Source organism: Amblyomma mixtum, chromosome 10 (assembly GCF_055824585.1).
Source record: "Amblyomma mixtum isolate Tamu chromosome 10, ASM5582458v1, whole genome shotgun sequence".
Lineage (NCBI taxonomy): Eukaryota > Metazoa > Arthropoda > Arachnida > Ixodida > Ixodidae > Amblyomma > Amblyomma mixtum.
The window spans coordinates 155571621-155715799 of record NC_143021.1 but is presented as its reverse complement, the minus strand read 5'-3'; the positions used below and the strand labels follow the sequence as shown (position 1 = coordinate 155715799).

Sequence of the window (144179 nt, the reverse complement as noted above, 5' to 3'; positions counted from 1 at the left end):
TGTTACACGGGACAGCGTTAGTTGGTCTCCAATTCAGATATGATGCTTTTTGCTTCTAAAGTTTCCTTCTGTGGCACTGCGAGGAGCAGCGTTCTCCTGTGGTCCATTCAGCGGAACTGCTTTTTAGGATCTTCTCGTTGTAAAAGCAGGAAACACGTTATCATTGAACGAAGCTACTTGATAAGGGCTGGAAAATGAAACTAAATATTTTCAGCCCCATAGCAACAAAGCGCCATTATGACATTAAAAAAAATTTCACTTGCTAATGACAGCTGAGTTTTTAGCATAGAAAAATGCAAAGAAAAATTGCTTCTTAAGGACAACGGAATTTTCTTGTTTAACTGTAAGACGCATTTCGAATGCTAATCGTTGGCAAAATTCTTTGGCGATCTTTCATAATAAAGCCTCAATTTTTTTGTTTATGCGCGGGATTGCGATGTCACCAGCATTCGACAAAAAAGGTCAAACAATAAAACGTTTTGACATTTAGGCATATAATGTCATTCCAATATTTTCTGAGTGCCATAGCTTTTGCTCTCATGATTGTTTCTTACAGGTCTTGTGTTATCCCACGCAGCACTCCTAGCATCAAAGTGGCAAACGGAGGACACATTTTGATCTCCACGAACAACGGAAACATTGTCTCTTCTGAAGGTTTGAGGAACAGTTCTGTTATCTGAAATTCTATGACGAAGATCAGTACTACATTATCTAATTAACAACAGCTGTACAAGCTACTGCAAAAAAATGTTTTAAGTGGGGTACTAGAATGCAAGATCAAAAACGCGTGACGCACTCACTTATTCGATTAGAGAGGTATTTTTACTGCGGCTAAACAAAAGTATCCAGAAAGCAATAGGCTCAAAAAAACTATCGACGAAAGAAAGCTTTCAGCTGGGAGCCCTCTAGAAATTAATGATATTCACCTCACTGAATTCTCCCCACAGAAGAAGCGCAAGCTTTTCTCACCAAATGTTCTCGATTGCGGAAGTGTGGGTCGCTTCAAGCCTCTTTCTTATAGCCCGGGGTCCCGAAGGAGACAGCTGCTGCGCAAGCATGGTCTGAAGGCGAGCTGGTCCTGCAGGACTGTGCTGGTCAAGGTCGCCTGGCACTTATCCAAGGTGTAACGTTGATGTGAAAGCACTCCTTTGTTACGTTGACAAGGACATGTGTCCTGAAATTGTGTAGCTCTATCCCCGCAGTGTAGACATCTATTCTCATTCCCGCTGGAAGGCATTGTGCTTAGTATGTATAAGCACGGAAGGTACCTGGCTGAAGCTGGTGTCAGCGTGTCGCCTTCTATTTGCTGATCGTATCACTGATCGTTTACTACTGATCGTTTACTACTGATCACTGATCGTTTACTACTGATCGTTTATCACTGATCGTTTACTACTGGCCCTTATGTGCTGCAGTAATACGAACAGGCCCCGGTAGCTACGTTTCAGACCCCGTTAAGTAAGTGTCGCCTCGACCAATGACGTGAGCCGCGTGGTTCCTAGAGAGCCCCGCGTGTACTGGTGTCCATATTCTATGAAGCTTGTGTTTGGAGCTTGTACCGCCGTGTTGATGAATGAATCGCATGGACGCCGTACCTAGTGTTCCGCTGAGGGCAGTTCCTTGCAGGATCTCTGCGAGTCACTGATTATGGTCAGACACTCTCCCCTCACATTACCGATGGTTACTGCTAGAGGTGCTGTGACCACTTCAGTCTGCTGTGCATATCTGCAGTCTCTGAAGGTGACGCTGGCTATTTCTCTGTACGCAGAGTCGACTGCCGTCGCAGCAGCCACAGAGCTTCCAGCAAACCAGGCATCGTCGACGTAGAGGACATACGATATACTCTCAAATAGTTTTCGAGACTATTGGCTCCCGGCTCCTTCTTGCATCGGGATCTGGAGGGCAGTACAGAGCGACATAAATTGGTCCCTGACGTCTACGACCTCTGATACCCCCGAGGCAATCTCAGTAGCCGATTCTCTTCAGTAGAGACCCGCCGTTCATAGTTAGCATGAGCCGTTCAGCTTGGGAGCTGATTTGCATCTTCTGATGTTCTAAGTAGCCTTTGGCCACGCCTAGGTCCTCTAGCTTGCTCGGAGAGACCCGCTTCGCGAGGGCCGAGGGCATCTTATAGGCTTTGTGAAGTAGTGCCTCGGTACTTGGATTCTGATTTAATGGGCATCTGATATACCAGGTCTTACCTGGCTTGTACCAGACTTACCATATCTTCTTCCCTGAACCTTTCAATTATTTGCAATTCTCGTTATCATTCGAGTCACATAGGCGGTAGCAACATGTTGAAACAGACGGTAGCCGCACGCTCAGTATTCGCAGGGTCTGAAAATCTTAAATTACTTTCCTGCCAAGCGCGACATCCATCTTGAGGAACATGTCATATTTGATTATTTAGGACTTTTCCGCTGAGCAGCCGAGGCCAAACCCCCTTTTTCCCCACAGAGGAAGCAATCGGGAAATGTCCCATGGAAAAGTGGGATTCTAACCAGTTAGAACCACTGATGAGTACAAAAATTCACTAAGTAAAGGGAGTAAATGGCAGGAGAGAAAGAGGAAGCCACGATGTTGGAGGAATATGGAAATTAAGGAGGCCATCGAAACAACGACCGGTGGCTTCAAGGGAACACAGAGAAGCAAAGAGGGCGCAGTGATCTAAAGAGGAAATAGGCCAAAAACGGGAATCTTATCGACAAAAGAAACACCAAGTTCAGGTCCTCGTCCAGGCTAAATTAAAGCAGTCCTCTGATCACTGGATGGCTGAAGCTCGCGTTGCAATTTAGGGGAAATTCTCGAACCATGTAAGTTGGCTGGGTAAAACGAACGAAAGAAAGCAGGAAAAGGTTAAAGATGCTGAGAGCAAATGATTAGAGAGAGACGACGCTGTGAACTATATTACATCAGTTGTAGCTGCGTCAAATTCAGAACGACGATATGTTAATCTCCCAAGTAAGGGAGCAACACAGGACAGCACAATAGAGAACAGCAGAGAACTGACTAGTCTTAGCTGGAGAAAGGCGGAAGGAAATATTCCTAACTCCACATTCGCAGGGATAGACGAGATTCCAATTAAGCTTATTAATGAACTTGGCCCAAGAAGAAAGGAAGCGCTGGTAAGAGCATTGGAGACAGTCATAAAAAGTAAGCAAATTCCACACTTCTGTAGACAGAGTAAAATGAATATGATTTATATAGAGAAAACGAGACAAGATGAACATAAAATTCATCCGACCAATTACGACAACATCTGTTATATACAGGCTGGCAATCCACGCGGTGAAAACAAAAATGCAGTCATGGGTATAAAGTAATAGGATACTCGGAGAACATCAGAATGAGCTCAGAAGGAGTAGGCGCTTAGATGATAGCCTGTTCGGGCTTACAAAATGCCGAGAAATGGCAAAGGCGGAAAACAGACCTCTGTATTTAGCCTTTCGGGACATAAGAGGTGCATACGACAAGGAGAACAGAGAGCTTTTGTCGGCCGTATTAAAAGATGAAGGTGCCGGTCATGATGTAACCGATATTCAGCACGAAATCTACCAAAATAATAAAGTTGAAATTGCATGAGGTGGGATAAAAAGAAGGAAAACTGTGGAGGTACTCAAAAGATTAAGGCGAGATTCTCCTGTATCACCACTGCTGTTCATGCTTTTGGTGATAAATATGGAAAGAAGGCTACAAGGAAGTAATCTAGGTTATAATCTGTCGTACAGATTAGGTGGAAATGTCGTTGAGCAACGGCTCCCGGGTTTATTGTATGCGTACGATATTGCACTGAAAGAAGATAGCCAGGAAGGTTTCCAAGCCCTGCTAAATTGTTGTCGAGACGAAGAAGATGCTCTAGGTTTCAGTTTTGGCGGAACTAAGTCAGTTGTTATGATTTTTAACGCTACAACTAATGTAGAGTTTCCGATACAAGGTCATAACATACCAACACTGTCGGACAGATATACACGGAAGAGCACGAACAGTCTCTTACGGCAAAAGGGCAAGGAGACGCCCGGATAATGAAGCATAGTGCATTAGGGGGCTAGAACAAAGAGGAAGTACTGAGAGGTATTTAAAAAGGAATAATGGTGCCGGGGCTTACTTTCGGGAATGAGGTCCTGTGCTTAACGGAGAAGTTTGGTCTAGATTAGAAGTAAGTCAGAGTGCTGTGGGAAGATTAGAACTAGGTGTCCAAGACAAAGCAACAAGCAATGCAGTAAAAAGGATGTTGGCTAGACATCGTTCGAAGCACAGAAAGCGCAGAGTAAAATACTATATGAAGAAAGCCTGAGGAGATTGGACGATGACAGTTGGGCAGCTAAGGTATTTAAATATTTATACAGAAAGAGCGTTGACACACACTGGCTGAAAAGACCAAGGAAACCAACCAGTAATTATGCTGGAGACGAGGGCGGATAAAGAAAGAGCACTAAACGACAGGTTAAAAACGCGGAAGTTGAAAATTGCTTTAATTCAATGTAAAAGTAGTATAGTGTAGAACTATGTCGAAAAACTAGAAAAGGCAGATTAGGAAGGAATTATTCTATGATAATTCAAGAGGAAGTGCCCTACTCTTTGAAGCTAGGTCAGGGTGTCTTAGAACGCGCAGCTGCGAAAAATCTTTAACGATGATGATGGCACATCTGCTTTGTGTGGTAGGTGTGTGGTAGGATGTTATCCATCCACTTGTCGATACAGGCACAGTCACTCTTCATGTGGCCTTAGGGTTTGGTGATAACAGTGGTCATGTAAATAAATCTGCGGTGGAAGTTAGTAAAAAGCAGTTGGAATATTGATGGCTGAGAAGCAGAGAGGTGCCGAAAGGTTAAAAGTGTAGGAAACCGTAGTGAAAGAAAATGGCGAATTTTAATGCATTTTTAATGCATTAAAATGCAAATGCAAATAATACAAATTTAATGCATCGAGCAGCGGCGAGCGCAGGAACGCGAGAGGGAGAGAAGCTAATTTTGCGATGCATTTTAAAACCGTATATCATTGGGCATTCTTTTGCACGCCCTAAGGACGCAAGGTTTTCCAAAGGCCCGCGAAATGATGAAGATATTGTCAGCAGCAGTGACGAGGCTAATTTTGTTTTTGGAGAATGTAATAACTTTTATAGCCGTGTGAAGGGCCAAATGCATATACTTGATTAAAAGCCGGTGCCTAGCAATAACAGCTAGAACATGAAATATGAGAACTTAGTTTTCCATCATTATTCAACATTTTATTATCTCCGCAATCAGTGGTACCGCTATGCTACTTATGTCCTTGTTACACCTGAAAAAGTCAATTTTAAAAATCAATGCTGGTTTTCTCTGAAACCTCCCATTTAAACAAATCCCGATGGATTGAATTTTTAACGTCAGATTCGTTCTGTCTTGTTTTTTCGCATCAATGAACGGTCATGTGGTTTGAAATAACTTGATAGCGCAATACTTTCACAATATGTGTAATAGGCTTCAACCTAACATCACAGTTATCTTAGAACTTACAACCTTGTAGGTTCCTAAGGAACAGTCCTCGGTTTGCTTTATCTGTAACCACAAAGAATTTTCAGGCAGCGAATGAAACTAATTGTCCTTCTCGTCATTCGGCTCTTGTCAACAATTATTCTTCCAGATTCTTCAACAACACTCACCTAAGTTTAACCTTTATTATCATATTAAATATTTGACCACAGGAACAATGCATGGTGGGTCAGCGAACAAACGCGAGTTGATGACATCCTGGTCGACATCAGGAGCAAGAAATGGCCTTGGGCAGGACATATAATACCAAGGCAAAACAACCGATGTTCGTTATGAGTAACAGACTAGGTTCCAGGAGAGGGCAAGCATAGCAGCGAGTGGACGAAATTAGGTTTGCGGATAGGGTAGCCGCCACTGGCATACGAGAGGCGTTTGTCCTGCAGTGGGTGTAGACGGGCGTATGATGATGGTGATGAGCTTCTGTGGCGTTAATCTCCTATGCATAGGATTGCTCGGCTAAGCCGAGGAGGACAGCAGAAAGGAAAGCGGAGTTGCGCGAGCTGTGTTTTCTAATTTCCTTGCTACTGAGATATTGATTGCGCATGCGCCTTACAACTAAGTTCTGTCCTTGTTAATGCTTTTGTGCACACTGTGTTTTTAGAATGGGGTCTTTGTAAGAAAAATATGGGTATTTAAGCATCATTCTTTCTACCTTTTTACACAGTGACAAATTCAATGCCGTAATTAAAAATCCGCGCGTAAATATCAACATTTCTAATGTTTTCGGGTTGCTTACGAGCCTAGTTTAAAGAATATACACTCTCCTTGTTTCTGCAGAAATGAATGGTTACAAAAAAGCTTGATTTTTTGGAAATTTTTAATTTTTGTGGGCGTCCAGGCCATCGATCACTAATGGCACCTATTGTATTTGCACAGAGCTGAAAACAGAGAAAAACTTGAGCTTAGGCTCTAGAAATGTTAGGAAGGCAAGAAAGCATTCAACATACCTTGCATTGGCCAGAGTAATAAAGAACTTGCTTCCAACATGCATGGATACAAAGCGCTACTCATTTGATATATTTTTATTAAAAGTAGCCAAGTAACCAAAAACCACATGTATACAGGCCGTTTACACGAGGAACATATCTAATACCTTGGCAAATGCTTCCTTGAGGCCGACCGCATATGGACTATTGGCTGTTGTTCCGCAGGAATTTTAGGCGCTCCTAATGGAACAACGGCCTCACTCGCCTTTGACTGCAGAGGAACACGCACTCAGGTGAGACTAAGATTGTTTATATTCTAGAAATATTATTATTCCAACAATGGCAGCATTATACGACTATTTCTTTATGGCGTGCAAGAGAGGAAAGATCATAATATTGGCTGCTTGGGGCCTTTAGGGAGTGAAGAGTTCGGCGGTTCGATCCCGTTCATCAAATTATGTAGGTTTGAAAAAGCGTGCCTACCTAAGAGCAAATGTTATTTTTTTTATTTAGTAAAAACTAAAGTGAATTCAACTTGAAGTTCGGGAATAACATTATCAACCAGTCTAAGACCATTCGCTTTCTAGGTGTTATGTTTCACGAAAACGTTCCCTGGAATGTGCGCATAGATGCTCTTAGAACTAAACTTCTCCCGCTGTTGGTACATTAAACAGGCAGAGATGCTATCTTCCAGTTTCAGTAACGCAACAAATTTACTACGTTCTCTTTCTTTCACGTGTAACATACTGCTCCCTGGTATTGTCAGAGACAACAAAAGGAAACCTTGATTACCTGCCCTCTCAGTAAAATTGCTCAATATGTGCAACTAGAAAAATTCCAAAAATAGAAAAATGCTCGTATACTTCAGCGCCTATTGTATACTAGAGATCAGTAGGCTATTCAAATGCAAGCTATCGCTTGAAATTGCGCGTCAGACCCTTCAAACTTTAAGATTCTATACAAAAACAAACACACTCCATATCTATTTAAGGAAGATAAAGTTTAAGCGCCCCGGACTCGCACCAGCTATGATGATCACAGGTTATGAACGCAAATAACAAATTTTTTAAAACAATATCCAGCCATCTTAGAATTATTATCAACCTACTCCATAATAATTTTTCTATCCTTCAGTAAATCTCCATTTCGCTGAGCCGCGCTATGTGCTTTCCATCTCTGTTTTCCGAGTAGGCCTAACTTCCGTGCAAGGCTAAGAACAAGATGTCAAAATTTTCCGCACCATTGGCTTCATCATTACCTTATAAAATCATTTTACAATGTAGAGCTTTCTTTGGAACGCTACATATTCATTCCTCTATCGCTTGTAGACTACCTCCATTGCTAAAATCTACTCGATTCTCCCCACGTTATACTTTCTGGTGTTGCTCACCTTTTACTTATTGATAGCCTTTTTGAATGGTTTATTCTGCAATTGCTGTTTTCTCTCCCGCCCTGTCGTCCATCTATACCTTGTTTGGTCGCTTGGTGAAACAGATCTGGTTGACGGTATTAGAAACAGGTCTGGTGAGTGACCTTTAATCTACGGCTTGGCGGCTGCAGCGCCAAGAACACGCAATGCATGGCGGACAAGCCTATTTATGGAGGAACAGGAGGCGAGCTCTTATATGCCATAATGTTTGCATACACTCGCTCTATGTCTTGTCTTCGCTCCCGCAACTACCTCGCTGCTTTGCCACACACTTTACCACTCCAGGATGCAAGACTCTGTTCTGACTGCCGACTTCACTGCAGGCCATCTTTGCAGAGATTCACGTGAAATTTTGGAGCGCAGCCCTTAGGCGGTCTTTCCTTCAATCCGCGTCGTAGTCGTCATAGTCGTCGGCGTCGTCGCCGAAGTTCCCGCCGTAACCGGCTGTTTACGTAACAGAGCGAAACGCCAACTGGAAGACAGCTGCAACGAAAAGGTCCGGGATGGTGGCTAGCAGCGTAACACGTCACCTACCAGCGGTGGCAGGCGGAGAGGGAACAGTTGCGCTCAAATTTCTCATTACCCACCACCGTAATCATCTATAAATTTTTTTTTTCAGACCGTTGTGCTCTCGTGGGGCCTAATTTCCTTCTGACACGGTGCATGGTCGATGCTTTAAGGAGAATGTACAATATTAAGTCTGGCGTCATAGTAACGCAACTCAAAGCATACGCCTTTGTTCAGTTTTCTGGGATGCACCTACTTGCAATTTTTTTTTATCCTTGGAATTTTACGTTTGATTTGATTTATACGTCCCAAACCGCCTCAGGCAATGAGGGACTCAGTAGTGCAGGGCTCCGGAAATTTCGACCACCTGGGGTTTTTTAACGTGCACTGACATTGCACAGTACACAGGCCTCTAGAATTGCGCCTCCATTGGAATTCGGCCGCCGCGGCCGGGATCAAACCCGGGCCTTTCGGGCCAGCAGCCGAGCGCCGTAACAACTGAGCAACCGCAGCGAGGAATTTTAGGGGTAGGTCAACTTCCAAATATCTGAAATCCTCAGAATTTGGTGTTTGGCTCTACCCTTTTATTAGTCTATTGGAGGTCACATAGTTTTGATACCGTGAGGACCCTCTAAATCGCATTCCCAGATATGGGGGAATCCTCATACTACTGTTGGTGAAGTGGTGCAGCTGTGACGCAATATGCCACTGCCTCGGAAGTTGGGTCCGTGAAACACCGCCACTGGTGTGTCTTGTAAGGCCTAGACTACCCTTCCCGAGTTCTCGCAAGGTTCATGCGCATCGCCATGGTTGGAAGGTGCCAACTGCATCGAGTTTAATTGTTCGAATTAATGTGACTGCCACATGCCGTGGTGGGGCATGTAGCTCACAACCCGATAGACAGGTGCCCGATCCATGAGCGTGGGGTTGTGTGACGTCGCTTGGTCACGTGACCTCGCTCGACCAATCAATAAAATTCCTGCCACCTGCCATGATAGCCAGTTTGCTAGCAATCCGATGTGCAGGTTGCCACCTTCTACGGTCGGCGAGCTGTGATAACGCCACGAGGCCGCATCACGTTGTTCGACAAAAGAAAAGCCGAAAATTGATTGATGAGATGACAACCGAAAATTTTATCTCATTAAAAAGCGTAATCTGAACTGAATTACATTTATCGTAGAGCGGATAGGATAGCACTGCTTGTTCAGAAGCGGCCCAGATCCCGAAGAAATGGTCGTTTCATATCATTGTCCAAATAGCACGATTTGAATGGGCGTGGTAAGGAGTGTTTTGCAAAAATACTTCCGCACTGTGGGGTTTTTCGACCATGAGAATTGTCCCGTGAACTAAGGGTAGCTTATACAGATCTTATATATTCACAAAAAGGGAATATGTAGAGGGTAGTTTTAGAGTTTAGATGATAATCGTACAATTAATTCGTCTCAAGTTATGGCTTCTTCGCGTCTATTATTGTCAGAATATTGGTTCTGGTCTTATATCTACTGATATATGGGAAAGCCATAGTCACATCTGCTGGATCCTTGCTATTTTGTGTTTTTGTTCAGTTTATCACAGGAGCTTGTGATAGTAATAGTGAGTAAAGATAAAAAAAATCTCTTGCCCACTGTCTCAGAAGCTGATAAATTCTTGAACGTAAGTAGCTGGGGATGAAAAAAAAAATAGCCGCTCTCCTCAAGCACTGACCTTTTCAGCCTTTCAATCCTAATTCCAAGTAATTTTTAAGTGTACGTTGAAGATTTTATACAACTACCTGGTTACCCTTTGGTGTTTCAGTCCAGAATTAATCCATCCTGGTTTTACTGTAAAACTGTTACTCTTGTGGTGCGGGCGAACTACCCTGACAAGACAGAATGCTGGGTAAGGCATATTGTCATCATTCTAACTCCTGGCTTGAAATTAATGCTTTAAACGCTTCTTCATTGCGTGTGTACTACGTTTGCAGGCGTCCCCTAACGGCATTTTAAAAGTCCTGATAAAGAATTAACAAATCTGTTGCTAATTTATGTCTGCTATCTTTAAGTCAGTGTTAACCATATTTAGCTTCTCCAATTTATTCTAGCGTGCGTTAAACAGAGTTTAAGATGTCCAGGCCTGGAGCGTTGCATTGACCTCCGTGAGCATTTAGCTAGAACGGGGACAGTGGTTGTGCTAATCTAGACGTGGGAATATCCTTATAGTGGGCTGTCGGCAGTTTCATCGGATTAATCACTGATTGAACTACTCTGTCTACCATTGATAGTTTCAGTGCTCTCCCATCAGTTAGTGCCAGACATGGTAAGGAACATAGAAAGGTATTTGCTGTATATTAGTCTGTTACAATGAGAATAACAACGGTCAAACGTTATTTTTCCTTTACAATAAAGTTTTTATTCTTCCTTTGGAATTGCATAGGCACAGTGTGCAGTCATTGGTTTTGTCGGGAACAATAAATTTACCTGAATAACAGTCTGCCTAGGATAAGGCAAATGCGTGGCTTCGCTTACATCCCGAGATAGTAAATGTCAGGATATGCTGACCGCAAAAATTTCACGAAAATGTTTTATTCAAGGCTTTAATTAAAATATATTTTATCGAAGATATGAAAAATGTATTTTTTGAGTAGTAGAAACATTTGGATGGTCGCTATTAGTTCATCGATATTAAATCGCGAGCATTACTCCTAAGTCATTGCAGAGCAACAGGAGTAATTTTCTGGATGACGCTACAACCTCGTGAAGGAAAATATGAGCATGATTTTTTTTTCATTCTATAGCTTGAAATGCTCTCTTAATTGAACACTGTACCATGCCAGATGGAAGTTAAGTTGTTGATTGGTCGAGGGAGGTAACGTAACCTAGGAATGTCATCCCAACCTGGCCACCATGGCTAGTGACAAGCTGCCCACCGGGTGCCCCCATGGAGAGAGGTAATGAAATTAATTCACGCCAGTTATTAAGGTGGAAGCTTTTAATACCTCATCGTTGTAAACAGGAGTTGTCGACAGAAATTCATGCTTTTCAATTGGTCGAAATAGTCGTGACGTCAGAGTGCGCAAATTTCATGCGGGGCCAATTGTACTTTGGCTAGTAAGCATGCAACCAACTAAAAGGATGGTATTGTGATGCCCCAAGTAAAATAAATAAACATATAAATAAAGTAAAACCGAGTAGGAAATTTGTCGAGTTGGGGAATCGAACCACTCCGCTATGCCACCTCGGTGGCTTGGAATGAACAAAGGCGCGTCTAGTGAATACAGTGTCTTCGTTCACTCCCATCTCCCTCCCATCCCTTGCGGCGAGGTTCAGGTGTCCATCGAGATATGCGAGACATACATTTCCTATCCTCAGGAAACAATTTACCGACGAGCAAGGGGTAGAGCCGAACGGGCGATGGCGTTCTGTGGACGCCCTGGCAGCGTTCCAAGACTCTGTCGCGTTCCACTCTTCGAGGCGAAACTTAGCATCTTAACCACACATCAGTGACACAAGAAGCAACACCGTGCTTAAAGCTTTCGCCTCACCGCACTCTAGGTAAACAAAGCGCCCCACTTAATGTTTAAGAATACTTTTCACCTGGCCACTATGGAACCGCTCGTAAGCTTTCCCGGAGCTCAGAAAAGGCAACTTGTCTCTCGCATGCAACATGTGTATGGCGCGGGTTCGATCTTGGCCGTGGCGGTCGCCTTTCAGTGGAGGCGAAATTCTAGATGCCCGTGTGCTGTGCGATGTCAGTGCACGCTAGGTGGTTGAAATTTCCGGAGCCCTTCACTGCGGCATCTTTCATAGCCTGAGCTGCTTTGAAACTTTTAATCCCCCAAAACCAAAGCAATCAATAATAAATTATTGCTTTTGGATACCCTGGTTCTTGTGTAGCGTATCCTACTTGCCAGTTTTCTGCCTTGTATATCAGTCGTGTGTTTCGGTAGTTTTTTTTTTAAATGCATTGTAAAATGACTGCGCTATATATGAATGTGACTGAGTGCCAAGACGTCCTCAACACGACGTAACCACAAGTGCACAAATTTGAAAATCTGATTACCGAAAAATTTGGTGGTTTATCCAAACTTCCAATGAAATACCAAAATTTGGAATAAGCTTAACCTGGAAAATCTGTTGAGGTAGATTAGCGGGTAGAATATTGTGGCTTAATATACTGGATTATTAAAAAGCCATATGATGATATAATGAAAGGTACGCTAAAAATAAATAGAGAACATGCTCAGTAAGGCATGTGGACGGGCTAGTTGGTTTTTCATCTTGAAACCTGGGAAAAAAACCCACCTAGGCGCAAATGATTTCACGACAAAAAAAGAGACGAGGAGACAACGGACAGGCGCCAACTTCCAACTATTTATTGCTCGAAAAAAAACACACACATTTATAGTCTCAGGCAACGCCCACATTTACACACCACGTGCCTTATCGCAGCCCTGACTTATCGCCTAGCACGAACATTATTGCTCAGAAAACCGTACTCCGCCGCATACAACCTAACTGAAGTGTGCTGTGTAAATGTGGGCGTTGCCTGAGACTATAAATGTATGTGTTTTTTGAGCAATAAATAGTTAGAAGTTGGCGCCTGTCCGTTGTCTCCTCGTCTCTTTTTGTGTCGTGAAATGATTTGCGCCTAGGTGGGTTTTTTCCCAAGTTTCAAGAGAACATGCGGCGACCCGCATTTGAAAAACGCGAAAGCATTCACGCCTCTTCTGCACTCGTCGCCTCTCTTTGCCTCTCTTTATCATTTTATTTTCGTCTTTCAATTTATCCACTGAATTAGTGTAATTATGTGATGATTTAAATAAATATTCATTTATTTGCTCTGATTACACATTATTTTATCTCAATGAACCATTTTCGGCTCTCAAATTTGCGCCGTGGTTGCTTTCCCATCAACTTACTATATCCCTGTCCTGCCTATTCAACCGTCCAATGGTTTCTACTGATAATTATTTAACTAATAAATCTATGGCAATGCAACTTTTTGTTCGAATAGTTGTCACTCATCAAATACCTATCAATTCATTTCAAACCTTATTTTAACTCACTTGCCTATTTATGCACTATTTTGTCGTCCATGGCTGTTTTTCCGTCCACTCAATATATCGATTCCCACACTAGTCCGACATTTATTCGACATTTCTTTCTCTAATAATTCACTAATCATACTATCGGCACAATATTTTTTGCGCAGCATCCTCAGGTCATTTTTTGATGCTCGTTTGATGCTACCTCTTCTGAGAGCGTCACAAATGCTGCGGACACGTTTTGCTGACACGTTTTGCTGACACGACCCCGCCGACATAGCCTAGAAATGCTTTCGCATTAGTAATGGAAGATGACTTGTGCGTACTCTAAGGTGGCAAACTGAACATCGCAATCAAAAACCTCCGCTGTCGTGGGGTGTCGTTCCTATCTCCATAAAACGCTGTCATTATCTTAAGATTGTGATGTACTAATAAACTGTTCTATAGTCTTCTTTCGAGGTACAAATGTAAATATATATAGGCTTTATTACCTTTTAAGATTAAATAATGTGTGCATAAAAAAGGTAACAGACATAATATACAGCTTTGCCCTGCGTGGGCAAGGCGCCAATATATATAGAATAGCTGTAGTCTCAAGAAATACCTTGGATAGCCGTTATAGCAAGTTGGCTTAGTAGCGGGAACAGGATTTTTTTTCGGTTCCAAACTACTGCAAACTTGACCAATGTGAGACATTTTTGTACAGCTTCGTTTTTCAGCTAAGGAAATTCCACAAACCTAGCTTCAGACAAAGAATGGAAGTTTTTTGAAAGTAAGCTCGAAGCGGCGGAAACTATCAATTGCGTGCTGTGTTTTTGACACTCCTAATGCACCAGGAAAGCGCCTTTACGAAGGAAATGGGGAAGTTTTTTGCATGAGTCAGTAAGCGAACGAAGAATTTTTCCCGAGTAAGCTCGAAGAGTGCTAAATTAGTGAAATTGTTCTATTTAAATACACATTTACGATAGCTAAGCCGAGTTCCCTAGGCGCGGCGGCACTGCAAGCATGCGGTACGATAATCCGCTCGTCTACTTTTTGCAGATATCTGTCACCTTGCTGCTGGTGCCAGCAACCTACGGACCGCAAGACTATACGACACAATCATCGTTAACTCGACTCTTCGATGAATGTGAACACCACGTGCCGACGGCTTTACCAAAGCTGGATTGCCGCGGCATCAACCATGACTACCCATCTCCTGGAACACAGAGCGCAGACTCAGAATTCGGCGCACCCCTGGCGGCAAACCGGACGCGTATAAAAGAACACCACAGGCATCACGGCACCATTGGGCGCGGCGGCACTGCAAGCATGCGGTACGATAATCCGCTCGTCTACTTTTTGCAGATATCTGTCACCTTGCTGCTGGTGCCAGCAACCTACGGACCGCAAGACTATACGACACAATCATCGTTAACTCGACTCTTCGATGAATGTGAACACCACGTGCCGACGGCTTTACCAAAGCTGGATTGCCGCGGCATCAACCATGACTACCCATCTCCTGGAACACAGAGCGCAGACTCAGAATTCGGCGCACCCCTGGCGGCAAACTGGACGCGTATAAAAGAACACCACAGGCATCACGGCACCATTGGGCGCGGCGGCACTGCAAGCATGCGGTACGATAATCCGCTCGTCTACTTTTTGCAGGTGAGCAAAAAATTTGGCAAATGTATTCGTTCAGACGATCCATTCTTGGTAGTGCTGCCGTGCCCAAGGCTGCTGTGTCCTTTGCTGTATGATTTGGCATCTTATGTACGAAAACAACTTCTGTTGGCTGGAGACATCGAGTCAAACCCTGGCCCCGACATGGCCCAAGTGATGAAACAACTTCAAGAAATAGCGACGGACCTCAAAGAAATCAAGGAGAAACGTCTAACTTCCATAGACGAAAAATTAGAAAATCTTGCTATCCTCGATAACAAGATCTCGCGCTGTTTGAACGAGGTGGCCAGCCTGCAGGGGGTGATTTCAGACCTTGAACTGAAACTTGACGATTTAGAAAATCGCTCTAGAAGGAACAATTTGATAGTTTACGGTCTCCCGGAGGATTCTGAAGAGAGCGACGACTCTCTTGACAAATTAGTCAACCAAAAAATCTTTAACAAGCTCCTCAAAATTAAACCTGTAACAATCGAAAGGATACATAGGTTAGGAAAGCCGGGAAAGAAAAAGAACAGACCAATAATAATGAAACTCCTGAACTTCCGGGATAAAGCCCGAGTGCTGAAAAATTGCCACAAACTAAAAGAGAGTGACTTTTCAATTGGCGAAGACCACTCGGTACGGGTACGCGATATCAGGAGAAAACTATGGCAGTGTGCAAAACCAAATAAGGATAGCGGAGACAAAGTAAATTTAGTATACGATAAAATACGCATAAATGGAAAACTTTACCGTTGGGATGACACAACAAACGATAAGGTACTCATTGAAACAGATTCTCAGGTTCCACAGGAGCCTGATTCACCCCCCAATGAAAAAAACGAACAGGCAGATGCACCGGCGTCGCGCACCCGTCGCCAAGCGAACCGTCCCAAATAAGCTTCCTAAACATAAATGCCCGCAGTATTATAAACAAGAGCCGCCGCGGTGGCTCAGCGGTTATGGTGCTCGGCTGCTGACCCAAAAGATGCGGGTTCGATCCCGGCCGCGGCGGCTAGAATTTCTTTGGAGGAGAAATTCTAGAGGCCCGTGTACTGTGCGATGTCAGTGCACGTTAAAGAACCCCAGGTGGTCGAAATTTCCGGAGCCGTCCACTACGGCGTCTCTCATAGCCTTAGTCGCTTTGGGACGTTAAACCCCATAAACCAAACCAAACCATTATAAACAAGACAGACTCACTGGAATCCTTGCTGCTGTGCCTGGAACCCGATTTTGTTGCCGTAACCGAAACGTGGCTATCATGCGATGTCCGGGACGCTGAGATTACGCCACCTACGTATTCTGTCATACGAAAAGATAGAACAACACGTGGTGGCGGAGTGGCTATCTTCATCAAAAATGAAATACCGTACACAGTCTTGCCGGACGTCGAAAACATCGAGGCGTTATTTTGCAAACTAATCTTTGGCTCACGTAGCATTACCGTTGGATGTGTTTACCGCAGCCCTACAGCGGATCGTGACTGTATGCTGTCTCTATATAATTACATGCGTCGCTATGCTTTTGGATCCAGATTAATACTACTCGGCGATTTCAATCTCCCTGACATCAACTGGCAGACGTTAGAGTTTAATTCTCCTTCCTCAGAAATAATCATTGATTTCATGCTCAACTTCAACCTATCACAAGTAGTAAATCAACCCACACGTTCACAGGGACTCGCATCGAACATCCTTGACTTAATATTTCTCAGCGATCATTTTCCTACTGACAAAGCTCAAACTGAAACCCTAGATGGGATATCTGATCACAAATTGGTTTTATGCAATGTCCCCGTCCATGATGCCGTAATCTCGTCTCAAACGCAAATTTTATACCCTGATTTTTGTAACGCAGACGACACCAGTATTCTAGATCATCTGAATTTTGAATTCTCACGTTTCGAAGTTTTATCTTCCAACGCTTCAACAGACATTGAAATGTTATGGCTTAGGTTCAAAACCATTGTATTGCACTGCATTCAATGTTTTGTTCCAACTAAAACAAAGAAATCAAAGAAACAAAATCCATGGATTACGCGAGACATCATTCACGCCAAGAGGAAGGTGAAAAGACTGCGAAAGCAATTGAGGTCAAATCCACAAACCAAAAATCAACTTACAATAGCCATCCAAACAATGAAATCAAAAATCAAAGCAGCCAGAACTAACTACTTCGCAAAAACCCTTCCTAAGCTTTTGGAACGCGCGCCCCGGAAATTCTGGGATTATATAAACCCTAAAAAGAGTGAACCTGAAGGCTCAAGAGAAGTACACCATATTACTGCCACATCCCTAAACAACTACTTTCAATCGATTTTTACTGAAGATAACGGTTTTGCTCCACACCTAAACTACAGCAACGAAAAGCAGCTAGAACCACTCACTGTGACCGAGTCAGGAATACTAAATTTATTACTTGCTTTAGACACAAAGAAAGGACTAGGCCCAGACAACCTGCCGAACTCATTTCTTAAGAGATATGCCGAATGGACAGCCAAATATCTATGCATAATCTTTAACAAATCATTGTCATCCTGTGCTCTTCCGAATGAGTGGAAAATTGCAAAAATCATACCGATACACAAATCCGGAAACAAGGATGATGTCGCAAACTACAGGCCCATCTCACTCACTTCCACGACTTGTAAACTCCTGGAACACATCATCCTAAAACATATAACGACATACCTGGAACGGGAACACATCTTATCACCATTACAGCACGGATTTCGAAGGGGGTTGTCCACAACTACGCAGCTAATTGAATTAGTGCATGATTTATCCGCCAGTATCGATAATCAAAGACAAATAGACCTATTACTATTAGATTTTTCGAAAGCATTTGACCGCGTATCCCATTGTAAACTAATAATGAAGCTGGAATCTGCATTAGGTAATAGCCCCATAGTTACTTGGATCAAAGACTATCTAACAAACAGATCACAATACGTCTCACTTAGCCTGGAAAACTCGAACTTAGTGCCTGTAACATCCGGAGTGCCACAAGGTTGCGTATTAGCCCCTGTCTTGTTCCTCATCTTTATTAATGACTTACCATCAAATATTTGTTCTAACATCAGGCTCTTTGCCGACGATTGCATTATTTACCGCGAGATCAGTTCAGCCGCAGACAATGTAGCTCTGAACGACGACCTTGAAGCAGTAAATAAATGGTGTAACGATTGGCAAATGAACCTAAACGTAAAAAAATCCGCCGCGTTATCAATAACCAGGAAAATACAAAAATCAGCATCTCAGTATGTCATTAATAATATCCTACTCCCCCAAGTTGTGGAACACAAATACCTCGGTGTAATCATATCCCATGACCTTAGATGGAACTCCCATATAACTCACGTTACATCAAAGGCTCTAAAAAGACTCTTCTTCCTGAGAAGGCGCCTGAAACTAGCACCATCAGAGACAAAACTATTAGCCTATAATACCCTTTTAAGGCCAATTCTTGAATACTCTAATACTGTCTGGTTTCCCTCTACTAAACAACATGTAAGTAAACTAGAACAAGTACAAAGGAAGGCAATCAGATTCATTTTTAATAAATATAGCCAAACTGACTCACCAACTGACCTACTCCATTAAGCTGGTATGCTTACCTTGCAGAAGAGAGCCAAACTAGCACGTCTTAGATTCATGCACCAATTGCTCAATAATCAGCTGCATATTGACACTTCCAAATATTTATCCTTTACAGATACCAGGCCCACACGCCATAAGCACTCTCATACTTTAAACGAGTACACTTTCCGGACCGACTGCTTTAAACACTCATTCTTCCCACTAACCATACGCGAATGGAATACCCTTGACCCAACCATCACAAGCTGCTCATCATTAAATACCTTTGTAGCCCTCGTCGAACACCAACTGGGTACGGAATAAATGCTTGACGTACTTTTTCATATGTACCCTCCTTCCAGTCAGGCACAAATCGTGTTCATTGTGTGCGCTTTTCCATATGTTCTTCCGTTGCATTACCTTCCATTTTTGCCTATTATTTTTAAAATATTGATTCATTGGCTTCCAGTGTCTGTTCTGTTCCATGATTACTGTTTTCTGTTCTGTCCATTTGAAAGTTTATACCCCTTTACTTCTATTCTTGAGTTCTTGTTAAACATCTTACCCCCACAACGCTGAGTGTTTACCTTTGTATTATGCTTGTTTGCCTTATTTGTTCTTTAGACTGTTCAACTTATGCCCTTCCTGTTATAATCCCATATGGGATTGACAGTATGTACCAATAAATAAATAAATAAATAAATAAATTGTAGTGAATTACAATGAACGCGCCTGAACTATTATGAATGCGCCTCAGGTTGCCTCGATGGCAGACGAAGAAGTTGACGACGAAGTGTGCCGGCGCGCGGCTCCAGCTCTCTGGCTGTGTAGACTGACTGTGATTTTGCTGCCGTCCGCTCAGCTGTTTGGTGAACTGTATAGCTGAGGTCACTAGTACGCGAACCCCCTTTCAAAATAAATAAAAATAAATGAGAAGCTCCTAAGATCGTTAAAGTTTCTGACCTACTCACCATTATGCAAAATCTTCGGTGTAAAGATTTAATAGCATACTGCCCCCAAGTACACAACATGTCCAATTAGTAGGCACACTGTTAAAGGAATACGCGGCTTCGGTCATAAAAACACACATTTCTAGCTCAATCACATCGCGGACTGTGCCAACAAATGACTTTTAAAAGTAAGTAGAATTGTATAGTTTGGAAATATTATCATTTGCCTTGTAAAGTCGTAGGCATCTATGCCATTTTCCAGAATTATCTCCTAGGAAATGTCGAAAGACTATCATATACGTTCTCATTTTTTTTTGTGTTTTTAAGAAAAACTAGCTACAGCCTGATTGCAGTGTCTCCATCAGTAAGAAGGCAGCTTTATTTCTGTGGGGGTTACAGGTCCGTTTCGGAAAGCTTATTTCTATCACAAACTCCCAAACAAGGAACGTGAGATGCAAAAATAGCCGCTTCGCTTCATCATCATCTTTTATAATTCCCTCAAAGCTCCTTTCAGGGAAATTACATCAGGTTGAAGTAAAAGCAGATCGGTTGAAGGATGGTGGGCAGATTGTACTAGAAAAACTAGCCACCCTCTTTACATAATGCCTTATTCTCGAGCACAGCGAAAGCTTGGAAGAACGCAAACATCCTCTTTATAAGAGAGCAGACGTTAAGGACTTGAAAAATTACACAGAGATCAGTTCACTCTCCATTGCCAACAAACTATTTACAAAGAATTACCTTAAACGTAAATCTATCAAATGACCCGGCAGCGTTTCGAAAAGGTTCCTGCACAATAGGCGCTATTCACACTATCATCAATAGACAAATACGCGGAATATAGCCAACCTCTACGTACATAATCCATACAGGAGAATGCATTGGACTCGGTAGGGACCTAAGCAGTCATTCAGCCACTATGGCATCAAAGTCCACAGGAGCCCTCACTTAAAGTACTGGTAGCTATCTACAACGGCTCTAAACCAGCCATAGTCGTCAATAAATTGAGCAATAAATTCCTTAAAGGAAAGTTGTCAGGGAGGGAGACACGATATTACCAAAGCTATTCACCGCTTGTATAAAAGAGGTATTGAGAGGCTTGGTTTGGGAGCAGATGGAGATAAGAGTTGATAAATAATAGCCCATTATTCTTCCATTCGCTGATTACATTGCCGTGGTAAGTCACTGAGGAGATGAACTGCGAAACATGATCAAATAATTAAATAGGCTAAACAGTACGATGGATCTCAAAAGTGATATGCACAAAACCAAAATGACGTTCAGCACTCTCGCAAGGAAAAAGCAGCATGCAATTGCTAGCGAGGCGCTCACGTTGGTAAGGTTTGGTTTGGTCTGTGGGGTTTAACGTCCCAAAGCGACTAAGGCTATGAGAGACGCCATAGTGGAGGGCTCCGGAAATTTCGACCACCTGGGGTTCTTTAACGTGCACTGACATCGCACAGTACACGGGCCTCTAGAATTTCTCCTCCAAAGAAATTCTAGCCGCCGCGGCCGGGATCGAACCCGCGTCTTTTGGGTCAGCAGCCGAGCACCATAACCGCTAATCCACCGCGGCGGCGTTGGTAAGGCAATACGTCTACTTAAGACAGGTAGCCGGCGCACAACCGGATCACCAGAAGAAAATATCTAGAAGAATAAAAATAGCGTGGAGCGCCTTTGGCCGTTTCTGTTTGATCATAAAGGGCAGTTTGCCAATATCTCTCAAGAGATAGCGATAAGAATTCTGCATAAAATGAGGGCGGCGCAGCCATATACACAATGAAAATGATAAGTGCAACGTTAAGGAACCGGAAGAGGATGGAGTGCACCAGAGAACAAACGTGGGTTGATGACATCCTAGTCGAAATCAAGAAGAAATGGGCTTTGGTAGTGTATATAATGCGAAGAAAATATAACCCATGGTTGTTAAGCGTAATATACTAGATACTTAAAAAAGGCAAGGGTAGCAAGGGGTGTCTGGAAGTTAGGTTTGCGGAAAATTTATAACGAAGGTTTGGGGTAAGTTGGTCGCAGCAGACACAGGGCAGAGTTAATTGGAGAATTACGGGATAGGCCTTTCTCCTGCAGTGGACGCAGTCAGGCTGATGACGATGATCATATTAACTTTGGTTTCTAGTATGTACATAAATAAAAAATTGGTGGAGACATTTCAGCCCCGTGTTAAGGCGATATCACTAGTGGGTAATGTAATATGTGGGCCATTCGTCACGCCCGACTTTACACTCAACGGTCACTGGAAGTCTGCAAACCGCTCCATACGCAGCGGTGCAGCGGTCATGTGATGTGCCACTGCCCTGCGATGGCAGGTGCTGGCACCGCTGGGGATCGTGCGATGCAGGTTGCTCTTGTGTGAAACCTCTCGAGACCAATTATTGTACTACCTACCGCATGACACGCGGGGCAGTTCGCACTCAGTCCGGTGGGCAGGTAGTGTTGACATAACCTACGTGACCCACCTACATTGATTCTCCGGGGATATTGCGCCCACAGCGCCGATTACAACGCCAGATTTCTTGAAGAACCGGAGCTTTAATGCTATCGTGTTGGTAAAATATACACCGTGCGAGTAATAGGGTATGACATGAAGGGACAGGGATAAGAAGGGAACTAAGAATGGCCGCGGCAAGTTGGCCTCGACTTCGGAATGTATCGGCAAATTTCAACGGCGTCTGCTCCGGCTTATGTCACGATCGAGTATCACTGAACACGTAATATTCCTTTCATATCGAGGAAATCGCATTAATATTTCGAAAGGGACCATTATGTGATGAACCATAATTTTTGAGGACGCTCATGAAGTTGCACACTTTGCACAAAATGCTAATTAATAATCGAATGTACAATCATATATAGAATAGCAGCATAAAGAAATGTTCAAATGACGTTGAAGCATTCCTCTTGCGAAAGGCACATTCCATTTTCGCTTAGACCATTAAGAAGGGAAAGAAGCATGCAAGGCTGTATATATGTAAATTGTTATACATGTTAAGATAAATGATACATGTAAATGTAAACAAGGGTAAATGAAAATGAGGTTTCGAAATTCGACCCAGAAAGTTCGCAATCGTGCTCAGTAAAATGCAGCCGCACGCATTGGATGGCAACCTCCTTGATGAACATCGTTTACATACGCCACGCCGGGCATCATGAATTACCACCGCTGCGCACAGCCCCGGGGAATAATCAGGGCTGCAATCTAACGGCGTGTGTGAAAAAAGTGCGCGGAAAAAATACCCAATATTTTGGTATCTATTCGGGGATGCAACATCTTGTGATGTGATATCTGGCGCGCACTCGTTCTCAATATTTTTCCTAATAGCATTAAACATTTTTAAAGGCATGGAGTTTGTGCTAAACAAATACTATTAGGCGACGTTTTAAACTCGCTCAAATAAAAAGAACTTCATTTTCTGCCAAATAACGAAGCCTGCCTGTGTATATTTTTTGCGTCTAGAGATGCTCTCCGCATCCTTGGACTAAAACTGTTTAGATCAAACGCTTTTATGCAAAGCATATTACTAGAGCTACACTACAGCCCGTCGAGCGCGGCGGTGGAGCTACCATTGACATTTAGCGTGACCACGTGACACCACGTGACACCATGACGTCACAGCAGAGGAGAGATGGGCTGCCGGCTCGCGCGGTCGGGCGCGGCGGTGGAGGCTCCCCATCAGAGGCGCGGCGGCTGACCACGTGACAACGTGCCGTCACAGCAGAGGAGAGATGGGCTGCCGGCTCGCGCGGTCGGCCGCGGTGGTGGAGGCTCCACATCAGAGGCGCTGCAGCTGACCACGTGACGCTACAGCAGCGGTATAAAGCTGATCTTGCCTCACTCTCCGGGCACTTACGAGGCGGCCAGGTGTTGGGATGCCGCCTAGAAGCAGGGCTGATTTGAACGAGTAGCGAAAGCTTCAGCGTGCCACAGAGACCGATGAAGAGCGGGATGAACGTCTGGCTAAGCGGCGTGCCCAATATGCGGCTCGGCGACACCGTTATTTCGGTAGAACAGAAAACTGGGCGAGTTGGTGAAGGTTCAACATTATGTATAGCGCGAAAAACTAAGACAGGGGAAGAAACACGCAAACAAACAAGCGCTGACTATCAACTGAAAATTTTATTAGGAAACTGGTGGTTATAAAGGCTTCAACCCTGCACGCGCAGGCGCACAAAGCCTGAAACAACAAAACAACAAAAACAGCAAAACCGAAACAGCAAACCAAACCACACGTGTGCATTAGCCTCATTGCACTGCCGCAGTACTATCAATATATTCCAGTTCTACCTGGTGTAACGCCACCGAAGGTTTAGCAACGCATGGAATGCGCGATGTGGCGATCAGATACGCCTCTACTATTTCCCGGTGCCAAGAATGCTGTTGTAGCCGGTTCTGGGGCAGCGGTTGTACACTCTTCATTAAATTCACCGATGATCCCGTATATAGCTGCCACGGCAATCCTTGCTACACTTCTAGTGATAGTATTAAAATGACCAAGTATTCAACCAAAGAAAGCCATGTATTACCAAGCCTAGTCATCAATATGCTTCGCATCTGACTAGGCTTAACCTTAGCTAAGCCTCAGCCATTTTTTTTTAAACTCCCATTACTATGCGCTCTAATAAGACCAATAAAGTCGAGAGCTGTTGAGTGAGGTGAAGAAAACTGGAAACGCAGCATCGACAAGTTCTTTCAAGAAGGCATATCTAACTCGGCAACATTTTTGTATACATACGGGTACTGGAGTGGATTTTCTTTGCGGGGTTGGCTCTGAAGTCTCATACGTGCGCTCAGAGTGCAGCAGTAGTCTTGTCTAGTGTCAGCCACGGAGAACAAGATATATAACACTGGTAAATACGTGAGGTTATTACCTGATCACATTGTTTACACAGTAATGGAATAATGGCAAGATTTATGCGGCAGGCTGGACGTGTTCGGATTCACCGGAAATGAGCCTGAGAATACATTTTGTTCGAGTACTCGTTCTCATCTCTTCTTTGGCTACTGTACAGGTTTGGAACTGCAAGCTTTTACTGTCATGAAATTTTCTTTCTAGCACTAATGTCAAGAGCTTTCTTCGCATCTACTATACATTACATAGATAAATTAATGAGAAGCTGGATCATAAAATATTAAGACAAATTTTTTAGAGCTCCGAAGGGTGAATATACCTGCGTTTGCTCTCGCCCTCAGATACAGGTGAAACGCAACTCCGACGGATTACTTGGAAGATGTCTGAATGGATACTGCGTACCGAAGACGAGTAAGTGCAGGAGCGTCTCCCGTGTAAGGCACCGGAAACTTGTTTACTGTCTAGAGGAAAAGAGGATCACCTTGTTATTGGTGCGAAACAGCAGCTCACTTCTATATTTCGGTTGCCATGGTTACCAGCTGCACAAGTAAGAAATGAATGCCCTTAGGCCCGCCAGTCCCCCTGTAGCCTGCCACAAAGGGATACTGAAAGAAAAATCGACAAAACAAAATTACGCGCGCATGATGGGTCCTTCAGGAAAACTGTCAGCTTTTCTTCCGCTAGAGAAAGAGATTGCGCTACCGACAAAATTGCAAATGAAGTGCCCGGCACCTCCCCCCCTTTAGAACCCCATTCACAGTGTTTTCTAGCCTGATCGAATCAGGTAAAGCTCGCGATCTTTCAATGCGCTGTTCAATGGCGATCACATGGGCCTTTTCTCTACAATACTTATAAACCAACTGCGCGCTACCATATATCCTTTCTATGTAGCCGATTATTTACCCACGTGCTAATATAGGTTCCGCCGTTCCAGCAGAGCTAGAACCAGCTTCAGGTTTGACTCTTATCCTGCGCTTGTGATGCTGCTTCTACTGAAAGCGGCTTAACACATTCCGACTGTTAGGTATGGGAAGCCGTTGAATGGGGTTGCCTTAGCAGCGCTGGAAGGGGACCCGATTTAAGGTTCGGCAGCGTTCCGTCCATTCATGAGACCTGCGAAACCGGATGCGCCTTGAATGCATTGGCTTCAAAACCATACGCTCGCTTCAATTTGAACGATGCTTCGCGTACTGTTCAGGCTTAAATTCCTTCCTGAAGCGACCAATCAATCGGGATCGGCGAAAAATCAAATTTACCAGGCGCATATATAAAGTTTGGGATGGGCGACGCCCCAGTTTTTGCTTTCATGCAGTTTTGTGGCTTATCGAGCCCCAGCACAGACCAAAAGTGGGAGGATTTGAACTGCGCAAATATAAATAAGGTACACTTAGCACTCTCTGTATGTCGCAAAATGTACAGTGCGGGAAATTGTTCTGTATAGGTTATGTCTGGTGAGGTATATAGCTAAAATATAGCAGCTGCATGCAGATTCGAATTTCCCGAAACAATCATAGCTCACAAGTGTTTTTAATAAACACAGATGCTGGTGTCAACAGCAGGGTTATACTAAACCCATTAAGTGCCCTCAAATCTTCATTTCTAGCGTTTTCGGAACAGCCCTCAAGTCCTGTACTCAGAAGTGAATCACACCATAATTACCAGGAGTACTTACTAACGAAAAAAACAGAGCGACAGGGAAGAAAGAGGAGATAATGAGAAAGCTCAGGGAAATGCGAAGAAGAGTCCTAGATAATAGCGCTCCTAGCCGGGGAAATACTTAGAGGAGGGGTATAAAGAGCGACTGCTCCATGCATGAGGGAATAATTTAGTCTATTGCACGCAATGATTATTGCAAGCTCAAATACGTTTACCAACTATTAGCGTACGTAATTTAGGAAGCAGACCGCGTCTGCTGCATCCTGCGGGGCTCGAAAGTGCTGCGGTGAGTGTACAGGTACGCTGCGCTTCCAGAAAAGGTATCTCTGAAATTTTCAAGATTGACCAGAGGCCGCGTAGTTTCTAAAGAGATAAAAAAATACGCTTTTAATCTCGTGTCGAACTTTATGCTGGCAGCTACACGTCGGCCAGTCACTACCTTCAGGCATATAGATTACGACGAAGTTAATTTTAGGTAGTGCCGCACTGGATCCCTGAACGAAGTTGCTTGCACTCCCATGTCGCGGAGAGTGGAGCGGAAAAACACTCCTACTGAGTGTTTTAAGAATGAATACGTAACGTTCCAAGGACATCTGAGTTCCTTGATTCCAAAAATGCTCCAACCTACCGGATGAAGCTACTCACTGTATGTCACCCAGACTTCGCGCACTTTTACGTGGGAAGCTCCCAGACACCCTTAGAGCGTGTGGGGGTAGTGGTCTCGGACTCGAAGGAGCTGCCCTCGACTCAGCGTGGCAAGCTCAGCGGAGACCAGCCACCAAGTGAAGAGAGGTTTTTGGGCGTTCGGTGCCCAGCTTTCGCTGGTCGCAAGCCAGAGAATGGGTCGGAGCCAAAGGTTCACAAAACAAAACAAGGTTTATATAGCAAAGAGACGATACAGAGGATTTCACAATCACTAGTACAGACACATACAAAGTGATTAACAGAACAATGCAACTCGTGCAAAGTTAAACTCGAGAGAGAATACAATTCAAAGGCAATATTGCACCTAAAGTGCACTAACACAAGAGAGAGAGGTAAACAAACAAAACACAATTTGTTCACCGGGCACTGCGGCAGTCCGACGACCAGAGTTCCACGACGATGCCGTCCCGCAGACTGGCGAACGTTGCCTCGTTGGTCCGTGGCTGGCCGAGTGGTGTTTTCCCCGGGAGTCGAACGGGCGCGCTTCTCCGAAGCTTAAACGGCGGTCCGGACTGACTGATAGCTGTCAGCGTCCTTCTTTTATAGGCTCGCTCTCACGTCTGTTTGTTCTACGCGCCAAAGTAGGCGCGCACATACGCTTAGCATCTCCCGTCCTGTCTCCCTTCCTTTCTCTCGCCGGCCGCGCGTCCTCATTGGTTAAAGTCAGGAGTCGTTTCGCGAAGGTTCCAGCGTGTTCTAGCGTGGCGCCGTCGTGGCGGCGTAGCCGACGTCCGAGTGTAGAGGAGGGGGACATGTCTTAGCTAAGAAGAACTTCTTGTTGGGCGAGTTGGTGCATACTGTTGTAGGAACGAATTGCGCACAAAAGGCATACACAGGAAAACACGAGGGAGACTGAAAGAGCGCAAACTATCAACTGGTGTTTATTGGATTCAGAGCCGCTTTATAGGCAGTGTGCACACGTGCCTACACGTGATTTGCCTCCTTACCCCCTCGTTCCCCTCTTTGTAGGCACGTGTGCACACTGCCTATAAAGCGGCTCTGAATCCAATAAACACCAGTTGATAGTTTGCGCTCTTTCAGTCTCCCTCGTGTTTTCCTGTGTATGTCTTTTGTGCGCAATTCGTTCCTACAACATATCTTAGCGCACGCAAGGCTTCCCCCTCTTCCCCCGGTTAACAGAAGAAACGACTCGCATGTTCTAGAGCAATCGGCGGGGATGACTCATTTCCTCGGCGCACGCCGCGGCGGTGGAGAGAGAGGCACGCGCTCGGCGTGGGCTTTCCCTCTCTCCCGTTGGGCTCGCGCCGGCGAGACGCCCTGCGCGCGGCGGTTTTTTCTTTCTTTGTTTCTAAAATGCGCCGAATTTTGTGACACTGTAGGCGGCCTTTCGACAAACTAAGCATGACAAATGCACCGTGAAATGAACCGCGAACATGATCTGGCCGTGTACCAGAGATTTCATGAAACAATGCTGATGTAATTGCTAGAACTGCTTCTGAAAAAAATGTTTCTAAAGCGACAAGATATTGGCAGTAAAAGTCCAAATCGCTGCGCTACATTTTCTCAGAAACGATGTTTCGTCATTAATTGCGTGAAGTACAGAACTCTACAAGGGTGTGATTGTCGCTAAATGTGCCGCCGTCTAATAGCCGCTCCTTGTGCACAGACAGTTCAAAAGGAAACCATATTTTCTCCCAGTCATGCCAGAGTTCCTGACTGGATCCATCGCTGGTCGTTAAAAATGTCCAAACACGGCGCTGAGGGGCAGTCGAGTGCTAGAGTCCCAATGAGAATCGTTAGTTGTATGTCTTTAACGGATCTTTTTTTCAGTTCTGTCCAAATGGGAGAGTTAGACTTCAGCAAAAATAATAGTAAAGGTTTTTTTGTGGCGTCGAAATATAGGAGGAAATAAGAATGTTGAACATTGGCGTCTACGCTTTAAGTCTCCTGCTCGCCATCTTAGTTTCTTGGGCTAGTTGTTCCGGCATGAATGAAAAGCCAGAAAAACAAACGGTTTCTTCTATAGTATGTTCGTTCGTTACGAAAGTGTTTTTCTTTGTAAAAAGTGACAAATTAAGGTGCGACAAAGGGCCAATTATTTTTAAAACTTCTTCAGAGCTGCTTTAACCACAAGTAGTGTGATTTTGGTTGAATTAGAACATTGCAGATTTTTTTTATAAACTTGAGATCTACCTGTTTTGACTGGAATAACGCAAGAAACATAAGGGCTAAATGATTTACTTCAAAATCTGCGTTGCCTCTGACGAACAGTATTATTTACTGGGTCCTAGAAAAACAACATTATTTACAGGGTTAAAAAGTCTCACAACAGTCTCCCGAATCTCGAAAAATTTTAACTGCAGCCACTGCTGCATAGCTTGACCTCGCAATATTGAAGGAGGCAGTAGAGCTTTGTAGACGCTAATCTGGGGCTGCTAGAAGTAAAATAATCACTCTTTGGTCGAAGCAAACAGCATTTACCCCATATTACCTCAAATTTCAAAGCAGGCTTTGTTAGCGTTCCAGCAAGGTTTAGATTTGAACTAGTTGATTGTAGCATGGCATGGCTTACGCAAAAAACGTACTGGCGCTAAACGACGGAGGAAACACACACAAGACAAGACTGGCGCCAACTTCGAAGTTGGAAGTTCGAAGTTATGAAGCTGGAAGTTGGGAGTTCGAATTGGCCGCCAGTCCTGTCTTGTGTGTTTTGCCTCCGTCGTTTAGTGCCAGTACGCTTTTTGCGTAACCATATCGGCGACGCATTATTGCACGCATAGTAATGCGTCGGTAATTTAGCGTCAGTTTAAATGCGTAGCTGTGCTTCTGAAAAAAACATACAGACATGCTTATGTAAAGGTCGATGATTCTTGAAATTAATAAAGTTAATTTTTTCAGTCCCTGACCCAAGGCAATAGAAGAGGAGCATCGAGAAGAGGTGGATGTCTTCTTTTGCTTGAAGTGTTATTCAAATAAAACACTACAGACTAAAGTGTTCTTGTAAAAAGGAAGATTGCAATTAAAATTTGTACTTTTGGAGCACTTGTAAAGTTTTCTAGAACGTAAAACCGGCGAAATTGCGTCCATAATAGAAAAAATAGAGAATGGCCCTCCTTATGTTTAGGCGTTGTCTGCAATAAACAACCCTTGCAAGTTTGAGCACAGAAATATAATTTTATACAGGCATATAATTAGGCATATAATTAAGTTGATGAATCGTTCATGATGCTCATATGTCTTATATTCTGCCAGGTTAGGCTTTCAAGAGTGCAGTTTGTAGTTAACATCATAAATACACGCTTTCTGTCATTTTTCCTTCCATTTATTATTTATTAACTTCATGAAGTCTCGATCAGTAATTCTTTTGCTTCCCGGCTGCGAGCTTGTTCAGCACATGGGTCGGCTCTCCCATTTCCAACATTTCCGACGTGGCTCTGGAACCGACCGAATCTTAAGATATGCCCTTGTGTTTTGACCATTCCTATGCCGTGAAAGATGCTTCCTCCTATCGATTCAAATGGAATTCTCCAATGGAGTGCTGAGAGCAGGCTCAGTGAGTCAGTCTAGATTATGTTGTTTTCGATGTTCTCATTCATCATTCTGCTGCAGCTATGCACGCAGCCGAAAATTCAGCACTCAAACTAGATGTACATTTCGACAGCCCTACTGTTTTCTAAGTTAAATTGCAGTGTAGCCTTCTCAGCATCATTTTCTCTTTTCTGTGCTACTTCTGTATCTTTCTTGAAGAACCAGGTGCTCTTCTAGAATGTGTTGGTGTGGTGCTTTTTACAAAGGTGCGCTAATGTGACGCCATATAAAATACAGAGGCTGTTCCACGATGGGAGCGGCTCATGCGTTGAGTCATTATTGGGAAGGGTATGCGAAATTCTCTAGTTTTGACACTAATTCCCATGGCGTAGAAGGAAAGCTGTGATCGATTGGATTGGTATGGAGGTGCGCTTTGTAACTAGGGTTAACAGATTTTTCGGCAGGGAATGCCATGGAAGACCATGCTGCATGATGGGTTTGCAGCAAACATACCATGTAGCATGGTCTCGGACTCAGGGCCCAGCGCTCGAAGGCATGTCAGTGGAAGACATCAGCTGGGGCGTTCTTGTTAACCGTCCTGACAGCGGTACAGGGCCTGCAAAGAGTATGCCTTTCAAGCCTTGCATCGTGAGATTTACTTTCTTTTCCCCTGTCACCTGAGTGCCGCTACTGCGGGAGCGATATTTTTTTTTATTTATTTTTTTATGAACGGGATGGACAATGCACTGAAGTATGGGATGCGTAAAAAAGGGGTAGCTAGTCCCATTCCTTGTGAACAGCGGTCTTGATTCTCTTCAGGAGCTCTGAATTCATATCCAAGGTGACAAGGGGAGACTCGTCTCTTTTTGGCAAGAATAAACTACACATCGACAGAAAACGTAGCCTCATGCTCGAGCTGACCGAGACATTTTCTGGATTTGCATCCAGATAATTCCCTATATAGCTGTATTATCCACGGTGCAGCGTAAGAGGCAGGGTCTTGCTGGACGCTGAACTTCCCATTTGGGGGCACTTGAGTTCTGGTAGGGGTTCGTGCTTCGCTTGTAACGTTTAAAGGCGGCGGCTTTTTCAAGGTCGTATTACCTCTGGGCAACTCCGGTAGTTTTTGCCGTCAGCATTTTGAAGCATCCTGAGCATGTTGTGGGGCTTCGAGAAAATAATAGCGAAAATGGCTCCTATACTCATGGCAAGATAGTACGTCGCTGCAACGGCAGGGATGGTAGTACACGACTGAAAATCAGGCTGCCGATCAGCTTGAAAATTTACGGGCCTGACTTGTGCCCACACACGGAACAAAACTGAACAGGATCGAACTTCAGGCTTGGTTTCGGTGTTTTCTTCGGCCGCTTGAGGGAATATTTTTAAACTTCGCAGAAAACTTGTCAACACGGAGCAATCACGCAAGATTTTGCGCTAAAGGCGGCGTCCTCTTCTTGCACTGAACCTGCACTGACGTTGTTCTCACGATTTCTAAGCATCGCCACCCCATTCATTAGGTGCAAGCGCCTACTGTGTACGAGGTGACGACGTCCAATTGTCTAATGTTTGTTGGAATAGATATTATTGCTGCTCCCAGTTCGGACTTTTGTTCACAACATTTTTGTTTACAACAGGGCAGGCTCTCGCTTTATGAGCGTGTCAGCAAGCATGCCAGGTGGCTGCTACGCTCTTGCTTGCGAACATGATATTTTACCTTGCCGGAACTGCATGCGTACGGTTCGAAGCCCACGAAGATATTACATCCTGGGACGTTCGGATCTACGTTCGTGGACTTGTTCGGGAAGTTGGGTGGTTGGCACTTCCCGCTATGAAGGAACTTGCTGCTCACGCGCAAACGTATACAGAGTCACACATTTCTCTTATGGAGGACGTCTTGCCTGAGTGCAGAAAAGACACTTCAAAATGAAATGTCTTTCTTCCGGGTTGAAATGAAATCATTCACTCAGACATTCATATCCATTTCAATATGCGGTACATTCAATAAATAGTTTCCCTAGTGTTACAAAAAGAGGTCTCGAAGGGCAATCTGTCCGGAGGACCTCCTGTACAAAATTTAAAAACTACAGTCATCCAGTTACATGCCAAGTAGAATATTCAAACGTACAAATATGCAAAAAGCAGTCATAGGCGATACTTGTTGAGATCCAAATCCCTGTTTTAAAAAATAGGCGCATATTACCTTAGATAATGCAATTGATATTTTCGACACCCCCGATGGCTACGATGACCCTAATCCATGGGCGATTCGGAAGACTGTTGTCTTTTTTTTAGCACACAAAGCGCCTTGTGATAATTTTATCGCTTATGCCACGGTACGGATTCGTCTTTCGAGAACGTGAACTTATCAGGCGTACCTTCGCAGTAGTATCAGTCTTCTTTTATCCCAGAATTGTCGACGTTTGCTGTGTGTCTATCATCATCGGAAGGCGTTTTTAGTTTTCCTCCTTGCACGGTGTGTGCCAATACGCAGCCAGTGCAGTAGCACCCGTCAACCGAAGCAGGCGCGCCGGTAGCAGCAGCTTGGATGGACGTCCATCGGTGAGTGAGCTCTGGCGCAGCGTGCCTAGTCAACTTTCTGGTAATAAGCGCAGTGCGGATCATGCGCGCAAAGTTGAGAAAAGCTCCGCAGCTCACTTTAGCGCGAACATTTTAAGGACATTGGTTCTGGCTTGTGCGGAGATCGGTTTATCGTCATTAACAATAGTATGACTCCCTTTAACAAGCTTAGGTCGAAACATTCCATACGGTCGATTTATACGAAATGATAATTGCCTAATAACAGCGCTGGTTGGTTATTATTAGCATCTCCTCACTTGTACGAAACGATATCAAATGATAACTTGTTTCCTTCACTGGATGCTTCTTTTGAAGTCGCGAAAGAAGCACTCTCTCGACAATATTTCCCGCGTTGTGTGTTTTTTTCTTGTTTCCAACAAAAATGCCTATTGAAGGAAGTACCACGTTCATCATAGACGACGCTAAACACATTAATGCCCTAGTATTTAAATGCTCTTTGCCCGGTCTGCCAGGTAGCGTCCTGATTTATGCCTACGACACGGAGGGGCCGGCGTAGAATACAATTGTTACTGCAATAGACTAGTGGTGTGTTCCAATGGTCATGCAAGCGGAGCCTACGGGGCACCGCCTAAACTGTCATCTTGCCGTGCAGCAGGACGGGCTGCTGCATTGACAACTTTCACGGCCTATATGTGCACCACTCGAAATCCAATGGGGCTCCCAGAGAGATGATTCCGTGGCCCGTTAGCTCTGTTCTACGCTTCATGAAGCTGCAGAAAATATTCATTTGACTGCTGCTTTAGATGAATAAGCTCTTAATGCAGGCAGTGCTCTGTGCTGTTATGCAAGGTAGTCTGTCGCCGTACAAGCCATCTGTACGCAGGCATTGCAGGTGCCATGAAAACAACGCCTAAGGTGTTGCTGGTCTAGTGTGAAAAATAGTCGGCTGCGCACGGCTTAGTGAGGCAGGTGCGACGCATACCGAGGTGGCTCTAATCCCACTAATAAAGAAAGGCGACGGAGAAATGGTGGTCACTTTCAAAAAAGCAAACGGAGATATCAAGAAAATTTTCGATAGTACTCTTGCAAAGGATCTTTCAAGATGTGGCCGCGAGTTCGCAGCCATTGGCCCTTTTTTTTTCTTCACTTCAGCCCAAACACCGTCGCCTCCGGATCGTGGTAAGGCTCAAGAAGGAAACAATACAAAGTAGCCATGACGGTCTGCAGTAAGCAATTCAGCCCACTGATTTCCTTGCAGCATTAGAGGTAAGGAGCAATGTTTACTAACATAAATCACGAACAATCCTGACGGAAATAATTTTCAGCAGCGATCGCTTGGCAAGATTGGTAGTTCTTTCTTTCAAAAGACGCCGTGCTACCATAGTTCCTCGGGGCCAGAAATACTACTATGCGCTCGTGTCCATTGTGGATGTTACTGAATTCATGTCTTGGTAAAGTTCAGTACGCAATCAGAATTTTTGTGCGTAGCCAGATATTCAATCACGCACGAAAAAGGTGTTTTTTTTTTTTCATTTCTTGCATATTATACGCGTGCTATTAAAAATACAGCGCTTCATGTGTTTTTCGTGGTCGTGAGTAAAGTGCATAGTGCGTTGCATATACAAGGTATTTTCACCATGTTAGATTGGTATTCGATAAAATACGAAAGACTTTATTGTGAACTGCGTACTGCTGTCAGTACGCTTAACATGAACTCCGAAATGTTCTCCCTGCACTGATATGACAGACCCTGAGCGCTGAGTCTGAGACCATGCTGCATGGTGGGTTTACAGCAAACATACCATGTAGCGTGGTCTCGGACTCAGCGCCCAGCGCTCGAAGGCATGTCAGTGGAAGACATCAGCTGGGGCGTTCTTGTTAACCGTCCTGACAGCGGTACAGGGCCTGCAAAGAGTATGCCTTTCAAGCCTTGCATCGTGAGATTTACTTTCTTTTCCCCTGTCACCTGAGTGCCGCTACTGAGGGAGCGATGTTTTTTTTATTTATTTTTTTATGAACGGGATGGACAATGCACTGAAGTATGGGATGCGTAAAAAAGGGGTAGCTAGTCCCATTCCTTGTGAACAGCGGTCTTGATTCTCTTCAGGAGCTCTGAATTCATATACAAGGTGACAAGGGGAGACTCGTCTCTTTTTGGCAAGAATAAACTACACATCGACAGAAAACGTAGCCTCATGCTCGAGCTGACCGAGACATTTTCTGGATTTGCATCCAGATAATTCCTTATATAGCAGTATTATCCACGGTGCAGCGTAAGAGGCAGGGTCTTGCTGGACGCTGAACTGCCCGTTTGGGGGCACTTGAGTTCTGGTAGGGGTTCGTGCTTCGCTTGTAACGTTTAAAGGCGGCGGCTCTTTCAAGGTCGTATTACCTCTGGGCAACTCCAGTAGTTTTTGCCGTCAGCATTTTGAAGCATCCTGAGCATGTTGTGCGGCTTCGAGAAAATAATAGCGAAAATGGCTCCTCTACTCATGACAAGATATTACGTCGCTGCAACGGCAGGCATGGTAGTAGACGACTGAAAATCAGGCTGCCGATCAGCTTTAAAATTTACGGGCCTGACTTGTGCCCACACACGGAACAAAACTGAACAGGATCGAACTTCAGGCTTGGTTTCGGTTTTTTCTTCGGCCGCTTGAGGGAGTATTTTTAAACTTCGCAGAAAACTTGTCAACACGGAGCAATCACGCAAGATTTTTCGCTCAAGGCGGCGTCCTCTTCTTGCACTGAACCTGCACTGACGTAGTTCTCACGATTTCTAAGCATCGCCACCCCACTCATTAGGTGCAAGCGCCTACCGTGTACGAGGTGATGACGTCCAATTGTCTAATGTTTGTTCGAATAGAGATTATTGCTGCTCCCAGCTCGGACTTTTGTTCACAACATTTCCAAAAAAACGGACTCCTTTGGGGGCTTCCCTGAAGGTGCTGGACATGTTCTTAACAATTCCGTGCCGCCAACATTGGAGGGAACAGAGCTACCGAAAAAACGGCCATGAGAGCACCTTGTCACTGCACTATGGAGCTCAAAGCGCTGCGCACGATTATTAAGTTTTGTTTTTTTTTTTTTGCTGACCGTAAAGTTTAGCGTTATGTTTCTGTAAACTGGAAGACTCATTTTAGGCACAGTAATCTAGTCAAAATACGTATATTCCAAATATTTTGTCATGCTATTTTCCAACGGGATATGTCGAATAATTTTTCAAATTTTTTACCGAGGGTCCAAAATTTTTGAAACAGGTTCTTTCTTCGTATAAAAAATATATTGTTTTTTTCTATTCGCATCATTAAAAATGAAAATTCATTAGCTAAGCTATGATTGCTGCAATAAAGTAAAATGTTTAAATTCGTTGCCGAAAAACCTTTATACTTGTCGTCCTGATTTTTCCTTTCCAACGATAAGGAAGTAATAATATTGGCGATTACTATAGTAAATACCATCAAAATAAATGACAAAATACATTGGATATTTGTTTCTTTCAACTCCTTAACATCTCTTTGACTGCACACTGACCTACTAAATGCGTTTGCATAAAACGTTCCACCAAAGCCGTCCACGGCTAATGCATCCGAGCGGCGCCGACCATCCTGAAGAGTCGTTCTCTTTGCTGCCGGTGTTAGCCGTGAATGAGTGCCGCAACATTTATTCACGTTAGCAAACCGGAAAGAAAACCGCTGTGAGACTACATCATGCGTTGCCAATAAAAATTATTATGTTCCTCAGTTCTCTGTTTTTCTTAGCCACTCTACACAAATCACCCATTTTCATTTCGGACACGCGTTCTCCAGTGAGCCGCTCCTATTCACAGTCCTTGGACGCATTCCGTTCGCCCGTCGCTGACGCTGCCTCCGCCGCGGTGACTGATACCCACTGTCCCCATACGAAGGTGAAGTGAGCGCGCAAAGATAGCGCTGCCGCCTTCAAAGGCAACGCCGCATTATCGAAGGCCCCGGTGCGGAGTCCCCAAAGACGTGCTAGCGACTGATTGCCTCTACCTGTGAGCGACTTCCATTTGGCCACTCTGCTCGCAAACTTACCATAACAGAAATAGGGATGCAAACGAAGCTGAAATCGGTCATTGCACTGCCGGCTTGCAAAAACGTGAGGAAGAAACCAAGCCAGCGAAACCGTAGAGGGAGGCTTGCATAACAAGGCACTGCAAGAGCGCCGCAGAAGGAATTGCTATGCAACTACAGTGCTGATCCATGCCATCAGTACACACTGAATACAAGAAAAGTGAGTTTCTAGGAAGTAGGTAAACTGTAAAACAGGAGGTAAGAGTAAATATTTCTTTTCTGGGCCGTTTTCAAGAGCACACTTGCGGAGGTTTTCGGCCGTCCCGCCGTGCGGAAACTGCGCGCTGAGCAAAGCCTGCGTGTTCAAGCTCAGCACAAGGACGAGACTTTCACGAGCTACATTGAAGATGTAGTTGACCTATGCAAGCGTGTTGATCCGGCTATGTCCGAAGCTGACAAGATTAAGCACGTCCTGAAAGGCATCGACGACGACGCTTTTCAGATGTTGTTGGCGAAGAGCCCCACCACCGTCGCCTCGGTGTATACCCTGTGCCAAGGTTTTGACGAGTTGCGCAAGCAACGTCTTTGCGCTCGTCGGCCTCCCCCGCCGGCCGACTCCATCTCCGGCCTGGGCATCAACCACGACTTGCTAGCCACAATCAAAGACTTCGTGCGGGAAGAGGTCGCCCGGCAGCTATCGCTCATATCTAACCCACACCCGTCACCGCCCGTCCTCAGTCCTGAGATCCGGAATGCCATCACGCAGGAGGTCGCCGATGCACTTCCTAGTCTTCGGCAACCGGCACCTGTGGATTTAGTGCATTTCGACACGAAATAGCCCTTCCCTGGAAGCAAAACATAGATATCAGTGAGAAATGCCTGTCCCAATAGAAAAACCGCCTGCAAAGGACTGAATTGCTGGAAACCTACAACGCTGTCATCAAGCAGTATTGCATGGAAGACATAGCTGAGCCAGTAGTACAAAAAGAAGAGCAGGGAAAGCTTCTACTAAATGCTTCATCTACTAAATGCTTCACCAGCAGGGGTTTCCAGAAACGAGCAATGTGAAGGCACTTCGACTGTTTTCTGTTTCTACATCGTGTGGGCATAAGTTAAAGCCATTGAACCAAAACCTAGAGAGTGGATCGAATTTGGCAGCATACCTTATCCCACTGCTACTGAATTTCAGAAGCAACAGAAATGCATTGGTGGAAGGTATTGAAACGGAATACTTACAAATAGAGATAAGAGAGAACGACAAGGATGCATTGCGCTTTCTCTGACACCACAAGAAAGCAGGTGCCAGAGAACCAGCAGGCAAAGTACAGACTGCGAATGAAGCGAGTTCCTTTTACAACCACAACGAGTCCTTTCTTGTTGACAGCAACTCTTCAGTATCATTTCAAGAAAGTAGAAGAGTATCCGGACACATAACCACAGCTGGCGCATTCCTTGTATGTGGATGACCTCTTAACGGGAGCAGAAAATGAAGACAGAGCATTGAAGATCTATGAAGAAGCTAGAACCGTCTTCAGCGCGGCCTCTATGACACTGCACAAGTGGGCTTCCAATAACCAGACAAAGACCGAATGGTTTCCGACGGACGATTGTCGAGCAAGACACTTAGGAACCTCCCAGTGATCCTTAAAGTGATAGGACTGACATGGAATCCCAGCACAGATAGCTTCACCTTCACCCCAAAGTCCAGCAGCCTATCTGAGCCAAGACCAAGTACAAAAAGGCTGCTCTGAACACTACAGCAAAACTACATGACCCACTTGGATGGATAGTGCCATTCACGGTCCGGGCAAAGGCTTTAATCCAAGAGCTGTAGCAGAGAAATGTGGAATGGGATGCCAACCTACCTCAGGATCCAGACACGAAATGGATGCGGTGGTGCGAGGAACTAAATAAATTGAAAATATTTCAAGTGCAACTCTCCTACAAATCAGGCATAGTCAAACATGCCATCAAAACAGTCCTGCGCGTATTTGCTGACACCAGCCCAGTGGCATACGGGGCAGTGGCCTACATTTGCGTAATAGATGCGGATAGGATTACAAGTTCGAGCATCCAGATTAGCAAATCAAGGGTCACCACAATAAAACAACTGACTCTTCCGGCACTCGATCCGACGGCGCGTATCTTAGCGGCCAGACTGAGTTGATACATCCACAAAAGTGTGAGCGAACCACCTCAAGTGACACCTTTTTCGATTGACTCGATAATAGCATTGCTTTTGATCACGAGAGAGCCCTCTAAATTGAAACTATTTGCGAGAAATCGCGTAACGGAAATTCAGCGTCTCACCGAAACCTCAGCGCGGAAACATTTTCCTGGATCCGATAATCCGGCGGTTCTCATTATCAGAGGAGTTGCACCTGATCAGCTTGATGAAAGTACCACCTGGTGGAAAGGAACGCCCCGGATGAAAGTGATTGAAAATACGGGTCCATGCTTCTCGCTACCATGAAGCATTCCGACAATGGAAGAAGAAGAAGAAAACTGTGGAAGTCCTTTATACAAGTTTCGATGAACCTCCACAGCTGTTAGACACGGATCTATACAGCAATGCAACAAGACACTTCCGAGTTACAGCTTGGATATTACGATACGTCAACAAGCTACATCCGAGCACTAAGGAAGGATCACTGACGGCAGTTAAACTGGATGACGCCGAGAAATACTGGATGGGGAAAGATCAGCGAGAAGACCTGTAGAGGGAAATTCAATGTGCGAAAAAAAGGAGATGGCTCTCCAGGAGACTCGCCGCTGATGGATACTCCAGGCTTTGTTGAAAACGACAGTATTCTACGCATAAGCGGCAGACTTCAACAGAGTGGCAAGCCGTACAATGATCGCCATCCAATCGTATTTGTGAGGCGACATCACCTGGCAGAATTGCTCCAGCGTCAAGCACAGCACCTAGTGCTACACGGGGGAGCACGGGACCCTATGATACAGTTAAGAGAGAAGTACCATGTTGTACGAGCACGAGACCTGGCCTCGGCTTTTGAAGCCGCGTTACCCTTGAGCATGGTCATTTTTCGCTCACACCGACATATGCGAGTCGAAGGGGAAGGGAGTGCGAGCGGCGCCTCTCCTCCCCGCCAATTCTCGTGCGAAAAGCTAGGTCTCGGGAAGCGAGGTGAATACCCGAGTCAGGTTTGTCAATTAAGACTTCGTTTCGCTCGGTGGCCGTCGCCAATTGACTGGAGCAATTGGAATCCTCTTCGCGGCTCGCCATGGTGAACGCGGTTTAATAAGCCATTTGGTAATTTCAGCCTATCACTGTAAACGACGGCGAAACAGTATTTCGATCATTCTGTAGCAAAACCCACTTACCACAGACAGCAATCTATCGCACGGCACATGCCGCTACAAGAATATGTCGCACGACAGAACCCACGACAGGCTGTTGTGCCTCGCGACAGATCTACCGATAGCCAGTTTTGTCGCATGAAAACAGCCGTGTAGAAGTTTATTGCGCGACTCAAGCCGCGACCGGCAACTCTTTCAAGGCACGCACGCCCTGTCGCGCGGCACGACTCTCTCTGTCGCACGTAGTACCTGGGACAGAAACCTGAAGAGCGACAATATCCTACGACAGGCACCTTCTTCGCATGACAAAATGCAGGAATTATGACTGTCGTGCCACAGAAACCAATTCAAACACTTTTGTCTCGCCAAAGAACCCACGGCACGAGGCTCTGTCGCAGGGGACAACGCGCGACAAGAAAGCTTTTCTCGCGACCAAAAAATTTTTCGCGCATTTTGACAGGGCAGGTCCAGAGAGGCCCCGGTTTGACGTGGGGAGGGGATGCCTGGCATGATAGGAGGATACGGGTAAGGGTGGCCTCAGGGTGGGAGCACAGGATGCTCATTCTGACATTGTGGAATGCAAGCAAAACAGAGACAGAGAAAGAAGGCAACAGGGCAAGGCGCTCGTCCTGTTCTGTTTGTGCCCCCATTGTCAACATGAGCAGCTTCCAACTAGCCCAACTTACCATTCTCCTGAAGGGCAAGATGCACAATGGGGGGGGGGGGGGATGTACTGGCATAATTTCAGAAAGAGCGGCTTGTGTATGCAGCGTTCGAGTCTGCAGGCGACGCCAAGTTGACTGTTTTCTGGCAGTAAGGCATGGATGGGGTAGCAGATAGATTAGGTGCTCAGCGCGGTAGTTTACGATGAGCTCAGCAAACGAATGCATAAGCTCCTTCGAGAAATTCCCAACGAGGTACCCCTGTGCCCCGTTTCTACATCCTCAGGCTAAGGAGTTAGTGGCCTCATTGCCGGGATTTCCCGAGTGCGCAGGCGCCGAGATGAGCTCAGTGTGCCGGGGAGGTTGGGGTGGTCATGTGCAGCACGTATTGTGCAAGGGGATGAACCCTGCCCTTGGTAAAGTCCAGCAAACGGCTGTACCAGGGTTTAGTTTCCATTATCTTCCCTCCGCCCATGTACCACTTTTTGAATTTTGTTCAATCGGGAAACGACATACTAAGAAAGTACGTAAAATTCCCCTCTCGCCATGTGCCAAGACATCTATAGGTTACATAGCGAGACATTGTCTGTTATAAAGTGGTTAGAAAAAACGGCAGTTTATTGCCTATGGTAAATAGCCGCCTTTGTGATGGTCCAGAAATTATTGAGGATTGTTTCATTGATTGCAAAGATGCAATGCTCATATGGTATGTCTTGAAACAAATATTGGGAAAAAAAACACTTTAATTTGACACCGCACTGCACTGCGATCTTTGTATGAATCCTGAGACATGTTTTTGTTTTTTCGGTGGACTACGCATGCTCGGGAAAACACGCATGATGGAAGGACTGTGAATCTGTTCTTGCAACAGACCACTTCAGCAGAATGATTGTTCATCTAAAGCTATGCCCAGACATAAATAGAACCTGAGTGGTAACCACTCGTAGTGCTGTACGCTCATTGCCCTTTTTCTACTGAATCGTTGCTCATATGTGCAGCATTATGTTTTAGTAGTGACCTGCTCTGAGTTGCGTCTTTTTTCGTGCTTGGTTGTTTTTGTGTGGCGTACTATGCATTGTGTTGATCTCCGATTGTTTTTTTCGTAGTTTCTACATAGTTCACATATATAGAACATTGCATCACTGTAATAAACACCGTATTAAAAAAAAGCGGTCACAGCCTCGTGCGCTGGGACCCGACCTTTCAAGCTTATCTGTTTACGCCGCTGCGGGTTCGACTTTAAGTTGTTTATCTTGACGCGTTTTATTTTTTACCTTGTGGCGTCCTTATACCTAGGCATCGGCATAAGATCTTAAGATCAAAAGATGGCAAGATTCTTGCTGGGTGTCGGCGAGCGTATGAGTACTTTTGCATTAAAAATTAACAACTTTTAAGCAGCATGCCGATGATTTCTCCTAGTGCCGGGTACACTTTAAGGGCCTGAGTGTTTCGAAGAAACGGGAGGTTACATCATGCAAGGCCTGGACCACAACATTAAAGTAATGGATTGCATGAATGCTCCTCTCGCTTTTTTGCAATATATACACACCAAACTTGCCATTTAGGCCAAAATTTTGGTATGGGCTAGTCGGTGGCTCATCTTAAGGAAAGTATATGCAGCGCAAAAAACAGGACTGGCGCTGAAAAGCGCCAGTCCTGTTGTTTCTGTCTTCTCTGCTGTCCCCGTGTTTTGTGCTCCATATACTTTCCTTAAGTTGGATTTTAGAATCCTATTATGCGCTTCGTTCCCTTTCCTTCTGTATCGTATCCAGCGACCTCGACCAGTTCACCAAGCTCAATTTCAAACATTTACCTCTAGATAAAGCATCCTCTGCAGCCAATTGTAAAAGAGAGTAGATGGGGCTTGGCTATATCAAATTTTCATTGCTTCTTTCGTTCGCCCATTGCTTCCGGATGCGATCCTGCTGTCACTAAGCAGCGAAGAAGCTCTAGCCCGCTGTTTGTACTGCGGACGTTTGTGGCACCGTGCGCGATTGCCCTAGGCTCTCTTCACTTCTCCGAACTTCTATTCTTCTATCGACGTGCGCTCATCGTTTTGTTTTATTCTGATTCCATCCTGTTGTTTTTTCTGTTGTTTTTGTCAGTAATGCTTGCGGAACTACCTCCTACAGGCACTCACCCGGCATTGATTGATTTTCTCAGATAGCTGCAGTGCTGCACCATGATGGAGAGATGAAGTTAGGCGCGCTCCTAAAACAGATTGATGGCAGGTGCCACCGTGCAGTTATATTTCACTGCGTCGGTGGTATAGCCCACTTCTTACAAAAAGCAATTACTTTCGATCTCCGCCTCCCTGCAGTCATAACAAATCTCGGCGGTTCGGGAGCTTGAAAATTACCTTCTGCGGTTGCGTCCTCTCGCGGACACACGAAAAAAATGCCTCTCCTAGATACGAGCCAACATCCACATTCATCCTCAAGAAAAACACGTATACCCGGAACGGAAAAGCAAGGAAGGAATAACATACAAAGAGGCAAGGAGCGGTGATCACTGTAAAAGTAAAATTTGCATCCAGTACTGCTAACGCCAATTTGTCGCGTCAGACAACATGAACTTCAGTGCACTTCTTTTTATATTCACTAACCAAAGTTGAAAACTTTAGTGCAGCCCCCAGAAAATTATCCGTTAAAATCAAATTGTGCCACATAGCGGAAAATAGGAGAAAATTTATGAGAAGGGATGAAAAAGCAATTAAGAGTACTCCCGTGATGAGTTCCCGGGTGTAATTTTTGTTCTTTATTGCCATCTCATATCATCATGTCGGTATAAAAAAGCTGCACTCGCAGTATATTTCTCCTGCGTTTACAAACGCGTAAAAGCGCAGTTCCAGACGCTTCTCGTTATTCCAAACTACGAGTTAGCAGCATGCAAATACTTCGCAGTTTCCCATCGGTAGGTGTTCCGGTTGGGTGGTATTATCAGGTACTTTTTGCCAAAATTGTCGTTTGAAAAACTTCAAGACGCGCTGGAAGGAGCAATGGGAGGCTCAAGTCAGTACCGTTGATAAAACAAAAGTGCTGTCAGCCGGAGTCTGAGCTGGACGGCCACATGAGCCTATAGGGCTGCGCACCTACCATAAACTCTGTATTTATGGCAGATTTGTAGAGATATGGAAGGTCGCAAGGGTAGAAATTCACTGGCAGGGTGAGGCGAAGATGTGGGAGCTTAATCGCTTCCTCCTGTGACAGTGCGCTGCGCGTCTGCGGAAGGCCCGCACGTCCGGGCGACATCTTCCCTTGTTGAATATATCCGTTTTGTTCCAACTGAATCTACCTGTGTCTCTGTGCTTAGCCGTCTTGTGTGCATCAGGGTAGTATGTGGGGTCGTCACTCTGCATTAACACAAAAAAAAGACAGCTCCGAAACTAGGAACATAACGTCGAAGCTGTGGTTGTCTTCCAGTAACGTGGAAAATTGGGCGTGTTGGTACATGTCTTGAACAAATAAATAGCCGCGCAAGGAGACGAGGACTAGACGGGACAACAAGGACGGCGCCGTCCTTGTTGTCTCGTCTAGTCCTCGTCTCCTTGCGCTGCTTTTATTTGTCTTTTAGTCTTCATCCCGCCGTTTTCTTCTGCTTCAAAACTTTTCAACAAGAGCTGCTATATATGTTTGCATAGTTTGACATTCGACGATAAGCAAAACTATAAGTATAGAGCGCGGGTTTCTTTGTAAACAAGTTGGAAGTCATCGCTACACGAAGATTGTCGCTATATTTACTTTCTTATGCTTTTCCGCAGCAGGCTACATGCCTCTAAAAGCCAACGTCGCTAACGGTATTTTCACATCGAGGTCTGTTGTAACCCGTCGAATGAGAATTAACGCCCCGAAATTAAGACGGTCGCACAATCTCCATACGCAGGCATGGCGAGCCGTGTATTCCTGCTGCTTCTACTGAGAGTGGCTGTGGCCAGCGACCTGCACGTGGTCAGGCAGACCGCCGGGGGCCGTATGCGTGGCACGATCCTGCATGCGGTCGGACGACGCGTCGAGCAGTACAAGGGCATCCCTTTCGCTGAGCCGCCCGTCGGCGAGCTTCGCTTCCGGCCCCCGCGGCCCAAAGAGGCCTGGACGGGCACCCTCGACGCCACCGCCTCTGCCGCAGCCACGGGCTGCCCCCAGGTAGGCGCTTAAGCCTAGCTACCGGACCACTTGCAAGTGCGACTAGCAGATTGTTTGTGTCGCATTTCTCCTCAGTAAGCAGGCAGAGGACAAGGGCAAAAAAAAAAAGGAAGAAGTACATGCTTGAACTAATTCCAGCAGTTTTTCTTGCAAAAACCTGTGCATAAATTTGTGTAACAAGGAATGGCAGCGGTGTGCTAGTACGACGAGAATCGTTTTGACTGATGGCGCCCTAATTCCCCTTCTGTGAAAACAATTCATAGATAAAGCCGGGCGGAGGGAAGTGGTTAGTCGTTCCGACCACTCAATCGTATCCTTGATGCGAGTACGCAGGGCGTGTCTGGAAAGTGATGCAGTTATACATATAAAATAAGGTTGATTCAACATATCGATGTCTTTGAGATGACCAGAAGAAAACTTATACCTGGGCAGCCCGTACAGAATCCTGCTTCGAGTAGTGTAGTAGAGGTCGACTGACTTACAATGCGGCGCCTTCAAGGCTCTGAAAACCACTAATAAGAACTTACTTCCGCACCGAGAGCCTATACTACCTAATTTCCCAAATGCTGCCTAGAACCTTCTCCTTTCCTTTTAATAAAAGTTTAATTCATTCAATAAAGATATCCTTAAAAATGTCTCAAATATTTCGAAGCCTGAAGTACACCCCGTACTTCGAATTAGTTCCATCTGCCATCTACATATTTTTCCAAGCGACTATGTCAGGCAATTTACACATCCTGCAACGCTTCGACGGGAATTTAAGAGTGTTTGTCGCAGCGGTTTAGATGGGTTTGATAACCCCAAAACTGGTGCTTTTCAGCTCGGTATTAATTTTTCGGGACGGAAAAAAAGTGCCAAGACACACTGCACACTGGGGGGCAGCTTTCCCAAGTTGTGCTTCGCCAGGAACACCTGGAAGAGCAGAAGAGCAAGGTTCCGGGCTAGTTGGTAATGCATTTAAAGGAAGAAACAGCGCGGCGAAACACGGACACACGAAGAAACGACACACACACGAGCGCTGACTAACAAATGAAAGTAAAGACCCTTAAATAGAAAACATGAGAGGGTGGGTAACAAACAGGGCTGCTCCAGCGATCAGTGAGGTCGCGTCACAAGATGACACAAAAACACAACACGGAACAAAAGAAAGTTATAAGCGATGTAAAGGGCCGCGTAACGGTGGTCAGGTAGGTAACATTAACAAAAACTATAAAAAAGTACCCAAAAGGGCGGGGAAAGGTAAAAACTATGAAGGAAACAGATGAAAATTATACAGGTGAAAACATAAAAATATAAAAAATGAAAAAACGTGCCCAAAAGGTGGTGTGGAACTAGAAGCAAGATAAAAAATAGGAAAAAAATTACAAGGAACATTAGCGGCTAAAGTGGTGAAATGCGAAAGCCTGAGTGCTGCATTCTGCTACGCGATTGTTCACTGCACATTTTGTTGGTGCATTAATTAACTGCCAATTAATGACGCTTAAGCTTCGCCTTTAGGAGTGGAACGCGACAGCGTGTTGTAGCGCTGCCATGGAGTCCAAGGAACGCCACCACCCGTTCGGCGCGATGCGCAGCCCTTTGAATGCAACGCTTTTTAAGGAAAGCAAATGGGGCTTTAATTCTGTCACCTCGGTGGACACCTGAGCCGCACCGTACAGGAAGGGAGGAAGTGTGAGTGAAAGAAGAAAGAGGGGCCGTAATGAAGAAATTAAAATTGTATTTGAGGAAAGGAAATTACGCGTTAACTGTCTCACATATCTCAGTAGACACTAGTCGAAAATTGTATTTGAGGAAAGGAATTTGCACAGTAACGGTCTCACATATTTCGGTGGACACCCGTCAAAATTCGCGTGCGGTGACGTCACGAGAATGTGGACCATTCTGAAACGCGGACAAATACGCTTTGCTCGTCGGTAAATTGATTTTTGAGGAAAGGAAATGTATCTGTCTCACATATGTCGGTGGACACCGGAACCTCGCCGTAACGGGAAGGGAGGAAGATGGGAGTGAACGAAGACACCGTATTCACTAGACGCACCTTTGTTCATTCTGAAGCATCGAGCTGGCATGGCGGAGTGGTAGCGTGCTCGACTCGCACTCCGGAGACCGGGGTTCGATTCCCAAGCGCGGCCAATTTCTTACTCGGTTTTATTTATTTATCTGGCCTGACTAGAAAGGCTAATTAGACTAATTGGTTAATTAAGCAATAAGCTGAACTCAGTCAAACTTACTTCGAGCATCACTATACGATCCCTTTAATTGGTTGCATGGTTAGTAGCCAAAGTACAATTGGCCCCATTTGAAATTCGCGCACTGTGACGTCGCGACCGTTTCGACCAATTTAAAAGCGTGACATTTCTGTCGACAGCTCCTCCTTATCACGATGAGGCATTAAAGGCTTCCGCCTTAATAACTTTCTTTTGTTCCCTGTTGTGTTTTTGTGCCATCTTGTGACGCGATCACACTGATTGCCGGTTATCGCTGGAGCAGCCCTGTCACCCACCCCCTCATGTTTTCTATTTAAGAGTCTTTCCATCAGAATAAACTTTCAGTTGAGAGTCAGCGCTCGTGTATGTATCGTTTCTTCGTGTGCCCGTGTTTCGTCGTGCTGTTTCTTCCTTTAACTCCTGGAAGAGCAGATAGGGGTGGCAGGGAACATTGTCGTGGTGCGGGGTGCAAATGGCAGGTATCGGCTATCTCTTTTCACGTTCGGACGACCCTATTTCATCGAGGACATCCACGTAGTAGGCAGCGTTGACTGTTTGTCCTTGGGGTACGAATTCGCTGTTATGCATACTCTTGGCGTCGAAAAAAAAAACAATCAGCATTGTTCTCCTTTTCTACGTGCTCGTTCTTGCACTCCTGTGCACAGGACACTCTAAGCGGTTCCATTCGAAGCTTTGGCGTTCCATCTCTAGGTAGAAATCTAACAATCATATTTTTTGGCGATGTTGACACTGTCGAAAAACGATGGTCAGTTTCAAGACCTTCCAAATTTAAGTCGCGATCACCTCTGAGTTGTTTTTGTGGTCATAGGTCAGCAGTTAAGCAGCCAGCTCGGCGCAGAACTTCCGCATGTTTAAATTGTCGCTAACGGTATTGCGCGCAGTGGTTTTCAGAACACTGAGAGTCTCGACTATGTGGGTTTAGGAACATTGAGAGTCTCTGCTATCGTACTCATACTAATTTTTCTGTCGGTGTTCAAAAGATCACAAACGAGAGACACGTTTTCGCTTCCTTTGCTAGCCATCCAGGGCAGGGTTCATCGTTCATGTTTTGCCGGCACTCCTGTATGACTGCACCTAGATTGAAGCAAAATAATAGGACAAAACAAACTTTCCGTCGGCTTGTTGAATCACTTGTTAGGCTTAGGGATGCAGGTTGCTTAGTTTAGCACAGAACTTGACTGTGTACCCTTTTTCCAGTGTTGACACCATCGCGTGTCCTGACATCTGTACCATCACGTGGTTCACGAAGACAGTTATCCTGATGCTCCCAGAGCTCGAATCCAACTGAGCTAAGCAGCGCTGAGAAGATGATTCCCTAAGAACACAGCTGGTCTCAATGCGATTAAGAAATTTACTGCATTATGTTCGAGACACACGTTGCATTTTATGGTACAATATCCCCTTTTACTTTTATTTCGCAGTTTTCGCACGTATTCATCTCGCAAAAACTGAAGGGAAGCGCTGCAACTATGTATATCGTGCTTCGTGCTTTCTTCTCGTATTTTGTACACGTGTGACTTGGAAAGCAGTAATTTATGATGCCACCTGTCGAACCACTTACTGGCATTTACTGGCACTTACTCGCTTACACCCTGGTTTGAGAACAAAATATTTCTTGTTCGCTGTAGTTTAAAAAAAAAACAATCTGAACCAGCCTCAAAGACGGAAAAAGAAGTCAGCAAAATGGAACGCTGGAAAAAGGTGCTCGTTTTATTACCCTATGTGTGAATATATTGCCGCGAATCTTTTCAGTGTTTGTTCATTCTTCAAAGCTGCCGGCAAGCTGCTTATCATTTTGTTTGCGATGCAAGACACGACCAGATTTATTTATTTATTTATTTAAAAATACTGCAGGCCAATAGATTGGCCCGTGCAGGAGGGTCTATACAAGACATTGAAAATAACAAATACTAAGAAAATACATGGGGTTACAAACAATGAGCAGAATAACAAAATACAACGCTCATTCACTCAAGAAAATGCTTCTCAAGAACTTTACTAAAATTTGAGGACTGGAAAATGGCCTCGGGAAGAGAGTTCCAGTCGGAAACAGTCCGTGGAAAAAAACTGTCCCTGAATGAGTCAGTCTTTGCAAAAATGGGTTCAAACAAATGATTTCGTGAATGGTGTGTTCGCCGCGACAATTGTTTGAGAATTACGGAGCGGGGTATGTTTAGTTTATGTGTTGAAAGGTTATGCAGAAACAACAGACGGGAAATTTTTCTGCGTACTTCAAGTAATGGAATATGGTTGGTTTTCATTAGTGTTGTAGGTGAGTCTAACCTCCTGTATTTGTTATAAATAAATCTAACCGCTTTCCTTTGCAGCACCTCTATCTTGTATATGTCTTTCTTCATGAATTGATCCCATAAAAGCGAAGCGAACTCTAATTTGGACCTAATGAATGTTGAGTATGCAAGGAGTTTAACTTTACTTGGGGCATCTTTAAGCTTCCGCCTTAAGTAGCAAAGCTTAAAAACAGACGAGGAGCAAATGTCTGCAATGTGTGAAGTCAATGTTAAGTCATGAGTTAACGTTACCCCTAAATATTTATATTGTGTAACCTCGTGGATTATATGATTTTTCAGGGTGTAAGAGAAAGAAATAAAATGTTTTTTGCGCGAAATGCGTAAGAGAACAGTTTTATCAAGGTTTAGTTGCATATCCCATTTTACGCACCACTGATGAACAGCTAGAAGCCCATTTTGCAAGATGTAGTGATCGTTCTTTTTATTTACGGTCTTAAAACGTATGCAATCATCAGCAAAAAGCTTTAAAGAGACATTTCCGGGGATGGAGCAGACAGATCGTTTATATAGATTAGGAGTTGCATTAGGTCCCAACCGGGCGAAACCGATTCTACGTTGTTCGAGAATGTTTTAGTAACTTTTCGCGCTTGATCTCAAAAGTTTGCTATCAGCTTTAAATTGAGCGCCGCTAAGAGCGGTGGGGATTCTGCTCGACGACCGTAAATCAGCCCAACTGAAGAGTTTTGCTTCGAAGCCTTGTTCGCTGTCTTCCTGCTCTTTACACTGCACTCACCACTACGAGACCACAGGAGAGGAGGAGGTGCTAACGGATGTCTCTGTCGCCCTCACCGTCTGGGAGCCGCCAAAGTAGCCCAAACTGTCTCGAAGAAGTAGATCACAAGAAAGCCGCAGAAGCCGTCCCAACTAAACATGAAGTGCGAAGCAGCAGTCGTCTCGAGAGGCGTTCACCTAAATCCCGACTATTACAGGACCGCACGCAGGTAAGAAGGACACCTTAACGCGAGCGTCAGCCATGGTTACGACACCAGCCCCCTTTATTTCTCGCCTGACCCGGCTACCGTACACATTCAACGCTTCTCCGGGCGAGGATCCTGAAGAATGGCTGGAACAATTTGCCCGTGTTGCTGTATTCAACAGTTGAAATTACCAGACTTAAGAAAGGCACGTTTTCTCTCGCCCTGGAAAGAAGAGCCAGAATTGGCTTCGAAAGCCAGGAAGCTTTTCTAGCGACGTGGGAATCGTTCAAGCGGGAGTTCCCGAGGATTTTCACATGCACCGTCAGGAAAGAAAGAGCTCAGGTGCTTCTACAGACTCGCATCCAGCACCACAATGAGACTGTTACCGCATGCGTAGAAAACATGAAGAGCATTTTTAGACGTGTCGAACTGACAGGGCGCAAGGCAAGAAGGGGGAGCTTTCGATGCGTGGTGCTAAAAAGGCTCTTTTCGTTGGTCTTTCCCGGCAGCCCGACGAAGAACGTAGCTGAATTAACCAGCGAAGCAGCCACCATTGAGAAACTTTTTGAAGCAGAAGCCTGCCATTTCCCAAGAACCTTATCGAATGGCACAGCATTCGCAGGAAACCTGCGTAAAGTCATCCTCGAAATTGAACGGTTGGTAACCTGCTACTATCTTTCAAACCAGCCTCAACTACCGAATCTTGAAGAAATCGTCCGCCAAGAAGTGCAGCCTGCGCCTGGCTGCCCGTCATCGAGCTGCCCTCAAGCTGAAAATCTGGCCTTGAGCTACGCCTCCTGTAGTAAGCAATCCATAGCGCCAAAGACACACCCTATGCCCGCCTCTCCGACGTGAACCAGCTATTCCCGAACGCCGCCGCCCTGCCTCCGCCCGCCCAACCTACGAACGATGCTCAATCCTTAGGAAACACGACGTCTGGAGTATTTCCGACAACACACGCTGTGCTTCTATTGCGGTGAAGCCGGCCTTATTCGTCGCCTCTGCCCGTACCACCGTATCGGTTTTTGCTTTGTGGCTTTGCTGTTGACCCATCCCGACCACACTTCGACCAGCGTCGGCAAAAAATCAACGACTACCTGCGTTGAGGTCACTATGCGTGGAACCACATTTCGCGCTCACCATCGCCATCAGCCTCTCGTTTTGCGTCGCCGCGCCGCAGGTACGCATCCGCGGTACGAGGAAGACCTTCCAGCCTCCGTACGGGAAAATAAAGACCGCAACCTATACAGGTTAGGCATTTCACGACTGAAATGCCAAAAATCCTGCAATGGCATAGTGACCACGTCGGCCACGACGCGCACCTCCTTCAAACTACGGGCCACCCAGAAAAGCATCTACACACCCTACCCACGATTCACGCACTCGACGAAGCCGTGACCCGATGCCGAGGACGACGTGCAACGCAAGAGCCAGAACATCCGACTTTAAATTGGTTATCGACAGCCGGAAAGTTACCGCTCTAGTCGACACAAGAGCCGACTACTCGGCGATGAATAGAACATTCGCTGCGCATCTGAGGAAAATGACGGTTGGGATAGCCCACATATTGGCACCGCAGGGGGCCACATCATTAGGCTATGGAGATGAAGCACAGCGTCAGCGAGTGTCGAGGGCCATACCTATGCTGCGAGCTTGGTTGTGCAACGGCGATGTTCCCGCGAAGTGATCTTGGGCATAGACTTCCTTACTGAGCATCAGGCGGTCATCTAACTGCGATCCAAGCTGATCACGCTTTCGACGGACGAGGCCATCACTTCGATGAGAACTCTGCCTAGGTCTCCCTCGGAGCGCATCAACACTGGGTAGCATTGCACTCGCCAAAGACCACCCGATCTCTGGTTATATTGTCCAAGACTGCTTGCGAATGCACATACGTCATATTTCAAGGTTCCACAGCGTCACCTTGCGCCTCTGCCACTGCAGAGACCACACTCTGCATTTGCAAAGGTGATAACAACGCAACAGTCATCGATCCCACAACAGTTCACCCCGGCAGCACTACCTCCCTCTCCTCTATGGTGTATGCGGCTCCCATGTGTCCGCCTTGCTATTCCGGGGATAGCGAAGAAATCAAATTTATTGACGCCAGTCATTAAGCAACTGACACTGTCTATGCTCCACTTCGAATATTGGGACCGTATTCACGTCTATACGGATGGATCAGTAACCTCTACTAGTTCTGCTTGCGCTGTGGTCGTTCCTGTGCGACAGACTCAAATTCACCAACATATTTCGCATCGGACTACCTCTACTGGAGCAGAATTGGCCGCACTTCTTGAGGCGGTACTGTATATCTCGCAACAATCACCTCAAACATGGGCTGTTTTCTGTGATTCAAAAGCTGCCCTACAATGTCTTCAACCGGACTTGAGACATAGCGACCATGAGCAACTTGTAGCTGAGATACGATATCTGCACCACCAGGCAATCGAACAAGATCATGAAATCATCTTCCAATGGGTACCAGGCCATAGCGGCATTGTTGGTAACGCTTTAGCTGACGATGCTGCTCGATCGGCTCACTATACAACCAACAGTGTCCGCATACCAGTGACAAGAGCTGACGCAGCAAGGCACCTTCAACTGCCCGCCCAAAACCTGACTGTAACGTCGTCGTCTGCCCCTGGAGGTTGGACACCCCGCTCGCACCACTGCAACCTCTTGCTTCGACATCATATACCATTTGGCCTCCCCCGCAGTGATGCTAAGCTGTTGTGCCGCTTGTGGCTGGGAGTGGCGTTCACAAACGCCTATTCCCATTTCACCGCAATGGCAGACTCTTCAGCGTATGACCAGTGCGGTTGTGATGAAACGATCGGACACCTTCTGTTACTGCCCTCGTTTTGAGCGAGAGCGCGGTTTCCTAATTGCTACTCTGTACAGCTTGGACTCGCGTCCTTTAACAGAGTCCAACGTTCTGGGCCCTTGGACACAACCTTCCGCACAAAGGAAAGCAGTGAAAGCGCTCCTGATATTTTTAAGGGACTCGGGGTTGTATTCCCGTCTATAATCTTTACGTTTTCAGTGCGCGCCCTCTGTCCCCGTGACATAGTGATCGCTGGACACTTAGAAAACTCATTTCATTGCTGCTCTTTTTCCTTTTTTCCCCTTTGTTCCCCTCCCCAAGTGTAGGGAAGTCAACTGCGCATTTCCTGGTTAACCTCCCTGCCTTTCCATTCTTTTCGCTCTCTCTCTCTCTATGGAAGATAACGTTCCCAGTGTGTCCTGGAGGAACAAGTGAGCTCACCACCTCGCTCAAGCGTCATCATCACCTTAGGCGTCACGGAAATCAATGACGCTGAAGCCACTATCGAGAGGAACATGCAATTGCTTCGTGACCGAGGAATCGACATCGCAAGAGGCATCGCACATTTCCTCAATGGCCAAGCTGAAGTACTGCTGACCAACTTCAGTGAAGAATATCGGTATGCTATCAGATCAACGTCAATTCCTTCCTGTGACGAGATATTGTTACGGCGTTGGTCGGCACAAGACAGCGAAACCCAGTTCTGCGACGAACCGCAGACCAGCGTCCTCTTGCCGATAGTTTTCTTCAACACGCTCTCGACCCTGCGCTTTGTTCTCGTGCCTGTCCTGTGGCGGCAGGGTGCCTTCCTCTTCGCCCGTTAGATCTTTCCGCCGGTGGGGGGGTGAGGAGAGAGGGGCAAGATGGGAGGGTAAGGAAACGCACCAAGTGTGCCCGAACACACTCAAACACGAAAGCACAGACTCCACAGGGAATGACCGAACAAAAATCCCAGCCGGGGGAGGCCGTCCGACGGTCATGAGGTCCCGAAGCGATGCAGTCACACCGGAGGCGGACCTCAATCCAATGGGACCAGCGCGACCTCCTACTGTGGGCGCTCTTCAAGGCGACGCGCGCACATTGCGAGGTCCCCGTTATGGAGCTGTACGCTTTGAGGAAGGCATGGAGCCAGGATTAAGCGTCGACGCTGCCGATGACATTGCAACCGACCAACGGGGCCCGGTAGCCAAGTCGAGCTTATTGCGGGCGCCGGAGACATAGCGCTTCATGTGCGACACATGCCCCGGAAAAATGCGGTGCACACCGCATGGGCGATGCTCTGGCAGATCTTCGAGGCGGTATGTCACGGTATCGAGCCTGGTGACGACACGATAAGGTCCGCGGTACCGGGGCAAAAGCTTCGATCTGCGGCCAATAGCGCTGATGGCGCGGCGAACGAGGACCAAGTCGCCGGGTCGGAAGAAGGCAAGTGGTGGAGCGGCCTCATTGACCACTTGCGCACCCGCGTGATTCGTGAGATTGTTGCGGTGGGCGTCGAGGGGGGTGGGACGAAGCCGTTGGGCGGAATGTCGGTGAAATTTAGTGAGGCGGGACAGTCCTAACTGTGCGTCGAGGGGGATGGAGGGCGTTCTACCATAGACGACGGAGAGCGGCGTCACGTGCGTAGTTTCCTGCACCGCAGTGTTGACGGCGAAAGTCTCAGCAGGAACAAAACGGCCCCAGTTTGTGTGGGACGCAGCGACGCAGGACGCAAGCATATCTGTGAGGGTAAGGTTGGCGCGCTCCACGAGGCCAGTGCACTGCGGATGGATGACGGACGTGGTGGAATGCGCAATGCCGAAAGAGCGTAGGGCTCGCTCAAACTCATGAGACATAAAGCAGCTGCCACGGTCCGTGATGAGGCGAGGGGGCACACCTTGGCGAAGTACGAGATGCCGTTCTAGAAGCAAGACGGCATGAGCGGACGACGTGTCAGGGATTGGCGGTGCTTGGACCCACTTGGAGTAGACGATTGCTACCCGCACATACTGGCTGCCGGCGCGCGTCTTTGGAAACTGGCCCAGATAGTCGAGTCCAACCAACTGCAAAGGTAAACACGGAGGCGAAAAGCCCGCAACGGTGGCCTTGGAACTCGGGGACCCCTTCCTGTACTGGCAAGTCTGGCAGCATGCCACGTGTTGCTAGACGTCCCAAAACATGTTAGGCCACCAAAAGCACTCCGACCGTCCCGCATAGGTCTTGCCGCTGCCAAGATGACCCGCCTTGGAAGCGTCGTGCAAGCCGCGCAAGACCTGCGATCGAAGCAATTCCGGCCCCACTGGCAACCGCACGGGAGATCGAGCACGGAGCCGCTTCACATGGAACAATACAGTATTCTATGCCCCATATATCCGGCGCAGTGTGCGGTGGCGTCGGCCGGCAGTGGTCCTAAAGAAGCGAATTATGGCAGCAGTGTTGGGATGTTGAGCTTGCGCAGTCCTCGATCCGTTAAGTATGTCACAGAACAAGGGTGACGAGACAGGAAATCAGCATCTTAACGGGCAGAACCGCGTCGATGCACTACTGTAAAATCGTACTCTTGAAGTTGCATTCGCAATCGTTGCATGAGAATGATTGACACACTACAGCCAAGTGAGCGCGTTATTGTCCGTTACGATAGTAAAGTTCCGGCCATATAGGTAGGGTCGGAACTTCTCGATCGCCCAGACGACGGCGAGGCATTACAGTTCGAAAGAATGCCGGCGGCGTTCAATATCAGAGCTGGAGGCTGGCATAAGCAAGGGCCCTCTGGTCGGCAGACTCGTATTCCATGCAGGAGGACTGTGCTGAATCCATCATGGCTGGCATCCGCGTGGAGGATGGTTGGGGCCGATTCATCGAAATGGAGCCACGTAGGAAGTTCGGGGAGGGCATGTTTGACATCCAGGAACGCGAGCTGTTGGGCCGCTGTCCAGCTCCACGTGGCATTCTGCTTCAGCATGGTACTCATCGGAGCGCTTCACGTGGCAAAATTTGGAATGAAGCGACGGAAATTGGAGGCAAATACAAAGATACTTTTCAGCTCCTTGTGAGTGGTGGGAGCTTTGTAAGCCGTGAGCGCCTGCATCTTCTACGGATCGGGACGAATGCCATGCCGGGTGAAAACGTAACCAAAGTATGCCACTTCCGCGAAACCGAAGAGGCGTTTTTTCGGCTTCAAGCGGAAGCTAGAAGAGTTAAAGGCCTCGAGGACAAGTTTGAAGTGTCGCTGGTGTTCGTCAAAAGTAGCCGCATGGAAAATTACGTCGTCTAGATAGACCAACGCCATCGTCCACTTCATATGGCCCAAAACGCGGTCCATGAGGCGCTGGAAATTGGCCGGAGCACTCAAGAGACGAAAGGGCATGCGGTTAAACTGGTAGAGGCCGTAGGGCGTCACAAACGTAGTCTTTTCCGCGTCGTCGGGGTGAACGGTTTCCTGCCAGTTTCCCGAGAGATGATCCGAGGTGGAAAAAGAGCGGTCCCCCTTCAGGATGTCCAGCGTGTCATCGAGGCCAGGCAGCGGATACACGTCTTGAACAAGTGGAAGAAACGCTTCGTGAAGACATCATCCTGGCTTTAAAGAGCCCCTGGGTGGCGCCGGATGTTCTAGGGTGGAAGGAAGACCGTTCACTCCGATTCTGCATTGATTACCACCAACACCAGTATCACCAGCAACATAACAAAGAAGGACGTCTACCCCCTCCCCCGCGTCGACGACAAACAAGACCGGCTCTCCAAAGCCAGGTATTTCTCGAAGACCGCATTGATCGCTCCGGATGGCCTCTTAAAGCTCAAAGTGATGCCATTTCTCAATTGGCAAATTTCTCTGGTATATATAGATGACGTGGTTACCTTCGCCTCGAACGTTGCAGAGCACCTAAAGAGGCTTCGAAAAGTAGTAGAGGCAATCCAGTCATCCTTTCTTACCTTGAAAGCATAAAATTGCCAGTTTTGCTTATGAAGAGCTGCTGTTTCTAGGCCACATTGTTAGCAAGTAGGGAGTACGCTCAGACCCGCAGAAAATAGCTGCTATCGCACTGTTTCCACTTCCGGCCGATAAGAAAGATTTGCGCTCATTCCTCAAACTGTGGTCGTATTAATGACGATTTTTCAAGAACATTTCGTGAATCGCCGATCCTCTCATTCAACTGCCAAAGGCAGGCCTACTACCATTTAAATGGGAAGCGCCGGAAGCGGAACCTTTCAAAGAACTTAAGCATCGTTTAAAGTCCCCTCTGATCCTCGCGCACTTTGATGAAAATTCCTAGACTGAAGTGCATACCGGCGCAAGGAGCATGGGCCTAGGGATGGAGGAAAAAAAAAACTAGGAGGGAGCACGTCACGCGATCAGCCTGTGCAAGCCATCCTCCTCTGACGCCGCTGCCGAGGGCCCTTTCGCGCACTGACTCTTTCAAAATAGGCCCTCCACAGTTACCAGACTGCCAGCCAGCTTTGGTCGCGGCACTTTTTAGTGAACGTCCGTGCTCAGATGTAGCGCAGAAGCGCATCGCCTGTCTTGCAGCTTTGGCGGAATGTGTACCGAGCTCGAGGTTGTCTGAAGGCTCCGCGTTTCAACACTTCTGTTGATTATACTCTTGAGTTTTTGGGTGCACTGTAGAAAACATCAAGTAAACATTTCATCAAAGGGTTCGTCGGTGGGCACTGTGCGCATTTGAACTAAGGCCGCTGTACGCTACACGTGTACGGTTCTCCAGTACCGACGTGAAGAGGCGTTTTCGTGGTCTTGCTAGAAATACAAATTTCTCATGCCCACTTTGAATGTCACTAGAATTCAGTATTTTTCCCAGCGGCGTGCGGCCGCGACCTCGTCACTGTTTAACTGTGGTTCATAAAGAGAATGGAGAGGAATTCTTTTCGTCGTTATACATACATACGAAGCGTTTATTTCAGCGCATCGAGAGTAGGCAAAGAAAAAGAGCCTCTAAAAAGGGCGCAGTGGCTTCCACAGCGCTCACGGCCGACGGGCGTGTTTAACGAGCGCTCCGGTGCGCTGCGCAAGACTATTTCTCGGGCAGGCGGACTTCGGCCCGCCCATGGGCCTGCCGTTCTCCGCTATTCTCGAGGCACAAGTCGCGCCGAATACGCTCGCGCACGTACGCGGTCCCGGCGTGAAATGCAGAAGTAAATTATTTCTCTCGTTGTCGAGAGAGAGTGCCGGCGGCTTTACGTCTGCCCCTGCGAGGGGTCTCCCGGCCCTCGACTTTAGCTTATTTGTCGGTTTCGGAGCCGATGCTCCGAGTTGACGCGGTGATGTGGGTTCACGCCGTTGCTCGAGAACTGGCTGCCCTTGTCGGAAGACGATGGCAGATACCGTCCTATAGAATAATGCAGCTTTCATTACTGCGACCTGGCAGGCGCTGCCATTAGTGACAGTAGCAAGAGTTAACTGTTTGCGATTCTGATAAGGCCCCCAGGACGGCGTTCTTCCGAACGGATCCTGCATCCCGGCACGCAGCATTTCATTGCGCAGCTCAGGCGCCCCAGCCGCACTTCACGAAGCACGGTGGCACTGAGGCTCTGACCTCTCGGCACATACAAATCTCCAAGCTCCATGGCCTGTGTGCGCTTGACAAATTTCTAGCGTTGCCGTGTTGGTCGTCTGACACAACACAATAAGAGAGCGAAACCGAAACCGAAATCCGGCTAAGAGCTACCGCTGTCTTGTCACGCGAGGGCCTATCTCTCATGATGCTTTCCCTTATATTTTTTTGTGACTAGGCTTCAAGATTCTGAGGTCACGCTCCCCTGTTGAAAATTCAAGCAAAAGTCACGTTGGAGAAAATGGTGGGCCGAATGGAAGTGTTGGTTTCCACGTTGCAAAAAACGGTGGGCCGATTGGAAGTGTTGGTTTCACGTTGGGTGCTGGTGGAGCGAATGGGAGAGATGCTGGATGCACTAATGGCGACGTTGGGCCACCCTGGATTGAGTGGAAATTTTGGTGGCTGCAGTGGCACTTTCAGTAAACAATATTGGGCTGAATGGAAACCACGCTGGACACTTCAGTGAACACGATGGGACGGGATGGCCTTGGTGGTATCCATCGTAATTATCTCGATGGGCCTGGCAGGCAACACTGGACTATGTGGAAACGACGGTGGGAGCCTGTGGATGTGTATAGTCGCGAGCAAAAAATATTAGCACAGATCACTGGCGATCAGAATTCGTATATCTCACCACACGGCGCTGCGGTACGCAGAACTGCCTAACGGGCCGTTTCCATGTTTGCAGCCTAGGGGGGACGGCAGGAAGTAAGCTTTATCAAGCGTGCACCGCCCGAGCGTTGATGTGCCGACCCTACGTGACTGTGCTTGCGGAATTTATTTTGGCTCGGTTATCGTAAGCAAAGATTGCTTCTTTTTGTGACTGTTTTTTTATGTACGCGATGGTTTGTCAAAAGGAACTCGCGGGAACAATAGATGATAGCGCTGCTTTTAGTCAGTAATTTTGGTGTCCGTGGCAGTCCGCTAATTTTCTGTCCGTGGCAGTCCGCAGTAATTTTACTGTCCGTGGCAGACCCCATTAATACTGTAGAATGGTAACGGCCCGGCACTCTCGTTATCAGACTCTCCGCCACCCGCAGTGCCAGGCGTTGTCATTCCGGCCCTCTGGTGTTCCGTCATGTGTGCTAATCTTTTTTACCCGCGACTGTACCTACTTGTTTGGCATGGCACAAACCATGGCTGCATTTGAATGGCCGATGCTCGGCAGCAGATACTGCATGCATGTGCCTATATGGTTGACAAAATGAAACTCATCAATGCACTAACAATCTCAGTGCGTCAAATCCATCAAACGTACACTTGGCACTTTATGCTGTTAGAATAAAAACTGCAAGACAAATATCTCTTTTTTACACGTGCATTTGTTGACTTGACAATTTCACAAAATTTTTTTAAAAAGTAACGACTTATATACTTGGGCTTAGATTACCATTAGCAAAACATTTGAGAAAAAGTTTAACTTCATTGTTCACAAAATAATAAATTGCAGGTTTGCAGAGCCCTGCATGCCTGAATCCAAACACTCAATTTCATTCAGAAAATTTTATTGAGCGCGCATTTCAAGACATTACTAATTCAATTAACAAATTGTTAAGCACATAGCTGGCCACACAGCTTCTTTGTAGAAGGGTTACGAATACAAATATATACATAGAATATTTCGACAAGGCTGATTACAGCACTCTTATACATGCACCTTGGTACACAATTACCAGTACAACACTGTTTTTCAAAACAGAAATGCAGATATATATAAACACAATATGAGGATCTAAATTACACAGCATATTTCATACCAAGAATTGATTTGGTTTTCACCTTGGATGAGAGAACTCCACTATAGGAAATGCACACCTTCACTGTAGTCTCAAGAAAGCATATACCATGGAGCTTGTTCTCTCGACGCGCGTTTCAACGCTGCCGCCTCGCACGTCATGCTGCCGATCAAATAGCGTCACCATGTTTTTACGACAACCTGCTCTCTACGACTGCTACGTTGGGTACTTTGTTAGCCTTGCTGATCTCCGATCAATATAAAAAAAAAACTTCCCCATACAAACAGAAATCGGCATGTAATTTCGTGAATGAGCAAAGCAGCAAGCGATACTGCCGTGAGAACTCATGCATTTTTCAACCGCAGCGCGAGCAACAGGTCGTTAATTCGCGCGTTTCTACCACTGGTAATTGCTCGATATCGCTGCAATTTCTGTGGATGCCGATACGACTGAATACCCAAAAAAATACCAAAAATAAAATAAAAAGTAGGATACAAGCTTTTTCACAACGAAACCGAAACAGAAAATGGTTGTCACCGCCAGGTGGCTGCCGGTAGCTGTTTTTCTGTATAACCCTCATGGCGGTTCGGGTGCTGCGTCGCGTGCGTCGCGCTTCGGGGCTTGCTACAATTCGCTGCTTGGATTGTGAGCCGTCGTGAACTGTGTTGTGGTTTGCGTGTGTTTCTTCTTGCACAAGGGTGCACAATCGCGCAGTGCTGTCGACGTATCCTATTCGAGGCAAAGGGTAATTTTTCTGGTCTCTCTAACTTTTCAGTCTGTGCGCTTCTCTGTGTAGTCCAGGATGGGTGTCCAGGCACAAAGACGCGCGGGCAGTGTCGCGGTGGAAATGTTCCAAATAAGGCCTGGAATATTTTCTTCTGTGTGACTACGTGGTAGAGTGTGCCGGCTACGTAGCACTCGTGCTGAACTCTCACTGGTTGGTGTAGTGCCCGGGACACGAAGGCAAACAGCGTTCTGCACGACTACGCAGTCATCTGAAAAGGTAAGCAGTACTCGTGCTTTATCTGAAGCATATAATGCTGGAACGGTGACCTGTCGTACTGCTGCAGTATTCGTGTTCAGTGCTATAAAAAGCGTTCAAGGCGCTTTTGTTGTCGCCGCGGTGAGTTGCTCTGTCGCTGTCGGTACTTGTTTTGGCAAAGGGGATGCGACCGTGCGTGCGCTAGCTTTGCATGATTTTGGTATGCGCATGTTTGCGCGTTTTTTTTTCTTCTTGAGCACAGATTTGTCCACGTATATGCCTCGTTCTACGCGTTTCTGCCCATGCTTGTTCACACCACCGCGCACGTTTCAAGGACCGGCACTTTGGCTGTGCGTAAAATGTATGATTGTCTTTCAAGATAGCGTTAGCACTTTGAGGGGGATTGAAACACTTTTTATTCACTGCGGTTTTTGCTTGGCCCTAGACTGTTGAACCTTAGGTCGTGGGGTTGATCCTGATGGCAGTAGCCGCATTTCGATTTAGGTGAAATGAAAAAAAGAACGCCCCTGTGCTGTGCGATGTCAGCTCACGTTAAGAAATTCTAGGTGTTTTAAATTAATCCGGAACCCTCCAATACGATCAGTGGCCATTTTCCGCATCTGAATTCAAACCCCACTATAAATAAAGCACTGTCTCAGGTTGCAGTTACCAACGAAAGTTAATTTCCGGCCGTCAGGATCTAATTTTTAAATAAGTATGTGAACATATTTTTTTTATGATGCCGATAGCGTTTCTGGCTACCCTGAGTATAGGATCTTGCATTTCGATCACTCTGCTGTTTGAAAATCTGTTTCTGAGGAAAAGAAGTGACGCATTAATTGTCTCAGTTATTACGATGTTTATCTATGCTTTCGAACGCAAATTTTCTTGCTCATAGCAAGGTTCCTTTAGTAGTGCTAGGGGAACTGATGCATTTTAAACAGGGTAGTTTCCTTTGTATTGAGGCGTATTCTTGGGCAAGTATATTTTTCCTGATCTTTTTACATTAATGTGATATTCACTGTTAAACCGAGTTCGCATGCTTGTTTTTGTACTCCTGTCATAGTGATAATGGGAAATTGGTATCCGCAGGTGGCACATCTGTCTTCCAGTCCGAGTCAATGGCATGTATTTTGTGGCCACCAGATGAAGTCAAAAGCTGTGTTGTAAGTTGTTACTGCATTGTGCTTTGTTTTTGTTGTTGCCATGAAATGTTCTCTTACTTTCATTGCTCTTTTCCTTAATGCTACTGCTTGGAGCAGTTTGGATAGCTCTGGCCTGATATGTTTACATGTTTATATGAGTAATATTAGTTGGCTGTCAGAATGGGCCGGTTGCAGGCCATTTGAAGTTTTACATTCAATATTGCTCGTCTTTTAACCGTTGCATTCTATGCATGAAGTGCGAAATGTCTGCATGTTTTTGGCTGCATTATGTGATACTATTTGACTACGAATATTAACATTATGATGCATGTGTGTTAACTTAAATATGTGTTTTTATGCCACTCATCGCAGGTCACAGATGTCAAAGAAAAAGTTCACACATGACAACTGGTTTCATTACTGCTGCCTTGTTTTTGCTAAGCATGGAGAGCTGAGCTAATTGGTTCTGGGTAGAATTATGAGACATCATTCCAGTGTACAAAAACACATGAACGAAGAGAATAGACTCCATGGACCCCAGACTTCAACTGAGGTTGATTCCACAACATGAGCTTTTTACATGCAAAGTGGTACTAGTGACCCCTGTGGCTGAAAAGTGTTTCCTCGACCAGGTAACAATTATTCAAGGTTGCAAAAACAAAAACATAGGCGTAAGGTTAACTTTTCACTCAAGTTGAATGCATTGGCGTGACTAAACATTGCCTACCTGGCTGACCCAACACACATCTGCGTTGAGATAATCTATTTCTTTTTCTGCCTGCCTGCTCCAGTCGCCTTACTTCGGCATTGACGCTGTCACGACTCTGTGACAGCATCAATGCGCAAGTAAGGAGACTGGAGCAGGCAGTTTTCACAGGAGAAATTGTAGCCTTAGTGGTAGAAAGCCAGGTTCGAGAGATGAAGTGTGCTGGGCAGCGCAAGCCGGAAGACAACGCACATTCGCAACAGTAACCTGTCATTGTGCCCTATTGCCATCAGGTGTCACACCGCCTCAAGAAGGCCAGTGACAAACACGATGTACATGTCGTATTTTCAGCTTGGGAAAGCTGGGATGCATGTGCGACCTGATAAATGACGTTACGAAAAAGCCTGCCTACAAAACTAAGCACACCAAACCCCTCGTTAAACATGAGGATGGCATGGTGTACAGCGTCCTCCTTGCCTGTGGCAAACATTACATTAGACACACGAGGCTTGCATCAATGAACGCTTGCTTGAACATCGCAGGACAGCTGATTCATTAAGTGGCTGAGATCATTTAGCTGAGCACATTCGCCTTTGCTCGCACAAGCGAGCATGCAAGGCGTTTTTGAAAGAAACACATGCCTTGTGCAAGTTTAGCACTTGAAAGGGCTGGGAAATTTTTTAAGCCTTTTTTATCTGCTGAAAAAGAGAATTACGTCAGCAGCCCTTCTGCAGCGCTCCAGAAAAAGAAATAGATTATCTGGAGGCAAATATGTTTGTTGGGTCAGCAAGGTAGGTGATGCATAGGCGTGCCGATGTGTTGAATGTGAGTGGCAAGATACCTTTGCCCCTATTTTTTTTTTGTGTTTTGGTTTTTGCCGTCCTGAATAATTGTTATCTGGTCGCGGTAATACTTTTCAGCCCCAGGGATCACTAGTAACCCTTTGCACATAAAAAGCCTGTGTTGTGAAATAAACCTCTGTTGAAATATGGTGTCCATGAAGTCTACTCTCTTCATCCGTGTGATTTTGTGTGCCGGAATGATGTCTCATAATTCTCCCTTGTTTTCAGTAAATAAGGAGGGCTTCTGGTGTCTCTTTTTGTATGTGATGGTTATAACAAAGTGGCTACCCATAAACTGTCATTTTGGGCTTAATTGAAGGATCCTTGGGAATTTGTTTGACAGCATATTCCATGGGCACTTTCTAGAGAAAAATCAGTTATTTGTTACCCATTTCACTGCATTAACCATTGCTTCTCATCTCGTCTCGACAGCACAAGCACAAGCTTTCGAGTACCTGAGGGCTGTGTGAGAAGCCTTCTGACATACTTTAAACTACTGAGGATATCTGAAGACAGATTTTACCAATAATAGACCCTTTAGAAAATTCAGTCTGGCAACTCGGCAGGCATCATCATCAGCAACTTTCGTCGGCGCCGGGCGCCATATTTTGGGCGCCCTTGGCTGGAAGACGCGCAGCTATAGCGCTCTGCACAGCCTTTGCACAAGTTTCCACCTTGTGGCATGTCTGGTTGCGTTTGTGAAAGCGATGGCGGAAAATTTGCAGTGGTCGAGGGATCTGACTGTCATCCCGGGCGGATTTTCGGAAAGGCTTTTGGACTCCTATTGTCCGGCCGCACCTCTCCGGGAAGCTACAAGCCGGTATTACTGCGATCCGTTGACAGGCGGAAAATTTGCAGTGGTCGAGGGACCTGAGTCATTCCCGGCGGATTTTCGGAAAGGCTTCTGGACTCCTATCGTCCGGCCGCACCTCTCAGCGAAGCTACAAGCCGGTATCAATGCGATCCGTCGACAGTGCGCGTTGCCGTGTCACCCTGCAGGTCGAATCTACTGTCGATAAAGGAGGGATAACAACACTTGGACCGGACTCGACTACGAGCAGGCGCACTGCAGGGCGAAATGCGTGTGGATCCGGATAAAAGGCGCTCGATCAGCAGTGCCGGTGCGCTAGCCGTCGGTGCGAAATCAGTCGCGTTATAGTTGTACACCATCTATGCTTAGCGACGACTAGGGCAGTCGGGGACCAGCGCGCAGTTCGTCGCCCGGCGTTGCCGCAGGCGGTGTCGTTGCCGAAAGCTCCACTCTAGCACAGGCATGCTGTCGTTGCTAGAATCTAGCAGCCATCCTTTCTGGTAGCATGGCTGTTTTGTATTTTCTTGTGCGAACGTGAAGTAAGCCGAGCCTGCCGGCCGGCCTGGATCACGTCTGCCGGCGTCATAAAAACGAGCTAATGAGTGTTCTCGACATAAATAATAAACCCTAGGATAGGGAAATGAGAAAATATACCGTATTTCTGGGTCATTGGTCAATACCGAGTTGATGGTAAAAGTGACAACTGTGGTACGAGCGAATTTGTTGCGAGAACCGCCTCGAAGCTGCCGCTGGCCCGACGCCGGGGTCCGGCTCGACTGCCTCCCGCTAGCTCCGCTGCTGAAGGCGCCGTAGAAATTGACCATACTATTATTTTATTGTGAGATGATGCCGTTGACAGCAAAGCGGAGTGAAGAATAGGCCTTCAATCATAGCGCAGGCGACTTCCGAAGCGCCGGCCCCTGCCGCTTCGATCCGAAGCAGCCTATAGGCCTAGCGACGACCACGGCAGACAGGCAGCCGCAGAGCTCATCGCCCGGAGCGCCCGCGAGCGGTGCTGTTGCCGAAAGCTCGCAACATCAGCTGGCATGCTTTGTCGCCGCTCGAGTATAGCTGGCAGTCTTTCTGATAACAAGGCGATGCCGTTTTTTCTTGCAATATTTGTACACCAAGACAAGCAGCGCTCAGGCACTGCTGCGCTGCGGCGAAGTGCGACACCGGTTGTGGGCGGAGCTTGGGCAGAGCGGCGCAGCAGTGCTTGCCGCTGCGTGTGTCCCTGCTTGCTGTGGTGTGGCAGTTCGGAAGCGGCGACCGGAGCGTGTTGCCGGACATGTGTCTCCTGCCTTAGCCAGAGTGCATAGGCCCTGACCGAACGAAAACACAAAGCTGCTGCTGCTGCACTCCGCCTATGTCGCCGTCGTTTGCTGCATGCTCGCAACGGAGAGAACGACGGCGCTCCTCGCCGCGCCGGATCGTCGTGATCTTTTTCCTGCACACGGAAATCTCTATGAATGGACGTGGATGCTTGAAAATCCAAAACAAGCGCGTTTGAGCTACGTTTTGATTTTCTGAAGCGCCGAAACAGTCGCCAGCATCGGAATGCATGTACTCGAGTGCGCCGAAGGTGGCACCTTTATTTTTGTGCTCACTATACAGCGGAGCGGCTACACGGTAGAAGGAACCTTTCGCTGCTCTTTCAATACTTATATAATTTATTTTAATGTGAAAACGAACAGGTCACGGACGAGAAGAAAGAAGCATGCAGCTACTCCGTGCGCTCCGTGCTCTGGAAACACAGCTTGCTTCCGTGCGCGTCTCTTCTCCTCGCTAGCTGCAGAAAGGCACACAGCAGCATGCCGGCATCGCGACTATAGCTTGGTGCAGAGAGCCAGTGTCAAGGAACATGGCTAGGACACAGAAACAAGAAAATTAAGCTTGTTGTGACTTCGCCGGGCGCCGTACTTTCCAATCTGGCCCGAGCGCATACCGGCAGGCGTATGCCCAAGTAATGGCGGAGGTACCGCGGTTTGCGCGCCACACACCAGATGGCGCTGAATTTTCTAAAGGGTCTATTGTTAGCCAATCCAAACCTCTTGGTTCTATCCCTGACAACCTGAAGCTGACCTGTCAATAATTAAGGCTGGAAACCGTTCCGATCCCCAAACTGTTCTCCTATTTTATTGATGTGCATTTTGCATGAATGGTTAGAGCACGAAATGAGTCCGCATATTCCTTGCCACCATAATTCAAACTAATATTTCTAAACCAGTCATCACGGCTTCCATTCTGTTTACTCATGTGCAATCCAACTTTTTGAATTCACAACAGATTTTCACCCAAATTTAGATTCTTTATTTTAGGCAAGTGTCATCGACTTCAATTTCTCCAAAGCTTTTCATGTTTGTCATTATAACCTTTTAGCTACACTCTCATGCTTGAGCCTTCATTCTTTGATATTAGTGTAGATTCATTGCTTCCTGTTCTACGGCTGGCCTTAAAAAACTATTGTACTTCTTGTCTTATGAAGCCCAGCATATCAATATGCAAAATCATAAGGCGCCCCTCATCCTGAGTCACTTTGGGATGTTAAACCGCCATAAACCAAACCAAGCACATTACTAAAGTACATTAATATTAGCCATTCAATAACAGTTTTTGTCTTTATGTCCCAACCTTGTCTTTATGACTGCATTATTCAGAAGGATGCCCCAACTATCTCAGCTACTCTGACTGTATTGACTTTTGCAAGACGGATGAATGGGCTTGTTTGTAATTCGTGTCAAAACAGCGCAAAGAAGAGAAAGATGAGGAAAAAATGCGACGGTGCGAGTGCTGACTTTCAAGAAGGTTTATTGGAAAGCACATCAAAATATATACATTGTGGCCTAAAAAAAGAATGAAGAAAGGGCGCCTTGTAACATTCACTTTGCATCTGTCAAAAACAAAACGAAAGTTGAATATCAAGCATTTAAGAGCATGAACTCTTTCTTAGGGAGCGATAAAGAAGGTGTTTTAACACATTGATTGCGTTTTTTCTACAATTTCAGTGGCCTCGATCATCTCATGCACAAACTTTTCTGTGTCTGTCTAGCACAATGCAGCACGTGAATTACGCCTCACAGCAATCAGGATGTGGCAAACGATCGCAGTCGCGACAGTTAAACATCAGATTCCCTCTGCTAGCTTTGTTCGCATCGTAACGGTGGTCTTTTGACCTCTCATTGGCACCTCTGCTAGTTTCTTGCTGAAGTTGATACATTAGCCAGATGGTTCCACTTTAGATTATTATATAGTTTCTGGGCTCTGGACATTGCTATTAACAAATCAGCTGCTGTGTGACACTTGAACTCAGAATTAACTGCCTCCGTTGCCTTGGACAGAAAGACGCCTTTAGACATGACCACAAAACCACCTTCTTTATCAGCAGTTGAATGCGATAGGGCCCACCGTCTTAAACCCGTTACAGTTCAGCCTGCGGGCAAGTTCTTGGCATGGTTCAAACCACGACACCCCATCAACCAGCGCCCCCTGAAACACACCTGTCACGCTCAGGTCCAGGCACAGGAAGGCAAGACGTCAAAGTATTGCAAACAGCTCCAGAATAGTCCTCTTCGAAGGAACAATGACAAATTTTGGCCCGTATATGCTTGAAGCAGCAGACGAGGCAGCAACTCAGCGTCGACATTGTGCACCTTATTTTCAGACACTCGTGCCTTGGCTTCTCTGCTCCGGGCTAGTGAGCGCAAAGTGGCTGCAAAGTGGCATTGCAGATGGCTTTCGCCTGGTCAACGGGGCGTGACACCGTCAACCAGCCACTCCCTGGCTTGTTTTCAGGCACAGGAGTTTGACAACAAGGTGCACACCTTCAGCTTTGAGTCGCTGCCTCGTCTGGTCCTTGAAGTGCTCATGGACCAAAATTTTCCGTTCCTCCGAAGAGAACTATTGTGGAGATGCTTGCCATGGTTTGACGAGTTGCCTTTTCCACGCCCAGACCTGAGTGTGACAGGTGTGTTTCGGGGTGTCTTGATGCAGTGTCACGGTTTGAACCCTCTTTAGGAACTTGCCCACAGGCCGAACTGTGTCGTATTTAAGAGGGTGGGCCCACTTGCTTTCAACTGCTGATAAACGGTGGTTTTGTGGTCATATCGAAAGGCGCCTTTCACTCCAAGGCCACAGATGCAGTGTATTCTGAATTTGAGTGCCACTTACTATCTGATTTGTTAAAAGCAAAGTCCAATGCCAAGAAACATTAATAATCTAGAGTTTAACCACCAGGCTAATGCCATCAACTTCAGTAAGAAAAATTGTCCAGCTATCTTCTTTACCGCAAAGACCCATAAAGGTGACTGCTCCTTGAGGGTTGTAGTTTAAGAGAATGGAACCTGTCAGAAACAAATCGCCTTCTCTTTGCGACATAAAATTAAGTTGCTGAGCATTGATGACTCCTCTCGTGTAAAATCTGAGGAGAAAGTAACGCAGTTTCTACACAATAACTCTCGCACCAGTTTCATGGGGTGCTATGTTGACATCAAGGATTTATATTACGCCATCCCTCAATCGGGATCAATAATGTGTTGAAGAATTCATTAACCGAAATGGAGCAGTGGCATTCCAAACGTCTCAGGCGTTTTCGTGAATAATTTTGTCGCACTTTTAAGCTCATACCTTCAGTCCACCTTTATTACATTTCAGAATAGCTTGTTTTTGGAAAAAAACTGTATTAGCGCCGCTGTTACGTGGCTTATTGCAGGATCTCCAATCCTGACGAAGCATTGTCTGAGGTGAGAGAGGAGTTCAGTCAAAGCCTCAGTCCACTTTGAATCACCACTGAAATTATAGAGGATATGTCATTACATTTATTGGATCTCAATCTTGGGTGGCTACACTTGTTGGGGTTACGAGCCAAGGGAAAACAAGCTACTTTTACCATTTCCTTCGGTTCAGTCTAAGCTGGTCAAGAGGTGTCACTAACCTTTGCTTCAAAAATTCCTTAATGAAATCCTGTTTGATTGCCATGACATCCAGTTTTGCCCAGCTCATATGCCGTTTGTCCTTTACTGGGTATTCGGAACCTTTGTCAGTGTCTTTAGCCGATTGCTTTAAGCAGAAGTTGAAACATTCCTTTTGTGCCCCCGTCGTGACTGTAACTCCCAAAAGGAAGTTTGTACGTACCTGTTCCCTACATCCACAATTGGTCGCACCGGTTAAATAGGCAGTCGAGTTGGCGTTGATATTGTTTTTCTAAACCTATGAAGTTTCAGTACCTGTAGTCAACCGAGATTATCCATCAGAGTCTCTTCGTGCACTGCACAGAAGACATAGTGTGTTCGAACGCCTTGAAATGCGGCTATGTTTACATTGGGAAAACAGGCAGTGTGTCACTGAGAGGTTTAAAAGACAACCACGACGACGTGAACAAAGCTTGCGGGAGAACTTTGATGATTCACTGTCGCAATTGCAATTGTTTGCCAGATCCTAAACCGCTGTGAACCGGAATTCATGTTCTGCATTTTGCCTGACAGACACAGAAGTTTGTGCGTGAGATAATCGAGGCCGCTGAAATTTAAAAAAAAAACGCAATCACTGTGTTAGCACACCTTCTTTATCGCTTCCTAAGGAAGAGTTCATGCTCTTAAATGCTTCTTTGTCAGTTTTTGTTTTGTTTTCAACTCATGCAATGTGGTTGACACAAGGTGCCCTTTTTTCGTTGTTTTTTTAGGCCACAGTGTATATATTTTGACGTGGTTTCCATACACATTGGCGATAGTCAGCACTCATGCCATCGTATTTATTCCTTCGTTGTCCTTGTCTTGTCTGCATTGTTTTGTCACAACGTATTGACCTCCTTTCCCACCTCTAGGGTTAATGGCATGGAGAAACCTTAACTAGATGCAGCCCCACATACTTGCAGCATGTCACGATACATGCTGCTGGCACCACAAGGGCTCTCAGGTTTATCAGGAGATGTTATGATCTGTGTGCTCTTGCCGTGCTGCGCAGTTTATGCATAAAAATTTGATTGATTCCAAACTGAAGTATTCCCTAGCTCTTTCAATTTTGCACCAAACTGTTTGAAGCTACGCCACCAACTCCCTTTAATCCAACAGCGACACTTGGTACAGCATATGTGTAATCAGTCATCTCATATGACCACCAGACATCACTGCATAAAAGGGGAAATCGCTCGTTTAGTTGTGTTCCATACACTCTACAATACTTTTCCACAACTTAATGTTACTGTTGCTGCCCCGCTTCAGACCAGGATGCCATCACCACTAAATCAAGAAATTTTTCCTGTTCCCATTAAAGAATAAATTGGCTACCTCACCACATTTTCATTGCATGTGGTCCCTCAAAATTATGGAAATAAGTGATATCGCTTGGAGCATTGACACTGGTTTGTTTTACCTTTTGTTTGCTGCTGTTTTTTTTTTGCAACTGCTGTATCAATGGATTGTATGCCTCTTTTCTTAGTGTATCGTCTGCGACATCTCAGCTGTGCTACTGCAGTCACCCTTCTGATGTTACCTTTATATTGTCCCTCTTATTAATACCCCACTAAAAGCCTTGAGAGGACAAAAAACGATGGCTTTTTATTTTGCTCATGGCACACGTCAGGCTCATGTTTACGGATATAGGAGAGGCCTTTGTCTTGCAGTGGTGCTAGTTATGCTGCTGATGATGGTCCTTAATGACGAGCATATGATATATTGAATAAGAACCTCAAATTATTTTTCTTTTTCAGTGGGAATAGCTTCAGTGGTTCTTGATTTAGGTTCACTTTATTCCTGTGGCCACAATACGGAGTTTACTTTTTTAGCACTCTAATACTGGCAAGAATAAAAACTTGTGGATCCTAATTCTTTTATTTGAATCTTTTCTGCAGAGTGCATCGCCCAGTTTTCCCAAGCCCTCATGCACCGGTGGTACATCAACAAGGCTGTTTCATGGGGCCCAGCTGCATTGACAAGTGGCTAAAGAAGAGCAAGAGGAGCATGAACACAAAATAAAACTGGCTGTAGGAGCTTCATCTATTTTGAAATTTGCTGTCTCATTGCGACAGACATAACATTGTCGCATGGCCCCTGCCCCAACATCTCCCAGTCATTCCAATGTACCCAATCATGACTGGGCAGGTTGGAATGACTGGGCACGTTGGAATGACTGGGCACGTTGGAATGATTGGGCACGTTGGAATGACTGGGCACGTTGCAATGACTGGGCACGTTGGAATAAGTGGGCACGTTGGAATAATTGGGCACATTGGAATGATTGGGTAGGTTGGAATGACTGGGAGATGTTGGGGCAGGGGCCATGGGGCAATGTTATGTCTGTCGCAATGAGACAGCAAATTCCAAAATAGATGAAGCTCCTACAGCCAGTTTTATTTTGTGTTCATGCTCCTCCTGCTCTTCTTTAGCCACTTGTCAATGCAGCTGGGCCCCATGAAACAGGCCTGTTGATGTACCACCGGTGCATGAGAGCTTGGGAAAACTGGGCGATGCACTCTGCAGAAAAGATTGAAATGAAAGAATTAGGATCCACAAGTTTTTATTCTTGCCAGTATTAGAGTGCTAAAAAAGTAAGCTCCGTATTGTGGCCAGAGGAATAAAGTGAACCTAAATCAAGAACCACTGAAGCTATTCGCACTCAAAAAGAAAAAAAATTTGAGGTTCTTATTGAATATATCATATGCTCGTCATTAAGGACCATCATCAGCAGCATAACTAGCACCACTGCAAGACAAAGGCCTCTCCTATATCCCTAAACATAAGCCTGACGTGTGCCATAATGAGGAAAATAAAAAAGCCATCGTTTTTTGTCCTCTGAAGGCTTTTAGTGGGGTATTAATAAGAGGGACATTATAAAGGTAACATCAGAAGGGTGACTGCAGTAGCACAGCTGAGATGTCGCAGACGATACACTACGAAAAAAGGCATACAATCCATTGATACATCAGTTGCAAAATATAAAAACAGCAGCAAACAAAACGTAAAACAAACCAGTGTCAATGCTCCAAGCGATATCACTTATTTCCTGAATTCTGAGGGACCACATGCAATGAAAATGTGGTGAGGTAGCCAATTTATTCTTCAATGCGAACAGGAAAAATTTCTTGATTTAGTGGTGATGGCATCCTGGTCTGAAGCGGGGCAGTAACATTTAACATTAAGTTGTGGAAAAGTATTGTAGAGTATATGGAACACACCTAAACGAGCGATTTCCCCTTTCATGCAGTGATGTCTGGTGGTCATATGAGATGACTGATTACACATATGCTGTACCAAGTGTCGCTGTTGGATTAAAGGGAGTTGGTGGCGTAGCTTCAAACAGTTTGGTGCAAAATTGAAAGAGCTAGGGAATACTTCAGTTTGGAATCAATAAAATTTTTATGCATAAACTGCGCAGCACGGCAAGAGCACACAGATCATGACATCTCCTGATAAACCGGAGTGCCCTTGTGGTGCCAGCAGCATGTATCGTGACATGCTCCAAGTATGTGGGGCTGCATCTGGTTAAGGTTTCTCCATGCCATTTACCCTAGAGGTGGGAAAGGAGGTCAATACGTTGTGACAAAACAATGCAGACAAGACAAGGACAACGAAGGAATAAATACGATGGCATGAGTGCTGACTATCGCCAATGTGTATTGGAAACCACGTCAAAACATATACACTATGGCCTAAAAAAACAACGAACAAAGAGCACCTTGTGTCAACCACATTGCATGAGTTGAAAACAAAACAAAAACTGACAAGCATTTAAGAGCATGAACTCTTCCTTAGGAAGCGATAAAGAAGGTGTGCTGACACAGTGATTGCGGTTTTTATTTTAATTTCAGCGGCCTCGATTATCTCACGCACAAACTTTTCTGTGTCTGTCAGGCAAAATGCAGAACATGAATTCCGGTTCACAGCGTTTAGGATCTGGCAAACAATTGCAATTGCGACAGTGAATCATCAAAGTTCTCCCGCAAGCTTTGTTCACATCGTCGTGGTGGTCTTTTAAACCTCTCAGTGACACACTTGCCTGTTTTCCCAATGTAAACATAGCCGCATTTCAAGGCGTTCGAACACACTATGTCTTCTGTGCAGTGCGCGAAGAGACTCTGATGGATAATCTCGGATGACTACAGGTACTGAAACTTCATAGGTTCAGAAAAACAATATCAACGCCAACTCGACTGCCTATTTAATCGGTGCGACCAATTGTGGATGTAGGGAACAGGTACGTACAAACTTCCTTTTGGGAGTTACAGTCTCGACGGGGGCACAAAAGGAATGTTTCAACTTCTGCTTAAAGCAATCGGCTAAAGACACTGACAAAGGTTCCGAATACCCAGTAAAGGACAAACGGCATATGAGCTGGGCAAAACTGGATGTCATGGCAATCAAACAGGATTTCATTAAGGAATTTTTGAAGCAAAGGTTAGTGACACCTCTTGACCAGCTTAAACTGAACCGAAGAAAATGGTAAAAGTAGCTTGTTTACCCTTGGCTCGTTAGCCCAACAAGTGTAGCCACCCAAGATTGAGATCCAATAAATGTAATGACATATCCTCTATAATTTCAGTGGTGATTCAAAGTGGACTGAGGCTTTGACTGAACTCCTCTCTCACCTTAGACAATGCTTCGTCAGGATTGGAGATCCTGCAATAAGCCACGTAACAGCGGCGCTAATACAGTTTTTTTTTGCAAAAACAAGCTATTCTGAAATGTAATAAAGGTGGACTGAAGGTATGAGCTTAAAAGTGCGACAATATTATTCACCAAAACGCCTGAGACGTTTGGAATGCCACTGCTCCATTTAGGTTAATGAATTCTTCACATTATTGATCCTGATTGAGGGATGGTGTAATATAAATCCTTGATGTCAACATAGCACCCCATGAAACTGGTGCGAGAGTTATTGTGTAGAAACTGCGTTACTTTCTCCTCAGATTTTACACGAGAGGAGTCATCAATGCTCAGCAACTTAATTTTATGTCGCAAAGAGAAGGCGATTTGTTTCTGACAGGTTCCATTCTCTTAAACTACAACCCTCAAGGAGCAGTCACCTTTATGGGTCTTTGCGGTAAAGAAGATAGCTGGACAATTTTTCTTACTGAAGTTGATGGCATTAGCCTGGTGGTTAAACTCTAGATTATTAATGTTTCTTGGCATTGGACTTTGCTTTTAACAAATCAGATAGTAAGTGGCACTCAAATTCAGAATACACTGCATCTGTGGCCTTGGAGTGAAAGGCGCCTTTCGATATGACCACAAAACCACCGTTTATCAGCAGTTGAAAGCAAGTGGGCCCACCCTCTTAAATACGACACAGTTCGGCCTGTGGGCAAGTTCCTAAAGAGGGTTCAAACCGTGACACTGCATCAAGACACCCCGAAATACACCTGTCACACTCAGGTCTGGGCGTGGAAAAGGCAACTCGTCAAACCATGGCAAGCATCTCCACAATAGTTCTCTTCGGAGGAACGGAAAATTTTGGTCCATGAGCACTTCAAGGACCAGACGAGGCAGCGACTCAAAGCTGAAGGTGTGCACCTTGTTGTCAAACTCCTGTGCCTGAAAACAAGCCAGGGAGTGGCTGGTTGACGGTGTCACGCACCGTTGACCAGGTGAAAGCCATCTGGAATGCCACTTTGCAGCCACTTTGCGCTCACTAGCCCGGAGCAGAGAAGCCAAGGCACGAGTGTCTGAAAATAAGGTGCACAATGTCGACGCTGAGTTGCTGCCTCGTCTGCTGCTTCAAGCATATACGGGCCAAAATTTGTCATTGTTCCTTCGAAGAGGACTATTCTGGAGCTGTTTGCAATACTTTGACGTCTTGCCTTCCTGTGCCTGGACCTGAGCGTGACAGGTGTGTTTCAGGGGGCGCTGGTTGATGGGGTGTCGTGGTTTGAACCATGCCAAGAACTTGCCCGCAGGCTGAACTGTAACGGGTTTAAGACGGTGGGCCCTATCGCATTCAACTGCTGATAAAGAAGGTGGTTTTGTGGTCATGTCTAAAGGCGTCTTTCTGTCCAAGGCAACGGAGGCAGTTAATTCTGAGTTCAAGTGTCACACAGCAGCTGATTTGTTAATAGCAATGTCCAGAGCCCAGAAACTATATAATAATCTAAAGTGGAACCATCTGGCTAATGTATCAACTTCAGCAAGAAACTAGCAGAGGTGCCAATGAGAGGTCAAAAGACCACCGTTACGATGCGAACAAAGCTAGCAGAGGGAATCTGATGTTTAACTGTCGCGACTGCGATCGTTTGCCACATCCTGATTGCTGTGAGGCGTAATTCACGTGCTGCATTGTGCTAGACAGACACAGAAAAGTTTGTGCATGAGATGATCGAGGCCACTGAAATTGTAGGAAAAACGCAATCAATGTGTTAACACACCTTCTTTATCGCTCCCTAAGAAAGCGTTGATGCTCTTAAATGCTTGATTTTCAACTTTCGTTTTGTTTTTGACAGATCCCAAGTGAATGTTACAAGGCACCCTTTCTTCATTCTTTTTTTAGGCCACAATGTATATATTTCGATGTGCTTTCCAATAAACCTTCCTGAAAGTCAGCACTCGCACCTTCGCATTCCTTCCTCATCTTCTCTTCTTTGCGCTGTTTTGACAAACAAGCTCATTCATTACAAACAAGCCCATTCATCCGTCTTGCAAAAGTCAATACAGTCAGAGTAGCTGAGATAGTTGGGGCATCCTTCTGAATAATGCAGTCATAAAGACAAGGTTGGAACATAAAGACAAAGACTGTTATTGAATGGCTAATATTAATGTACTTTAGTAATGTGCTTGGTTTGGTTTATGGGGGTTTAACATCCCAGAGTGACTCAGTATGAGGGACGCCTAATGATTTTGCATATTGATATGTTGGGCTTCATAAGACAAGAAGTACAATAGTTTTTTAAGGCCAGCCGTAGAACAGGAAGCAATGAATCTACACTAATATCAAAGAATGAAGGCTCAAGCATGAGAGTGTAGCTAAAAGGTTATAATGACAAACATGAAAAGCTTTGGAGAAATTCAATTCGATGACACTTGCCTAAAATAAAGAATCTAAATTTGGGTGATAATCTGTTGTGAATTCAAAAAGTTGGATTGCACATGAGTAAAGAGAATGGGAGCCGTGATGACTGGTTTAGAAATATTAGTTTGAATTATGGTGGCAAGTAATATGCGGACTCATTTCGTGCTCTAACAGTTTATGCAAAATGCACATCAATAAAATAGGAGAACAGTTTGGGGATCAGAACGGTTTCCAGCCTTAATTATTGACAGGTCAGCTTCAGGTTGTCAGGGATAGAACCAAGAGGTTTGGATTGGCTAACAATTATTGGTAAAATCTGTCTTCAGATATCCTCAGTAGTTTAAAGTATGTCAGAAGGCTTCTCACACAGCCCTCAGGTACTCGAAAGCTTGTGCTTATTAATGACTTTCGAGACATGATGAGAAGCAATGGTTAATGCAGTGAAATGGGTAACAAATAACTGATTTTTCTCAAGAAAGTGCCCTTGGAATATGCTGTCAAACAAATTCCCAAGGATCCTTTTATTAAGCCCAAAATGACAGTTTATGGGTAGTCACTTTGTTATAACCATCACATACAAAAAAGAGACACCAGAAGCCCTCCTTATTCACTGAAAACAAGGGAGTATTATGAGACATCATTCCGGCACACAAAATCACACGGATGAAGACAGTAGACTCCATGGACACCATATTTCAACTGAGGTTTATTCCACAACACAGGCTTTTTATGTGCAAAGGGGTACTAGTGATCCCTGGGGCTGAAAAGTAGTTCCGCTACCAGATAACAATTATTCAGGACGGCAAAAACCAAAACACAAAAAAACAAAGGGACAAAGGTATCTTGCCACTCACATTCAACACATCGGCATGCCTATGCATCACCTACCTGGCTGACCGAACAAACATATTTGCCTCCAGATAATCTATTTCTTTTTCTGGAGCGCTGCAGAAGGGCTGCTGACGTAATTCTCTTTTTCAGCAGAGATACAAAAGGCTTAAAAAATTTCCCAGCCCTTTCAAGTGCTAAACTTGCACAAGGCATGTGTTTCAGCTAAATGACCTCGGTCACTTAATGAATCAGCTGTCCTGCGATGTTCAAGCAAGCGTTCATTGATGCAAGCCTCGTCTGTCTAATGTAATGTTTGCCACAGGCAAGGAGGATGCTGTACACCATGCCAACCTCATGTTTAACGAGGGGTTTGGTGTGCTTAGTTTTGTAGGCAATCTTTCTCGTAACGTCATTTATCAGGTGGCACATGCATCCCAGCTTTCCCAAGCTGAAAATACGACATGTACATTGTGTTTGTCACTGGCCTTCTTGAGGCGGTGTGACACCTGATGGCAATAGGGCACAATGACAGGCCACTGTTGCGAATGTGCGTTGTCTTCCGGCTTGCGCTGCCCAGCACACTTCATCTCTCGAACCTGGCTTTCTACCACTAAGGCTACAATTTATCCTGTGAAAACTGCCTGCTCCAGTCTCCTTACTTGCGCATTGATGCTGTCACAGAGTCGTGACAGCGTGAATGCCGAAGTAAGGCGACTGGAGCAGGCAGGCAGAAAAAGAAATACATTATCTCAACGCAAATGTGTGTTGGGTCAGCCAGGTAGGCAATGTTTAGTCACGCCAATGCATTCAACTTTAGTGACAAGCTAACCTTACACCTATGTTTTTGTTTTTGCAACCTTGAATAATTGTTACCTGGTCGAGGAAACACTTTTCAGCCACAGGGGTCACTAGTACCACTTTGCATGTAAAAAGCTCATGTTGTGGAATCAACCTCAGTTGAAGTCTGGGGTCCATGCAGTCTACTCTCTTCGTTCGTGTGTTTTTGTACACTGGAATGATGTCTCATAATTCTATCCAGAACCAATTAGCTCAGCTCTCCATGCTTAGCAAAAACAAGGCAGCAGTAATGAAACCAGTTCTCATGTGTGCACTTTTTCATTTACATCTGTGACCTGCGATGAGTGGCATAAAAACACATATATAAGTTAACACAAATGCATCATAATGTTAATATTCGTAGTCAAATAGTCTCACATAATACAGCCAAAAACATGCAGACATTTCGCACTTCATGCATAGAATGCAACGGTTAAAAGACGAGCAATATTGAATGTAAAACTTCAAACGCCTGCAACCGGCCCATTCTGAGAGCCAACTAATATTACTCGTATAAAAATGTAAACATATCAGGCCAGAGCTATCCAAACTGCTCCAAGCAGTAGCATTAAGCAATAGAGCAATGAAATTAAGAGAACATTTCATGGCAACCACAGAAACAAAGCACAATGCAGTAGCAACTTACAACACAGCTTTTGACTTCATCTGGTGGCCACAAAATCCATGCCATTGACTAGGACTGGAAGACAGATGTGCCACCTGCGGATACCAATTTCCCATTATCACTAAGACAGGAGTACAAAAACAAGCATGCGAACTCGGTTTAACAGTGAATATCGCATGAATGTAACAAGATCAGGAAACATATACTTGCCCAAGGATAACGCCTCAATACAAAGGAAAACTACCCTGTTTAAAATGCATCAGTTCCCCTAGCACTCGTAAAGGAATCTTGCTATGAGCAAAACAAATCTGCGTTAGAAAGCGTAGATAAACATCGTAATAACTGAGACAATTATTGCGTCACTTGTTTTCCTCAGAAACCAATTTTCAAACAGCAGATGATCGAAATGCAAGATACTATACTCTGGGTAGCCAGAAACGCTATCGGCATCATAAAAAAAAATATGTTCACATACTGATTTAAAAATTAGATCCTGACGGCCGGAAATTAACTTTCGTTGGTAACTGCAACCTGAGACAGTGCTTTCTTTATAGTGGGGTTTGAATTCAGATGCGGAAAATGGCCACTGATCGTATTGGAGGGTTCCGGATTAATTTAGACCACCTAGAATTTCTTAAGGTGAGCTGACATCGCACAGCACAGGGGCATTCTTTTTTTCATTTCACCTAAATCGAAATGCTGCTACTGCCATCAGGATCGACCCCACGACCTAAGGTTCAACAGTCTAGGGCCAAGCAAAAACCGCGGCGAATAAAAAGTGTTTCAATCCCCCTCAAAGTGCTAACGCTATCTTGAAAGACAATCATACATTTTACGCACAGCCAAAGTGCCGGTCCTTGAAACGTGCGCGGTGGTGTGAACAAGCATGGGCAGAAACGCGTAGAACGAGGCATATACGTGGACAAATCTGTGCTCAACAAGAAAAAAAACGCGCAAACATGCGCATACCAAAATCATGCAAAGCTAGCGCACGCACGGTCGCATCCCCTTTGCCAAAACAAGTACCGACAGCGACAGAGCAACTCACCGCGGCGACAACAAAAGCACTTTAAACGCTTTTTATAGCACTGAACACGAATACTGCAGCAGTACGACAGGTCACCGTTCCAGCATTATATGCTTCAGATAAAGCACGAGTACTGCTTACCTTTTCAGATGATTGCGTAGTCGTGCAGAACGCTGTTTGCCTTCGTGTCCCGGGCACTACACCAACCAGTGAGAGTTCAGCACGAGTGCTACGTACCCGGCACACTCTACCACGTAGTCACACAGAAGAAAATATTCCAGGCCTTATTTGGAACATTTCCACCGCGACACTGCCCGCGCGTCTTTGTGCCTGGACACCCATCCTGGACTACACAGAGAAGCGCACAGACTGAAAAGTTAGAGAGACCAGAAAAATTACCCTTTGCCTCGAATAGGATACGTCGACAGCACTGCGCGATTGTGCACCCTTGTGCAAGAAGAAACACACGCAAACCACAACACAGTTCACGACGGCTCACAACCCCAGTAGCGAATTGTAGCAAGCGCCGAAGCGCGACGCACGCGACGCAGCACCCGAACCGCCATGAGGGTTATACAGAAAAACAGCTACCGGCAGCCATCTGGCGGTGACAACCAGTTTCTGTTTCGGTTTCGTTGTGAAAAAGCTTGTATCCTACTTTTTATTTTATTTTCGGTATTTTTATTGGGTATTCAGCCGTATCGGCATCCACAGAAATTGCAGCGATTGCGAGCAATTACCACTGGTAGAAACGCGCGAATTAACGACCTGTTGCTTGCGCTGCGGTTGAAAAATGCATGAGTTCTCACGGCAGTATCGCTTGCTGCTTTGCTTATTCACGATATTACATGCCGATTTCTGTTTGTATGGGGAAGTTTTTTTTTATATTGATGGGAGATCAGCAAGGCTAACAAAGTACCCAACGTAGCAGTCGTAGAGAGCAGGTTGTCGTAAAAACATGGTGACGCTGTTTGATCGGCAGCATGACGTGCGAGGCGGCAGCGTTGAAACGCGCGTCGAGAGAACAACCTCCATGGTATATGCTTTCTTGAGACTACAGTGAAGGTGTGCATTTTCTATAGTGGAGTTCTCTCATCCAACGTGAAAACCAAATCAATTCTTAGTATAAAATAAGCTGTGTAATTCAGATCCTCATATTGTGTTTATATATATCTGCATTTCTGTTTTGAAAAACAGTGTTGTACTGGTAATTGTGTACCAAGGTGCATGTGTAAGAGTGCTGTAATCAGCCTTGTCGAAATATTCTGTGTATATATTTGTATTCGTAACCCTTCTACAAGGAGCTGTGTGGCCAGCTATGTGTTTAACAATTTGTTAATTGAATTAGTAATGTCTTGAAATGCACGCTCAATAAAATTTTCTGAATGAAATTGAGTGTTTGGATTCAGGCATGCAGGGCTCTGCAAACCTGCAATTTATTATTTTGTGAACAATGAAGTTAAACTTTTTCTCAAATGTTTTGCTAATGATAATCTAAGCCCAAGTATATAAGTCGTTACTTTTTAAAAAAAATTTGTGAAATTGTCAAGTCAGCAAATGCACGTGTAAAAAAGAGAAATTTGTCTTGCAGTTTTTATTCTAACAGCATAAAGTGCCAAGTGTACGTTTGATGGATTTGACCCACTGAGATTGTTAGTGCATTGATGAGTTTCATTTTGTCAACCATATAGGCACATGCATGCAGTATCTGCTGCCGAGCATCGGCCATTCAAATGCAGCCATGGTTTGTGCCATGCCAAACAAGTAGGTACAGTCGCGGGTAAAAAAGATTAGCACACATGACGGAACACCAGAGGGCCGGAATGACAACGCCTGGCACTGCGGGGGGCGGAGAGGCTGATAACGAGAGTGCAGGACCGTTCCCATTCTACAGTATTAAGGGGGTCTGCCACGGACAGTAAAATTACTGCGGACTGCCACGGACAGCAAATTAGCGGACTCCGACGGACACCAAAATTACTGACTAAAAGCAGCGCTATCATCTATTGTTCCCGCGAGTTCCTTTTGACAAACCATCGCGGACATAAAAAAACAGTAATAAAAAGAAGTCATCTTTGCTCATGATAACCGAGCCAAAATAAATTCCGCAAGCACAGTCACGTAGCGTCGGCACTTCATCGCTCGGGCGCTGCACGCTTGATAAAGCTTACTTCCTGCCGTCCCCCCCTAGGCTGCAAACATGGAAACGGCCCGTTAGGCAGTTCTGCGTACCGCAGCGTCGCGTGGTGAGATATACGAATTCTGATCGCCAGTGATCTGTGCTAATATTTTTTGCTCGCGACTGTACACATCCATATGCTCCCACCGTGGTTTCCACATAGTCCAGTGTTGCCTGCCAGGCCCATCGAGATAATCACGATGGATACCACCAAGCCCATCCCGTCCCATCGTGTTTACTGAAGTGTCCAGCGTGGTTTCCATTCAGCCCAATATCGTTTACTGAAAGTGCCAGTGCAGCCACCAAAATTTCCACTCAATCCAGGGTGGCCCAACGTCGCCATTAGTGCATCCAGCATCTCTCCCATTCGCTCCACCAGCACCCAACGTGGAAACCAACACTTCCAATCGGCCCACCGTTTTCTCCAACGTGGAAACCAACACTTCCATTCGGCCCACCGTTTTCTACAACGTGACTTTTGCTGGAATTTTCAACAGGGTTGTCGTCGTTCTGCGTACAGAATGATGTTCTTGTGAAGAACTTCGCAGCGAACAACACAGTCTACCTCCTTGTTGTACCTGCAAGTCTGCGCGAAGAAGCTGTTCAGGCTTCGCATGACAAGCCGATAGCTGGACAGCTCTGGTTCTCTTGCACCCTCCGCTGCATTCAATAGAAATATTACCGGACCCGACCGACGGCTGCTGTTGCACATTACGTGAAAACCTGTCGAGATTGTCAGCGACGAAACACGCCTCCAACCCGAATAGCAGGATTTATAAACCCTATTGAACGCTACTTAAGGTTCTTTTTGCAGATATCCATGGGCTTACTTGGACCATTCCGGAAGCCAACGTCAGTAAATAAGTGGCTCGTCACAGTGACTGACTACCTGACCCGCCACGCCGAGGCAAAAGCCCTACCGAACGGAAAAGCAGCAGAAGTCGCCAAACGTTCCGTGGAGTCCATTCTTTTGCGACTCGGCGCCCCGATGTGCTCATCACGGGCAGAGGAGCAGCGTTTAGAGCGGAATTTACGCAAGCTATCTTGCGTTATAGCCAAACCAGACACCTGAGGACAACTTACGCAACCTATCTTGCGTTATAGCCAAACCAGACACCTGAGGACAAGTTAGGCAAGCTATCTTCCGTTATAGCCAAACCAGACACCTGAGGACAACTTACGCAAGCTATCTTGCGTTATAGCCAAACCAGACACCTGAGGACAACTTCGTACGATCTGCAGACCAACGGAGTGACTGAGCGCCTGAATAAAAACAGTCGCGGACATGCTAGCCATGTATGTCGATGGCGGAAGCAAGGCCTGGAACGTAACCCTGCCTTACATCTCCTTCGCCTACAACACCGTTGTGCAGGAGAGCACCAGGATGACGGGCGCCTTTTAGGCTCCTTCATGGCAGGGAGGCCACGATCAGGCTAGACGCCATGCTGCCCAACGTTACCGAAGGAAACGTTGGGCAGCATGGTTACCGAAGGTTACCGAAAGTAACATCGCTGCCTACCTTCAATGCACAAAAGAAGCCGAAATACTTATCCGATTCCGGATCAAAAAGCAGCAGCGCACCGACGCCGGACCCTTAAAACCTACGAAGACGCAACGCGGAATGCAAGCTAGCAGACCGAGTCTGGGTTTGGACGCCGATTCGTCGCACTGGATTGAGTGAAAAGCTTTTGCGCCGCCTCCCGCACGCACTAAAAAGCTTGCCATGCTGTTTTCTCTATAGAGGGCATGATGTGCAGGGTGTTTTACCTAACTCTACACAATTTTTAAAAATAGGAGTTTTGTGTTCGCAGACCAGTTTTCTCGGCGTAGCATTTTCAGCAGTGAAATACATCCAAATATAGCTAAGGCGTGCTAACAGTAGCACCAGTTAACCAATGTAGAATGGTTAGCTTTTTAACAATTACTGTTAAGCTGCCTAATTACTGAGAGGCGTGTTGCTCACCGCCAGCAATCTCTGTATCTGTTTTCAGAATTTCTCCAACACAATTTTGCTCGGCGCTTTGGCCCAACAAATTCTGTCGATTTCGTCGAGTTACGTGCACTGGACAGGCTGCTTTGCTCGCAAGTTGCTTGAAAGCGCCTATATTTTGGCGCAGTGTAGGCAAAATCTGTTGGGCCACAGCACCGAGGGTAACCGCGCTTTTGAAATTCTAAAATGTGATATGGATATTACTTACGGTGGGCAACATGACTGTCGATAATTAAGGAGTATAAAATTAGTCGTTAAAAAGTTAACTATTAAATATTACTTAACCAGCCTGCTAGTGAGCATGCCTTAGCTGTATTATGTATTTCACCGCTGACAGTGCTATGCGGAAAAAACGGCTCTCCTAACTCAAAAGTCTATGCTTAAAAAGTGTGTAAAATATTAGGTGAAACACCCTGTACATCATGCGCTCTAAAGGTAAAACAGCGCAGCAAGAATGTTAGTGCGTGCGTGCGAAGAAGTCAGATTTAGCCGGCCACGGTGTATGCACGAGTGGAAGAGAGGGAGTCGGTAGAGAAGTACAACAGCGTAAAGATAAGCTTTCATTGCGAGGAATTCCCGCCAACCTAATCCGCTGGATTCAAAATTTTCTTTCAGGATCCAAGCAGTTCACTTCCGCAAACGATAGCCGCTCACCCTTCACCAGCGTAACATCAGGGGTCCCTCAAGGCGCCGGACTGTTACCTCTTCTATTCCTCATTTACATTAATGATCTCCCTTGTAACATAAACTCTAATTTACGGCTTCTTCAAGATGATTGCGTCATATACAGAGTTACTGAGGCCACCAACGATTCACCTTTACTTCAAACCGATCTTAACACACTCGCCTCATGGTGCAATAAGTCCCTCCTCTCCATAAACATTAGCAAGTGCAAATCTATGTCTTTCACGAGAAAACGCACTGTGAATCCGCATCAGTACAGTATTGGCTCACTTCTTGTCGACCCCACATTATCCAACAAATACCTCGGCCTCCACCTAACACCATCACTATCATGGGCAACCCACATTCAAAACATTTGCGCAGAAGCCTCACGCACACTCGGTTACTTACGACGTAACTTCAAGGCCGCATCCCCTGAAATAAAGAAACTAGCATACATGACAATCATTCGCTCGAAATTAGAATATGCGTCATTCATTTGGCATCCATCTGAAGCTTATCTCGCCGCCGACCAGGAAGCCGTACAGAACCGCGCCATCCGCTTTATAACATCTTCCTATTCAAGGAAAACCAGCATCACAGCACTGAAACAGTCCGTCTCCATTCCATCGCTCATGTCACGCCGCATCGTATCTCGCCTCTGTCTTCTGCATCGTTTCTATTATCATCCGCGCTCACGCCACGCAAAACTACAACCCCCCCCATAGGACGTCTAGCCGCTTCAACCATAATCATAGCATCGCTCGCATCAACTGTCGCACGTTAGCACTCAGTTCTTTTTTTGTCCCGCACGCAATAGCACTATGGAATGCCCTGCCAAACACCATTGTATCATGCACTAATCTCAAATCATTCCGTGAAATACTAAAGGACCATTTTTCGTGAGAGCAATCTTTTCAATTATATGTTGCGCTTGATACAGACAAGTGTCCTTGCTTTTTTTTATTCCTTAGCCTTTGTTTACTCATATGTTCAATTTTTTTTACTTGTTACACATTGTGTAACCTTTTCGGCGCCACTTCCCTGCTGTACATTCTTATTCCTTTTTACTGTTATTTTTTTTCTTTCTCTGTAGTGTTCGTGTCCTGTTGGTACAAATCTACAGTCCCCCCCCCCCCACCCTTATGTAACGCCCTCGGGCCTTTAAGGGAAAAATAAATGAAATGAAAATGCAGAGACAAGCCGACATACGAGACGAATACTTCAAACTGTATTTTTCGAGGACACGAAGCGGCATGCGTGCCCGACTATCTGTGCGGCCGAGCAAAACCCGAATTCTTCGCTGACTGGGAGTCGCTGCATGAAAAACAAGCTGTCTCCCTTGACAGAGGTCCGTGGTTCGAATCAGGCTGCTGCTGGAAGTCGCCACCAGCATAGAAAATCTGTTCTAGTGGAACTTAAGAACACTGCCAGGTCTGCTGTCTTATCCCGACAATTAGCACCGGGGACCACTGAGGCTTTGGAACGCTGGCTTGAATCCTAGGACCAGAACGTCTGAAGAGAATAGATAAAACTTACCCCCTCACCCGAACCTAGTTTGGCCGCCCAGGTGCAGCAGTTTGCTACATGCTTCTAGATGAAAATTCGCTGTGGCTTAGCTTGGTTAAGCCCGGTAATTGCGAAAGCAATATCCGTACCTACGCCATGGTTCAGCTGGTAGTGTAGCTGGTGGTGGTGCTTGTGGTTAGACTTGTGGTGATGCATCGGTTATACAATCCAATCCAAGCCAATGTAATCTAATCTAATCTAATACAATATATTATAATATAATATAATCTAATCCAATCCAATCCAGTCCAATCTAACCCAACCATATCCAATCTAATCCAATCTAATCTAATCTAATCTAGTCTAATCTAATGTAATCTAATCTAATCCAATCTAATCTAAGGCCGCCGGTGGTGGCACCGCCACTACTCGCAGACGGCGCGAGATGGTCCCCCAACTCTTCGGCGTGACGTCACAGAGAGGTCATGCGAAAGGTCAATGGTGGGACCGCCGCGTCACGGCAAAGGCTTGAAAGTGCAAGTAGTAAAGCTTTCGCTTTAATATACCATTTAACCACAGTCTTTTGGTCCTCGGTAGCTTTGTGAGCTGTGACACAGTGGGTGATCTATCAATATTTAGATACGGAGAAGCTGACATTAGAAAGTGAACATGGCAACGTTCATAGTAAAAAGCATCAAGAGATACTAGCCTAGCATGTCCTATTCGTACAGCTAACAGGCGCCATGTGAGAAATCATGATTCATACGAATCTCATAATTTTGAGGGCTAAACAGAAGAAGTATATACGGAGGCTTTAGGGGGGTAGGCATTCTTCGATCCATTAAAAATGTTCCAGCTAGATTTATCTCATGCTGAGATCTAATTTCACTAGTGTAAAAACAAAAATTTCAGCGCGATCTCGCCGTGATACGGAACGCGTTTGCCTCTGCAAAGCTGGTTTCTTACCTGGCCGTCGGACATCTTCACCTGTACAACACACCATTTATCCCGATCCAGCTGCCCTAAAGGCACTTTGATACGACATTACAAAAACCATGTTTACTTTGTACATTTCAAGGTGGTCGAGGAATTCCGGCCAACATCGCTTCGTTGGCACGCTATCGCTTACTAAAGACATCCATTGAAGATTATTTCTTGATGACTGCACGCACCTCATTGCCAGAGCACTTATTGAGGGACCCATTGAGGTGCCTCTCAATAAGAGTAGCCCCTCAATACCGTTGAGGGGCACCTGATGTACAAATTATTAAAAATATAAAATTAATTGCTGTTAAGTATGGCAATGGGAAACACATCGTGTAGAAGCCTTGATGAAAAAGGACACATGAGGAAATATTGTCGAATCCATCATCATTAACCCAGATGGCGGCACCTATCTTAGTTAGGCTTACTCTGAAGATCATGTGGAAGTTAGTACAGGCCAACGTATCTACATAGAGTAATGATAGCACTAAGATTGAAGTTCCTGTGATAAAATTATATCTGCAATGAGTACAGAAAAAACAGTGCGGAGTGCAACTAACATATCACTTTATCCGCAAAATAAGTGGGAAGCATACAGGCAACAAAGCAGTACAGGACTATGCCAAATGTCCTAGGAATATTAGGTAGCTGTACTATTTATCGAAGTGTATTTTGTGATGTTAACCCCATACAGGATGAGGTTGGCTGTAATGCCGGACATCGTATTAATTTGGCCACCTGGTGTTATTAAAGTGCGCTGACATAAAACAGCACATTTCGCAAAACGATGTAGTGTACGAGTCATGAATATCTTCATCAAATGAGATAACAGGAACTGGCCTCTGAGAATCCAAAACTGGGATGCAACAAATTTAAAGTTATTGATCAAGTTATTGATCAATTCCCTCTCGCCCTACCATAAGCTTGCCGTCCCGGTGTACTAAATTGGTAGAGCGACTGCTACGGTGAAGCGGTTGTCCCGGGTTTGAACCCCGGACCAGGACGAATTTTTCTTTAACTACGAAGTTTCAGAGAGAGCTGTATAGCTTTCCTTTATAGCCATTTGGCTGCGCTTGGGTGGATGTCAATGAGTAATTACTCCCTTATTACAAATTGCAACGCACTTTAGACTGGGTACACTTGCCGGTGTCGTCCAGAATGTGGAGATGCTTGGGAATGTGAGATGATACGATCACTCAATGGCAAAGTGTAGCTTTTAATAGGAATCAAAGTGACCTCTTTGCTCTCTTTCGCAGCCTGGGCACAGCACGCTCGTCGTTTACCCGGAGGATATCAGGCAGGGCGTTCCATGAACTTACGATCACTACTGTCTCTTAGTCATATCAGGCTCAGGCCTACGCTAGAAACGATACTCTGGCGCATTCGTAATGCCAGCCTGAAAAAGTTTTATCTTAACGGCTGAATGTTTGGTTACTGCATTGTCATTCACGCCTATTTTGTACAATCTAGAAACTGTCGTGTCCCTGACAGACAGATATTGCGCACCACAGAGCACTTTACACGCGTCTGCAGAGGATAAATTTTTCCTTCAGTCACTGGTCTGGCTCCGCAAAATCCACCACAAATGGCTTACAGTGTACTTCCAGTGCCTCCCACTTCCCTTTATTTTTCAAGTGCGCTACCAATGAGCGGACAGAAAACCACGCGCCTTCTCTTCTTTTTCTCTTGCTTTGTAGCGCTTTTTTTAAATTATAAATAATCACCACTTCGCCACCACCTTTGAGATAACAAGGAATAAATAAGTCTTGACCAAAGCAAAATAAAAAGGACTGGCACAACTTCTGAGACTTAAGAAAAAAACACAGACACATAAATTGAATACTTCAGGGATTGGACAGAGTCACTGAAAAGAGATACAGAAGCTGCCACCGCTGAAATGGTCCTGGAAGAAGAAGGACAAGTCACTGAATCTAGGCTGTTGCATGTGTGGAAAGGATATTTCAGCTTGCAAACTGTTGGAAGGAGAACAAATGCAGCAGAACTCTTAAAAGAGATTAGGGCAATTAAAGGAACAAATTTAAACCTATACTCTCGAGCTTCAACACAAACAATGGCGGCAGATTTGTGACCGCAAGAATAGTCAGCATTGGTACAATATGACATTACTCAGACACCCTCTTGACCCCACAGAGAAAAAATCAACTCAACGGTGTCAACTCATTATATTAGTGCATCAGTATAAAGGCGATACATATAGGTTCTTCACAGAACTACGAGATAGATACTCAAACAGAACCCCAGCGGGACCGGTGCCACACTACAGCGGGACACACCAAACGAAAGATAAGACGCCTATGACTCGGAGGCGGAGGTGCGGTTTTCCATGTGGTGTACTACGGACCACGTCTGCAGCCTGGCCTGACAGTGTTACAGACGATGGTCTCAGAAACTTGGACGCGGTATCCGTGAGCGCTCTCACTTATCTAATGAACAAGTACTGGACAAATTGGACTATTCCACAAGAATGGAAACATACAAAGATTTCATTCATTCCAAAGCCAGGGAAGAAGTTGTGTATAAACAATCTGTGGCGAATTTCTTTGACATCCTCCCTGGCAAAATTATTGAAGGATGTAGTTCTCAACCGACTACAAGAATATACCGAGGACAATAATTCCTCCCAAACTCCACGCTAGGTTTCAGGGCTAATCGTTACACCCAAGATGTATGCTGTAACTCAAGGTAGACATAATAGACCCTAAACGTGCCAAAGGAAAGAAAGCTATATGAGAATGCCCCGAGGACAATAATTTCATTCCAAGCTCCATGCTAAGTTTCAGGGATAATCTTTCCACCCAAGATATTATGGTGTAACTTAAGGTAGACATAATAGTCCGGGACGTGGTAGAGAAACTAAAGCTATATAAGCCTTGGATATAATCAAGGCCCTCAATTACGCCACGCACTATGCTGTCTTAATTAATCCCTCAGTTATTAACACAGGGGAAGGAACTTTCAATTACATAAACTCATTTTGAGTAGCATAGTTGCTTATGTAACGATATTAAAAGTAATGCGCAGGCATTTCCTAATGAAGAAGTAGGCAATGTGTCTTTAGTTGGTTGACGGCAAATCGGCCAGGCCTTCTGACACACGCAGCTTAGACAAAGGCGTTTATGATGGTTGTCTGGCATGGCTAGGAAAAAGGGGCCTCACAAAAAGACAACAATGAGCGATGAAAGATACCAGTAGCAGAAACCAAGGACAATAGTGGATAGTTTTTTTTTGCGTTCATCACTGGGAGAATAATAATGTAAATTTGTTAAAGATAATCAACCAGAAAGCAGAAGAAAAACAACCACATACCCCCGGTGAGAATCGAACCCACAATCTCCAAATTTAGCGTCTGGTGCTCAACCAACTGAGCTATGGCGACAGCTATCCGATTTTCTGCTTTCGGGTGTGTTTATATCCAATGTAACTGAACCTCGATAGCGTTCACTAGCACCACTCTCGTGAATTGTCGTGCACGAGCACGACGGTGCTAACAACTAAGTTTAATTTTATTAAATTTTTTTGCAAACAACTTAATTTAAATTTATCAACTTAGTTAACGCAATTATATTATGCTTTAATAAAAGAGCGATTTATTTACTTGGGTTATGCCTTCTCTTATCTCAGTTAACCATTTTGGTTTGTCAAATGTGGCGCCGTGGTTGCTTTTCCGTCCACTTACTATATCTCCGTCCAGCCTATTCAAAGGTCCAGTGGTTTTTGCTGTTAATTAATTAATTAATCTATGTGAAAAATGTATCATATCTGCTTGTGCGCGTATTTATGTTTGCTTCCGAGCAAACACGAGCCGACGTTTCCTTTCATGATAACTCTTCCTACCAAGAGTACTGCCCTCTACCCTCACACTACCCTCTCGCCCAACGTGGCTTTATATACAGTGCAATAAACGACTGCTGGTATTCGTTCCCTCGACACGTACTGGCGTACATCACTCGGTCAGTCACCCAGACTGATACAAAAAGAAACTTGTTGCTCGATTAATTATCACTCATCATTCGCATTTCAATTCATTTCAAAATTTATTTTCACTCCTTTGGTTATTTTTGCGCTATTTTGCCGTCCACGGTTGTTTGCCCGTCTATTCGCTATATCGACGTTCGCGCTATTTCGTTGTTTCTTCGACATTTTTCGCCCTTGTAAGATGGGTACTGGGATGGTTGGAGGTACTGAGCGCCGGCGGTCCGTAGACACAGAGGGGTCGAGCACCGAGAGCACACAAACAAAGCGATGGCAATGCCGCGCAAGACAACGGTCAGAAGTTCGTCGTCGTCTTCGCATGAAGAGGAACTTGTTCGTCGTTACAACTGCCCCACGGGGAGGAGAGGAGCCATCCTGGCGACTTACGGCGTAGGTGAGATGGCCGGGTCATAATACGGCTTAAGGCGCTGGACGTGAACCGTCTTCCGTCCTCGCCGGCGAAGATCAGGAGACGGCATCAGCGGTTCCACCACGTAATTAACAGACGAGGTGCGTTCCACAACTCGGTAGGGACCGTGAATCTATGCAAGAAGTTTTGAGAAGAGGCCCGGAGTACTGGGTGGAATCTAGAGCCACACCAGGCTACCAGAGGAAAAGTGCGGGGACGTGTGATGGCTGTTGTGGCGGGATTTTCGACGGCATTGGGCCTCCGTCGTGAGAGAACGGGCAACTTGGCGACACTCTTCTGCGTGTCGTGCAGCTTGCGAAATAGGACCACACACACAAATCGATGGCAATGCCGCTCGATATAACGGTCAGAAGTTCGTCATCGTCTTCGCCTGAATAGGAACTTCTTCGTCGTTACACTCTAATTAATAATCATCCCATAGACATAATTTTCTTGCCCAGCGTCTTCACATCATCCTCTTTCGGATACAACCACTCGTTTGATGCTACCTCTCCTGAGAACATCACAACTGCTGCGGACACGTTTGCGGACATTTCTTTGGTAACACGACCCCGTCGCAATAGCCTAGAAATGCTTTGGCATTGATGATAAATCACAGCGCTGAAGGCAGTTTAATCTGCACTGACTCTCAGAATGCTCAAAGCATTAAACTCTCGAAATACTGTCATACCAGTAGTTGGCGTTATCACAGATAATACAAACACAGACACAAGGCAAGGAAGTGATATGAACTTCGGCTGGGCACAAAGTCACATCGGAATTGATAGGAATGAAAGAGTGGGCAAGTTCAATAAAAAGCTCACAACAAGGAGCTCAGAGTAGCGACCACTCTTTGTAAAGACTGCATAAAATCAGTACGTAAACACCTGAGTGATAAATTAGTCCACATGAAAATCTAGTTCAACATAGGCTAAAGCCGATAAACGCAATCTTGGGATCATGAACGTCATTCAATCGAGAACAATATTTCACTCAAGTGGTACTACAGAAGCTTCGCATTGAAAACGTGCACTGTAAATACAACTTCGAACTAAAGAATCAAAATATGCCTACCTGGAAAGTATACGGTGAAATTGCTGCTGTAAGCCACATTTTAATGTCCTGCTTAAAATTTCATCAACTAAAAATCCGCATTTTGCAGCATTTACAATAGGAACATTCTACACCATCCTAGAAGGATCATAGGCGAGAACGCAATTGAGTTTTTCTATGTCTCTATTTTTTCTAAAGGAACGCTGTGTTCGAAACAAATTAGGTTACGCACTTTAGCATTACTTATCAAGCACACTTTTATCGCCGCGTTCGGCGAAATATACCTCAGCTCTTTATCCGCCATGCAACCCAGCACAGAAGAACTAAATTTAACGCAGCCCAGTCAGCCGTACAAGGATAAATAATGGGTCTATTGTTAGGACGGAGGAAGATAGGACACAAACGAGATTTATTGTTATTAGAAAGCTAAATTCGGAAGAAATATGCACTAACTACGCAGTACAGGAAACCGATGGTCGTTTACAGTACGTAGTTGAAGCACAGGCAAGACAAACGTAGTACTTAGTAGCAAGGAGAGTAATCTGCTTATGGTGTTCCAAGGCTTCCAGGAATAGGGTGAGCGTCACAGGAATAGGACAGAGGTGGTTTGAAATTAATGGGACATGATTTTGCCCTGAGTAGATCTACTCACCTCGAATTCTGGTAAGTCCGCTTTCTTCTTAGTTAACATGGTGTGCTACGATGTGGCAAACTGTCAGGATTACACACCGCTGCTTTCTGTCTGCCCTCTGCCACTATAAAGCGTGTAGAAAGCGAAAGAAAAAAATTCTGAAACACTTCAAGAGCTGAACTCACCTCCTTGGTACACTAAACAGAGAATGCTGTTATTAGTTTTCTTTAGCCATTTAAGCCTGCATTCGGCCACGGAATCAAGGTTTCCAACCATAAGAGGAAGGCTAACCGTGGTCATGTGGATCAGCGACTCCTGGTGCGGCCACCTGTCTCCTCCCAACTCTCACCACTGTCTGCATTGCCTCTCGCCCTTGCCCTGTCCCTCTTGTACTCTCAATGCTTTCCTCTTTTAAACCTAGGACAGTTGTCAAGTGACAATTATTTTAAACATTCAAATAAATTAATTCGGATATGTACGTAAGACTAACTTTACAATTACGTTTTAGGTATTACGGCCGACGTATATTTTATGGTCGAATAATGGCTATATGGCTGAACAAAAGTGGAAACACTTTCGCTGCATAAACGTTAACAAAAGTGGAAACACTTTCGCTGCATAAACGTTAAGTATAAGTTTGAGCGCCTAAGAATTGCCATTGCCTGCAGTCCGTAGCTGCGTTCATGCAAGGACACCTAAGTGGACTACATGATCACTGCCTTGAAATCGAGCTGTCTATGCAACACTGACTTATTGTTAAGAAATAAGGCGCCTGAGCCACCACGGGGGCTTCTTGCGGAGACTGGTGCTGCTTTCCGGCGATAAACGACAGGGGCCGTGCACGTCCACGAGAGACTCTCTTCTTCCGATGCTGAGCCAGTCACAGAGCTGCGCGGCGTTTGCCGCAGCAGAGAACGCTTCGCACGTTGCTTTCGTGGGACTGAACAGAATTTCAGCTGCGAATTCCGTGTTAACTGCAGTGTCGCTTGCCCGGTGCCCCTCTTTTTTTACTTCAGGATATGATATTTTCGTGTTAAAATGTTTCTCTGTTTTGAGAGAAAAAAAGAATGGGAGAAATCTCATTGCTGCCAATAGTTCCAATATTTTCCGAACAGTAGTTTGCGAGACCTTTGTGAATGACCAGTTTTTACGACCTCCTGCGAGGGAATAGTTCCGATTATTGCAAAATGAACAGTGTGGTGGCAGGAGGGGGGGAGGGTGAGAACGTGCATGATTTCGCAGAATGTAAGACATATTCATGAATAACAGCGCGAACTTGAACGAAGACTGAAGGAAGACACATAGACGGACGCTGTGTCTTCATTCACTCCTCGTGCAAGTTTGAGCTGTTATTCAGAAAAATGTCGTACCAACTCTCCCATCCATCTGGTATGACTCACAATTTTTTCAATGAACTTTAATATGTGTGAAAACGCGATTTTAGTTCTTTATGAAACGATACACATTTTCATGATGAATGCATTGTTCAAGGTGTCACTGTAGAGCTCCACCGTTATGTGGGAGTATTAGCATCGAACTTTGTTGTCATGCAGGTGGAAAATTCCAGGCTTGGGATGCACGGTGTCTCCTACACCGAAGACTGCCTGCGGCTGAACGTTTGGGTCCCGGACCTGGCGGTCCAGTCCGGCACCCCTCGGCCAGTGCTCGTCTGGATCCACGGAGGCGGCTTCCATTCCGGCAGCGCCACACAGGGCAACTACAGCGGTGCCGCGATGGCCGCCATGGCGGACGTGCTGGTCGTTTCTATGAACTACCGCCTCAGCATCCTGGGCTTCATGAGCGCCGACTCTCCGCAGGCGCCGGGCAACGTGGGTCTCTTGGACCAGATCATGGCCCTGCAGTGGGTGCAGATCAACATTGGATACTTCGGTGGCGACCCGCAGCGAGTAACCCTGTTCGGCGAAAGTGCGGGTGCGGTGAGCACACACGCTCACGTCCTGTCCCCGATGAGCGAGGGGCTTTTCAGGAGAGCGGTGCTGATGAGCGGCAGCATGTACAGCATAGACCTGTGGGACACGGTTCACGAAAGCATGGTCAAGGGCAGCAGAGTAGCCGACATCATCGGCTGCTCTAACGGGGGGAGCAAGAATCTCTCGTCCAACCCAGATGAAGTCGTAGACTGCTTAAGACGCAAGTCGGCAGAAGAACTGGTTCGAGCTGCCGCCGAAAGCACCGCGCCGAAGATCACCGCATTTCTGCCGACCTATCATGACTCATTCTTGCCTAGGATACCGCTGGTCGCAATCAAGCGAGGATTTTTTGGATCCGTCGACATCCTAGCGGGCGTCACTTCGGACGAAGCAGCGTACTCGTTCCTGGCCTCAGCAAAGCCGGAGCTCTTGGTCGAAGACCTCGACGCCTCAGAAGGTCTCACCGACGCTCTTAATGCTGTCGTGTCACGATGGCAGAAGGCGGACACACATGACATAATCCTTCAGTATACCGCCGACGCTCCAGAGGGCGACGGCAATGCTCTGAGGAGGCAGTACATCGACTACCTCTCGGACCGGTTGTTCAACTGCCCCTTCCGGTTCCTCGCTGAGAAGCACAGTGAGAGGGGCAGCAATGTTTACGCCTACGTCTTCAGCCACAAGTCGCCCACGGCACCTTTCCCCAGCTGGACGGGCGCTCCCCACACTTACGAATTGGCATTCGCCTTTGGCCACAAGTACGTCCAGCAGCCTGACTCGCCCGACGGGCGAATGAGCGAAGCCTTCGTGCGGATGCTAGCAACCTTCGCCAAAAGCGGGTGCGTGCCAACCCTCGCGTTTCTGCTTCTTCAATCTGTTATGTCCGCCGGATATCATTTGCCGCAGCAAGACTACATTTACTGGAAAATAGATGCAGAAATAGACAATGTTGTTCAGGCATCAATTCGAGCGTGGCCAGTGGCAATTTTTGGGTCTGAAAATGCCTTCGGAAAGGAAACGGCGTTGTTTTGAGAGAGGCTCTGCTGCGCGGGTGTTCTGAGTGGTAGAAAGGCGCGCTTACGGCAAGTAGCCTTCTGGAAAACTTGTCTACACAGGGTGCTCTAGAAAGACTGTGTGATTTTCAGTGCTTTTTTGCCTTAATGGAAATAGGACATATATTCGGCCGCATCGCTCTGCTTACGTAAGTTAGGCTGGAGTGGCAGTGGTTATCTGCCTCACAACCCACAAATCCATTCTCCGCATCCTTGGTTTTCTTCAGCATTAAAAGAAAGACCTGAACTAAAATTCATATGTTCAGTTAAAAAGATTGAAGAAAGACGCTCTTATATATTATGAAAAATCGGAGTGCGCACACGACCGAGCACAGCTTTTGGGAACTCATTAACAAGGTCACTAAGAATTAGCGTGTGCTATCTCTGAGGCACTTATCCCGCTATCTGAGCATGTATTACCAAGCCAGAACAAATTCTCGTTGTCTTTAAAATGCAAACTCACATTTCCGTTGGCCGCGTATTGTTGGCCGCGTATTGTTGGCCAACAAAACTGAGTCCTGTGGTTATTCATTGAAAACACATTTTGTTGTTTCACCTTTTACTTTTTTTTTACTTCGCCTCATCCATGTTTGGCTCGAGGTCGACGCAACTGGGTGACGAGCGAAATGTTTTGTAAGCGAGCGTGTAGTTGCCTTCCATGACGTCAACGGCGGCGGAGTTTTTGTACACCATCCACCTTCGTTTCGTTCACACCACCAAGGGTGACGTCATTGAAAGTTCCGCCGCAAATGCTTCTGTCTGGCCGCACAGACTGTTCCCCTCTAACAACCAACTAACATGGCACTCATGGAAGCTTTGAAGTTCCGTACTCGCATCCCACGAGAAATTCTTGGGTTCGAATGCGAACCATCAAACTTTTTTTTCTGTTTACGTGACGCAGAAGGACCACGCACACACACAATGCTGGAAACACTAACCGCGGCCATTAATGCTGGCTCGTTAAAAGTCCATAAGAAGGAATTGTTGAGGTGAGATGCCGGGTACATCCGAGGACATAAGTAGACGAGAAGTAGACGACAGACCACCGTTCTTACTTTGTACATTTTTAATAATAATTGCCTCAAAAGCGTACACTTAATCGCAGATAAAGGAATTAGGCAGCATGGCGGAAGAAAATACAAGCCATCGATTGGCACAAAAAAATAGGATCTATATCACATGCCAAAGGGCCCTTTGTACGAGAAATGAAATTCGGTAAAGCAAGCGGTTAGGCGAGTTGGTGACCATCTTCCATAGTTACAGCGGGAAAGACAGGACCAGAGAGGACGACACAACGCAGCGCTGACTCGCAACTGAAGCCTTTAATAGCAAACCATTTCTAAGCTACCCGCATGCCTCAATCAGATTGTTTTAAGAAACGAAGTACCACTTGATGGTTGTTTCAGGTTTTTCAGACCTCTCGCTTCATTTCACTTCATCCCAGGTGTGCTAGGATTTTGAGCCGCGTTTTCAAGAACCCATTTTGTCATATTCATCAGCATATTCGAAGGTAGTGAGAAGAGGAATTGTTCAATTTTAGCAATACAGCGCAAAAGACATGAGCACGGGCCGCAGCAAAGCTTCCAAAACCAAGCACGTCGTCTAATGCAGTCCGGTTACCCTTAAGAAGTTCTGATTTCCGTGGAAGAAAAACTGCAGACAGAGTGGAGGACAGCAATAAAGTGAAAAAACTAATGATGAAAAAGGAAAGAAACGTTGCTGACGTGAATATCTGCACCAGGTTTCACACAACCTAAGGAAAATTGGGAACCGTGCGGGAGTGGACGTTGTTTTGCGGCGCCTAAGCGACTGTGTAGTCTCTTCCGGGAAGTGAATTCCTCGAACAGCGAACCTCAAGGCTGCTCGAGGAGGCACGCTGAACGTTTCGTCTCTTGCCAGGAAGGAGTGATTTATCCGTTGCCTGTGTCCTGTCTGAAGAAGTACACCGGCCAAACTGGCTGATGACTTAATGAAAGATCGTCTCACGTGTTGCCACTACAAGGCACGTGACAAAGTACTGCGGAGAATGCAAGAAAGATTAAAGTCATCAGGAAAGCACTGTAACTGGAAGAAACCGTGATGCTTCGACGAGAGAAATCATCGAAGCACTGATGACAACACGGCTCCACGAGGAATGTATTAGTGTGCCTTCCATGGCTCTGTCAGAGAAAGAAAGACCCTATCTTTAATGTGACTGTTGACACGTGCCAATGCTTTTTGAAGATCGCTGCTTCGTATGCATGCACTGTATCTTCTCGTTTCCAATTCTGGCCACCAGGTGGGCGGCCAGAACTTATACTGACTGGTTTGCCATTAAGGCTTCAGTTGCGAGTCAGCTCTGTGTCCTGTTCTCCTCCCCTGTCCTGTCCTTCGCGCTGTAACTACGGGAAGTGTCACTGGCTTCTTTGCTGAGAATTTGGTTCTCATTCTGGCACTCAAGGCTCAGCTGCTTTGATTCTTCTATTCTTTACGGAGTGTGTTCGGTTCGTAATTGTTCGAAGTTCTCGTTGATGAAGCCCGATCCTATTCTGACTGACGTAAACTCTAATTGTATGGCTGTGTACGATGGTTTCAGCTTCTTAACTTCATTCTTTTATCTCTCATTAGTCCCGTGAACCTGGAAGTCATGCCAGTCAAAGCTCTATTTCTTTTGTTCTGTTTGGTGCCATTTCAGCCAGCTTGTGTGAAAATTCAGTGAAATATGTACTTATGCACACAAAATATTATGTAGACAAGAATTTTGTAGTTTGTGGTAAGACCACAGCAACGAGTTTTCCTTATTATGTGTACTACGATCACATTTTTTATACTTTCTTTTAGTACAGCTATCTAAGGTAGCGCAGACCTCGTCAGGATTTTCTAGGTTTTTGTGTGTCTTTCTTCCTATTGTAATACTAAAAAGTATATTCAATTTCAGGATGAGCCCTGGATACCCAAAACTACGCTGCTAGAGTTGCAATCTACCGGCTGTAGAAATCTTCATCGCCGAGCGCTGATGTCGACTAGATTAAATTTTCGCTAAAGCCCGATGCACCGCCTAGGCTAGGCTTTCACGCCGGTTGAGCGCTTTCTTTATTGTATGTGCCCTATTTCCTTCCACTCTTGAGCAATGAAAGGCTAGCTTCTGGGAGCTTAACTCCATTGGAAAAGAAGCTTTATCTGGTCGTTCAACTTCCAAACAAGCGATATGTTACCTAAGGTAACCTCAGAGGCAGTCCTCATCTAAGGTGCCACAGTTTGCTTTTCATTTTCAAGTGCCTTTTTTATTTCATATGGGCCTAAAGTGGGGTGTAAATTATAAAAGTTGGCTAAAAATTAAAAAAAAAGGTTTAGCAAGCTAATGAAGCCGAGGATTCAGTCGGGGTGCAGTCCCTGCGTCCAAGGAGTGTATGGTTATGCAGTGGTGACGGCATTCAGTCAGTCACGAAGGCAGCAAAGTGGAGTCCCAATAGAAACTGATTATTGCGCTCACTCGCACCCGAAAGACCTGAGTTACTCGGTGGCGATAGTCACAAACGTGCACAGCGGTCGTCCAAAAGAATGCCCAACGCTCTTTGTCACGCTCTATTTAAAGCTGACCACAAGCTTTCGAGATAAGGCGTGCAAAGTAGCCCCTACTGTTCCGAAAAACGCAGAATAGCTCCCGCCTGGCTTCGAGCATTCGAGATAAATGGCTTCAGATCTTATGTCACTTACAAAGTGATGAAGTCTTGCGCAGGCGGCATTCGTCCCCGCTCTTATTCGAGCTGTTGTTTTAGGACCTCCTACGCATATCTCTTTAGAACTGTCCATTCCGTCTTCCTTTCCCGACACCAATTTGATGGCCTTTGTAGGTAGTTTAGCTGAGTACATCATCGTGGGTTGGTTTCCGTACACACAGAAATGCATAACATAACGGAAAGAGTTCAGCACGAAGGAGACATTTATTTTTAACAAGTATGGACGTAATGACTCTCGAACTAAGCGCTTAAACAGACCAAATCAAACCACTATTCATAGCCGTACCTGGAACTCGCACCCCAAGTTCTTTGTTTAGTAGAGTGCGCGGTTTAGTTCCTTCAGCTAAATAAAATGCCAAAACACAACATTCAGAGCATTTAGTTGAGCATAAACTTCATACTGACAACATTTATTATTCCTTTTTCCTCCTAGCGACTAGAGAATGTTGTTAATTCTCTATCTCTGAGCAGTTTTCTTTCTGACTTGTCATAATTGTTTCTTTGGACTATTGTGCTCTGGCACTGCTTCCACCACTTTTTAATAAATGTTATTTCCTATACTGTACACGTACTTTACTATGCAAGCCTGCAGCATGTCTTTTTCCGGAGATGACTTTGGTCTCACTATCTTCGAATTTTTGTTGTATCAGCTTCCTTTCAGTAGATGGCTTTTTTCTTGCGACATGTCCTGAAAGAATAGCATTGCAAAATAATATTGTAAGAGCTTCGAAAGAGGCTAGCAATGTGTTCGTTCAAAATGAACAAAAAAGAAATAAAAGGCTGACTGCAGTACGGCGGCTTGAGTCTGAAAGTTGCTTCAAGTACAACACAAAATGAAGTCATTAGCCTACAAAAAAACTTTACAGTCAGGACTGTGATGTAAGTGCAATGCAAGATGGATAAAAGCCAAAATAAACAACGTTGGTGACAGGGCCGATTCAACGGGTGCGCCACGAAGCGGTACGAGTTATTCGATCCCGTGAACTCTACTGCACGTTGTAAATCTTCTGCCTTCAAGAGAAGATTTTACGAAATGCGAACTCTAAAAGGCAAATTGAGAACGACAATGGAGCCCAGGATGGCAGCATTGCTGATAGATACATTTGCTTACAAGACGTCCATATAGAGGACGGTACGTACAGATGCGGACATAAGTAAACAGAGTACGCGACTTTGTTCTAAGTGGAATCATGCGTTCCATGTTGTGTATGTAGAAACATATTTTGTCTATGAGAAAGTGCATTGGCGCCCCCTACCAACATGCACACAGAGTATCAAGAAATTACAATTATGAGACGCATGAGAAATGTTAAAATGCAATAACAGTGCTTTATTTACTTCTACCCACAGCCGTACACTGTGGCGGCGGTTTTATGAAAAAAATTTGTTATGGCAACACAGAGAACCCATATTCAGTACATATTAATGAACGGAAGCCAATTTTGGTGGGGTGGTTGAAACTGTGCTGCTGAAGTCACCAGAAGAGTATATTTTAAAAAATGCCAGCGCAAAATAGAGACCGGCACGAAAAGCAAGATTACACACACCAGCGCTGTGTGCAATCTTGCTTTTCGGTGCTTGTTGTATTGCTTTTCTTATTCATCGTTTTTTCGCACACAATTTTCCAAACATGCATTCACTCCAACTGCGAATTCAGCACAATCCTACAACTGCCTTGTGGCTAACACATTCTCTACCAGCTAGCAGAACGTAGCGTTAGCGGTCAAAGCAGTATGTTACCGATGTCCGCTCTTTGCTGCCACATTTGTTCTGTGTAAGCGCAATTTATATTTCGTAAACATTGCGAATGCCAAAACTTATATCGCGAGCTTCATGTTCTGTACCATCGTGATCGCCTGACTGCTGTCATTTATGGGGTTTGAAATAAATACCCGCCAGTTATCACTCGGCTACTCATGGTTCTCACATTCCAATTTTAATGATTATCTTCAGTCGGAATGCCTCTGCTGGAGGACAGAAGCCACTTATAATGACCCTAATCTCCGCAATGGCACTACCATCGTCTGCATTATATTTTGCAGTATCAAGAAGTGACCGAAAAGAGAAGTAACAAAGATATTCGATACTGCTTGGGGAAAGACGCTTGGGACGCTGACTATGGTTACTCGGTATATTACGGAACTAATTCGTGAGGCTCCATTTCTTTTTGCAGCGTTCCTGAGCTGCCAAGTGGACAGGAGTGGCCAAAGTACACCAGGAGCTCCCCCGTCGTGGTAATGATGGGCCGTGGGCAGTTCAACGAGACAAGGAACTTCCGAGAGAGTCAGTGTGAACGTTGGAGGACGCGCTTTTGACAAGTCAAAAGCTTAATTTTCGGTTGATGCCTGCGTTGTTTAGTAATCCTTTAGAGTTGATAAATAGCGGAAAAAGAAAGAGAAGAATTAGTGATATATTTACCTCTTAATGCATATCGATTCTTCTCTACAGCCTGAATTACCAAAGACGCTCGCCTTAAATGTCCGGCGATGCATGCAGTCACCAGGTTAATCAGATACGACGAGTGCTTTGAAAAAGAACAAGCATGGACAGTTGTGCATGTTGGTAACGTTAACATACGGTTACGAATCATATATTGTGTCCGAAATTCCACTCAACAAAATATGCATAGGGCAAACAGGAAAATGCATAAACATTCGTCTACGAGAATATCTCAAATCGCTCTCCGATACTGACTACTCTCATTTGAATGACCACTGTCGCGAATGTGAAAAGAATGGCAAGAAAAATAAAAATAAGAAAACCAATACCAGTCGTCGTTCAGTTGCTAATACAAAGATTTTATTTAGGCACTAAGATAAAACAACAAGGGAACTCATGGTGGCCTACTTTATGCGAAAAAGAGAGCCGTAGTGTTTAAGCCAGCCTTCTGCTATGCTAGTTGATAAAGAGGTCTCGTTCCTTGATAACTCCTCATTATCTCTTTGAGAATTGAAGAGAGAGGCCAAATTCTGTTCGATAAGGTTGAGTGTGGTAATAATGGTTTTCCCTGGGCAATGTGTCTGTGCAAGTCCTCTCGATCTGTTGTCACATGACAAGGTTGTATAAAATGCGTAATTTTTCGTAATAAAAAATTAGTTGCCACTCAGCGCCTGTCTGTGTCCTCTTTCTGTACGTCTGGCGTCTCGTTCGCGCTGTACCTTCCAATATGAACCTTCAAAAAAGAGTATTTTTTCTGGAAGCCAAAGCATGGAGCATGGAGCGCTCGCGATCATGCGTCCACCCACACTTCTTCGCTTTGTCCTGAAAACATCGTCGTTATCAGGAGGGACTCGCGTTCTCAACAATATAGCGTCAAACTGCTTGAAACTGAAATGATCGCATGGCAATGTTTCATCACGCCGGCGCAGTAGCAGCCGCAGCAGTTATGATGCAGCAACAGCAGCGACGTGCCGCATTAGCCGGTTTGCGGGAGCACCATGTATGTAGCCGAGGGGGAGTGTTACGCTGTGAACTTGGAAGAATACCCTCACAAAGCTTACCATCACAGATGCTGAAGTGCGCGCCTGCACATTTCTGAGAACGTTAAGTCCTCGTTCTAATGCTGCCAAAACGGGAACAAAGTCGCCATCCATTTATGCGTAGCTCAGCATTAAAGAAATGCAACAGCCGAAAAAGCACAAAATAAACATGCTTACGCTGGTCATCGGCATTGCCGCGGGTGTAACCATGAATAACTTTTACACCACAAATGCATTTATAGGAAAAACGTTTCTCTTTGTACGCATAATTTCGACCATCTGTCCTTCCGCACAAAACAACTCGGCACAATAAAACACACTTGTAGAGCTATACTTTTCAGTGGGATTCGAACCCGCACCTTTTCGGGATGGGATAGATAGTAGTAATGTTCATCGTTGAGGATATATACGCCGACGCGGGTAAACGCCACCCCTGCTCACATCCTTCCTTCAGTTGACGGTACGCAAGTTAATGAAGCTTTGTATAGGGCACTCCATGATGTAACGGTTAGTTTGCTTTTTGTGCCGCATGACCGACAGCCTTGCTAAAACTGCAGTTAATTTTTCTCACAGCGAATAACAAACGATGCAAACGTTTATAAAAAATAATTTGAACAGGGCATACACTTTTTCCGCTTATCCTATTCTGTCGAGATAATTGAAGGAAGCCTCTTTGAAAAAGTTGCGCTTTTTGTCCTTTTCAATCACTCACTCTGTGTTTATTTGTGATGAGTACTGTGTTGCGTTCGAATACACGTTAGTAGTCTCCCTTGCACGCGCTATAGCCCACGCTCGCAAGCGCCTGTTTTGCGCGAAGTCTCTTCGTGTGATTGGTTTTGTGTGCCTGGTTGTCTCGTCACTTCCATTAAGTGGCTGCCGTTATACTGGTGCCAACGATAGCGTCCTCCGCCTTTCTATTCGCCAGGTAGGCCTCACCTAGAATCTGCGACACTATTGGAGCGTAAATCAATTGGAACGGCACGCTAGGCCGAGACGCCGATAACAGGTAAAAAGTTTAAGCAGGCAAGTACACTCTACGTCGTTGTTTCTGCCTCGAAGATGCTTGCAAGTGAAATAAAACTGCCCATGAATGTTTCTTTGCTGACAAACGTTCTTTTTTTGGTCCTTGACGTCAAAACATTTAAAAGCATGCATGTGGCCCCGAACTAGGATGACCTAGGTGGTGAACGAGTAGGCCTCCACACCCTTCACTTTGCTAATTTCAATGAAATATTAGGCGTTTAAACGTCTTTTTCACGGAACTTCTATGTAAAAAGTGCTGTAATGAGAGCAGCCCTGATTATAGCGCTCACGGTTGCCCGCAATGAAACTAGTCGCGATTCGTCAAGGCGGGAATATCATATCCGTACGCAATGCAGGACTACTGATACATTTATCACTTTGGTGTTAGCATGCTAGCTTTAATGGATTATAAGACATTGACTAATATTTGTTGCTTTGGTGTTTTACCATAAAAAAACGGCAACATTAAGAAAATCAATAAAGTAAATGCGAAGGAGACGAGCATTATCCCAGTGGCATTGCCATCGCTCACAGCGAGTGACTGCTGACCCTGACGGACCAAGGACTGCGTTTCGCCGCTGTGGCGTCGCCGCCGCCTAAGCGCTGACCTAAGCCCCGGTTACATTCTGAGGTGGTTCGGTTTCTCATTCTCAACCTCGTACCTCCCGGGAACTTCGCATCTGCGCGCTGCCGACGCCCAGTATGCCTGAAGCCGCTAACCACCAAGCAGTACAGCTGGGCTCAGCAGTCCTCTCTTCCGGCTCCCTCCGCTAGTGGGACCCTGCCGTCTTCACCGGGAATGACGTCCATGATGCTGATAACAGGCTGACATCATAGCAGCCGGTGAGCGCATAGAACAACGATGCTGCCAAGTAGACCAACGTTATCTTTTACTTCACCGGCGTTGCCAACCTGTGGTTTCGAAACCAAGAAGCAGCCTTCTCCACGTGGACCGCTTTCCAAGGGTTCGGACCGAAGGGTTCGGATGTCCTACTGTGCACTGTACGAAACACATTGAATTACGAAACAAATTGAACTCAGATCTAAAGAATGCAAAATCGAATTATTTTCAAAATAAATTCCAAGATGTTCAAAATGACAGCAAAAATACATGGGACATGCTGAATATCATATTAACAACGAAACAAGCTGGTTGCAGTGTGAAGGAAATCCGTATTGACAGTGACCTTCTGACCGGGAACGACCTAGTAAATGCAATGAATGAGCACTGTGTTAAGGTGGGTGCTCACTCAAGAGGATACGGCACTGCAGATGACGGGATGAATGTAACCAGTTTGCCACAGTCCATTGTGCTTGCTCCGACAACACCTAGTGAAATTGAAGAGATAATCAGAAAAATAAAAAACCATGTCGCCTGCGGTGATGACGGGATAAAGGTCTTGCCTATTAAACATGTGTTATGCTTCATAAGTACCATACTATCGCACATAATAAATCAAGTGCTTCTTAGCGGAGATTTCCCGGACGAATTAAAGATCGCAAAAGTCACACCTATTTATAAAGGCGCTGATGATAGTAGCATTAGTAATCACAGGCCAATTTCTGTTCTGACTGTGTTTTCGAAGGTATTTGAACATGTAATCAATAGCAGGTTAACTGGTTTTTTTAAGAAGCACCGAGTGATAACAGAAGCTCAATACGGTTTTCAAGCTGATAAATCAGCAGAGCTGGCACTCATTAACATTAAGGATAAGATAATTGAAAACATTGAAAAAAATCTTTTTACACTTGGCTTATTTCTAGATTTAAGCAAAGCCTTTGATATTGTTCAACATGATATTCTTTTACAAAAACTGGAAACATATGGCATCAGAGGAGTGGCACAAAAACTAATTCGAAGTTAGCTCGAGAAACGTTACCAGTATGCATGTGTTAACAACTGGTGCTCCATCAAACTTGAAATCCAACACGGTGTTCCCCAGGGCTCCATTTTGGGACCCCTCCTTTTTCTCATTTACGTGAATGACATTACAACAATCCCTGAATCGCCGCAAATTATAATGTCTACAGATGATACTAATGTATTTTTTACTTGAGAAACCGCGCACTGTCTAGAGAACTCTGTTAACAATTATCTAATACAGTTATCTAAATGGCTTCACAGAAACTGCTTGGGTCTCAATATAAATAAAACTAAGTACTTAATTTTCAAGCCAATAAATAAACAAGACTGCAACTCGGTTAGTATTACATTTGAAGGACACCCACTGGGACAGGTTACCGAACAAAAATTTTTAGGTGTTTGGTTCTGCCCCGACCTCTCATGGAACATCCATTTTAATCAACTTAAGTCAAGTCTGTCTCGCACAATAGGCTGCATTTATAAAGTACAACATCTAATACTCAAACGCTTAACACAGGCGCTGTACTATTCTCTAGTTTACTCCAGAATAAGCTATGGTATCCTTACGTGGGGAACGACAACAAACTCTAATTACTACAGGCTTAATGTATTACAAAAGAAAATATTACGTATACTAGAAGACTACAAAGGAAATAAGCAGTCTTGAGAACACGACCATTATATGTCAAATATAATATGTTGAAGTCTGACCAGGTATACTACATTAAATTACTGCAATGGATCCATAGATACAGGCTACATATTCCCACAGTACATAGTTCAAGTTCATACAGCATTCGAAATCCAAAACGAAGAATGCCGCCAGTTAGAACAAACTACGGAAAACAAGCATTATCTTTCCAAATAACGAATGCTTTGAACAGAAAAGGTATGATGCAGATAGACTCTAATAAAGGTGCACAATTTTTTAAGAAATACTGTAAGAAGTTTCTTGTGAACACCGGTACTAAATTCTCATTACTGTAACTATTCCGAAAAGTGTAACCTTGTTTTATCTAATATTCCTCTTGTCATGTCTTACCAACTGTAATATGATCTAATGTCTTCGCGGCGACGACTCTCACGGTTGCGTCTACTAATTGCTAATGTGTAAATCATGTATTGGTTTAATGCTGTATTCAGTATATTCCCGATGTTCCACTCAGTTGCTGTTTTTTTTTTGTATCGGCACTCTGTTGTACAGAAAATGAAATTGTCTCTAATGCCATGTGATTCTGAAAGGAAATAGCTACCTTTTGTTTTCCCTTTGACTGATCCTAGGACGACTAGTTGACCGAACTTTGTAATGCTAGTTTTGTTTTATGTACATTGTGCAAGGGGGCCGGGGCCCCTGTCAGGCGCTCTGTCGCCTTTAGCCTCGGCCCCCTATTGGACTGTGTCTAAGGAAACAATAAAGAAAGAAAGAAAGAAAGAAGGAAGGAAAGAAAGAAGGAAAGAAAGAAAGGAAGAGAGAAAGAAAGATAGAAAGGAAGAAAGGAAGAAAGAAAGGAAAGAAGAAAGAAAAAAAGAAAGAAAGAAAAAAAGAAAGAAAGTAAGAAAGAGAGAAAGAAAGACAGAAAGAAAGGGAGAAAGAAAGAAAGAAAGAAAGGAAGAAAGAAAGGAAGAAAGAAAGAAAGAAAGGAAGAAAGAAAGAAAGAAAGAAAGAAAAGAAGAAAGAAAGAAAGAAAGAAAGAAAGAAAGAAAGGAAGAAAGAAAGAAAGAAAGAAAGAAAGAAAGAAAGAGAGAAAGAAAGAAGGTTCAGACAGCCTGTAGCTCTTATCGTCCACCAGATTCTTCTGTACAAGAGTTGTTGCAGTTTTCAAGTCTGTATTACAACAAACAGATTCAATTATCATAGGAGGGAATTTTAATCTGCCAGATATAGTAAGCTGGAATTGTCAACCCCTTTGTCAACGCCTCAGCAGATGATACTAGACCCCACATGCGGAAACAATATTTTTCATTCTTTAACAAATCGACCTGACTTAGTAAGGTCAGCTGTCGCTATATCGGTAATAAGTGACCATAATTCATTGCGTTGTGAATTGAATAATAAATATACAAAATTAACTATAACAAAAACTAGGAAAAAAAACTACGATAACGCACATCTGGACGGTATGAACAGAAATTCGGAAACATTTTTTTTCTTTATTCAAAAGAAAAGCAAAAAACGAAGGTGCTTCCGAATTGCTTGCTGAAACTTCCCAATAGACTCTCAAGATTTGCTTCGTAAGGTCAATGAAAAGTAAAATCGATTCTAGAATATGCATGCTCTCTTTTGAAACCGCCCACCAAAAAATATCAACAAAAATTAGGCTGCTAACAGAATAAGGCTGCTCACTTTGTCACCGGAAATTTGGAAAGGCAGTTCAGTGCTAAAAAAAGAAAAAAAAGATAGAATGGGATCTGAAGTACAATAGACGAAGTTTACGCCCGTATTTATGTCATAATGTATGTCGCTCATTGGTACATACCGAAAAAGATATCATCATCAACATCAGCCTGACTATGCCACTGCGGGCAAAGGCCTCTCTTATTTCTCTCCAATTAACCCTGTCCTTTGCCAGTTGCAGCTACCGTATCCCCGCAAACTTAATCTCATCCGCCCGCCTAACTTTCTGCCGCCCCCTGCTACGTTTACCTTCTCTTGGAATCCACTCCGTTACCCTTAAGGACCAGCGGTTATCTTGCCTTCGCATTACATGCCCTGCCCAAGCCCACTTCTTCCTCTTGATTTCGACTAGGATATGATTAACCCACGTTTGTTCTCTCACACACTCCGCCGGCTTCCGATCTCTTAACGTTACACCCTTCATTCTTCTTTCCATAGCTGGCTACGTTCTCCTTAACTTAAGCTGAACCCTCTTTGTTAGCCTCCATGTTTATGCCCCATAGGTGAGTACCGGTAAGATAGAGCTGTTCTATACTGTATATATGTATAAAGCAGCTCTACTATGTCTCAGAATTTGCGGACCATAAAAGTACGCGAAATTTTTGGCCATACAAATTATTTAAGATCTTATCTTTCCCAAAACAATATTAGAGGGGAACCATTTGCTTCGCAATGTTGTTATTGTTGTATCTATTGATGTCTACTTTTTAATGTTAAGTGCTCACTGAGCTCTTCGCATTTGCTCTCTCTATTTTTTTTTTCTGGCGGCGTTCATTGTTCTGATTACGACTGCTCTGCGAATAACGTGCATTTCATTGCAGAGTGGCTCCAGTTCACCCGTTTTATGCCATTGATATAAGCGTTCCTTACCCCCCCCCCACAGCCGCCCTGTAATACCTCCGGGCGCTGTAGGTCGTGATTGACATAATTAATAGCCGAAAACGATGAATACCAAACTAGGCATAGGCAAAAATGAGATGTAGGCGTTAAGAGACAAAGAGGACAATGTCATTAGCAGCAAGGATTAGATAGTTAAAGGAGCCAAAGAGTTCTACACAAATCTATACAGTAGCCAGTGTTCCCAGGAGGTAAATGAGATAAAAATTATCACACACGAACGGGACATCCCGCCAGAAAAAGAAAGAGGAATTAAAGAAAGCCTTAGGAGCAATGCAAAGGGGTGAAGCAGTCGGTAAGGATCAGGAAACAACAGATCTGTTGAACGATGGCGAGGAGACTGTGCCAGAAAAATGAGCCACCCTGTATACCAAATGCCTTATGACCTCGTTCGTTGCGAATTTTCGGGAGAATGCTAGAATAATCCATAATCTTAATCCATAACAAAGGAGATGTAAAGAACCTGAAAAATTACGGATCGATCAGACTGCTGTCCATTTCCTATAATATATTTACTAAGGTATTCGCTAATATATTCAGAGCAACCTTAAACTTCCATCAACAAAACGATCAGGCATGCTTTCATCAAGGGTACTCGACCAGAGAGATCATATTCACTGTATTTATCAGGTGATAGAGATATGCGCAAAGCCCGGCCGCAGCGGCCGGGATTAGACCCGCGTCTTTGGGCTAGGCAGCTGGGTTTGCTAGCCACTGAGTCATTGCGGAGGGTTCCAAGCGCTTTTGCGTTCCAATCACGCAGATCAGTTGCCTCTTGACAACTGCCTTAACCTGAAAGTGCATGTCATCTTCATGCAAGTTTCCGAGCTCGGAAAACACCAGAATTGTTTTTGCTTTGTTGAGTAGCAGTTGAGTAACAATAGAAACACAGCTTACCTCATGAAGTGTATTTGGCGTATTACTTGTTCGGCTAGCAGCTCCACCACCTGTAAAAAAATGCGGAAAAATTCTCCTTCACTGCCTGTGATCGGGAATCGCATAAGAGAAGCCTTCACTATCTATTATTAACGACTTTGTCTGCGCGGCAAATCAACCAGGAATAAAGGAAAAAGTGTCAGACTGAGACGGCTCTAGGTGGGTGAGAACGCTGCGGAAAGAGAACTGAACATGAGAGCTTGCAGCGGGAGGCCAGGAAAACCAGTTTTGTGGCCGTCGACGGGAAAGAACATGCCGTTTGCGGCATCATGATTGCGCAAAAGGTGCGCAAATGTGCGCATTCTGGCCCAAAGAAATGACTCTAATGCTAGGGAGTTGATAGAAGCGTTTGTTATCAAAAAGAAAGGCAACTTGAGCGTAAGCGATACATCAAATATATTGTGTAACAGTGAAAAGAAGTTCCTGGAGCGCGCCTTATGTCGTTCCTGAGCTTTAGGTGCCACCGGCGCATGTGTCGACAAGCTATATAAGTACGCTTCATGAATGCAATAATATCAGTTGGAGGATGGCGCTTCGTCCTGTCACCTACCTATGTGTCTTCTCTGTTTTTGTACCTTAAAACTATTTAACTATAGGCCTACTCGTACAGGGTCCGTCAAAAGTTCCAAGGCCACAGGGTTTGCTTTTGAGCAGCATAGTCTCGCTGTTGAGATACCCTCGAAGCTCAAAATATCTGCAGAGAATAGAAGAAGGATCGTTCTACCATCTGAGAACCTCGATAGCTATATCGGAATCTTAAGTGCCAAGATATACCGATGAAAAGCGGACCATGTGGCCTGGGAACTTTTGACGGACCCTGTACCACCTTCTATACCTTGTCTCAGGTATTTACATGCCCTTATTCGTTTAGTGCGATCTGATCAGCGGAGCCAGCACTGCGCCTAATTACAGTACGCATAAATCATTATGGAAAGCCATGACACCCTCCTTCCTTCTTTGAGTGTTGCATTCTTTCCGTTCGGAAGTTTTAAAACCAGGCGCAGAATATTCATTCAGCGCGGTTCTCGCTCTCCAGATTGAGTATTTAACGGACTGAAAATCTATCTCAGTAAAATGAACTATGCCGCAACGACAACGCCAGAAGAAAAAAGGCAATTTATGTGCACACTACCAACTGTTACTTAGACTGAGAGGATGTACATTTATAATACTCAGCTCACGCATGTCAAACAGTACAATACAGCTCCGAAGCGAGCCAGTGACAGGAAATTAGCATGAAACAAGTCAGCACACATCAAATCGCAGAGCCCTTCTCAACCCCTGCCCAGACTACCTTCTGATAAATGGTTTTCCAAACCCCTCATAGAGATTAAAAAATTTCTTAGCGAGATCAAGAACGTGTTAGCGACATGTCTGTATCGATTCGAAGAAATGAAATTTCCGGTCTTCAGCGTTGTCTGTAAAGTGGTGTACCCCTCGAGATTCCTTCCTTTCTTGGTGCACTAAAATGGGCGTTGTTTGTTGTGATGGGTTTTTTGTTATCCGTTTCTTGACTTTGCTTTGCACTTAGCTTTCTACGTTTCCGACTGCTCTTGCTTCGAATGTATGGCACTGCTTTTATTACGAATACTCGACACTGGTTTTACTAAAAACATTTTTTATTCCTCTCTGCGTTTCGAAAACTGTTTATCAGAAGCTAATACTTTACGCGCAGGTAATAAGAATTGTTCTGCGATTACGTGCGTGCTGTCTTGTTGCACGTTGATTTGTTTCACGTTGTTTCACTGGCTCGGATAGATATTGCCCTGTGTCAAGTGCTTGAGCTGCTTATTATAAATTTGCATCCTTTCAGCTCAATCAACAGATGTTAGTATGCACATGTGTTCTTTTCCTTCCGCCGTTCAATTCATGCATGCACCAACTCATCCCACATACTGTCGGAGTAAATTGGTTTATGGGGTTTAACGTCCTAAAGCGACTAAGACTATGAGAGACGCCGTAGTGGAGGGCTCCGGAAATTTCGACCACCTGGGGTTCTTTAACGTGCACTGACATCGCACAGTACACGGGCTCCTAGAATTTCTCCTTCAACGAAATTCAACCGCCGCCGCCGGGATCGAACCCGCGTCTTTCGGGTCAGGAGCCGAGCACCATAGCCACTGAGCCACAGCGGCGGCGCAAAGTCGGAGTAAATAGAAAGAGAAATGCGACGTAGCAGGTTCAATTAAAAGCGGAAACTGCGCCGCGAAACTCGGCGGGCGCGCAGGGCTGTGGCTTGCGACCACGGTTATTCTTACACGGTGCTTGCGACAGACGCCCGCCGAGCGTGGCCACTCCGCAGGCACGCTGCGCAACGCTAGCCGCTCCTTTGACACGCATAAATAAAATGAACACTCGTCAAGGCGGTTTTCGGAAAGTGCTTTCATGTGGCACTCAACTAACAGAATTTACGCATGACTTAGCAGATGCGCGGACAAACGACTTTCAGTGGACTGCATTTATCTAGACTTTCGGAAAGCGTTGATACGGTAACCCATAGCCTTCTTATTCAAGAAATGTATACTTCCAATATTATTCCTGAAGTGATATGCTGGGTCAAAGAGTAGTTGCGATTAAAAACACTGTTGTAGTCAATAACCCACCATCTCAGACAGCAGAAGCCACATCCGGAGTCATATAAGGGTCCGTGCTAAGTCTTTTATTTTTCCTCTGTGTGAATGACGTCATTGATGGCATTGCAGCCCATATGAGGCTCTTTCCAGATAATTGCGTGCTTTACAGCGCAATCACTTCTGAAATAGACACCTACATAACTGAACTGGCCATCGATGAAATACCTTTTTGGTGTACAAAATGACGTATGAAACTTAACCTGAACAAAAGAGTATATATTGTATGCACAAAAAGAGAAACCCTCGAGTTCAACCCTACCCCCTAAATAATTTTTCCTTAAACGTATACAGGTGTGTATTTTACGCCAGAGATAAACTGGCCCCGATTTATCAAGACTTTCGGAAAGCGTTGATACAGTAACCCATAGCCTTCTTATTCAAGAAATGTATACTTCCAATATTACTCCTGAAGTGATATGCTGGGTCAAAGAGTAGTTGCGATTAAAAACACTGTTGTAGTCAATAACCCACCATCTCAGACAGCAGAAGCCACATCCGGAGTCATACAAGGGTCCGTGCAAAGTCTTTTATTTTTCCTCTGTGTGAATGACGTCACTGATGGCATTGCAACCCATATGGGGCTCTTTCCAGATAACTGCGTGCTTTACAGGGCAATCACTTCTTAAATAGACACCTAAATAACTGAACTGGCCATGGATGCAATACCTTTGTGGTGTACAAAATGGCGTATGAAACTTAACCTGAACAAAACAGTATATATTGTATGCACAAAAAGAGAAACCCTCGAGGTCAACCCTACCCCCTAAATAATTTTTCCTTAAACGTATACAGGTGTGTATTTTACGCCAGAGATAAACTGGCCCCGATATGCTGGGCGTGCATTGGGTTTTTTTCCGCCTCAGTGCAGAAAATTCCCATTGGTCTCTCGGGATTTGCTTCGTAAGGTCAATGTAAAACCGATACTAGAATATACATACACTGTTTGGAATCTGCCAACCAAAAATATCAGCAAAAATTAGAGTGCATGCAGAATAAGGCTGCTCATTTGTCACCGGAAATTACCGGAATTTTTCAGTGCTAAAAAAGAAAAAAAAACAGTAGGCCCTGAAGGTCAATAGACGAAATTTACGCCCGTAATTATTTCATAATGTATCCCACTCATTGGTACAAAGCGAAAAAAAATGAATATATCATCACCATCATCACCCTGACTACGCCCACTGCAGGGCAAAGGCCCCTCCAATGTCTCTCCAATTAACCCTGTCATTTGCCAGTTGCAGCTATCGTATCCCCGCAAACTTAATCTCAACCGGCCACCTAACTTTCTGCCGCCACCTGCTACGCTTGCCTTCTCTTGGAATCCACTCCGTTACCTTTAAGGACCAGCGGTTATGTTGCCTTGGCATTACATGCCCTGCCCAAGCAAATTTCTTCCTCTTGATTTCGACTAGGATGCCATTAACCCGCGTTTGTTCTCTCTCCCACTCCGGCCGCTTCCGTTCTCATAACGTTATACATATCATTCTTCTTTCCATAGCTCGCTGCGTAGTGGATAACTTAAGCTGAACCCTCTTTAGCCTACATGTTTATGCCCCATAGGTGAGTACCGATAAGATACAGCTGTTGTATAGTGTATATATAAAGCGGCTGTAATATGTCTCAGAATTTGCGGACCGTAAAGTACGCGGAATTTTTTGCCATACAAATTACTTAAGATCGTATCTTTGCCCAAAACAATATAGAGTGGAACCATTTGCTTCGCAATGTTGTCAGTGTTGTATCCATTGATGTCTTCTTTTCAATATTGAGGTAAGTGCTCACTGTGCTGTTCGCATTTGCTGTTTTTTTTTCTGGCGGCGTTCATTGTTATGAATGCGACTGCTGCGCGCATGACGAGTATTTCATTGCAGAGAGGTGGCAGTTCGCCCGTTTTATACCTGTAATGCAAGCATTCTTTGTTACTTCCGCCGCCCCCCTCCCGCTGCAATGCCTCCGGGCGCTTTGGGTTGTGATTGACATAATGAATAGCGTAAAAGCGGTGAAGAGAAAACTAGGCAGGGGCAAAAATCAGATGTAGGCGTTTAGAGACAAAGGGGACAATGTCAATAGTAGCATTGATGAGATAGTCACCGAAGAGCTCTAGACAGACCTGCACAGTAGCCAGTGTTCTCAGGACGTAATCGAGATAAACAATATCACACACCAACTAGACATCCCGCAAGAAAAAGAAAGACGAATTAAAGAAAGCCTTAGGAGCAATGCAAAGGCGTAAAGGAGACGGTAAGGATCAGGAAACAGGAGATCTGTTGAACGACGGGGAGGAGATTGTGCGAGAAAAACTAGCCACGCTCTATGCCCAATGCCTTATGACTTGGAGCATGGCAGAATTTCAGGAGAATGCTAGCATAATCCATAATCTTAATCCATAGCAAAGTAGATGTAAAGGACTGAAAAGTTACCTGAAAAGGACCTGAAGACGCAGGATTGGACCCGCGTCTTCGGGGGAAGCAGCCGGGCTGACTAGCCGCTGAGCCATTGCAGAGGGTTCCAAGCACTTTCAAGTTACTATCACGAATATCATTTGCCTCTTGTCAGATGCCTTAACCTAAAAGAGCACGTGATCCTAACGCAAGTTTCCGAGCTCGGAAAACACCAGAATTTTCTTGCTTTCTTGAGCAGCAGTTGAGTAACAGCAGTAACACAGCTTACTTCATGGAGTGTATTTGCTGTATTACTTGTTCGGCTAGCAGCTCAACTACCTGTAAAAAAATGCCGAAAAATTCTCCTTCTCCGCCTGTGATCGGGAATCGCATGAGGGAAGCCTTCACTGTCTGCAATTAACCACACTGTCTGTGCATCAAATCAACCAACAATAAAGGAAAAAGTGTCAGACTGAGACGGCGCTGGGTGTGGGAGAACGGTACGGAAAGAGAACTGAACAGCGGAGATTGCACCGGGAGGCCAGCAAAACCAGTTTTGTGGCCGTCGATGGGAAAGAACATGCCGTTTGCGGCGTCGTGATTGCGCAGAGAGGGCGCGAATATGAAGCAAAAAAAAAAAAACAGCAACTGTCGGCTGTCGTCCAGCCGCTCCAGCTGCTACGAAGCTATGGTTTCGGAATAGCTCAGATCTCAAGGGCAGGTAGTCGGGTGACTAGCGTGAATACCCACAGTGATACCACTGAGGTGAGTTTTTTAATTCTTCTTTGCAGGCTCCATTCTTACATCCACATCTTTCTCGTTGTAGCTTTCGTCTCCTTGTACTCGCCAGACACCGTAGTGATTCTGAGATCCGTCTCGGTAGCCAGGTTGCTTCCAAGGTGTCTGTTTTTCTTACGATACAGACATTTGCAAAGGATGTGTTTCTGAGGCTCGTTCACAATAGGGGTCTAGAACCCACCAAATCAGAGCAGCTTGCATTTTGACGCCAAGGAATTACAAGAGAGAGTGTGCTACTTGAATACAAGTAGCACACTCTGAAGTACAAAAGTCTTTTGTAGTTGTATTCAAGTACAAAAGGACTGGTATACAAGTACCTCGGCGCTTATTTTTCATCTAACCTAACATGGACGAGGCAAGTTGAGTACACTACATCCAAAGCCTGCAGAGTGCTTAATTTCTTAAAAAGAAATTTCAATAAAGCACCGTCTAATGTCAAACAACTCCTGTATTTCACTTACATCCGACCAATTCTTGAATATGCTTGTCCTGTATGGGACCCCAGTTTGCTTACTTATGTGATATGCTCGAGCGCGTCCAACCTAATGCTGCGAGATTTGTGTCCAATAATTACAGCTTCTCAACTAGTGTCACGTCTCTTAAAAACCACCTTGGCTGGGGATCTTTAGCTAACCGTAGGAAACATTTGAGATTACAAATCATGCATCGCATCTATTTTGGAAAGCTGAGCATTGACAAAGACCGGTTTCTGCTTCAACCTCATTTTTTTTTCTAGACGAGTTGATCATCAGTGGAAGATCGAGAGATTAAGTGTCGCACAGATGTTTATAAAACCTCGTTCTTTCCACGGACGATCAATCATTGGAACAGGCTACCAGCCGGCGTCACTGAGTGCTGCACGGAAGGTCAATTCCGCGCATTTTTATCTGATGTGTGACGTAGCGCGCAGTTCTCTTGCGCGTGTCTTTTTCATTTCATTACTGTTATTTTAGTTGTGGAGCGTGGTTGTCTTCCTTCAGTGCATGTTTTTCCTCATCGATTAGTTGTGTGATTGTATTTCTGTTATTATGTGTACTTTCGGCCAAATGAGCAGAAGTTATTGTGTTTCCCCCCCTTCAATATTGCCCTTGGGCGCTGCAGGTATCTGTAATAAATAAAAAACGACAAAAACGTGCACAAAGAATCGGATAGTGTCCGGTAGGTTGCTTTGCGTTTGCTCCGTCAACCTGACAGCGCAATTATAGCAGTTTTTTGGACAACGAAACACGAAAAAGATTATACTTTAGTTGTATGCACTATGCAATTGCTTATCAGTTTACAGTGATGCATTGTTTATGAGTGAGAGAACTGTTGCGGTACTGATCACCGACGGCCGACTTGTGCCAGCTCGTAAACCGTATCTCAGGTATTTACATGCTCTTATTCGTTTAGTGGGATGTGACATGCAGAGCGAGCGCTGCGCGTAATTACAGTAGGCATAAATCATTGTAAATAGCCATGATGCCCTTCTTCCTCCCAAAGGGCACTGAAACGACACTGGACGTCCGCCGGACGTCCCAGACTTTCCTAGAACGTTCAAGGAAGTTTTAGTGTTCATTGGGCTTCTTTGAGTGTTGCATTCTTTCCGTTCGGAAGTTCTAAAACCAGGCGCATAATATTCATTCAGCGCTGTTCTCGCTCTCCAGATTGAGTATTTAACGGGCTGAAAATCTATCGCAGTAAAATGAACGACAGCGCAACGACAACGGCACAAGAAAAAGGCAATTGATGTCCACACTATCAACTGTTAATTATACTGTAAGGAGGTATATTTATAATACTCAGCTCAAGCATGTGAGAGAGCACAATGCAGCTCCGAAGCCAGCCAATGACAGAAAATTAGCATGAAACAAGTCAGCACACATGAACATTTTTACATTTTTTATTCCTCTCTGCGCTTGTAATAACCGTTTATGAGAAGGTAGTACTTGATGCGCAGAGAATAAGAATGCTTATGCGATTACTTGTGTTCTGTGTTATTTCACGTTGATTTCCTATAACTGGCTTGGAGCGATATTGCGCTGTGTCCAGTGCTTGAGCTGATTATTATGAATTTGCCTCGTTTTAGTTCAATAAACAGTTGTTAGTGTGCGCATGTGTTGTCTTTTCCTTCCGCCGTTCAATTCATGCATGCACCAACTCGCCCCAGATGCTGTCGGAGTAAATATATAGAGAAGCGCAACGCAGCTGGCTCACTTAAAACCAGAAACTTCGCCGCGAAACTCGACGGGCGGGCAAGGGTTGCGGCTTGCGACAGACGCCCGTCGAGCGCGACGGCCCCGCACGCACGCTGCGAAACGCTGGCCGCTCTGTTTCACCCGCATAAATTCCCCCTGATACCACAGAAGGGAGAGGGCGCCGCGCCTCTTAGCGCACGACACCGCTGGCAGGTGGCGAATTCGGCGAGGGCAATAGTGCAGGCTAGCGCAGCCACATTTTCCTTTCTCTTTTGTTACTCTATTTTGCCGTTATTGGTCGCCTAACTGTGTCGTTTATCGAGAGAAGGCGCTGTTTTCTCGACTATGTCGTTTGTCGACAGAGGTCGCCATGTGCTCCTTCATGTTCATGTAGGGCTCCTACTTGTTGCGACATGTCTCCCGCACGGGCTCCTTGTTGTCGTTGATGTCTGGTGTGCAGCTGCTGTGGTGGAGTGCAACGACATTGCGAGGGCGTGCTTCGTTGTGCTTACGGTCGCCGTGTGATCCTTTAAGCGATATACAAAAAAACGGCTGGGTAATGCCTTGGCCTGTCTAACTCAGTGAGGCCTGTAGGCTCATCGTTGCTCCAAATGACGTCGACGTGATCGCCACGCCGGATGCCGACCAGCCACGCCTGCCTTGTGGTGAGCCCTTCCTGAGCACGACGTGAAGGCGCCTTCGCTGCAGGAGAATGCTCGGCGGAGTGATCACATGGCGAAGGAAGTGTATACTATAAAATGCTCGATGCAGCGAGAGCGGGCTCGCGCTAAAGAGGAGTTTGTTTCTCTCAGTTCGGGGATATCTAAGCCCCGCAGTGTTGTCCCGCCGTGCCAGATGTTGCGTAGATACAAAGTGAACGAGCACGCGTTTGGTTCCTTCGGCGCAGTCGTCATTTTTGTTGAATAGTATGAAGCTGACATGAAGGAATTGTTGCATAAAGTGCTATACAGAAGGAGCAGAAAGACGTGACATGCTGTGGGCCTGCGGCTGTTCCCATCGACGTCCACGAAGATATCGCTTGCTTCGGATATCAGCACATATTTTGAATATTCTGCACAGGAAGAAGACGCTTCTCATATCTTGTCTTTAGCCGGTTTTAGACACTCAAGTGCTGCCATGACCACAGGAATTACAGCTTGGAACCGGTACTTTAAGTGGATAGTCCCATAACTGCCACATCAAGATTTACATCTTAAAGCTTTAAACTGCCACTCATCCAGACCCAATTTCGGGTAAGCTATCACACATATGGCGTACCATTGCCTGCCTACTGTATTGGAAGCCCCATCGGTGAGTAGCTCCAGCACTATACGCATTCGTAAAGTTACGCATGGCTGAGTGTTGCCAAGTTCTTCCCGCCTTTTTCTCTGGCGGTGTGTCTGCGGCGGCGAGGCGCGGAGCGGTTGACCAGGTTTGGGCGGACAGTTTTCCCGCCTCTTTCTCCTTTAGGCAGGCGGCCCGCGCGTCAGCAGGCAGTTTTCCCACCATTCTCTCCTTTCGGCGGCTTCTCTGCAGCGGCGGCGCGGGGTCATGTGACGCACGTTTCCCGCCTTTTCTTCTTTGGGTGGCCCGTCGCGCAATTACACGCGCAAAACACGAAGTAATCGTGCTCCGTCGCGTGCTGTGCTGTGTTATGCACGCGGTCTAGCCGTGTTTTCGTGCGAAGTATGCGATCGAGCACCTATTTCTTATCATCAAGTCTACGTATTTCTTCCACGTACGTCGCGCTTTCGAGGCGTGCTATCGCGCAATAACACCAGTAAAAGTGTTAATCGGTCAAGTGTCCTTCGGTCACAAATTCCTTTCAGTATTATGCACGCGGCCTTGCTTATGGTGATGTAAAAGATATTAGCGAAAAGCTAGATTGTTCCTACGACTACAGCGGATATGCCCTTGTAGCACACTTTCTTGTCTCAGTGTGGCCACAACGTTAGCTTCCTTAACGTGACCATTGTCTTAACGAGGCTAGCGTCCTCTGTTTGCCTCGTTAACGCTACTTACATACGTAAATGACGTAAATAAGGAGGTAACTGAGATAAACATTGGGACGACCCGCCAGAAACGAAAGAGGAATTAAAGAAAGCCTTAGGAGCAATGAAAAGGGGGAAAGCTGCCGCTAAGGACCAGGTAAGGTAACGGGAGATCTGCTTAACGACGGCGAGGAGATTGTGCTAGAACAAATAGCCACACACTATACCCTATGCCTTATGACCTCGAGCGTGGCAAAATTTCGGGAGAATGCTAGCATAATCCATAATCTTAATTCATAAGAAAGAAGATGTAAAGGACCTGAAAAATTACATATTGATCAGCCTACTGTCCGTTTCCTATAATATATTTATTAAGGTATTGTTGGGACTGGGAGTCGGAGCCAGGAAACGGTCGAGGCGACGGTGAGTCAAATGACTTTTATGTACAGTATGTACTATCAGCGTCAAATGAAATGCGAACAAAACACCTGGAACGCGAGCACAAAGAATAAAGCATATTAGAGGCTGGAGGTGAAATACAGGCGTGGGCTATTAACATTTCAGAAGAGCGGTCTTTTCGGCTTAGATGGGAAAATGAACTGTTCATGTATTTTGCCTCCCTAGTTTAATATCTGCGAGTTGTGCTGTTCGCGTTTCAATTGGCTTGTTCGCGTTTCAATTGACGCTGATAGTACAAGGGCTTTTACGAGGTCTGTTAGAAAAGTATCCGACCTTATTTTTTTTTGCGAACACCTGATGGATATGAAACAAGCGCGCTTGCACCAGCCTGCCTTGAACCGTCGTGCGCATGCACGAATTTCTTCCGCCTGCCGATGGCGTCAGTCGCTGGGAGGCAGCGTTTGAGTGAGGTAGTGCGCAGTGCTCTCGTCGGTTTTTTAGTGCAAGCAAAATGGCGGTGCGACAGGAGCAGCGCTAATGCATCAAATTTTGCCAGAAACGGGGCGACAGCCAAGTGGAAACCATTCGGAATATTCAGACGGTTTTCGGTGATGATGCTTAGAGCAGCACACAACTTAAGCAATAGTACAACTGGTTTAAAGATGGCCGCGCATCGGTGGAGAGCGAGCCACGCTCCAGTCGGCCATCAACATGCCGAAATAGCCAGGTCATTGCCGAAGTGAACGCTCTGGTGATGCGGGACCGTCGTGTGACTATCCGAGAAATTGCGGAAGAGGTGAACATAAGTAGTTTTTCTGCACATTCCATTATCAGCGAAGATTTGGCCATGAAGAGAGTTGCGCCGAAATTCGCGCCGAAGCTGCTCACGGTGGAGCAAAAGCAGCTTCGTGTTGAAGTCTCACAGGACACGCTGGATTCCACAAACAGTGACCCCGACTTCATCAACGCCATTATCACTGGTGACGAGTCTTGGGTGTACGGGTACGACCCGGAAACCAAATCCCAGTCGTCACAGTAGAAGCTTTCCACGTCCCCAAGACCAAAGAAGGCCTGCCAAATGCTCAGCACAAGTCAAAGTGATGCTGACTGCTTTCTTGGACTCTCGCTGTGTGGCACACCACGAGTACGCACGCCCCAGGGTCAAACAATGACCAAACAGTACTGCAGGGGTGTCCTCCGTCGCCTACGCGATGCTGTGCGGCGCAAGAGACCGCAGTTGAGATCAACAGCAAATTGGCGCATCCATCATGACAATGCTCCTGCACATTCCTCGCATTTGATTCAGATTTTTTGGCGAAAAACCAGACTCCTGTAGTTCGGCAGACTCCTTACTCTCTTGATATGGCCCCCTGCGACTTCTGGTTGTTTCCGAAAATCAAGAGGCCATTGAAAGGAGCGCGATTTCAGACAAGAAAGGACATTATGGCTGCAACGACAGCTGAGCTAAACTCCATTCCGAAAAGGCCTTTTCGGAATACTTCCAACAGCGGCAGCACATCTGGGAGAAGTGTGTGGAGTCCCAAGGAGACTACTTTGAAGGTAATTAGGTTTCCAACGATCCAGTTATGCCTTTTTTTTATTCGGCAAAAGGTCGGATACTTTTCTAACAGACATCGTACATGATACAAGGGCTAAGAGCACCACGGGCAAGCACAAAGAAGAAGGGCGGCCCAGGCGGCGAGCGTAGCTCCGGCGTGATGGCTCTTCTGCTGCCCGTCTGCTGCTCGGGCTCAGCGCGGCTCCGTTTTTAAAGCCACCGCTGTCGGTTGCGGCAGCCAGCAGTTCAAATCCTCCAGTCAGGTCACGGCACTGGCCGGCGACGCAACGGAGGAGCCCGCACCGACGGAGAGGAGGGGAGGAGGAAGGGTCCGTGTCGGCGCCGGCCTGGCGGGATGAGTCACGCTGCACGTCGCGACATGTCCGAGAGAGTCTGGGCCTGCTTTGAGCGATGGCGGGCGCGCAGCGCTTGTTTCCAGAGAGGCCAGCCAACGAAATGTGGGCGCCGGCACTACAGTATTCGCTAATAGATTCAGGGCAGCCTTAAACTTCAGTAAACGAATTCACAAGTACGCTTTCATAAAGGGTACTCGACCAGAGACCAATTGTCGCGCCGAACACACCATTCACGAATTCATTTGCTGGAACCCATTTTTGCAAAGACTGACTCATTCAAGCACAGTTTTTTTCCGCGGACTGTTTCCGACTGGAACGCTCTTCCCGAGGCCATTTTCCAGTCCTCAAATTTTAGTAAACCTCTTGAGAAGCATTTTCTCGAGTGAATGAGCGTTGTATTTTTGTTATTCTCCTCATTGTTTGTAACCCCATGTATTTTTCTTTGTATTTGTCATTTTCAATGCCTTGTATAGCCCCTCCTGCATGGGCCAATCTATTGGCCTGCAGTATTATGAAATGAAATAAATAAATAAATATTCACGGTATCCATCATGTGATAGAGATATGCGCAAATCCTGGCCACAGCCGTCGGGATTGGACCCGCGTCTTCGGGCTGAGCAGCCGGGCTCACTAGCCACTGAGCCATTGCGGAGGGTTCGAAGCGCTTTCACGATACTATCACGAATATCACTTTCCTCTAGTTAATTGCCTTAACCTAAAAGTGCACGTCATCTTGACGCAAGGTTCCGAGCTCGGAAAACACCAGAGTTTTCTTGCTTTCTTGAGCAGCAGTTCAGTAACAGCAGTAACACAGCTTACCTCATGTCCCCGCGGCGTTGGCTCAGTGGCTACGGCGCTCGGCTGCTGACCTGGAAGACACGGGTTCGATCCCGGCCGCGGCGGCCGAATTTCGATGGAGGCGAAATTCTAGAGGCCCGTGTGCTGTCCGATGTCAGTGCACGTTAAAGAACCCCAGGTGGTCGAAATTTCCGGAGCCCTTCGCTAAGGTGTCCCTCATAGCCTGAGTTGCTTTGTGACGTTAAACCCCAATAAACCAAGCAGCTTACTTCATGAAGTGTATTTGGCGTATTACTTGTTCGGTTAGCAGCCTCACTACCTGAAAAAGAATGCTGAAAAAATTTCCTTCAGCGCCTGTGATCGGGAACCGCATAAGATAAGCCATTGCTATCTACAATTAACCGCTTTGTCTATGCTGCAAATCAACCAGGCATTAAAGAAAAAAGTGTCAGACAGAGACGGCGCTGGGTAGGTGAGAACGCTGCGGAAAGAGAGAAGTGAAGAGGAGAGCTTGCAGCGGGAGGCCAGGAAAACCAGTTTTATGGCCGTCGATGGAAAAGAACATACCGTTGGCGGCGTCGTGATTGCGCAAAGAGAGTGTTAATCAAGCAAAAAAAAAAAAAACAGCAAGTGTCGGCTGTCGTCCAGCCGCGCCAGCAGCGACGAAGCTATGGTTTCGGAATTGCTCAGATCTCAAGGGCAGGAAGTCGGGTGACTAGCGTGAATGCCTGTAGTGATACCACTGAAGTGAGATTTTTTTTTTAAATCTTTGCAGGCTATATCCTTACACCAACATATTTTTCGTCGTAACTTACTTGTCCTTGTACTCGCCAGACACCGTAGTGATTCTGAGATCCGTCTCGGTAGCCAGGTTGCTTCCGAGGTGGCTGTTCTTTCTTACGATACAAACATTTACAAAGCATGTGTTTCTGAGGCTCGTTCACAATAGGGGTCTAGAACCCATCAAATCAAAGCAGCTTGCATTTTGACGCCAAGGAATTACAAGAGAGAGTGTGCTAAGTACAAAACGGCAAAAACGCGCACAAAGAATCGGATAGTGTCCTGTAGATTGGTTTGCGTTTGCTCTGTCAACCTGGCAGCGCCATTCTAGCAGTTTTTTGGACAACGAAACACGAAAAAGATTATACTTTAGTTGTATGCACCATACGATTGCTTATCAGTTTACAGTGATGCATTGTTTATGAGTGAGAGAACTGCTGCGGTACTGATCACCGACGGCCTACTTGTGCCAGCTTCTAAACCGTGCCTCAGGTATTTACATGCTCTTATTCGTTTAATGTGATCTCACCAGCGTAGCGAGCGCTGCGCGTAATTACAGTAGGCATAAATCATTGCGGCTAGCCTTGATTCCCTCCTTCCTCCCAATGGGCACTGAAACGAAACTGGACGTCCGCGGGACGTCCCAGACGTCCCTAGGACGTTCAAGGGAGTTTTATTGCCCATTGGGCTTCTTTGAGTGTTGCATTCTTTCCGTTCGGAAGTTTTAAAACCATGCGCAGAACATTCGTTCAGCGCTGTTCTCGCCCTCCAGATTGGGTTTATAAGAGACTCAAAATCTATCGCAGGTAAATGAACGACGGCGCAACGACAACGGCACAAGAAAAAGGAAGTTTATGTGCACACTTCCAACGTTTAATTATACTGTAAGGAGGCATATTTATAATACTCAGCTCAAGCAGGTGAGAGAGCAGCCAGTGACAGGAAATTAGCATGGAACAAGTCAGCGCACATGAAATCGCAGAGCCCTTCTGAACCCCTGCGCATCAAGTACAACCTTCTTATATATGGTTTTCCACACCCCACATATAAATTAAAGAATTTGTTAGCAAAAGCAAGAACGTGTGTTAGCGACACCTCTGTAGCCCTTCGAAGAAATGAAATTTCCTGTCGTCAGCGTTCTTTTTGAATGCATGTACCACTCGAGATTCCTTCCTTTCATGGTGCATTAAAATGGGTATTGTTTGTTGTGATGGGTTTTTTTGTTAGTCGTTTCTTGGCTTTGCTTTCCACTTAGCTTTCTACGTCTCCGACTGATTTTTGTTCTAATGTATGGCACTGCTCTTGCCACGAATGCTCGACACTGCTTTTACTAAAAACATTTCTTATTCCTCTCCGCGCTTTCCAAAAACCTTTATCAGAAGCTAGTACTTTATGCGCAGGGAATAAGAATTGTTCTGTGATTCCGTAATTGCTGTCTTGTTTCACTTAATAAATAGTTGTTAGTGTGCACATATGTTGTCTTCTGCTTCCGCCGTTCAATTCATGCATGCACCTAGTCGCCCCACACGCTGTCGGAGTAACTACAAGCGGAAAAGAGGCAGGCTCATTTAAAAGCGGAAACTGCGCCGCGAAACTCGGCGGGCGCGCAAGGGTTGTGGCTTGCGACAGACGCCCGTCGAGCGAATCGGCTCTGCACGCACGCCGCACAACGATAGCTGCTCTCTTTGACCCGCATAAAATCCCCTCTAATACAACACAAGGGAGAGGGCACAGCGCCTTTTAGCGCACGACACAGCTGGCAGGGGGCGAAATGGCGAGGGCAATAGTGCAGCACAGCGCAGCCAGATTTCCTTTGTCTTTTGTTACTCTATGTTGCCGTTATGTTGCGGCTCACTGTCGTTGATCGATAGAGGGCGCTATGTTCTCGACTATGTCGTTTCTCGACAGAGGTCGCCATGTGCTCCTTCATGTTCATGTAGGGCTCCTACTTGTTGCGACATGTCTCCCGCACAGGCTGCTTGTTGTCGTTGATGTCTGGTGTGCAGCTGCTGTGGTGGAGTGCAACGACATTGCGAGGGCGTGCTTCGTTGTGCTTACGGTCGCCGTGTGATCCTTTAAGCGATATACAAACAAACGGCTGGGTAGTGCCTTGGCCTGTCTAACTCAGTGAGGCCTGTAGGCTCATCTTTGCTGCAAATGTCGTCGACGTGATCGCCGCGCCGGAAGCCAACCAGCCACGCCTGCCTTGTGTTGAGCTGTTCCTGAGCTCGACGTGAAGGCGCCTTCGCTGCAGGAGAATGCTCGGCGGAGTGATCACATGGCGAAGGAAGTGGATACTATAAAATGCTCGATGCAGCGAGAGCGGGCTCGCGCTAAAGAGGAGTTTGTTTCTCTCAGTTCGGGGATATCTAAGCCCCGCAGTGTTGTCCCGCCGTGCCAGATGTTGCAAAGAAACAAAGTGCACGAACACGCGTTTGGTTCATTCGGCGCAGTCATTTTTGTTGAATAGTATGAAGCTGACAGGAAGGAATAGTTGCATAACGTGCTATCAGATGTGCTTTCAGAACGTCTTCTAGCGACACCTGCTTCTTTGTGTGCATGTAATTAGTGTATCTGAACACTAGTGGAATGCTTTACCCGTGGGTGTATGTATGCAATTTTGCAAAATTTTTTGTCACGTGTTGGGTTGGCATTAGATGCTACCTGCTGGTTGGTTCGCATTGGCAAGTAGAGTTTGTGTAGTATGTGGAATTGGGGAATTGTTTTGTTGCAAATCACAAAGGCTTACCGCTTCCTATGTCACAAAAGGAATCACCAATGAGGGCATCGAAAATTTAAACGCGGTTACAGTGATATGTAGCAATAGGTAGTAAAATACAAACGGCGTTCTTGAGCTATTTTACTCTTCTGAGATAAGCTTGTCTTATCTCATCAAAAAATAACTTTGACATGCTTTTGATTCCATTCTCCTTCACTGTTTACTTTAAAGTGAATAATGCTTGTCTTTCACACGTTGTTTTTTTTTCAAGGGAGGCGTTAGATCTAAGGTGACAAACATGTGTTCAATCTTTATAGAAAGCTTGTGTCAGTGCTGCTTTTTATGCTTGAGCCAGAACTCATATATTCTAGTGCCAGGCACTTAAGCACACTATTGGGAAGTGAAGTATTCCCCGGCTTCACTACTGTTTTTTTTTTATTACCGTGCTTAGTTTAGCACAGCATTATGATTGTGGAAAACTTCTTTTCGCTTTTGCCATTCTTCTGTTGTTTGTTAGCTCCCCAAAGTAGGCTGCTTAAGTTCGTGGGTGATAAACTCCAGATAATACATATAATTACTTATTTGTTTGTTACCAATGGTAGAATGCTTAAGTTCACTGGTGACAAACTCCATATAATATAACGTTATTTGCTGGCTATTTGAAGGCAGGTACTTCTGTTTTCTTGTTTACGTGTTTGGAGCGATATTTGGGACAGCACAAAATACTTTTAACCACCTTATGTAGGAAGCTACCATAATCTAATTTAATGAACTTTGGCAGTGCTCCTTAAAGTCCGAGCAGGACTATGACCAAGTAAAAATTGTAAGGAGGGACTAATGGTTTGAATAACATTCTGTGCTCGCAAAGAGGGTAGTGCATGAAAATTTAAATTCAATACCGGCACACATCATTGTTTTCAGTTATTTGTGTATTATATTGCTGTGAAACATGACCTATATTTTTATTCTATTTTCAGAGTTGCAATTGTGCTGGAGAACGAAAACGAAAATGGGGGCTCAACTGGCGCTTGAAGAGCCTGAGTCTTTTGTTTGGAGTGTTACTTGCTGTGCATAGACATCGTTGCAGAGTGCAAATGGTCACATGATTGAGACTCGATACAGATACCTGCAGCTTTTGTTGTTGGGACTAAAGTGTGCACAGATCATGAAATGCTTTCTAGTAAATATCCTCTGATTAACTTCTCAACTAACAAATTGCGGTACCAGGGTTGCAAAAAAACGAAACGTGGTGTATAACTAACCTGGGAAACAGGAAACCAGTTTAAGTATTGGCGACAGAGATGTTAGCTTTGGAAATGAGGAAAGTGCACTTGAAGCAACATTTTTATATAATTGTAAATGGAATCAACTTGTTCCAGAACTTCTGAAGAAAACAATTTAAGACATGCTCGACTAGGAGCATACACCCAAATTAGCTCGGAGTAATTCTAGAACGCATTATTGTAATAAAGAATTTTTTACTTGTCAGCCACGAAATTTGACGCCTCGTACTGCACAAAAGAACAAAGCGCAGAAGATGTGAGTTGGCCAGCAATGTGCCTTACCTGCCATTGCAAACATTCCAAGTGGAGTGCAGAGATCAGCTTACTTTTTTTCCAACAAACGTAAAGAAGACAGTCGATTTATTTTTCCTGTGTCCTCCATTTGAACCTAAAACTATAGCTTCTCTGAACTTCATAAAAAAGTTGTTACACTGATAAGTGCACCATTTGTTGAAAAAGATCTGCACACGGCGCCTGCATAATTGTAAGCTGTGTGGTAGTGGAGCTATAGAATCCGTTAAAAGTCATTTGAGCGGTTAGAAAAATTTTTCTCTCACCATCAAAGTGTTTATAATGCTGGAGACTTAAAATGGGCTTCGCAGTATGGTCTAGAAGAATACGCTGTAGTCTGTACTTTTGGCGCAGGCTGTATATCACATGCTAAAATGGCGTTTGGTTAGGATTAATTCTGAAACGCAACATGCAAGCCAGTACATGTAGTACAATGCTGCTGTTCCACACGGCAACCGTACATCCATCGATTTTCACCGGGACGATATGTAACGATAGCTGTATCATGCTTGTGGTGCATTATAATTCAGCACATAACCTATTCGTATTTTTCACCCTTCTTGATTTCGCCCATATGTTTAGAGCAAGGTGTCGGGCTTGTGCGCACAGCATACGTACAAAACCAGCGCTAGGAACAAGACGACGGACGAAAGGAAGAATAGGCACTTGGGCTGATTAACAACCGAAATTTTATTTCGGAGCATATATATATGCCTTGCTCCGAAATAAAATGTCACTTGTTATTCAGCGCATGTGTCTGTCCTTCCTTTCATCTGACGTCTTGTTCCCAGCGCTGTTCTTCTAGGAATGATTTCACCTCATGTTGAGAGGACATAGTAGTAGCGCTTAAAAAACAAGGACGGCAGGGTAGAGAAAGACAGCACAGGCGCTAGTGCTGTCTTTCTCTACCCTGTCGTCCTTGTTTTTTAAGCGCTACTACTATGTCCTCTCAATCTAAACACCAACTAGCCCAGCTGTCTGCCTTAAATCACCTCATGTTGTTGTCATTGTGGTCATAAATATTTGCTAAGAGATTTGTAAACAGAGGGCTGTATTCGTTCTGATGTCTCTAACTGCTTGTTATGTTTCTCTTTTTACAATGATTTTCACTCTGTTTACATTTGTTCTGTGTACTTATCGTTAAATGTATGGTGTCAATTAGTCCAGTTGGAAAGTTGGTCTCTGCCTTTTCTCCGAATTGTACTAGATTAAATCAATGAAGCACAAGTAAAAAAAAAACTTCAAAACCACGCTTTAGCAGATTTGGTATCTGTGCCTATTCAAAGCAATTCTTCAAGTACTGTGGGCGTGAGGAAAGAAAGTAGTGTTGTCTCGGGAACTATTACAAGCATGACTACTGTGCTGTTTGCCCATATTTGTATCATGAATCACTTCTGCGAAATCTGGTATGAGCTAATTGCTGTCATCTAACTGAAGTACTATATTGTAGAACCAGACAACACCCCCACACTTACGATAGCGAGATGACAAATGAGAGCCCGGCAGCGATTGATGCGAGGGAAAATATGCTTCCAGAGTATAACATTTTAGTGGCCGCTATAATGTCCCACATACACACGAAACTATCATAGTATAATCCTGTAAAGAAAGCTAACTGTGCAATATTAATGTTTTGCATTTCTCTGGAGATTATGTGGTCTGGAGATATCTCTCTGTATTCTTTGTTCCAGAGAAGCACGTCTTAACAATACTCTAATCTCTCAACTTGCTGCTAGTTCACAGGGAGCGCTTGTCCCACTTTTTTTTTGTGTCGCTGTCATGTTACATCTCGTGATTGAATGCAGAATGGATCAAGCCTCTAGTGGCAAGTGTTATACTGAAACAAGTTGCACTGAGCGATTTAGTCCCTAGTGTTGTAACGTTAACTTACTGTAACTTTGGCTCTCATCGTCTCCCGAGTGCAGCTAGAGGCTTTCTGCTTGCAAAGTTTTAAGACAATGTGAAGGATCATAATAATCAGTGTTTTCGATTGTTTTCCTGAACGCGCTGGTACAAGTGCCATTGGTTCAAAAACTATTGTTTTCGGGTGTTAATATGGATGCGGTTAGTTTCCCTGCAGTTCTCAGTGCTTCATGTGCCTCGCCATTGCAGGCCGCGTACTGTGTCCGTGCACAGTCATATGCACGTCGGAGTCTACCGGGACCGCCATCGCTGCTCCTCTGACACCAGAATGTGCGGTGACCACCCCCGATCGTCCTACATCAGACGTTACTGTGACTACCATCAGCGCTCCTGCTGCGTCGCTCTCCAATAGCGAAGAAGGTGGCGACCACGACTCTGTGCCTGGTGACAGGATTCATCTTTGTGCAGAGGAAGCTGGCCAGTGCTGCATTGAGCTCTATAGTAGTGTGGAAGAAGGCACAGACCGAGGAAAGGATCAGCCCGTTGAAGGTGAGAGCTATGTGTTTATATATAAGCAACACAGAAGCGTTGTGTAGAACAATGATTTTATTTTAAAAGCCCGACGCTTCGGAAACCGATCAACATTTTCTGCATGTGCGAAAAAAGTGATGGGCCGGTTGGGGGGAGGCGCAGGTTGTGGATGGGGAGTTTGAGTTATCATCAAAACTGAAGGCAATGTCTGAAACTTCTACTTCGTTCATGGAACACTGAGCAGAAATCTTAAAAGTTGAACCGAAAATTGCGCTCATAGCCTTTGCAGGAGATATTTGGTACTCATCACTGCGAGAATACAAAGAGAGGCCACACATGGTAGCCGTGGTAGTATTATCAGAACTACATTTTTTTCCTCATAATAAATGTTTTTATAATGAGTATCTGGCACAATGTTGCGCCGAATGTCCCGCCATCTCATGCAGTCGAAATGGAACCAGAACCGAGCCGGAAACAGACTGAAACGGTATTTCTAGCCTTCTCAGAAGAGACCTCGAAGCGGATCGAATTTGAAGAGTGCTTCATACTGGTTTGGGACACAATTCAGGACCAAATTTGGTGGAACACGCTATAAAGTTTCTGTGAAAGAAACTGCTATCAATGAAAGAATGCTTTACATCCCAAGAGCTGGAAAAGGTACTGATACATTGTTTTATTTCAGAAGACAACTGACGCGTGCCGTTTGATACATTTTGGTGGAGAGAATGTAACAGTGCTTAAGGCAGGAAAAATATTATGAGACATGTACTTGTGCTGACTAGAAACCAAATTATTTATTGCAATGGGTGAAGCAGCATATGAAGGAAACATGGCGATAAAAATATTAGGAAGAACTGGACAATCATGCAACAGGATAACCATTAAGCGTAACTGAATAAAAAATGCACATTCGTATGGGAAGGGAGCGATGAGGGGATGCAGATGCACGTGTTTGTTTTTTTGCATATTGGAGGCCCGGAAATGACCCCCGAGGTCTCGTCTTTAAACCAGTTCACATGTTTTGCACTCATCACTGTGTATAGCTGTGTGGTATCTGCACTACTTGTGCTCTGTATATTTGGCGTGCCCGCATGGTCGATCACTGAGGCCAGCATCCCGTATCACCGATGTAAACTGGCTGCATGAGGTCGGAATCTTGTGTGCCAAAGCAATGCTACAGTCAACGAACTATTTCTGATGCTTTTTTCCGAGACCCCTTTTTCTTCATTCTGCATTCACTCGTTTTGGACAGTCTACCTAGATTACTCCAGGTGGAAAATAGCAACCTTAAACCCGTTTACACTCAAAAGAAAACATTCAGCACGAGATACGAGTATGTGTGTTAATTCGGCACATGATTGAAAACCAGTAAATATCTAAAAAAAATATTTTCACCTCTGGACCATAGCACATGGCATCGGCAAAAAAAACGTATGCATTCTTTTTGTAAAAAACACCAGCGAAACATTCGCCGGTATTATCAGAAAGGAAGGGGTGCAAACAACACAGAAGCCGACTTCCACCATCAGACGCCTTCTCTTCAGCCCAAACCACCTTCCGGAAGAAAACCTCAAGGTGATGTATACAATATCTCTTGCATGAAGTGGTCGGCATCGCACATTTGCGAAACCAATTATTTCGTTGAAAGAATGAGGCAACGCGAAATGGATGCCAAATAGGAATCAAAGCATGGTGGCCAAATGCTACGAGGCATGCTTGTGACCACAGGACTGACTTCAACAGAACCATTGTGCTGGAAACATGGTTGCCCCTACGGAGGATGCTCTTACTTGAGTTATGGTCAATGCTCATATAACACACATGGAGGAATGTTCACCACTCCTCCAGAAGCCTTCTCCGCCTCTAACAACCACGACTTACGTTCAATAATCTGGCAGATGGCTACACAAGGCTTGAAGCCAAACTTCAACACGCCCGCTGTCACACCTCAAGAAAGAACCGAGTAGTTTTCGAAACGTCGTGTTATTTCATTTTTGGTCGGTATTGTTTTCCTGCTTAAATTCACACCCGCTTTGCTCACAGTCTTTTTCAGGTTTTGCAAGCCTTTGTGCATGTACGCTGTTTTCGGTCTGACTGGTTGGTGAGCATTTATACACTTGCTCTTTTCGATTCCGCATTAGACAAGCAGAGGCTCTCCTACGATCGATGCGGCCTTGCTAAGCATAGCGGAGTTCCTGCTTGCCGAATGCAGAATCCAAAGTAGCACGTGCATCATTGCTGACCAACCAGTCAAGAAGAAAACAGCGTGCATCCCTTACGTGCAGAAAGTGTCACACAACCTGAACAAGATTGCGAGAGGAGGGTCTTGTGGTTGCTGTTTTCCAGCCAGAATAAACTAGGTGGACAGTGCAAGGGAGTGAATGAAGAACAAAAACATGAAATACATTTGTCGCCATCGACTGCTAATTTCACAAGTTAACTGCGGTGCGCTGACGCAGTCTTTTAGCCACCGATGCCAGAGACTGTGCCACAAGTTTGAGTTGGGTGGCAGGAAAATTTCGAACTGCAATTTCCTTAGGAATAACTGCACCTTTCGCTGAAGGTCAAATCTTGATTTGCCAAGAAGGAACCATAAAATCAATGTGTAGTAAGAACAAAATTCGGAAGGAATTTATCCTTCACTTTCATGTCAGCACGGCTGTACACGTATTTCGGCACTACCCTCCAAGAAAAACACCGATGCCCTGTTGATTCCCTTTAGATAGCCGAAATTTGCACACATCTATTCCGCTTTTTTTGGCAGACCCAGTCTTTCCCAGCAAACCACATCAAGACTTTACTGGCTGTATGAGTGCAAGCTTGACTCCTTGGAGAACGGTCTTATTGCATCTTGTGGGGTGGTCCGCCGCATACTTCTGACGTGATCAGCTGAACATCAGAAAAGTGGTCACTCTCACTAGGGAGTGAAATTGTACTGGTTAAGAGTAACATGACAAATTGATCCTCTGACAAAGCTTTGCTATTCTATTCAAATCTTATTCCAGAGCTGTTCCAATTTCATTCGCATTCTGTTCCAATTCTTTTCTAGTTCAATATCAAATCCTTTTTCAGTTATATTCTCTTCTGTTTTAGTTGGTGTGGTTGTGTGTACTGAGACATACTGACTTTTACTGGTTAGCACTTGATATTTTTCCACCTTTGATGATGTAACAGCGTTCTGACCAATCGCGAGTTTTGTAACGCCGCTGATTTTTCTATACGTCGCCAGTTTTAATAGCTTAACTCCCTTGATTTTGCATGTCCATGTCATCCCGTCTGTATGCATAGCGATAGCTGCGAGAAGCGGTACAAACTTACCTTCCTGGGAGGAAAAGTTGTCTGCATGACCATAACTAATAAAAAAGAAGGTTCCTCTTTTCATTATGACCTCTGAAGCTCTTAAACAGGTTAACGAACTGAAACGTCTTGGCATATTTATCACTGAACACCTAAAAAGGCGCAAACACGTATCATATCTTACTAGCAAGGGCCTCTTGACATGATTTATTCTTTAACGCGGACAATAAGGCGCCATACACAACATTCCCAGCATAAAGATTGTTAAGCCTGACCGATGGTAGAGTGTGGCATAGCATCTTGGTTTTTGTGCACGGACACAAGCGTCGCAAAATTAAACATATAGCTCAAAGCACTTAGATTTTATTACAACAGATAGGACGTGTATGTTTAGCCTTCAAAACTCCTTGCTAGGGCTAGTCTCACTGAAGTTAACAAGTGTGCTTAGTTCTTACCGGTACAATTCCTGAACCAGCTCCTCAAAAGGCTGCTGATCGGTTTCGGTTTTATGCGGTTTAACGTCCCAAAGCAACTCAGGCTATGAGAGATGCCGCAGTGGAAGGCTCCGGATAATTTCTATCACCTAGGCTTGTTTAATGCGCACTGACATCGCATAGCACACGGGCCTCTAGCATTTCGTCTCCTTTGAAACGCAACCGCCACGGCAGGGATCGAACACGAGTCTAGGGCCAGCAGCTGTGCGCCATAACGAATGAGCCGCCTTGGTGGCTTGACAACCCTGTTAAGAATCGAGTTGCAAACATACAGGGTGTTTCACCTAAGATTTTACACAATTTTTTATAAAAGGGTTTTTGAGTTAGAAGGGTGCTTTTTGGCATAGCATTTTCAGCTGTGTAGTACATCAGAATACCGCAAAAATGTGCTAACTAACGAATGGTTAGATAGTATTTAATAGCTAACCTTTTAACAATTACTATTACGCTCCTAAACAAATGAGAGACGTGTAGCCCATCGTAAGTATAATATCCATATGAGTTTTAAGAATTTCAAAAAGGCACTTATTGTCATTGCTGTGACCCAACAAATTTTGGCTATTTCGATGAGTTATATGCATTGGAGAGGTTGCTTTGCATGAAAGCTTCTAGAAAGCACTTGTGTTTTGCACGATTCAGCCAAAATTTGTTGCGCCACAGCATCGAGGGTAACCGCATTTTCGAAATTCTAAAAACTGATATGGATATGACTTGTGTGTGGGCTGCATGTCTTAATAATAAAGATGCCTAAGAGTAATAGATAAAAAGTTAACTATGAAATATTGATTAACCAGCCTGCTAGTCAGCATGTCTTCGCTGTATTCGGATGTGCCAGACCCAGTTTTGTAAGCGTTACCGAAAAAAAGTAATTAAATACGTTACTCGTTACGCTAATAAAAAAAGAACGCGTTACCGCCCTACGTTACCTACAAAAAAAAGTAACGCGTTACCGTTACCATTACTGAAAAAAGTATCGCACGCTACTTTGCCGGTACTCCATGGCCATAAATTTTAATCAGCGAGTTTTCACTGCAAGAACTCAATATAACAATTTTATAAAGCTCGTATTTCGCATTATTCCAACTTCACAAGGAAAACATAGCTGAACTCAACAAATTTACAGTAATTCTGGTGTGCTTCTGCTTACGAAATTACGCAGTCCTACACCCGGTTGACTGCAATCCCTTTTTCTCTGCTGTACTACTGTATTCTTTCGACGGCTCTCTTGGGGCCGTCTTGAAGTAAACTGGCGACATTCCTTACTTTACTCAGAAGAGGGAAGTGCTTCCACAAAGAATGCGTGAGTGTCGTCTGGGAACGAGACCTGTTGGTTGGAAAACAAGGTTACGGAGAAACTGACTTACAGATTTCTGCAAATGGTCCATTGGTGGATCGGCATGCGTCCACTCTTTAGAGAGTTGTGTGTGTGAGCGCTTTGGGGGGTGAAGACAAGTGTGTGAATGCGTGTTCGAGTTTTTTTTTTAGTTGAATGCGTTGTCAAGAGCAGGTGTTTTCTGGCACGCATGCGAACCAAGGGTTGTCGAGAGCACCAGTAGGGTTTGTTTATTTGCAACATCATTTTCGGCGGTTTTTTTTTTCTGAAAGAGGGGCAGTGGGGGACAATTTAAATAAAAAGTAACTAGTACCGTGACATCTCACGTTACCGAAAAATGTTAACGTAAGTACGTTACCCGTTACAGTTCCGAAATGGTAACGAGTACGTTACTAAGTTACCGAAAAAAAAGAACACGTTACCGGTAACGCCGTTACTTGTAACGCGTTACCGACAACACTGGCCAGACCACTGAAAATGCTATATCTAAAAAAGCGATGTTCTAATGAAAAAAAAAATTAAAAATTGTATATAGTCTTAGGTGAAACACCTCGTGCACTGCTAACCACGTCGATATGTGATGGAAGTCAACAGTCACCAAAAGGTGGTGTTAACTGATGGTGTTTATCAGTCAGAGATTGATACGGCAATTATTTTGAAGAGAATTGATTAGAAAGTAGAAGATAAATTAACTACACGCCGCTGGTGGGATCTGAACTGATGACCTTCGAATTTCGCGTCCGGCGCTCTGCCAAATGAGCTGCTGTGATGGAAGCCCAATCTGCTGCTTTTGAGGGTACTTCTGCGCATTGTTACAGAATCTTGGGAGTGTTAACCAGTGCCACCCTCATACATAGCAGCAAATCATACGCTTGACAAACCCCTTAAATACTATTGGCTTTACAATGAGACTTTTCGTATCTCCTCTTTCTTAAACAAATTTTTCAACAGTGCCCATTGCCTGAAGGGAGTCATGACTCCACACATACCACCACACTTTCAACTAATCTTTCAAGGTTTGTTTATAAATAGAATCTTGTGCTGCTGCAGAGATCTATGCTGCCTAGTCCATTTATTTCAGTGTGCCACAGAAGTTTACTGTCTTATTATTCAACTCAATCCTCTTACCAAACATTTTTCGACTGCGTATTTCTATAGTCTCTAACCCGTCTGAAGCATCTTATCTGTAATTAGATAAATAAATACTTGCTAGGAAATCGAGGTGCGCTAGATGCTGCTGGTTATTTTTGACCAGTTCGGTGCCAAAGAGTACGAGCTTTGTATGGCAATCCAGTGTCTGGCTACTGCATTGGTCGATCATCTTTCACGGGACGAATTCAGCCCGAAACTGAAAGACCAGGAAATGGGAGCCACTCCCATGCACATGCTGTGTGCCGCAGTAGTCAAAGTCTGCGCTGTGGGGAGTGAGGATCTTTTTACCCAGTTTGCAGCTTTCTTATGGTGTTCGAAAGTCAGTGCACATCAGAAGGAGAGTAAAACACTTTGACCCTGCCTTCTGCCAATCCTTTTTTGTTACTGTGCAGTAACTGGGTAACTTATGTTCAATTCATATCCAGATATAATAGCTACTCCAAAAAAGGCTACATCTGTACATCAGTTTAGGCAAAGAGCACGTGCCTTATTGTGTCATTGATGTTCTGGTTTGTCTTTTTGTTTTGTTTTTATTAAATATTCCTATGTTTCTTCATGTCGCTATTAAGCAAAGTGCCATTTATTTCTCGCAGCTTGTGCATATGTATATTGCATGTAGAATTATATAATCATCTGATCTGATCGTGATTAGGATGTATGATTCGATATGCTATGTACTACTGCCTCTGCGGCGCCCGGCGAGGCCAAGACCTAGTCAGGAGACCAATAGTCTCCTTTTGTCTTGCCTCGTGGGCAATACTTGTATTGCCTAAAAAATGAATAAATAAAATAAAAAATAAATTCAATATTTCTCTCTTACCTACTGCAGGTGCGGAAGATAGTTGCAGCGAAGCTGTTTCCTTGGCACCCTTGGATTTCACATCAAGAGGGCTTTCTATAAGAAAGACGAAGAAAAGCAACAAGCGGAGGAGCCGTCCTGCTACTGGCTGGGACGGCGTGGATGCTCTGAAACGACGCAAGGCGGCAAAAGTCCTCCAGCAGGAGTTCCATTGCCGCTATTACCCTAAAGTGCTTAGCACAAATTCAAACTTGCTGAGACACCAGCGAACTCATACCGGAGAGAAGCCTTTCAAGTGCAGGTACTGCCCCAGGAGGTGTGCTGATCGAAGCAATCTCAGCCGTCATGAAGGGCTGCATCTTCGCGTTATGGCGCACAGCCGCTACTTACAGCGTGGAAGGGAAAGCAGTGCAGGTCTTCAGTCAGGAACAAAAGTACGCAGAAGGAAAAAGAAACAAACCACTCAGCGCCGAATCCAACATGCTGCCGACTCGGACGGCGGTGATGTTCAAAAGCAGTGTAGCACATCAACCAGTAGAAAACAGTTCTTCCAGTGCATCTACTGCTCTTATGAGAGCCGCTTTCCGGGGAATATGAAGCGACATGAGAGAACTCATACCGGGGAGAAGCCTTACAAGTGCACTATTTGCCACAAGCAGTTTGCTGATCCTAGCGGTTTCAACCGCCATAAGGCTTTGCACGAGAATTAGGACACGGAATCGTAACTCCCAGCCTGCTCGTTGTGGGATGTAATGACTAGAAGTTACGCATGTGATTTCGCTCGAATATCCAAGCCCCTTCTGTTCAATGTGGCTAGCGCCGGATCAGCTTACCGAACAGTTTGCTTTGGTCACACTGGCGCGAGATGTCTTGGAAGCTTAAGTTCATCGCGGCAGTTTTCTCACCCCCTTTTTTACGCACGAGTTTATACTGCAGGCCTCTGTTGAAATCTTCAAAAGGTGGCTGCATATGGCATGTGCTTGACTCAGCAAAAACTTTAGTTCAGTGAGAAAATAAAGTTTTCTTCTTCAGACTTCTCATTCCCTTTCTCACTGTAGAAAACGCATCACATTGCGTCTTCTCATGTTTATGCATTTTCATGAGACAATGAATGGTTGGTTAATCTAACATATGCTGGTTATTCGCGCTGAGATTGAGGTTGCTGTAATTAGCTATAGTTATGATTAGTGTTGCCCTTGTCCGCATACTTTGCTACGTACATCTGCATTAATACTGAAGTTAAAAATCGTGCTACTAGACCAATACAGGCTGTGCCCCACAGTCCATGAAATTTATCCACTAATAACAGCAGGCCTGTGTGCGTTTTTTTAGAAAAAAATTTATTGCGATAACACATGAAATATGAAAACTGATAGCTCCCTAGGTTAGTGTCTGATTAAATTCAAAAATTGCTAATAAGTTCAGCTGCAGAGGCTACGAGGGCGGCAGAATTATTGATAATATACACAAGAGTACTACTAGAATATTAAACGTTTACAAGATACATCTAACGAAATGCCAAAATATTGCACACTCCAAAACACATGAGCACATAAAAATGTCAAAAAATCAAAGCATATTTCACAAAGCAAGAGTTTCAGTGATAAGTTGTTTACACTTCTAGGCAATTTACAGGTCAGTTACAATTCCTCACTACTTTTACATACGTTAGCCATTTGTTCTATTTTGGCTCCAATGAACGACATGTAAGGCGTTCATCATATACACTGCTGCTACATTTTAGACTGTTAAAATTACAATTTGATGCTTGCCTTGTGCTACGAGAAGCTAAGGCAAATAGGGACAATAGAAGGGGAGAATTACTTTCCATTACTTCAACCAAAACGGGAGATTTTATATTGGTGCCAGGATAGAAACAAAAGCACATGAACTGCATATAAAAAATGTTGCTGCTGCAGTGGTCAATTTACAGGCTATTGTAGTCAATGCCGATTTTTAGAGGCGGAGTAATGGCGATAAGCAGGTTTTATACAGGGTGTTTCAAATTATTAATGCGAAAGCACGAACCCAGAGGTTCGGAGCCTAGCAAAATCATCTACGGTACGTCCATTAATTTAGCCTAGCGAGAGCGCTCCGTCCCGCGGCAGTGCCAGCTCATGAATCGTCGCGTCTCCTACGCGGCACTAATCCAGAGAGGTTTAGAGCCTAGCGAAATCGTCGAGTCCGAAAAGCTGTCCCAGCGCAAGCGTTCCATAATGCGGCACTACTGCGCAGTTTCAGAGCCCAGCACAATCATCTAGTGTATACCGGAGAAGCTGGCCTAGCGCGAGCACTCCCGCTCGACTGCCTGCAACTATTTTATCATTGGCGTCGTCGGATGGATGGAAGATTGGAGCGTCCATTTTGAAATAAGTTGGTGGCAGTTTCCACCATGCTCGGCTTTTTATTTTTAACTGTTTTGTAAGTTATCATTAAAATTCGTCATTTTCTTTAGTACGGATTCTTACATTTCTATCCTTACGTCACCTCATTGCTTTTCAGCCCCTGTCTTCCAACCGATTTTTGCTAACTTCCGCCGCAGATTTATTCACATGACCATTGTTATCTCTATACCCTAGGGCCCCAGGAGAGTGACTGTGCCTGCACCGACATCTCTTTTCATTTGATCCGGATCCATTTCAGTATAAGGTGTTCAAATGTACAGATATATCACACACAGCACAGGTGTTGTACAGATCTACCACACACAGCAGGGCGCCTTAGAAAGCTGCGCTTTCTAAGGCGCCCTGACATAGTTTCAAAGAGTAGGGCACTGCCTCTTCAGTTATCATTGAACAATTGCTTCCTGATCTGCCTTTTCCAGTATAGATACATTTCTACACTATGCTTCTTTTCCATTGAATTCATTTTTTACATTCCGCATTTTTAACCTGTCGTTTATGCACTTTCTCCATCCTCGTGGGCGGCATACTTACTGGTTAGTTTCCTAGTTCTCTTCCGCCATTGCGACCCAACGCTCTTTCTGTATAACTGTTGAAATATCCCAGCTGTTCACCTGTTATCGTCCAATTTCCTCAAGCGTTCTTCATATATTTTACTCTGAGCTTCCCGTGTTTCGAACCATGCCCAGCCCATACACTCCTGTAGTGCCTCTTTTGTGGTTTTGCCGTGGGAACCTAGTGCTTCCAACAGCTCTCTGATTTACTTATAATATCGACCCGCGGTGGCTCAGTGGTTGTGGTGCTCGGCTGCTGACCCGAAAGACGCGGGTTCGATCCCGGCCGCGGCGGTCGCACTTCGATGGAGGCGAAATACTAGAAGCCCGTGTACTGTGCGATGTCAGTGCACGTTAATGAACTCCAGGGGGTCGAAATTTCCGGAGCCCTTCACTACGGCGTCTCTCGTAGCCTGAGTCGCTTGGGATGTTAAACTCCAAAAATCATAAACCAAACTAGAACTTCTGACCTTGAGAACCGAATCGCGTTCCCGAAAGTAAGCCCCGGCCCTATTATTCTTTTACAAATACCTCTTATAGTAGGATACAACTTTTTTTTAGAGAAGTCTGCCATGAAGCATAAGTTGAGAAAGGGAGAGTGGATACTAGGATATAGACCTCCTCCATGTTTGCAAACAAGCGAGGAGGCGCTGCAGTCGCTAGCAGGCTAGCGGTAGGCAAGAGGCCAGGGAGTGGCGTCGAGTTGAAGTGGCGCAGCGCCGGTTTTCAAGGCTTGTAGACGCGTTGTGAGTTTCTGAGAACTATAGCAATGGTTGATGCTTTCAACTTAATATTCCTCGAAGTACACAGACTCGCATTGGCCATGTACAGCGTATTTCGCCACAGTGTATTGTTCCTAGGCATTGAATAAAATGATAAGTTTTTGACACTCTGCACTAGCCAGAATGATTTTACCTCAGGACAGTAGTGAGGTAAGCACTGGCGTTTTTTCGGCAGAGCCAATGTGCATTTACCATCTGTTGACACACGTGTCGCGCAGTGCGAAAAGTGCGGACAGCGTCGATCGTGTCCCGATCTCATATGTCTCGCGTAACCGCTGTTTTTAGCTGTCAGATCAGGCACCAGCCAGGCCGACTTCTCCCCTTCTTCTTAAACTGGTCGATTTAGTGAAAAGTTTGAATTCCTGAAATTATATTCTTCCTAGCCCTGGGTGTTTGGTTTTGTGACGAAAAATATAGCAAAATATTCAGTAGAAATTCATAAAATTACGGTTTTTTGATCTGTGGTCGAAAAAAATTGTGAGGTAATGGGGTTTCTGTTGGTCCTTGCACGTTGCGAATTCTGCGGGCGTCCGACGACGGAGTACCACAATGGTAGCATCACTACGAAGAGGGATCAGAGGTTTCGTTGATTTCAGTGCCGCATTTCTTGGACCAAAGCCAAAGCGAAGAGGCCATAACAAGGGAGTGAACTTAAAGGTTTGTTTTTTGATCTACCACATTTTCAGGGATTGGGATCCCTCCCCCCTTCGTAAATTTGGAAATAATGGGAATATAATGATTCTATTTGTCGCGAATGGTTCCAGATACGTAGAGAAGTGTAATAAATGTCCCGATTTTTTTCCTACTGGAGCAGTAGTATGTTAGTTATTTTTATAACAAAATTTTTCATGTGACTATGCAAGCGTAAGTACTGATAATCTAATAAAAGAAAGTAATACCGCCAACATCGAGAACAGGGCTTTGGGGACATCCTGGCAAAAAAACTTTCCGCACTTTATACTTAATTATTCAAGACCCGGGGTTACTCTACGAGGGTGTTGTAATTACCGAAGAACTGTACCAGGTATAGCTGAAAATAAAACGCATTACTAAAAATTACCAGAGCAATTTCATATTTGCACCAGATTTGGTTACATATATCATGCATCAATAAAGGAAAAAACTTTTCATTGCCTCATCCCCTGTAAATCTCGCTACGTGCTCTTTTGGTAGCCCGCCTGCGGTTGCTTTTTTCCAAACAGGCTTCGCGATCATACTTCATGAAGCAACTTATGACACATGCATGATGCAATGTAAAGGATGTGGTTTTTAGCACACTTAACGTACGCTGTACGAAGCATGCCGACGTGACCGCGCAAGATTCTCACAACTTACCAGATTGCTTTCTACTAGAATCAAATGATCATGTCGGTCATGTTAAGAAATAGTTTCAAGAATATGTTAAATGCCCTAAAACGCGCCATTATATTATCGTGTAACTTCTACACAGGTCAAAACAATTTGTGCTATCAACAAAATAATGCACTCGTTGATGGTGAATGACCTTGCCGGCGCCCGTGCATACCAGCGCAGGGTACGTGCGCAGCTATATACTTTTTTTCCTTGCGCAGTTTTACGCGTACCATGCTGTTGTTCATTTGAATTAGCGCAAAAATTTCCCTGCTATGAAGTACGTTGACCGGCAGCGCCTGTCGACACCCAGACTTCGCGCTTTTACCACCGCGACCCATTTCCTAATGCGGTATATAGATGCGAGAAACCTATTAAGGCTATT

General features: G+C 45.2%; 3 protein-coding genes and 1 long non-coding RNA gene across 4 annotated transcripts; all 4 read left to right on the top strand.

Moving 5' to 3' along the window:
• Positions 1-14421: 14421 nt before the first annotated feature.
• Positions 14422-15963, top strand: LOC149327436 (uncharacterized). Its single transcript, XM_089564879.1, has one exon. It carries the CDS (start codon positions 14422-14424, stop codon positions 15961-15963), a length of 1542 nt encoding a protein of 513 aa, XP_089421005.1.
• A 23314-nt stretch (positions 15964-39277) lies between these two features.
• LOC149327434 (acetylcholinesterase-like) lies at positions 39278-102794 on the top strand. The gene is made up of 4 exons (XM_089563986.1): positions 39278-39293; positions 44750-45009; positions 95331-96547; positions 102653-102794. Exons 1-4 carry the CDS (start codon positions 39278-39280, stop codon positions 102792-102794), a joined length of 1635 nt encoding a protein of 544 aa, XP_089420112.1.
• On the top strand, positions 62683-72047 carry LOC149327435 (uncharacterized). Its single transcript, XR_016286211.1, has 2 exons — positions 62683-62717; positions 71900-72047. It is a non-coding gene; the product is annotated as an uncharacterized LOC149327435 (long non-coding RNA).
• A 27396-nt stretch (positions 102795-130190) lies between the features above and the next one.
• LOC149327433 (uncharacterized) lies at positions 130191-139739 on the top strand. Its single transcript, XM_089563747.1, has 2 exons — positions 130191-131649; positions 138737-139739. Exons 1-2 carry the CDS (start codon positions 131331-131333, stop codon positions 139414-139416), a joined length of 999 nt encoding a protein of 332 aa, XP_089419873.1. The 5' UTR covers positions 130191-131330; the 3' UTR covers positions 139417-139739.
• The last annotated feature ends 4440 nt before the right edge of the window (positions 139740-144179 follow it).

Coding starts and splice junctions, on each gene's coding strand:
- LOC149327436 (XM_089564879.1), top strand. CDS start 14,422: ATGCGGTACGATAATCCGCTCGTCTACTTTTTGCAGATATCTGTCACC.
- LOC149327433 (XM_089563747.1), top strand. CDS start 131,331: ATGTGCCTCGCCATTGCAGGCCGCGTACTGTGTCCGTGCACAGTCATA. Junction 131,650..138,736: donor AAAGGATCAGCCCGTTGAAG/GTGAGAGCTATG, acceptor TACCTACTGCAG/GTGCGGAAGATAGTTGCAGC.
- LOC149327434 (XM_089563986.1), top strand. Junction 45,010..95,330: donor CAGCCACGGGCTGCCCCCAG/GTAGGCGCTTAA, acceptor GTTGTCATGCAG/GTGGAAAATTCCAGGCTTGG. Junction 96,548..102,652: donor GCAACCTTCGCCAAAAGCGG/GTGCGTGCCAAC, acceptor TTCTTTTTGCAG/CGTTCCTGAGCTGCCAAGTG.